Raw genomic sequence first — 141,840 nt, 5'->3', positions numbered from 1 at the left:
CTAATTTGTAACATTTTGAAAAAGTACAGAGAAGGAAAAGTTCACCAATATTTTGTCAAATAATGAGTAATCATACAAAGTCAATGTTTAGGCAAATCTCAATATTATAGAAATAAACTGGTTACTACAGTTATCACAGATATAAAATCTGAACAATATATAAGCCCTTATTAAATATTTCACTTTTTTTTTAATGCTTCACAATAACAGAGAGGAATTTCACCTCCAGATAAGAGAAAGAGGCTGAAGTTCAGCTGCCTAAACTATGTCTCCTTTCATTCTTACCAGATAGGACTCTTACAAAGTAGGCATTCAACTTCATTTCATAGATAAGATTGAAGCCAAGAGAGTGATTTTTGTCAAAGGTCTCACAGTAGTACCAGAGCTATGATTTAAGCCAGACTATCTAACCCCCCACGTCCCAAGCTCTTTCCTGGACATCGAGTGTTTCCTGGGACTTTGGCCAGAGTCTAGTTGAGGGTAGGGAGGGGGTGTGGCAGTAGAGGGTTTGCAAAACTGGGTGGATCAGTGGATAGAGGAAAAGCCTCTCTACCACAGAGGAGTGAGTACTGACCTATTACGAAACATTGCCCAGATCCAACCCCTCCCTTCCTCTCTCTGCCTCCTTCTTCCCTCTTCCTTTTAGAGCGGGGTTTCTCAATCTTGGCTCTATTGACATTTTAAGACCAGATGATTCTTTGTTGTGGGGCGCTGTCCTGTTCTTTGTGGGGGGTTTAGTAGCATCCCTGGCCTCTTATCTACTAGATGCCAGTAGCAGCTCTTAGTCATGACCATGAAACCTATAGACATGGGAATATCTACTCTACCCAATCCCCCAGTTAAGAACCATTGTTTTATGGTGACCAACCATCCCCTATTGCCCTAGACTGAGAGATTTGTCACAATTTCCGTGCTTCAACCAGGAGAGTTGGGACCAGACAGGGACGCTTGGTGATCCTACAAGTGAGATCTCATCTCCTGCTTAAATAAAGTGTATGGAGGGAGGGGGGCATGGTGTTGACAATGTCCGGGCAGTCTGTGGTTTCGCTAAGCTGGTGCTATCCAAGTACATGTGCCTAAGACTCCTTCTTTCACCAAGTAGACTGTGAGGGGCCTGGGGGAAGTGACCCACTGCAGAGAGGCTGGCTGAGTAGCCGCATGGGTTGTTCTAAGACTAAAGAGGACAAGGGGGAATGTGTGTGTGTGTGTGTGTGTGTGCATGTATGTGCAAGTGGGGAGGCACAGCTGGGCACACAAAGCTCACAGCGCTGCCCAGGTGGGCAGTGTGCATGTGTGTTTATACCAGGAAGGAAAGGATACTGGAAGGGGGAAGGTTTGCAGCTCCGGGTTGACTTGGCCTGGGTCCGTAAGGTTTGGGTGGGTGTTTTAATTTATTTGACAATTAGAAATATTCTCATGAGTTACTCTGATAACTTATCAAGGGCCTTTTCCTGAGAGAAACAAGCAAAAGAAAAATATCAAAAATTGTTTTGTTAACAGGATAATTTTTGTTGTGTCATCAATAATACATTTGCAATAGTAATAAAGATTTTGGTTCTTGGCAAACTTACAAAACACTATGAAATTCGTTTGTCTGTCCAGCTTCTGCTCTTGGGGCCATTCATACGCCCATTTACAGGATGAAACCCACTGCGTCCTGAAAACAACAATGCTGAGGTCAAATGGCCAGGTTTTGGTTCTGGGTCACTGGGCTCCAGGGCTGGGGACCTCTGTATTCGTCCCAGCTGTGTGTGAATGAGGCATCTGTGTAAGGGGTGGGTTGCTGTAAACCTGAATGGCAAAATGACAAGTGGAGAGGGCAAAGGTGTGAATCATTTCTCTTGCTGTGGCTCTGCCCACAGCCCTTCTTCCTTCTCTGCCTTGGGCAGGGGGGCGACGAAGCAGGTTCCCTGAGGGTGGTGCTGAAGACCACACAGGTCATCCCCTGGCTGGTATCTGTCTGGGCCTTTCGTCTGTGTTCTTTGTGACAGATGTTGGGAGTGTGCCTTCCTATGTATGATTGTTTGCATTTTCCTTGATTATGTAAACTGGTGGCTTTTGCCAAGAACTCTCTGTGCCCTGAAGCTCTAGGCTGCTCTCTTTCCATTGGCCGGCCAAGTTTCACTTCATTGGGAAGTGTATTTTTCAAGTTGCTGAGCAGCAATACGTGTTAGTGCCTCTTGGGGAGTGAGACACCTGGATTCAGGGACCTGACCGGCAACAATGACAGCTGACGAATTGGTTTTCTTCGTGAATGGCAAAAAGGTGAGAAAGAGCTGGGCTTTGGTCCGGCTTCTCTGCTCCCCGGGAGAGAGGTGTGTCCTTCTATTCTCTCTCTTTCAGATCCTCTCTCACTCCTTCCCCTCTCCTCTCTCTCTCTCCCTTCAAAGTGTGGGTGCCTTTTGGGTAACACTGAGGAAAGAAAACCTGCTTAGAGCTGGAACACAGTCAAGACGCAAAGGGGGCAGAGGAGCGTGGGGAGGCAGGCTAGCAGAGGGGTTCGAGTCCACACCATCTTCAGCAGCAGAGACACTAGCTCAAAGCTGAGATGGGGCATAGGTCCCTCCGTGAGATCGGAAGTCACCCCCCACACCTCTATTTCTGTGTGTTTAATCCAGGCTTTCATCACCCTCTTTCCTGAGAGAAGGAACAGGAACTTGTTTTCTTAGCAGCAAGAAAATATAAGATGGACATAGCCTTTGATTTTGGTACTTCATGGTAAATGTGACAGCTAACTTGTGTGAGGACATTTACTGGCATGTTGTGGCAAGCCACATTTATTTTTTCCATAAGGGACATGTTCCTCCCCCTCCCTGCACTTGGTACTGCATATAAATATTTCAAGTTTCTTACTGTGATAAAAACTGCCTACTTGGATGAACTTTATCAGTATGAGGGGAAATGGGGGCGGGGTGGTGGGTGGAGCAGAGAGGGACTTCAGACTTGGGTACCAGTCCTGTGGGCACTGCAAGGGTGTGAATCTTTGCAAATTTCACAGCAGGTTCAGGGAGGGAACGTGCAAACACATTGCATCGTCCCCAGCCCCGTCCATACACCGTTGCTGGGGTGCTCCTGCCTGCTCCAGTTCTCCAGTAGGGAATGAGAGGGACAGTAAAAGGATAGCCATAGTTGCACCTTATAAATGGCCATGTGAACAGTGTGAGCGATGAATATGATAAAGGACCCCCAAAGAAGGGTAGTTTTGTTTTGCTCTATTGGCACTTTTGAGTTGAGAAATTGGGCAATGTTTGAGGTAATTTTCAAGGGCTAAAATGTGTTTCATGGGGCATCCAGGGCTTAAATTGTCAGGATGTGTCTGGGTGACTGGCAAAGGGAATTCCATGAGCCATGGCACATCAGTGCTCTGAAGATCATTGGATTCAGTGTGAGTGGTGCCACTGGGAGGCACTGAGGATAAGGTCAGCCATGTTCTTCCAGATTTGGTGTGTTTCTCCATGCCAACGTCTTTTCAGGATTGGCATCTGGTAGCAAACCAAGAGGTAAGGCAAAGTTTCTCTGTTGACTGACGGTCGTGAGACTTTTGCATCCAACTTTGCCAACAACTTTGTTGTGCATCCAGTGATTACATTGGAGGGATTCAAGAAACAGTTGAGTTGACTTTCTAGAAGTGTTACTCATACAAAGCATCTTCTGTGGAATTTTTTTAAGCAATTTTTACATTGAGTGAGAAGCTGGATGCAATGACTTCGAAGGCCACATTTTACTCTAAGATTCTATTATTTATCATGCCATCAATTCGTGTGTGACAGGACAAAGTTCTGCTCTTCTTAGGGATGGCATGCTGTGATGCACTGGACCTGAATGGGAATGTTTCAAGGTAAATCTGGCTTGGCAAAGCTGTTTCTCCCTGAATTTTAGTTCCACTTTAGGGAAAGCAATTTAAAATTTTTAGATGGTATCGTCATATCAGACCCTACTATCTCTGGAAACTTTTACTATTGTCAATTTCTGTGATGCATACTCATGTTTGTAATTTATAAACCTGTGGCCTCTTGAGAAACTACTAGAAAGGTGGAGAGGCAGTCAAGGAGTGATAAAGTAAAAGCTGTGCTTTGCAAACAAGACCAAGCAGGAATTCCCAGATCAAGGCAGCTGTGAGTAAGTTTGTTTCCATTTCTATTTCTAATATCTTACTAGATGTAGATCTTTTGTTACTGGATATTGTGTGGATAAGTTACCAAAGAAGCTGTTGGAGTGGGTGACTCATTCTGCAATGTAAGCCTATTATTCTTCCAATTTCAGGCACTCTAGGACTCTGTCTCCACCAACTGGGGTCCTGGAGAGGGTATAAGATGCCACCGATCAAATACCTCAGGCGCCTTCTGTGGTGGTGATGGGCCTTGATGATCATCGTTTCCATGTTTTCTGTTTTAGAGTCAAAGTTGGAGGGAAAGAAAGAGCTGCCCAGGATTTTGGTATTATTGTAGTGACAGTCATTTGGGTGGGCAGCAGTCTAGAGTTTCTCAGCAGTCGCTTTCTGTTTAGTGGAGATCGCAGCACCTGGAAGAGTCTGGCAGACTTGGTGTGCAGGGTGCAGCTAAAGGCGTCCAGGGGTGATCCTCACAGAAGCAGGTGGCAGCTACAGAGAGCCTCACAGTGGCTTGGGCTCACTCACCTATATGAGCTCCTCCCAGGCCTGTGCCTGTGGGGTCGTATGCATTGGATGAATATGATCTCTAAAGAAGAGGCCAGGCATCTGCCATTCGAGACCTTATGGACCAGTTAAAGAGATAGATTATAATTAGGCAAAGTAATAAATTGCAAAATGTATTTCACAGAAAACGAATCTCATGAAATGCTCTTTTCAGATACTCCCCTCTCTCTCTCTTTCTAAAGAAGATTTATTTATTTTAGAGAGAGGGAGAGGAGGGAGAAAATGTGCACACTTGCAAGTGGGGGGAGGGGTAGAGGAGAGAATCTCCAGCAGACTTCCTGTGGAGCATGAAACGTGACACGGGGCTCCATCCCATGACCCATGAGATCATGACCTGAACTGAAATCATGAGTCTTAACCAACTGAGCCACCCAGGCACCTCCTCTTTTCAGATATTCTTAAACTACTTAGCACAATGTAGGCACATAGCAGGTGCCCAATTTAATGAGGACAGAATGAAGGCACGAGTATTAAAAGCCCTTAGAAATCCTCTACTGAAGAAATTTATTTTTTAAACGTTTTTGCATTTTGAAATTATTTTAAATGTACAAAAAAGTTGCAAGAAGAATACAAAAAAATACTCACAAGACTACTCACATTCACCAGCTGTTGCCATTTTGCCACATTTGCTTTATCATTATCTCTCATTTTCTCTCCCTGTACACACACACACACACACACACACACACACACACACACACAGGTGTTTATGTGATACACGCATGTATTTGATATATATGGATATGTTTACAGATATATATATGTAGATACACAGATGTATATAAGTACCTAAATAATTTTTTATATTTATTTATGTATATAGTTAATAGAAATGGATACATAAAATATAAAATTTTCTTTCCCAACCATTTGAGGGTAAATTTCCAATGTCATGCTCTCTTACCCCTTAAATGAAGAGTGAGAGTATTCTTATAGAACCAGTCCCTATAAAAGTCAGGAAATCCAGTGTTGATATAATACTATTATCTAATCTATAGCCCTTCTGCAACATATTCCAATTTCCCCAATAATATCATTTATAACTTTTCCCCTAAGCCAGTCCACAGGACCCAGGGTCATACAGTCAATTGCCATATTTCTTAAATTTCCTGAAAGCTGGAACGGCTCTTTAACTTTCCTTGTCTTTTGTGCCATTGATGTTTATGAGGAGAATGGGCCATTATTTCTTAGAATATCTCTGATTTTGAGTTTGTGTCATGCTTTCTTATAATTGGATTCAGAGTCTGCATTTGGGGCAAGAATGCCAGAGAAGTGATAAATGTTCCTCCGTGCATTATATTGGGAGACACAAGATGTCAGTTTCCCCATTATTTAGAGGGGAAATTATTTTCCCCATTATTCACATTATTTCCCCAATGTGAACTTGGATCACTTGGTTAAAGTGGTATCCATCAGTTTTCTCCACTGTAAGATTACTTTTTTAACTTTTATAGTTAATAAATAATCTGTGAGAAGATACTTTGAGTCTATGTATCTTGATCATTAAGCTTTCACCTGTTAGTTTTAGCACCCATTGATGATTCTTGACTGGATCAATTATTATACTGATTGCAAGATGGTTAACTGTATTCATTAGTTGTCATTCCTAGAAGAACTTTCCTTTCTTTCCAATTTGTTTATTTATTAGTTATCACTTTGGACTCATAAGTCTTAATCTTATTTAGTGGGTTAAAATCTATTAGAGCTAGTATTTATTTTGATCTTTAAGTTTTATCAGAACAATCTGCTGAACCCAGTATTTCCTCAGCTCATATACCCACAAAGCATCTGTCCTTTGGAATATCCATTGTGGCGTCCTGTTCAGAGAGGGTACCATGGAGTTGCCCGGGGCAACCCTGCAGCTGCACTGTGAGAGTGGCACAGCCATTCTCTCTACGAATGCAAGGAAGGTTAGACCACTCCTGGCTGGGGTGACATAAAAAACCTTTGCCAGAAAAAAAAAAAAAAAAACAACCTTTGCCAGGGAAGCGTTTGGGGTCTTCTAAGTCAAGATGCAGGTGGAAGAGGAACAGAATGGCCAAAGGCACAGAGTTAGAGGCACATGTTGTATTTTCTCTGGAGTGTGAAGACCAGGTTCGCAGAGATCTAGGAGAAAAGGCTGAAAATGAAGACAGCCTAAGGAACTTGGATGCTACCTGGAATATGTGGGAAGTCACCGAAGGCACAGAGCAAGGGACTGATGTGATGAAAGCTGAGCTGGAAGAAAGAAGAAGCAATAGCTTAGGGGGAAGGTAGTAAGTTAAGAGCCTCTTCCTGTCATTTGCAAGCAAAGTGATAGGGATCTTTATTTGTGCAATTTATGACTTCTCCAAGAGAAAAGAAGTAACTTCCTGTGTGAGCTTTGTAACCGGGACTTGGAACAAACTGGACTTGTGGAGTGTAATCATGAAAGGAAACTCCATTTGATTTTCTACTTTCCTGTAAACTTTCTTCAAAGGGCAAATTCTGGTGGTTTCATGACTTTCTAGATTGCTTTTAATGAACAAAAAATCCTGTGGTCACATCTAAGTTTTCATACACAGTCTCAATTCAGGATACAGAGGTGGAGTTAGCAAGAAAGTCCTCATTTAATCAGTGCCGGTGTAAGATGGCTTCCCACCACTGGGAACATTCAATTGCAAGTCTCATGACAGGGGGAATGCTTTTCTCTAGCAGACTGCTCTTCCTCACCCTCTAGTGTTGGGAAGTCCACTCCACACAGACCCTGTTGGAGGTCCCAAACTTTCCATAGTCCGTGTCTGGGGGAGATCTAAACACCTCCATGCCAGTTTGCTCTCTCACATTGCCTACACCAGGTCTAGAGCCAACACTTCATAGTGTGGACTTCGGGAGTACACACCAATCCCAACAGTACCATTTCTTCTTCAGCTTCTCTGGTAAGCCTTTCTTTAGCCAGACCACCATATCTCCTGTCCTACAGAGGATGTATGTTAGCTTCACCTATAGGGCTATGGAAGCCCCCTCACCAAGTTTGAGGTGTGAGGCACATACCTCTCCTCAACCGTAGGAAGACGTAATACTCATAGTGCTGTTTGCTCCTAAGAAACTCTTGTAATATATTCTCTCTCCTTAACCATTCCAGTCACCCTAACCCTATTACCCTTGATAATGTATGATGAGTCTGAGTAGCGAAAGAGTTTTTCGTGGATTTCCTTTGACTATTTGCATCGGAAACTGGCACCTCACTTTGTAAACAACCTTTCCATCTTCTTGAATATACCATTTGTGGGTTGAGATTTCTCCTCTATGCCTGACATAGAGGAGGCATGTGTTATGTTGTTGGCTCTGATAGCCCAACACATATAATCCTCTGCTGTAAGCCCAGGCTAACAGACTGGCCCTCTAATCACTGAGAATGTACATGCAGGAGGCACAGCCAGAGATCTGCCTACTGCCATGTTTAGCTATCTGTGGTGTGATCCAGCACCTGGAAGTGAGCTGACATGTTTGATTTGAAGGGCGCTCAACCTGGGTCAGCCAACACGCCAGGTGCAACACCAGAGCCCTCTGAGATGGATCCAGAGCTAAGCATTCATGTAGAATTTTAGGATTGGGAAATACCAGCGTGCTCACAGTTTGGCTTGTAGTTATGATGTTCGTTCGTATGGAATCATCAAGAATAACATTTTCATTTTCATGATCTATTGAGCACATCCCTATTAACTTCACAGATTTTGGGATGAGACAATGGCTAAGCATACTTATGATATATTTTTCTTTTGTTTTTGTTCTTATAGGTGGTGGAGAAAAATGCAGATCCAGAAACAACCCTTTTGGCCTACCTGAGAAGAAAATGTATCCTGACTTTAGATGAGGGTTTGGAAAGGGTCAGGGGGGATTCATTCTCCAGACCCTTTGTCGTTGGCTAGTGACTGGTTGGATGCTGTGAAGTGTGGAGGACAGAGCCTTGCAGTAGGGCTCTGGACACCTGTGTTGTAGTTGTAGCTCTGGCACTCAGCAGCTGTGTGACCCTGGGAAGCCATTTGAGCTCTCCAGGTATAAAATTATCAACCATCGAATGAGATGATTATTTTTGATGTTTCTTAAGATCTCTTCCGGGTAGGACTCTAGTAACGCCAAGGTTTAATCCTGGACCTGTAAAATGAGTGGCTGTGAAAGGCCTTCATCAGCCCTGCTAAACTCTGTGGCTGTTCCCCTCAGGAGGAGTGGGCCTTCCTCAGCAGATCTATGATGATCCACAGTGGGCTTCCTGGGGAATCTTTCCAGTTCTGTGAAGATGGAAGGAATGTTAGAGGAAGGAGCGCTGTTGGGGAAAGGATGCCTGAGCTGGGGGAACTGTGCAGAGGTATCATCCGTTGTGGAGATGGCAGGCACTGGGAGACAAGGGACTGGGGACGCCTGAGCATTTACTATGTGTAGGTGGAGTTCAAGGTGATTTTCATGGGTAATCTTATTGACCCCCACAGCAATTCCTTTGACAGAGGAGGAAGTGAAGCTGACACATGAGGAGGGACCTGCTTCTTGCTCATGTATTCCCGGCAAATGCTGGCAAAGCCCAGACTAAAGCCTAGAGCCATGCTCTTAACCTTCCACACACACTGGAAACTCTTCAGGGTCGGTTGTTGGGATGATGCTCATCCTGACCTCTGTCAACAAACTCCTCTCACTCCCAGAGACAGGGATATCCAGTGGCTCATTCAAGTGACATATTTTAGGACAGCAGACGATTGTATCAGTACCCATAGAAACAAGCCTGAAATCCACAGCCTTACCTTTGGTTCACTCACCTCTTATCAGATGGTATCTGGCTCTGGTGTATTTTGTCTTGGGTTTTCTATCTAGAGAGGGCAGGTCTGGAGTTTCATGACACACGAACCTGGTGGCTCTGTTGCAGAAGTGGAATCACTCAGTAGGATCAGGAGAATACACAGGACTCCACTTCCAGCCCCTCTACCTGAGGGGTCTGAGAAAAGAGGCACATTCTCAGAGATTGTTGGCACCAACATTCGTTTTCTAATGAAGTTTTGAAGGCCTGAGAGCCTCACATGTTTGTGATTGTAGCAATTGCTAGTTTAAAGGTCAAGTTTCAAATGAAATCTGAAACTGAAAGTTTTCATGTAAATGAAGATTAAGTGGCTTTTTGTTGTTTGTGCCAAGAGTTCATTTCTGAGAGTTGTGGGAAAGCAAAACAAAGCCCCAGTCTTGACTTCTACACTGGCTTCCAAAAAGATCCTCAGGCTAGAAGCTTTTGCTAGACTTTGGGCTACTTTCCTTTGTCTCCATGTGCCTCCAGGTTGTCTGAACTGCTGCTAACTGCAGATATTTGGATGAGCGAGAAGAATAACTTAGGATATGGAAAGCTCTTCCCAGATGTATTTTAAAAGATACAACCACATGGTGAAGAGGAGCCCCCACATCTGGAGTCAGATGACTGTGCTTGGGCCCTAACACAAGGTGACCTGAGTGACTGTTGCCTTGCAAGGCTCATGTTAACCCCTGGGCCTCAGTTTGCTTTGTTTTGTTTTAATCTGTAGGGGAAATAGGAGCTCCTGCCACACCTGCTCATGAAATTATTGTGAAGATCAAATGGGCACATGGATATAAGTATTTTTCAAGTATAAGATGCTATGTCATTGTTTAAAGAGGCTAATTCCAGCATATTAAAGGTAAAACATAAATATTTCTCAAATGACTGAATAATCAAACCATTAATGGCTACCTAGAATTTGTGATGAATTTTAATTTCATTTTTCAGATGAGGGAAGTGACCAGCGATAATGACCTCCAACTTTGGTAGATAGCTAGATGGCTCAGAGGCCTGCAGCCTGTGGGAAAGGCAGCAAGGGAGACCATGTATCTCATGGAAAGGGACCACCGTCAGTGCTGTTCTCTAGAATAAGCCTATTACTGATAGGCACATTCACAGACTTAAAGTTATCAGACTGTTTCTGCAAGTATATGTAAGCGATGGCTCCAATACTTGTCCCCGACCTTCAAGATTATCTTCATTTTAATTTTTGTTCACATATCCTATGGGTGGATGTTCAGAAGCTCATGGTCCAATGCTGATTTTGGTTCCTGGCATCATCAATCCAAAAGGTCCAAGGTGACAAATCAGGACTCAGTAGTCCCAGAACGGATCAATGTCTCTGTCTGGCCTAAGTGGCTTCATTGCACACCCAGCCGGGTTGAGGTGAGGGCTGCCCCACATGCTCAGCCTTTGAGATGCCTGATTCACCTGCCCAGTGTGACCACAGGGTGGGGAGCCTATAAGACCCTGCCAAGAAGACCTTAATGCTAAGAAAAATCTCCAGAATTGGAGAGCAATAGGGATCCAGTCCTGGGGAATACTTGGGTGCTGTCTGATGGGACCCTGATGCCTTTCCGCAACTGTGCAGGGGAGATGGTTCCATTCTTTGCCTTCAGGGGTACAGTGCAGACTTTCTGGATGAGGGGGCCATGTGGGTCTGCTGCCTCCCCAGGTTGAGGGGCTTGAGCCTGTGACTGGCCATAGATGGCTCTATAGGGATGCCTGGGTGGCTCAGTGGTTGAGCGTCTGCTTTCAGCTCAGGGCATGGTCCTGGGGTCCTGGGATCGAGTCCCACATCAGGCTCCCCACAGGGAGTCTGCTTCTCCCTCTGCCTATGTCTCTTGTGAATAAATAAAATCTTTTAAAAAAATAGATGTCTCTATACTTAGAGCTCTGCTCACATACTTCCCAGCAGCCCAGCAAAGACTCTTCTGTGAGTTCATATTCCTTAACTCTCGACCATCCAGTGCGGCTGAGTGGGACCAAGCTGGGCTGTGGAGAAGGGGGCTGTGGGGCTTGTACCGTGATGCTTTCCAAGTACGATCGTTTCCAGAACAAGATCGTGTATCCTTTGCCTACTGGCTGATTGTCCATGCAAGGACTGTGATGCAGGGGTCAGGTTGTGATGCAGGGGTCAGGTTGTGAGTGTGTGTGTGTGTGTGTACATGCACCTGTGAACTTTCTAAGATCTAGACTCATTTCCAATCTCATGAAATCCTTCAATCAATCTCCACTGCCTGTGGAGTCCGATCTCTGTGCTTAGTGCTTGGGGCCCTTCACGGTATGGCTCATCTTTCCTTCCCAGTTGTCTCTCTCCATGGGCTCAGCACTCCATCCTTGCGGGAACAATTATGAACTACTGACACTCTCTGCTTACTCATTTCCTGGTCTCGTATAAGCTGTTGCCCAAGTCTTGAATGTCCTTTCTTCTAGGACTTCTCTACCTGGCTGACTTGTGATAGCCTTTTAGGACTGCACAAAATATCACCTCCTCCGGGAAGCCTTCCTTGACCTCTCAAGAATGGGTGAGGTACTCCTCATCTGTGCTGGTCCCATAGTACCAGTCCTCAGCCCTCCTGAAACACCATAAGCGGTTTAAATCGCATTTTCGCCCTTGCTTCACACATTTTCCTGGGTTGATCATGGGCTATTGAAGAACATCTTACCTTTATTTCCTCAGCCCTTAGCAGAGTGCCTGGCATATGATTGGCCCTCAGGAACTGATGTTGCTTGTATAAATGGATGAATGACGAATGGACAAATGGACATCAGGAAGCTCTTTTTAAGGGGGCTGGTGTCTCATATTCCCTCCTCTTTCCCCCACAGAGGATGGAAGGCAAGGAGGTGAGAGCAGGGAAACAAAAGTGACTGGAGGTTCTGAAACTGAAGAGGCTAAGGAAGGGCCCTGCAGAGAGATGAGCAAGAACTGGGCCTGGAACCTGCCAGAAATTTCCTCTTGACTCAGCCTCCAGGATTGGGCTGAGTATGAGGTGGCTGGTGGTGACCTTGGCCCTCGTGTTCCAGCTCAGAGACTCTGTAGGGGCTTGTGCCTCAGTGGGGTGGAGGTGGGGGAGTTTCCTTTGTGACTAGCCCAGAGTCCTGGGTAGAGAGGGGAGGACACCCATGGAAGAGACCAGAATGTAACATGGAGGGGGTAATGACACAAAGCATCTCAAAGTCTCCGAGGGCCTGAGTGGACAATGGAATGACCTTAATCCAGGGCCCCAGCCACGTTTCTGCCAATGCCTGCCTGGCCCCCATCTGCTCTTTGCATCATGTTGCTGTGACTACCGTGGAAGGAATAGGAAGCACCAAATCCAGGCTGCATCCTGTGCAGGTAGGTAATTGGAGGCAAGGGAGGCTCATGCCAGGGCGGCAGATTTACTTTTTTGGGCTGTGAGAGTGAGTGTACTGTCTGGGCAGGACGCAGTGTGGCCCAGCCATGTCCCTCACCTCCTCCTCCTCTCCTCTGGGGACTGTGGGGCAGAAAGACGAGGCCCCAAGCCTGAAGCTCCCTCCTGCGGCCGGGGTGGGTGAGACAAGGGACGATCCTGCGGGGAGCCAGGAGGCCTCCAGCTCTGGTGGCCAGGGCAGTCCGGCTCTGCTGGACCTGGAAGGAGGGGGGGCCAGGGGCCGCCTCACCCAGCACCCCCACCCCACACACCCCGTGTGTGCCTTGGAAACCTCCGCGGTGGCAGATTCAAGATTCCAAATCCTCTGTGCTCTGGATTAAAAAGCCCACCTACTCCCTGCTCCCTCCAATGGTAATTTCATTGCTCTTCTCTGGCGCCACCTGCAGGTGAGACAGGTGAGGGCAGCTAGGTCTCTAACCTCATTAACCCCGAGGGCTTAACGAGAGAATAGAGAGGGGTGGGAGGGTCTGACCAAAGCTTTTCTTCTGACGGTATAGGAACGGAGTTTACAGTAGTCTGGGAGGTTTTGTGGAGAGGATCAGGATGCTCAGGATGCTTAGGAGCGTGGCAGCAAACAGGATCAGAGTACTGTGGGAAGGAAGGGCCATGGTTTCCAATGCTCTTCGTATGGGGAAATTGAGGCAGGACGCCTTCTTCAGGACGTTACAGTCACAGAAGGTGCCAGAGGCCGGCCCGTTGGCCACACGAGGAGACCTGCTGCTCAGATCATGCCTTCCTGGGGCACCTTATGTGGATGCCGGCGACGCCTTGGGCTGAGCAAGCTGGTTGTACTCCTGGGGGTGGAGGGGCGGCTTCAGCGAGCCTCATGACGTCAGAGCGCTTGATGCTTCACCCCTAGGGCTTCTTTTAGGCAGCAAAAGGGGAAATTGCTAAACTTGCCCAACCTGCCGGGGATGTGAGAGGGTTAATTCGGGCTTGTAATTTTCTTTGAAACAAGCAGATGAAAGAACAGTTTAAGCACAGGGATCATATGTGAATAATTCACTAAAACTCTCCCTTTCCAATGGTACAGATTCTCATTTCCCATGCACTTATTTCGGCTCCAGGTGAGTTGTGGAACCAGATTCCACTTCTCCTTGTGCATTGTTGTTGTTGTTGTTTTCTTGTGGTTCCTATGACACTAGGCTTTGCTCATGTTCCTCCCACCTCCAAGCTGGTGCCGGCTGCTGGCTTTAGGCTTGCCTAATTGCTGCAGTGCCCTGCGGGCTGGGGCCTGGCTCCTTCCCCGCTCCATCTGCACCCTCTACCCAGGCAAGTTCAGTACCATCTAGGGCCAACGGCACTCCTCTTTGTATCCTCAGCTTTGACCTCTCCTTAGAGGTTATATTCCTATTTCCAATTGCCTACTTGACATCCCCGTATAGATTATAATCTCAAACTTCACAGACCCTATTTTTACCCTTTCTTCCCCAGTCTTCTTCCATCTGAGTCAATGGTAAAAGCATCCACCCAATTGCTCAAGATAAAAACCCAGGAGTCACCTTTGATTCTTGATGGATCCTGCCCTACACCCAATCCATCCAGAAGTGGCATCCACTTTACTTCCAAACCCTATAAAGTTTTCATTCTCCTTCCTCTGTTACTGTTTGGTCTGAGCCACCATGCTGTCTGGCCAGGACCACTGTGTCCTGGTCCCTGTTTCTACTCTTGTCCCCTGTAACCTATTCATTCCCTACCCACAGCTAGAGTAATTGTTTTCTTTTCTTTTTTAGAGAGACAGAGAAAGAACAGGACAGAGGCAGAGAGAGAGGGAGAGAGAAAATCAGGGACAAAGAGAGAGAGAGAGCAGGACAGGAGCAGAGGGAGATGGAGAGAGAGAGAGAGAGAGAGAGAGAGAGAGAGAGAGAGAGAGAATCTTAGGCAGGCTCAATGCCCAGCACAGAGCCCAGTGCAGGGCTCAATCCCATGACCCTGAGATCATGACCTGAGTAGAAATCAAGAATCAGATGCTTCACCCACAGAGCCACCCAGGTGCCCCCAGAGTGATTCTTAACAAATGTAAGGAGGTCATATACACTCTTCCCTGATTTAAGTCATGTTATTAAATTCAACCTAAAAGTCACTTCCTCAGAGTCGCTGTTTCTGAGCACTGCAAGTAGCCACTGGTCACTCAGCCACTGCCAGCCTGTATTAAATCTCTACATAGCATTGATCTTTACCTGTTTCTTTTGTCAGTATTTTCCCTACAACTTCACAAGACTGGGGGCCTCATCTCTCTTCTTCATCGCTCTATCTACAGTGCCCTTACTATGCTTGGCACATAACAAGTTCTCAGTAAATATATATAAATGGATGAATGTATATGCTAGGCACTGGAAATACAGTACTTTAGCAATTTTACTTACGTACCAGGAGAAACTCCCAAGAGACATAATAATAATAATATGGACATGAAGAATCTCCTTACACTAAAAATCTTGCAGAGTTCGAGTGAAAATTCTGTGACATTCAATGCATATAGAAAATTCTATATGGCACATTTCCAAACTCTTATGGACTCCATGCTTTTCCTTCCCTTAAGTATGTAGCAATGTTCTAGTTTGGAAAAAAATGCATTCATTTGGTTCTTAGTAAATGCTAGTTGAGCTGGATTACAGGCTAGTGTATTAAAAGAACATGACACGGCTCTTGCATTCACCATGTGTGTTCTTGGCTAAATCTCTCAAATCTCTGGGCCTACTTCCTCCTGTTTTCAGTGCAGAGAATGGAGAGTGAGAAGCCCTTCTGGTTCTAATGGTCACTAATCTTTGAAGAGACTATCCTATGAATAACTAACATTGGTTGATCATCTACTATGTGCTGGGTGTAATAATGTTAAGAATTTTATGTAAATTATCTTATTAAATCCTCACCACAGCTCCAGAGATAAGTGCTAGTTAGGGTGGTCATCATCACACAGGTGAGGAACCTCTGGCTCTGGAGAAGCTTGGTGACCTGACCAAGGCCACAGCTGGGACTAGGACTGATTTTGTGCACTGACTGCTCCCCCATATGGTCTGTTGACATGGACCGGCTTCTGCTGGGTCATCTAGGGAGCCTGAGAGAGGCTCTGCTAACATGTACCTCTGTGTTGTCTGTCCCTTTTAGGAGAGAATTGCCAAAAGCCATGGCTCCCAGTGTGGGTTCTGCACCCCTGGCATCGTCATGAGCATGTACACGCTGCTCCGGAACCAGCCTGAGCCCACCATTGAGGAGATCGAGAACGCCTTCCAAGGTAGGGGCCTTAGGCCACAGCCTAGGATGGGGAATAGCAAATGGGCTTTGTGGAGGTTAGGGGAGGGCCAGAGTGGAAGCCAAGGATGGGTTAGGAGGTTGAGGAATTGCCCTTTGGAGGAAAGGCTCAAGCCCCAACATGCTGGCTCAGGTCTGCTGGAGTTGAGCACTCTCTGGGTCTGAAGAACATTTGCATGGTTTGGAGACCTTCTGGGGTCTCCTGCAGTAGTGTTTTTATTCCTGAGGGTGTCCTCCTGTGTTGGGATGGGGTGGCACTGGGTGGCTGGTACAGGAGGAGATCATTTGGGAAATCCACAGAGGGTAGTCTTTTGGCTCCCTTTCTTCTCAGCTTGTACTAGAGCAGGATTCTGCAAAGGCCACATCATGATTCTGAACCTTGGGCAGGAACTGGCTTCCCACTTTGCCTTCTGTGAGTGGGCCTGGGAGCCTGGACAAGGTGTCCGTTCCTCTGAATTGAACAGAGAAGACTCCCCATCCATTCACCATTTCAATTCATCATTTATTCAATCAGTGTATCGAGTCCTATCATGTGAAGTGCTATACAAGGTACAGGGGACACAGAGATGCCCCAGGGGATGAAAGACAGTCTCTACCCCCAAGGAGTTTGCACTCTGGGAAGAGAGTTGATAATGTAGTTTGATAAGGTTACTGATAAAGCAATGACTAGGCCATGTGGGTGCTCAGAAAAGGCACTTGGTTCAGTCTGGGCCGTCTAGGAAGGCTTTCTGGGAGAAGTGATTGATGGTTTGAGGTCAGGAATACAAGAAAGAGGACAGGGTGTTCCAGGCAGAGGAAACAGATTAAGTAAACTGAGCATCTCACTGAGCCGGGAGCTAAGTCACAACCTCCCCCCTACCCCCCCACCCCCCCCCCCCCCCCCCCCCCCCCCGCCCTGGGGCCTGCACTCACAATGCAGCTTTCCCCCCCTTGGCCCACAGGAAACCTGTGCCGCTGCACGGGCTACAGACCCATCCTCCAGGGCTTCCGGACCTTCGCCAAGGTAAGAGGGGGCCCGGGGACAACAGCGGACTTGCTCCTAAAGCAGCAACACTCAGGAATCACAGTTGGGAGGGATGCCAAGGGCTTCTGGAAGAGAGAGGAAAAAGACAGGGTGGCCAGCTGGCAGCTCGTCCTGCTGTGGATACCTGGCACGGGCATTCTGCCATTCTCATTCAGAAGGCTCTCGTCAATAGCCCCAGGACTCTCCTTCCAGAAGGCTGGCTCCAGGAGGAAGCATGCTGTCCAACAGCTCACTTCCTCCAGGGCATTCGGGTCTGACAGCGCTCCTCGGGCCCAGGTGCTGAGCCTGGTGTTAAAGAACAACCTAGCCCCCCAGCACCTGAGCCTCTCCTCCTGTCCTCTCCCAGCTGCTGTCTGCAGTTGGCGCTCCGTGGGCCTCATGAAACTGCTAATTAGATGTCCAGACAGTTTGTGCATCCCGGCAGTGTTTGTATACCTCTGAGGGAGAAGCCACAGTCGGGCTGTGCGGGCACCGATTCCAGAACCCCAGACACACACCTGCCAACTGGTAGGGAGGACAGAGTGCTGGCCTCTCCCTTCTTGGCTTATCTCCTCAGATTTTACCTGATTTCCCCAGCTGGGTCAAGCTGCTCCTGACTCCAGTCAAACCGTCTCTTTGCAGTTTGATGCTGGGTTGAGTGGGGGAGTCACAGGCCCTGTGCCTTTCACTGACCTTTAGGGTCGCTATATTATGAAAAGGGGTATTGTATCCCAATGAGCACAGAGGGTGAAGAAGGGGGTGGGGTCTCCAGGGAGGGAAAGCAGCACACTCTGCTGAATGTGGTTTGATGACAAAGGATGAGGAATGAAGTGTGGATTTCAGTGAAAATGACTGAAAGCACCGACTTGGAGTCTGCAGACCTGGGTTCAAATCCCATCTTTTCACTTAGCTGATGCATGACCTTGGGCAGATTTCCTTGTTTCTAAAATGGGGATTATTAGAATACCTACAATATTATAATGTTATAATAGTACATATATAATTATAAGAAAACAGGTTATTATAATAATATCATAAAATTATAATAATACCTATAATAATTCTTACAGCATTTGTGGAAAGTACTTCTTGTAAAAGCCCTTAGAACAATGTCTGGCATGTCTCAAGTACTAAATACATGGCAACTATAAATTATGATGCTGGTATGTTTTTTCCATTACTCACTATTTGATCTTCATAAATTGCTCAGGCTTCCCCAAGAACCAAGGATTAATCTTGTCCATGTATTTATTTCTGAAGAGGCTTCTCAAAGAGATACAATTTTACCGGCCTTCCTTTTTTCTGGAAAGAGAAGGGCTTTCAAGTGTAGTCCATGGTGTGTTCCTTCCCAGGGTTGAAGTTTTATCATCATTGAAATGGTCCTGATTCCCTTGATCCAGCTGCCAGGCAGTGTGAGCAGAGCAGAGCTTCCAAAATGACTGGCACACAGAGTGTGCTTAGAAGCTCATGCACATCACTCACTGGAGACCCCTCCCCACCAAGTCCTTTTTTAGAGCCTCTGAACTCTGACTTTGCACACAATTCTAACGAACCTGCTTAGTTCATTCGCATGCCCAGAACACACATTAGGAAAGTGAGGACGGTTTGCTAGAAGGAGGCACACTGTTCACAGCAAGAAATGATGATGTCCATCTAGCAGCAAAAAAGACATGGAGGTACTGTAAAAATTAGCACAAGCCGGTTCACCTGGGTGGCTCAGTCAGTTTAGCATCTGCCTTCTGCTCAGGTCATGATCTCAGGGTCCTGGGATCGAGCCTCGCGTTGGTCTCCATGGGGAGGCTCCGTGGGGAGCCTGCCTCTCCCTCCCTCCCTCTCTCTCTCTCTCTCTCTCTCTCTCTCTCCTGCTTCTCCTGCTTGTGTGCACGCTCTTTTTGTCAAATTAAAAAATAAAATATTTTAAAAAAATTATCACAAGCCTATAGTCCAGCCCGCTGAGGAAAGGAGAAATCTGTCCTTGGAAAACACCAGCCTTATTCAACCTCACTAGACACTGAGGGCAGTACCACATTATTGTACATCACAGTAATTTATGTCATGGCCATGCCAATGAATTCTCAAGAAAAAAGAGCTAAGGAAGACTGTGCTGACACTTTATCTGGAAAATGTACATCTGTGAAATATGTCCCTCCCCACAAGGACTGGGTGAGTGAGGCTGATGGCTTGCTGTACACAGGTTCCCTCATTTCAGGTGGGGTCTGGTGATTCCTCCCGCATTGCATCACCCATCTCCAGGAAGAAAGATAAGAGACACTAGAAGAACTTTATTTCTTTCTCCCTTTTTGTCTAAACACAGAGGAGAAGTGGTGGGAAGGTCCAAAAGGGAGAGCTCTGAGAGCCAGTGGCAAGACTGTGAGCGCGGGAGGGCCTGGGGTCTGCACACAGGACAGCGCGTGCAGGGGGCTGAGGCGGGGAGGCTTCTCTCCTGGTGACACGGCTGACGGTGCTTTCAGGTTCTCAAAGGCCGCACATTCAGCCTCCAGGCCCTTCGAAGGCTTTCCTAGGCACCCTAGTCGAGGTGTGACTCATCCTTTGGGAAATGTGACTCCTGTGATTCATGTGCGGAGGGGCTGCCCCAGACCTGCTTTTGTAGGAACAGGCTGCTTGGACTTGTGCTTGGAGCCGTGCCTGGGAGTTCCTCCCACCTTTGACTCTCAGCATCACTCCACGATTCTGGAATGTCTTGCAGCTGCTAAGCTGGGACTCCTGCCTTCTTTGGACAGATCACTTAGGTGAACACATCCCATTCCCACCTTCAATGCCTCGGTTCTGGGAGGCGGCGATCTGAACTCTACTCCATACTGTGCCCCCGGGCACCCTGAGGGGTCCTGAGCAAGTTCATTCCCCAGGGGTGATGGGTCATTGGACCTGTACCTTTAGCACAGACAGGGTCACAGTGAGGAGGGAGGAGCTTTTAGCTTTTTGGCAAGAAGGGCCTAATGCCTAATGGTGAGGTTATCTGGCACGCTGCCTGGACACATCTCTGAGGCTAGCACTGGTTTGGACCTGCTTGGAAGGAGCCGCACACAGACCAGAGCCTCAAAGGCGCCCAGCCAGGCCGCACAGAACTTGATGATGCAGGAGCAGAGGGCCAAAAAGCACCAATGGGGATTTCTCTCACAGAAGTTTCCTAAGGAGGGAGCCTTAAAGGGGGAAAATGGGCATAAAGATATGTTTTGATAAAATAGGACTTAGCTTTATAGAGAGATTTTCTTTTTTTTTAGAGAGAGAGAGAGAGAGTGAGCCAGGATGAATGGGGTTGGGAGGGGTAGAGAGAGAGAGAATCCTAATCAGGCTCCACATCCAGTGCACACAGTCCAGAACCTTAGATCCTGACCTGAGCTGAAACCAAGAGTCCATGGCTTAACCAACTAAGTCACCTAGATGCCCCTAGAGAGAAATTTTGTCAAATTAAATTTTCCTGCTACTTCCAGGAGAGATCCTATCTGTTTATTCATGAGTTGCTTAGTTTCCATGAACCAAGAAAGGGAAAGTGGTTAAAGCAGAGGGAGGACTTCCGTCCCCGCAGAGGTGGGTGGGATGGGGAGCAGCCATCTGCTGTTCCTTTTGATGCCGAGATAGTAGCAGAGCCAGATGCCATTGGACATTAGTGATCCAGGTTCTTTTTAGCTTCTGTGAAAACTCTTTTCAAGTATTTTTTGTGTGAATATTTGTCATCTCTCTAGGATGGTGGGTGCTGTGGAGGGAGCAGGGACAACCCCAACTGCTGCCTGAACCAGAAGAAAGACTGCTCAGTAAGTGGGTCCTCCTCTCCCTGGAAGCCTGGGGGCTGGTCTCAGATCAAAGGAGGCGATGGATTCTCTTCAAACTCTGAACAGCGTGGCTGGAAGAGGGAATAGTTATGCCCGGAATTGGGGGAGGGGGGGCGGTGAATATGCACATTAGCCCTGGGTCTTCTGGCAAGAACTCTCTGTTCCTGCCTTTCCAGGAACTTCTGGGCCCTCCACCAAGTGGCTGAGGGCTGCAAACAAGCTTGCTTGGACAAGGGGCTGGGTAGGTCCCACAGGACATTTTAAAGGAGGAGATAGGATATCACCCTCATGTTCCCTTTTCCAGCGTGTCATTCTCTCGCCATCTTTGTTCAACCCAGAAGAGTTCATGCCACTGGACCCCACCCAGGAGCCCATCTTCCCTCCAGAGCTGCTGGTAGGTGGTGCCCAGAGAGAGGCCCAACAAAGTCTCTGTGCCATGAGCCTCTGGAGACCCACTTTATTTCATACCAACGGGGACCTTTGTGTCCTGGTCTGTTCTTCCTTCCTTCCTCTGACACCCAGAGGAAAGGTCCTTCTGTCACACACTCCCAAAGAGACTCACAGTTCTCCCACACATGGTGCCCTGAGCACAGAGAGCGTCCGGCACATCTCGTAGAGTAACAGGTGCTCCAGAAACATCTGCCGACCTCTTGGCTAAATTGAATGCATAAACCCCCAAGCAACCCATTCTCTTCTCTGCAAGCAGAGAAACGAAGAAACAACAAACGAAGAAAGCTGTACTCAAAGGGTTCAATCCATGGCTTGCAGCTCTGTTTTAGGAACACTCTCACACTCACCCTCTCACTGTGGCGATTCTGCTTCTTTGCTCCAACATTTGTGGCAGGGAAAGAATTGAGCCCCTCTGCGGGTTCTCAAGGGCAGATGCCAGGGGGTGTTGCGCACAGGAAGACACCTAGTGAGTCCAATGGGCCGGAAAGAAGGGCTTTGCAGCTGGCCACCGGCATATCTTTCTCTGGATTGTGCATCTTGCAAAAACTATCAGTTTGATCTGTTTTTTTTTTCTCCCAGCCCCACAGCACCCCTCACACACTAGAACCGGCCCTCTGTTGTATACCCTGATACCCCTTTGTCACACCTCTGCCTCCTCCCACACCCCGTCCACTACACCTCCGGGAGACAGTGAGGGACACTGCACAGAACCCGGGCTTTTGGTCAGGACGGTTCTGTTGTGGCAGGTGAAGCTCCCATAATCTCCTGGTCCCCTAAAAACAAAGTGAGATAACCTATGTAAGAGCTGCAACACACTCCCTGCCTCAATACAGGACATTCCCCTTCCTTCTCCCTGGACCTATATCATCATTCTTAATTCAGCATCAAACAAATCGGTAGAAGAGTTGATCCCACTGCAGACTTAAATATATCAGGGAATGGCAGTGGGAAGGGGACAGTGCGGTAAGAAACTATATTTTCCAGAGGCTGAAAGATGTTCCTCAGAAGCAGCTGTGTTTTAAAGGCGAGCGAGTGACCTGGATCCAGGCCTCCACCCTGAAGGAGCTGCTGGACCTCAAAGCCCAGCACCCCGAGGCCAAGCTGGTGGTGGGGAACACGGAGATTGGTAAGAGCCAGGGTAGCCGTGCCGCCTGCCTGGGGCCAGTCTACCTGGAGCAACCCCTCCCTGGCCCCATGTCCTCAAAACACTTGCTTCTCCTTCCCTGCCCTCCTTTCCCATTTCCTATATGGAGGTGATAATACCTCCTTAAGGGGTTGTTCTCAGGACTGGATGACGTCCTTGCTGACTGCTCTGCATAAACACGTAGAGGGCCAGCGATGTGCCAGGGACTTTGGGATCAATTGTCACTCTTCCTTCCCCTGAGCATCTCCCAGTCTGAGTGAAGATGGAGTAATGTGGGTCACATGTTAGGCTGATGCCTGACAGATGTTAGGGGTTCCACAAATATCATTCTCTTGCCCTTCCCTTTTTCTGGGGGTGATGTGGTAAAGGCCAAGGAGAGGTGTCCAAATGTGATTGTGTCTGCATTGCCCATAACTGTGGCCACCTCCCTGTTGGTGCCACCTCCTGGGACATGAGGCTCACAATATGCAAATAGGTCAGGGTGACTCATGTTGTGTAGCTCTCCGCCCCACTCCTCAGAGGGACAGAAGCAGAGGTGCTTGAGTCCCTGCTAATCTCCATCCACTTCTGGAGCTGGCCTGTCCCATTTCCACTTTGCTGGGTCCTAAGCCCAGGGAGGCTCCGAAGAAAGAATCATGGCATAGCCAAGGTCTACCTTAGAAGACCTGTGGTTTGGGGGTGTGGGGGCTGGACATGCTTTTAAGCAGCCACAAGCAGTCCTGTGGGAGTCTCCTGGCTCTGGTTCTGGAAGGAACCCTCTGGGCCCTGAATTCTTATTGGATCTGTAGACACAGAGGAGAGGCCCTGCCTTGGCTTCAAGCTGGCAGAAGTACAGAGTAGGCCCTGCCCTTGTGAACACAGGTGCAGGACAGAGACCCCAATAGTAGTAATGTGACACAGAGGGGCTGGCAGGGTGGCCTATGAGATGTGCCTCAAGTGATGTGACCCTGACGGCCTGTGTCGTTATGGCCCTAGGGTCCAGGGAAGCATGAGTTAAAGCAGACAATGACTGCTGGAAGAATTTTCGAGCTTCTTTGACCTAAGACATGTTCCTTGCCATGGGGTCGCCTAACATCCTGGACCCAATCAGATTCTAATAGAAGGGAATCCACAACAAATGTATAAGCTTCAAGTTAGAAATAATTCCTTGAGACCACTGCATCTGCCTCACCCCTTCTTCCTTATACAAGTACACCCAACAGGATAACCACTGACAGCCGGCGCAGGGGCTTGGGGGAAGCTAGACGTAGAGAGACTTGTCAAGATGGGCCCCATATGCCTTCTACCTGCATTCTTTGTCCTGGGAGCCAATATTCAAACAGGCCAGACTCCTCAAAACCTGGACCACCCATCAGAGACTCTAGTCAGCACACAAGAGGGTGGAGAGGAGGCACAGACTTTTCTTTTTGAACCTTCCCATCTGGAGCTCTGTGGGAAGGGTTCAGAGGGTGCAGAGCTAACCGGGTCTGAGGAACAGAGGTGAGTCTGTTCGCAGAGCTTTCTAACTTGACTGGCTCAGAATAGAAATCAGGTACAGATGTGTGGTCCCGCAAGCCACGCTCTTGAAGGCCTCAGGCAGATGTTGGGGACCGAGGAGGCAGGTTTGATGCTTTCTTCCTTAGACAATTTCCCTTTTTGTCTGAGTGTTGGACTTTCCTGTTTTATTACTATTATACTCCGACTCTAAGAATTGCTCATGAACTGAAACATGCCTATTCTTAACTGTGTAATTTGGGCAAGAGCCTAATCTTCCTAAGCCTTAGCTTCTTCATCTATCAATGGAAAGTCACAGTATCTCACAAGGCTATTGTAAGGCTAGAATAAGTTAAAATATGTAAAGCATTTAGATGGGTTCCTGACATATTTTAGTATGCTGTGTCTTCATATGTGATCCCCTCCACGCCTGCCCCCTCCCCACACACATGTTAATTCAGGTTCATCTCATTTGAAACGAAAAAAACACATTAGTGGAGCCTAATGTGATTCCACGTGCACTGAGTGTGTTTTTGACACAATCAAGTGTGCTTTGCTTATTGAAGCACAGAAATCGTAGTAAAGGTGTCAGAGCACAAACACAGAGTTAGGAAGCTAGATGAAGAAAATGAAGCTTTTGTGAGCAAAAAAAAAAAAAAAAAAAGTTTATCTCATTTGAATTCCCATAGGGTTTTTTCTCAGGAGGGAGAGGAAGACACAGTTTTCAGGCCAATAGTGTGCAAACCGTACTGAACCCCCGAATCCTGTCTCCTGCACCTGCCAATGCCAAGACCCTCGCAGAGCATGATGCCATTGCGAATATGTCCTACATCCTGTGTGAGTGGTGGGAAGAGTGCTGAGGCCTGTTCTGGTAGGAGCCTCTGACTTCAGGTTTCTCGTTTCTCTCGAGGCATTGAGATGAAGTTCAAGAACAGGCTGTTTCCTATGATTGTCTGCCCAGCCTGGATCCCTGAGCTGAATGCAGTGGAGCACGGACTGGAGGGTAAGGAGACATTTGCCCTGAGCCCAGGGAGGGAGGGGCTGGGATGCCAGGAATGTGTCACAGGGGGCATAGGAGATGCCAGGAAAGCCACTCCTTTGACTCTCACTGCTCCCTGCTTCTTCTGGAGTCACCCTGTATGGAGTGAAGGGCACCCTTCATTGCCTTCCTCCCCTGAGCATCCATGGTAGGGTGCCAGTGGGTAAGGGGGGCTGTGAGATTTTCAGTAATCATTCTCAGTCCTGGCTACACATTAGAATCACTCATGGGGCAGGGGTCAGTGCTCAGAGATCTTGGGTGCTTCTTAAAAAAAGCCAGGACTTCACCCTCAGATATCTGATTTTATTGAGTTGAGAACCACTGGTTTAGAGAGAAATGCATTCTGGTTGTAGCATCAAGAGACCTGTGGTTGAGTCTTGGCTCTTATAATTAGCCTTGTGGCATTTGGCAAGTCATTTAACGTCTCTGGGCCTTCATTTCCTCATCCATGTAAAGACGTGAAATCTGGTTCAGCCTCACGCAGAGACCAGTAGAGTGTCCTAGGAGCTGTGTATGAAGGTGTCTTCTGAGCTGGGAAGGGATCCACTGTTATTCTGAGCTTGTGTTTCCAGGTATCTCCTTTGGAGCTGCTTGCCCCTTGAGCATTGTGGAAAAGACACTGCACGATGCTGTTAACAAACTTCCTGCCTACAAAACAGAGGTGTTCAAAGGTGTCCTGGAGCAGTTGCGCTGGTTTGCTGGGAAGCAGGTCAAGTCTGTGGCGGTGAGTCCCTGTTCAGGGGTCCCCAAAGCTCAAGATATGAGGCCTTTGTCACAAGGTGGGGGTGGGGTGGGGGCTGGTCTGGTCTCTGACGAAGACCCAGCGGGCCTTGAACTTTGGTGCTTAGAACTGCCTGGGGTGCTTGTGAAAATGCTGATTCTTGGGCCCCACTCTCAGAGATTCTGACTCAGTAGGGCTGGGCTGGAGCTCCGAAGGTGCTTCTGATGAAGGTGGCCTGTGGGTCACTCTGGCTGGCTATCAGCAAGTGGATGAGATTTTAGTTAGGGAGAAGCCAAATCGGGAGGGGGGACTGCCTTTCAGGGTTGAGAAGAGAACCAGAGGGAGACTGCCCCTGTCCGAGAGGAAAGAGGGGTCCAGCCATTGACTGTTCACAACCAAACTTCAGACTAGTTCCCAGGCTCCCTGTTTGCTAACGATGTTCTCACACCGGGGGCCATTGGAGGCTCAAGGCAGCTGATGGCGTTGAGTGGAAAGCCACCCCTTCTCTTCTATTTTGTTGTTGTTTTCCATAAGAACAAAACCCAAAGCTAAAAGCCCAATCCCATTCCTTCACCCTAGCCTAAGCCCCTGTCACCTCTTATTGTGGACGAGAAGGCAGAAGCTCAGAAAGCTCCACTGAGTTCCCCAGCTCGGCTGGAATCTACTTTGAGGAAACACTTGCATGCATCACGGAAAAAAACACCTCAACTCTTTCAGAAAAAGTTGGGGTGAAATTGAACAAATTAAAGGAGCTGACCCAGGTCATCAACTGGTACATTTCAGACCTGAAATCCAATCCTAAGTGTTTGGGTCTCAAATATTGTCGTGGATGCCCAAGTGGTGCTAGTCTTGTGCCTTCAGCAGATGTCACCCACATGCCCATGGTCAGGAGCCAGCTGTGAGAGCAAGGTTTTCCTGGGTGGGCTGGGCTCTCACACACTTTCTGTTTGTTCTAGTCCATTGGAGGGAACATCATCAATGCCAGCCCCATCTCTGACCTCAATCCTGTGTTCATGGCCAGTGAGGCCAAGCTGACCATCGTGTCCAGAGGTGAGAGCTACATCATGCAGAAGTCGAGAAGGAGGACTGTGTGGGGAAGTATCATAAGATAGGTCACTTTCTGGAGAGACAGAGCCCAAAGTTCAAAAACCTGGCTGTCCTAAGGTTTGGATCCCTGGAAACTGCAAGGGAGATATACCCAGGTTGGAGGCCAGGAGAGTTGGACCATGTCTTTATTAAGAATTCACAACAGGGGATGCCTAGGTGGCTTAGCAGTTAAGCTCCTGCCTTCGGCCCAGGGTGTGATCCTGGGTCCCAGGATTGAGTCCCACATCAGGCTCCCTGCCTGGAGCCTGCTTCTCCCTCTGCCTGTGTCTCTGCCTCTCTCTCTGTGTCTCTCATGAATAAACAAAAAAAAAAACAAACAAACAAAAAAGAATTCACAACAGCCTCTGTTGTGCAGATGCCTTACCCACTGGTGTGCTAGAGCTGGAATGCACAGGCTTGCCACAGCCTGGATTTTTAGGGAGTCTGAGTGTTTGTTAAACATGGCCATAATTAACAATTGAATTATATAAAATTACAGTAGAATAAATGACATTAAAAAGAAAGGTAGTAAATAGTAAAAATTCATCACTTTGTCTATTATTTTAGTCTATTTTACTATTGCCCATGCTCTTAAGGTTATTCCCATCCATTATAACTGTAGACTGGAAATGCTATATCACAGTATGCTGCTGTGCATCTTCCTTGTCTGAGGGTCCCCGAGACCACTCCCAGGTTTGATGACTCATGGGAGGTCAGGGAGGACTCAGAGGACTCAACATATCATTGTACTCATGGCTATGACTTATAAGTGGGAGGATACAAAGCAAAATCAGCCAAGTGAAGAGGGATATAGGGCATATGCTGGAGGAAGCCAGGCATAAGCTTCCAGAGCCTTTTTCCGATGGAGTCACACAGGACACCCTTAATTCCTTCAACAACAAGATACATCATAATCAGGCATGTGAAGTACAGTCTTCCAGGGAAACTCTTTAGAGACTGAGCACTTAGGGCTTTTATTGGGGGTGGTCACATAGCTCTGCCTGGCACAAGCCAAAAGCCCAGACATTCAAAAGGAAGGCAAGTGTTCAGCATAAACCCGGCTGTTTATATGAACAGTTTAGACACAGTGAGTCATTCCTACTGGAGAATGGTGGGGACTCTGCTGAAATCCACATTCTCGGAGGACAGCCCACAGCCAACTGATAAGCAGGCTTTTCAGGAGATGGTAGGCCTGCTGTGTCAACTCCTTGCTACCTTCTTTCCAACTTCATGTTCACTGATGTCACCTGGTAGCTTGAAATCGTCTATAGCAAGAGTGTTGATACTGTAGAAGCTAGCAAATACCACAACTCAGGGCTTCCCCCTGCCCACACATAATCAGTTGTTAAACATGTACCAGCACACCACTGAGTAAGGATTTTAGATAGAAGACCCTGGCCCCAATGTACCAGCAACTCCCTCTGTTTGTGGGCACCAGAGACCAGGGTGGGGAATTCACTGGTAGATTGTTCTCTGCTTTCTCACACTGGCCTCTCTGCATCTGGCTTTGTAAGGCATCAAGAGAACAGTTCGGATGGACCACACCTTCTTCCCTGGCTACAGGAAGACCCTACTAGCTCCGGAGGAGATCCTGCTTTCCATCGAGATCCCCTACAGCAGGGAGGTGAGATGTTCAGTTGTATCCCGAATCACTCTTACCGGGGCTAGGCGCCAGACGAAGAGACCAGAGTCTGCCCTGGGGACCAACCTTTAAAACATCTCTCAACTTTAACATTGTCTCTGAACATTGCCTTTAACCAACCATATTTCTCTTTGGACAGTGAGGAGTTTCAGGGTAGGGGGCATAGGGCATGGCTCGGACTGTGAAACCGACAGCTAGACATGTGATCTTGGGCATGTCAGTTCCACTTTCTGAACCTCAATTTCCTTTTCTGTAAAATGGGCACGATGTGACCCACTGTGGAGGTTATTGTGAAGATTGAAATCGAGAATTCATCAGATTCCCAGGAGATGTCTAGGAGTCAGTGGGGCGCTCCGGCGGGCAGCTAGAACACGATTTCAGAAGCACGTCCAGCTGTGGAGCATTCCTGCCCCAGGTCAGAGGAGAGGGGTTTGACTGCTGAGTGAAGAAGCTGATTCAGGCCCTCACATGCTGATGAGGTGTTTATTTACTGACCTTGCTCTGGGTTGGCTTAGTTGAATTTCTGCTTCATGGGCAGTTTTTCTGCCCTGTTGAGGCAGGTCTGGGCACTTCTGGCTGCCTTGCTGTTGTTCCTTGGGGACTGTGGTGTCTTCATCTGTGTGATTCTCTCCTCCCTTGGCAGCCACACATTCTGTAATGGACCTCATAGAAAAGTGATCTGTGCAAGGCCGTGAAACCAGCCTGAATAGAGAGTATTATGGGTCTCACCCCAGCTAGTGCTCGAGTGAGTGTTACAAGGCATGTTTGCCCTTGCTAATTTTGGCCTCCTTAATGAGAATGCTAATGAAAGTAAGGCCATTATGTCCCCAAGGTGGTTTCTTCATGACTTCCTAGCTTGTCCTTATAGACCATTTTGAGCAGTGATTCCCAGAGTTTTTGTATTTCACGGATCAGTATCTTTTTCTTTTATTTAATTATGAGTTGGGGAAGGATGAGAAAACAGATAGCACCGTCCAGTTTTTATTTTGCCAGATAGAGACATTCACAAAAACATTTCATAAAAGAAAGGAGATTTTTATACCCAGAATTAGGAAGGATTTCTTGAAAAAGAACAGCTGCCAATCTGACACTGACATTTCACGGTACCCCAGCAGAAATGTCACCGTGGACTGGCACGGTCCTGGAAGTGAGCAGCTGGAACCTCTGTTCCAGAACCAAGTTCAAACTCTGGGCTCACTGTCCCAGGACCGTGTTTGACATCAGGGATCTAGACTAGCTTTATGGTTGAGAGAAGTCTCTGTGGCTTCTTGGAACAGAAGCCTGTGGCCATGCTGGACTTCCACAATGGGCCTCATTGTGCTTTCTCCAGTAAATTTTCCCTTAAACTTCTGCCTTTGATGTTAATTAGAATTTGTGGTGAGTTCAGACCTCGAGCAGAACTTGGCACAGAATGGGCTTGCTATCAGATGGTTCTCACCTGGAAAGCAACTCATGCTCCCCTCCTATTGAGAGGCCCTGGCTTAAACCCAGGGGGAATGGATGTGCAAAGCACCAACATAGCTATTGTTTCTTAGGGTGACTCATTCTTTCAGGAAGCAAGGTTTCTAACTGTAGCCAATAGGCCAGTGGGAGGGACAAGTTAGAGAGGGCATGTGCACAGGTGGCCAGCTGAAGGTGTGCTTCAGACACCCTCTGGCATCTTGTTGTATCTGTGTGAGAGGCAGTCAGGCCGCTTTGGGGCTGTGCCAAAAGCGGAGGTTTTGGCACAGCCCCACAGAGGCTGGGTGGCTCAGGTGCTGTGTGGTTCAGAGGCTGGGCATTGGGATGGGAAGATGGGGAGGCTGGGGGTCTCTGAGGAGCCTTTGAAAAGACGTCTTTCCTCTTCCTACCTGTTGGTTGAGAGCACCCCGTTCTCCTTTGTCCCAGACTTTCAATTTTCCTGACTACCAGGGAGAAATCCCAACCCTTCCCAGCTTCTGGGAATGTTATGTGGAACTCCTCCTGAGAATGTCTTGGTTCTGCTTGGATCTTTGATTCCTCCCTCCGGCCCCTTCCGGGTTTGCGATGGCCTTGTCCCTTTATCCCTCCTTGTGTCCCCATGCTGCAGCGTTGCCATCTGCAGTCCTTGCCAAACAAGATGGGAAACAAGAACCCCTTGATTATTTTTTAGGGTGAGTTTTTCTCAGCATTCAAGCAGGCCTCTCGGAGGGAAGATGACATAGCCAAGGTGACCAGTGGCATGAGAGTCCTGTTCCATCCAGGAACCGCACAGGTAAAGGAGCTGGCCCTTTGCTATGGCGGAATGGATGACAGAACCATCTCAGCTCTCAAGACCACACGGAAGCAGGTGGAAAAGTAAGAGCCACCAGCAAGATAAAACCGCCACAGCTGCTATGACTCCTAGTTGTCCTACTGTTGCTGCTACTACTGCGATGCCTATTGCTGTGACCACTGTTACCACCCCTGCTCCATTTACTACTGCTCCTAGTAGCATGGTTACTGCTAATAGCATCGCTGTTGCTGCACTGGCGTCACCATTGCTACTACTGTTGCTACTATCACTACTGCTGTTACCGCTACCACAACAGCCATAACTACGGTTACTATTCCTATTAGTGCTGCTGCTTCCACTACAATTAGTACAGCTAGCGCTAGTCCTATTGTTACTGCCAGTACTCTTACTACCATTCCTGATGCCATCACTCCTGCTTTTCCTACTACCATCACTACTCTAATGTTACCACTGTGGCTAACCCTACTATCACTATTGGTACTATTACTGCAGTCTCTTGTACTACTAATACTATTATTACTGCTACTACTTTTACTGCTGCTACTCCTAATATTACTACTAATAGCATTACTGTTGCTGCTACTGTTAATGCTATTACTATTGCTATTACTACGGTTGCCACCATTACTGTTACTATTGCTAAACTAATAGTATCACTGCTGCTGCCACTACTTCTACCACGAAACACAATATTACTGGTGCTGTTGCTACTACTACTGCTACTTCTCCTTGTTCTACTACTTCTCTTATTTCTGCATTTGCTACTACTATTACAGTTGCTTCTACTACTACCACTACTACTGTTCCTGCCGCTGCTAGTATTACCTCTACGACTATTGCTGTTGCTACTCCTGCCACTACTACTGCTACGTGGCTACTATGGCTACTATGGCTACTATTACTACTGTTAGGATAGGGCAGCAGTTTTACCACGCCCTTCACTGGCACTATCCTCTGTAATCCTTACGATGACCATATGGATAAATAAAGCTTACCTTTGGAGTTTGGTTCCTTGGTTCCAATTCCTGGCTCCAACACTTACCTGCTGGGTTATATGAGTCAAGTTACTTAACCTTCTCATGCCTCAGTTTTCTCATTGGTAAAATGTGTCTAAAAATTTTCCCTGGTACACTTTTAAATTGAAATGAAAAGTAATGTTTCATATAAAGCACTTAGGATTTTGCCTAGTATATATGATAAGGACTCAATAGATTTTACTATTATTTTGGTGGTATTTAAAAAAAATTATTGTATCTCTTTTTAAAAATGAGGATGCTTGAGGCTCAGGCAAGTAACTGGCCCAAAATTACAAATCTCTAAGTATCTGAACCAAATCTGGAACCAAGGTTCAGACAACTGTCACCTTGTACATAGCAGCCCACGCAAATGATTCTGAGGTCCAGATAGGGACACTCTCTCACTTGTTCTCTGGCAGTTTATGGAATGAGGATCTGCTGCAGAACGTGTGTGCAGGCCTGGCAGAGGAGCTGAAGCTGTCCCCCGATGCCCCTGGCGGCATGGTGGACTTTCGGCGGACCCTCACCCTCAGCTTCTTCTTCAAATTCTACCTGACAGTGCTTCAGAAATTAGAGAGAGGGAACTTAGAAAATGTGAGTATGGGGGTGGGGATGGTGGCAAGATACAGACTCTGTGCAGGACTCTTGTTTGGGGATTTAAGGAACCAGTCTGAGTGAGGAGGACTCACCTGTGGACCAGGTGATCAATTTGCTCCTCCCTTCCGACGTCTGAGGGTAGAGAAGAGAGGACCAAGGACTCATGGCCCAGGTTGCCAAATGGAAATGGGAGCCAACAGGGTGGCTACGAGGCAGAGCACTGGGCTGGGCATCAGTGACATAGATTCTGGTCCTTGCAGTCATCATTTCACCTAAGAACTCGAAAAGGTCACAACTCTTGAACTCTTGGCTGGAAAAATCTGCACAAGGGCATGGGTAGACCAGATGACCCTTCCAGAGGCTGGCTGAGGCAACTGTGGTTTTGTAGTTAGAATGGGAGTGAGAAGGGAAGGTAGAATGTGAAACGACATTGGGAGGTGGGGCTGCTATAGCCGGGGGCCCAGTGGTCACTGTGAGGGTGCACATTCTGGAGGAGGTATGGCTGAGCGGGAATCCATCTCCCCACATTGGTTCGCCAAGTGTTTATTTTGTACCTTTTATACATAACACTGCGCCAGGCACTAAGGGGAAGCCTTGTGTGGCAGGGAACCTGGTCAATAAAGGTCAGGCTAGAGTGACAACTGAGAAGATGATATGGGTAGTGCAAAGTAGGGAAGGCTCCTCCCCACAGATGTGGGGACAGCTGACTGAAATCCCTCTTTGAAAAACATTCATAATACTTATTTTCTTCTGGTTACAAAAGCAATAAACTTACTGTGGAAAACTTAAAAAACCCCGGAAATGTGATAAAAATTAAAATTGAAAATAAAAAAATGAAACATTTTTGAATGGAGAAATTAAAAACTTTTCAAATTAACTTTTTTGAAATTAAATTTACTCTTCTCTCAGATCCCCCAGAAAACTACTGCTACTATTTTTGCTTATTTCTCTGACCTTTTCCCTACATTTATCTGTCCATCTGTCTGTCATTCTGTTTTCTCTCTCTCTGTCTGTCCTTCCATCCACCTATTTACAGACCTGTCATCCTCCTAGCTTTTGATCTGGAACATATCACATTCTAAACAGGTTCGAGGTCATGCTGTGTTTATGCTGTGTTTTATGTCCCCCTTCATTCTGTTGAGATTATATTGTGCATGTTTCCCATACCATATTTCCCACAGAAATGAGGAGGAAGAAGAATTTTCCAGCAAGGCTGGGGGAGAAAGAGCAGTGTGCATAAATGCAGGAGGGAGGGAAACCATTTGGTGTGTTGGAGGAAGTACAAACCATTCACCATGCAGGCTGCAGGGTTGGGGGAGTTGCTGAGGCTGTTATTAACTACTGAGCTCCCAAGCCTGCATGCTGATGTTAAGATAGAGCCAGCCAGAACTCAAAGGAATGTAAAATGAGGAGATGAGGGGAATAGTTGTAACTTCTACCCCTTGGGGACAATCAAGGGTGGGATCAGTGGTAGAAATAGTCACGATCACCACGGTTCTCTTGCCTCCACAGAAGTGTGGGAAGCTGGACCCCACCTATGCCAGTGCCACCTTACTCTTTCAGAAAGACCCTCCAGCCAACGTCCAGCTCTTCCAAGTGAGTATACAGAATGTATGGCTAATATCACTGGCCTCTGTAGGTCATATCAGATGATGCTGACCTTTTGGTGAGTGACCAACTTGAGTTCTGTATAGGTGCTCAAAGCTCCTTAGTGCTCTGCATAAATATCCAGTGAAGAAAATGGGAATCCTATTAATGTCAATGAAGCTATTTTCTCTCTTCCTTACTCAAATTTCTCTCTTGGGATTACTCTCATCTTCATCTGCTCCTTAAAGAAAAAGAAAAAAAAAATTTTTTTTTCCATTTTGTCTTTTCTGGTGCCTCTGTGGGGCTGATGTGAAAAGCCAGGAGTTCTCTTGACCATGTAAACAAAACAAAACAAAAACAAAACAACAACTTTCTATCAATGGCAACTTTTTGGGAAGCACTAGGTCAAGGCTCAGCTTCTCCCATAAACATTTTGGGTTTTGTAGGCCATACAGTCTCTGTTGCAACTCCTCAACTATGTCATGGTAGCATGAAAACAGCTAGAGGCAATACATAAATGAATGTGTGTACCAATAAAACTTTATTTATAAAAGCAGCCAGTGGGCCACGTTTGACCCACAGGCCACGATCTGTGGCCCCTGGCTAGAGTATGGTGGTCCCAAGTATGAACTCTGGGGTCTGACCGCCAGGCTTGGAATCCAAGCTCTGCTGTGTCATAACTATAGCTAGATAGCTAGATAGCTCCTGGCATATATTAAACATTCAATACAATATTGGCCATTATTATTATTACTTGGAACAACTCTTAAACAGAATTTTATTATAAATACTTTTTAGAACATTTGGAAAGTACAGAAAGACATCAAGAAGAAAACAAAAAGATCCCACCTCCAAGAGAAAAATCATTATATTCTTCTTTATGTCTTTCCGGTTTTTCCTATGCATATATGGAAATGTATATACTACGTTTATAAAATGTATGTTTTCCCTACAGAATTCAAATGCTCATAGACACACACAATGTTTTATGTCCTGTTTCTATATTTAACACTGAGTATTCTTTCCTTCTCATTAAAATTCTTTTAAAGGATGTCTTAACAGTTGTGTGCTATTGCATCGTATGCATAGAGCATATGTTTTTACTCAACCCCCAGTGAATGGACATAGAGGTTCCTCTTTAGTAATTTATTTTTTGTTCCTCTGTATAATGATACTATGGCACCCTTCTCAATGACTTCTTATCTGCCTTTCTGTAACTTTGCCCTATGCCCCTCCTGCCTCCCCACCCTCCCCAATCCTTCCTCAGGTTTGCTTCGGCCTGAAGCTCTTGCACTTTCCTTGGGCCTGTAGGGAAACAGTGTCCTCTGCAGCTCAGCTTGACTGGTGACCACATTGTTTCAGGAGGTGCCTGAGGGTCAGTCTGAAGAGGACATGGTGGGCCGGCCCCTGCCCCACCTGGCTGCGGCCATGCAGGCCTCCGGGGAGGCTGTGTACTGTGACGACATCCCTCGCTACGAGAATGAGCTGTCCCTCCGACTGGTCACCAGCACCCGGGCCCATGCCAAGATCAAGTGAGTGTCGTAAATATACTCAGGAAGAAGGGCTCTGGGAGGCTTCTCTGGGGCCTTCTGGTCTAGAGAGGAACACAAGGACTTGTCTTAAAATCACATAGGAGAGGACCCCGGGATGTTAGGGGCTCAGTGATTCCTGGGAAGGTGAGGGGGTGACGTTGGAGGTATAGATAGGGGCCAGATAAGGAAAGCCTTGGAGTGCTGAACCAGGAGATTATGCTTGGTCTGAAAAGCAGGGAGGAGCTTTTAACAGGAGTGGGTTAGATCTGCACTTTGATAATTGGGCTAAACTTCGGTGCAAAATTTCAGTAGAACTTGAGTCAGTACTAAGGGGAGGAGAGTCTGATGGACCTGGGATTGTGTCCCTGCCTCTGTGCTTTGCAACAGGGACCTTGGCCTGCATATGTAAGCTCTCAGTTTCCTTGTTCATAATAGGATGTTTGCATAAGGATCAGTGATAGAGTCCACAAAGGACCTAGGAGAGAAGAGTGGCTCATACTTGTTTGTTGAACTTGGAGAAACCAAATGACAAGAATTGCCACCTCAATAATAATAATAATAGACACTCATATGGCACTTAATATTTGCAGCAGCCTGGTTTAAAGCATTTTACATATATTGGCACATTTACTCCTCTCAGCAACCCTATAGGCGGGTCCTATTATCTCCATGTTCCAGATGAGGAAATAGGCAGAAGTATGGTCAGTTACTTGCCCCAGGTCACAGAGTTGACAATGCCAGAGTTTGCAGCAAAGCCGGGGTTTGAAGCCAGGCAGCATTAGCACTGGGCTGTACTGCCTCTGGATGTTCAGGCCAGAGGCTGAATGTGATTTGCTGGTGACGTTAGACACATGGCCTGCTGAGCAGAGAAACTCTCCCTTGGGCTGCATGCATTAGGGAATCCAGTCTCTTCTTCATTGGTGTTTCCTTTGCTGCTCTTAGCCACCTGGATACAGGCTCTGGGAATGGTAACATGGACACAGACAAAACCTAACAGATAAGTAAACTCTTCCAGTTCTGTGGGGGAAAAAAGTTTAAGAGAATACAGTTGCCAGCTATAGGGTAAATGCATTTGTCTTTGTCCTTGTCTTGAGCCCATACTGAGCACGCTGACCATGATACCCATTGTCTACATTCAGAAAACTTTGCTCCATCTGAGGGATGTATGAATGGATGTAGGAGGATGGGGATGGGGCTTTGTAGTAAATGCAATGATCCGGGCTTTTCTGGCTGCATGCACTTAGAAGGGAATGAGATACAGCAGAAGTGCACCTGGCTTGGGCTTTTGCTAACCTCACTTCGGGCCTAACCCCAGCTATGCTGCTCTCTGGCTAGGTGACTTTGGAAAAGCCACTCAATTTTCTCTAGCTGAGTTTCCCGAATGTAAACTGAGAACAATGACAATGACTCTCTGGAGCTCTGATGCGGATTGCCTGTTTGGAAGTTGATTGGTGTGCAGAGTAGTTTCTATACTATTCTCTGAGGTGCCTCTGTGCTAATTTCCCCATGGGGGCCTGGGCCAGTTAGAAGTACAGTGACACAGGCTCCAGGTGTTCTTCCTCTCAGGCCTGCTGATGGCCGGGGTGCCCTGCTGCCCTGGGATAGCTCCACGAAGGTGGGGAGAAGAATTTGGCTGTGTGACGATGTTCAGGGTCATTTGATCAGTGGTGAGCAGAAGCTTTCAAGAGTAAATGCTACTCACTGTGATTTGGTTCCCTAGTAGAGGCTCCATGGGATGGGGGAGGGGGGGGCTGTCCTGTTCATCTTCCATCCTCCCTGCAGCACTCAGCATGGTGACCTTCACAGGGTAAGCATTTAACTAGCGTTTGCAGAACAGGGTAGAATAGGATAGAATATAGGATAGGGATAGGATAGAATAGAATAGAATAGAAGGTGGAGAAGGGAGGAATTCAATTGAGGACAGGTATCCAGTGGGGTGATGGGTCTTCTGCTTTGGTTTCCTGCCTGGACCCCTCACTGTGCTCATTCTTGCAGGTCCATAGATACTTCAGAAGCTGAGAAGGTGCCAGGGTTCGTTTGCTTTCTCTCTTTTAATGATGTTCCTGGGAGTAATAAAACTGGAATTTTTAACGATGAAACAATCTTTGCAGAGGATGAGGTACGTCTTGGCTTTTTTAAGATATGAAGTTAGTGTAATGAGCAGTCAAGTTTTAATTTGTGCTCATGCGTCTAAATCCTAATCTTGAAAGGATTCCATATTTGCACATACTGTGGCCATCATCTGATTGGCCAGGGTGAAGGATAATCTGTAAAGGGACAAAGTCTGTCTGGTGGCACTTTAAACTTTCACTTAGTGTTTACTTGTCTATTTATTTATTTATTTATTTATTTAATCTTTAAAAAAAATTTTTTTTATTTATTTATGATAGTCACAGAGAGAGAAAGAGAGAGAGGCAGAGACACAGGCAGAGGGAGAAGCAGGCTCCATGCACCAGAAGCCCGACGTGGGACTCGATCCCAGGTCTCCAGGATCGCGCCCTGGGCCAAAGGCAGGCACCAAACCGCTGCGCCACCCAGGGATCCCCTACTTGTCTATTTAACTGACGGTTGCTAATTGCACATAGTAGGATGATGCCTGGCCAGAGTGGCATTAAAACAAGACAGGTGATTGTTTTTGAACTACCAATTAGGTTCTGAAGGGTATAATATCAAGATCCTTTTTAAAGAAAATAAAAATATGGCAAACAAACTAACTAGAATAGAAATCACAATATCATCACTATGTGTATTGATAATTCACTTATACAAAAGTTCATCTATCGATTTCAACCATATATGGAAGTCTCCTGCATACACACACACAAAACTTTCCAAACACTCAAGATGGTGGCTACAAAAATCCATACACTTATAGGATAGTCCTCAGGCAGTCATTTTACAATTCCAATACAAATCAAATGCAAATTGGAGAAGACTAGGGTTGCTGAAGGGCAGATTCACTTTATTATTAATGTACAAGTGAAGGAGAGAATCCAAAGCTATAACCATGGAGATACAAGAACTCCATTTGACAGAAGAACAAATTGCTTTTAAAAACTACAAGAGCCTCTAAGACTGCTGCTAGCAGGTGTAATCACCATAGCACTACTCAATTAAGTCAACAACTTGACAGCATCCTCAAGAGATAACCATCAGAGACTGTGTGGAGTTTTCTTTTCAGAAACCTTGTATTCCTTTTTTAAAATTATTTTTTAAAGATTTTATTTATTTATTCATGAGAGACACACACAGAGAGAGAGAGAGAGAGAGAGAGAGAGAGGAACAGACACAGGCAGAGGGAGAAACAGGCTTCCATGCAGGGAGCCCGATGTGAGACTCGATCCTGGGTCTCTAGGATCACGCCCTGGGCTGAAGGTGGCGCTAAACTGCTGAGCCACCTGGGCTGCCTGAAACCTTGTATTCCAATGTGATGAATTGGACAATATTTTTTGTTTATGTTTTGGGGGATGTTGGAAGAAAATGACCTGTGAAGGACCTGAATCATTAAGTAATGAGATAATAACAATCTCTATTCTATAAATCTAACAAAAAACTGGTGTATGGGTCATCAAGACTAAGAACCAGGCTTTGAGAACTACTGCTCCTGGGCATCTAGATGGAGTATAAGACATGATTGCTGCCTTCGAGAAGCTTTTGGTGTAAATCTGGAGACAGAAGACAAAAGGGAATGGTAGAAGGAAATGAAACTGGAAATGGGGGCTAAGATTTAGTTGTGATCTAGCAATACACCAAGGCAAGATTGTGATCTTACCTTCTGGGTCTACATCTCTTCACCTGAAGAACAAGGGTGTTGGAGTTGATCTGAATCAATAGATAGACTTCATGCTGCCACGCCTCTCATTCTGTTGCTCACGGCAGTCATGACTAACATGTCAATCACCACATTCCACCCTGGGCGGCTTCTCCACAATCTGCCAGTAGTGAATCAGCAGAATTGGTCTCTGAGATGAAGTGAGTTTGCCATTCTGATACTAGTAATCTCCAAGTCCTATTCCAGTTCCACTGATTCTAAACACGTGAAGAAGCACATAATCCCAAATAGTAGGACAAAGACAAGAAAAGACCCCAAGGCATTCCTGAAATGTACCTTAAGAAAACTATGGTGGCCTGGACTTCCTTTGCCTTTTGAACAATCCAAAATAATTTGTTTTGTGAGGAGAATGTTATGTTCATTAACTGTCTGGGTCTGTTCCCAGGTGACTTGTATTGGGCACATCATTGGTGCTGTGGTCACCGACACTCCAGAACATGCACAGAGAGCTGCTCAGGGGGTGAAAATCACCTATGAAGAACTTCCAGCCATTATTACAATTGAGGTAACTGAGAAAGAGCTGCATGAAGAGGGGTGAGCCACCCATCCCTGGAGGCACCTTTACTGGGATCCTTTAGGGAGGATTCCAGCAATAGATGAAATTTTACATCTCTTCCAGCCCCAGGTTTGGGTAGTCTTCTGAAACCGTATGTCCCCATCATGATATCAGAGTCTGTTCATTAGTGGCCAAACTAGGTTCCTCCTTCCCAGTGCCAGCTCCCATTGTTCCTTGAGGGACTCTACTTTTCCTCAAGATCCAAGGCTGTCCACCTATCTCTGAGGAAGTGGAGGAATGCAATGCCTGGGGTCACACACAAGCTTACTTTAAGTCTGTAAGGCATTAGTAGATATCTGCGTGAGAAGAGAGAGGGAGTTCCAGCAGTTTCTCTTTCAGGTTTGGAAACAACCTTCCTTCTCCTCTGAAAGTCCAGTCACTGAAGCTTCTTTCTGATCCTCAGGATGCTATAAAAAACAATTCCTTTTATGGGTCTGAGCTGAAGATCGAGAAGGGAGAACTCACGAAGGGGTTTTCAGAAGCAGACAACGTTGTTTCAGGTATAGCCAGCACCGTGCAGTCCCAGATATGGACTGGCCCTGGGTACAAATTAAATTCAAGGGCTGGACCTTGGGTCCTGGAGCAGGGGAGTGAATATTTACTGGAAGAGTCCTTCTGATGTTTGTAACAAAACAGTAGATGGCAGGGAAAGACCATCTGCCATTTTCATCTCTGCCCTCCTGCCTCTAGGCTAGATAGACCTAAGTGATTCTCAGGAGCTGGTAGTATGTAGAATTTCGAAGACTATCAGAGAAGGTAGTGGCCACAGATCCTGGCCGCCCCCTGTAGGCCTGTAGGCTGTCCTCACCCATCTGCAGCCAGGACTCTCCCCCACCACTCTTCCTCCCCCCACCTCCACACCGTGGAGTTAGGCCCGCAGCTCCCATGTGGTGCAGGGCTGCCAACTAGACCCCTTTTGGAATTATTTCCTACAATGGTCCCTGGTACACGGTGGGTGTGCTCTCCTTAAGCAAACTTGTGATCAATGTGGGCGTCTTATTGCCTCCCCAGGCGAAGTGTACATAGGTGGGCAAGAGCACTTCTACCTGGAGACTCACTGCACCATCGCCGTCCCGAAAGGTGAGGAAGGGGAGTTGGAGCTCTTTGCGTCTACACAGAACACCATGAAGACCCAGGTAGGTGTCCCGTGGGTCAGCTCCAGGGCCGGGGGAGGGCACTTGGGGAGTGTCTGGCAGAGCACGTGTGGCAGTGTGGGGTATGGGAAGAGGGTGATCTGGACTGGGGAGGAGGGGATTTGAGGGTCGTGGACCTGGAACCAGACCCTGTCAACCAACAAGCTGGTGTCACTGAGTTATTACCTTGCCTTCCTTGGTTTTCCTCATCTGCAAGATGGACCTGGTAGGGTGTACTGATTAGGTGTTACTACTTGCATTGGGTCTGGTAAGTGTTGGCTTTTATCATTCCAGTGATATATGGCCTTGGTCAAGTCATTGAATCTCTGGCTCCTCCTCTGTAAAACAAGGGTATGGGCTTAAGTGGTAGCCACAGAGACCACTACATTATTTGTGGCAGCTCAAATATTTCCTGTTTCTGTACTTCTGGTAATGCGACAGTGGTGGGCAGCGTTTTGGGTGACTGATCCTCCCCTCACAACTCAACAGTTCCTGGCTAGATGGAATGAACTTTGGCTCTGAGAGTATGCTGTGGCCAGCCACTCCCCCCACTGGTTAAAGACAAGTGAATTCAGTCTGCGGTGACTAATAAGTGCTGGCTCCCAGGACCCTCAGCTCAAGGGCTGCCTGGGGAGGTGGTGGGGACACTTCTGAAATCAAGGACAATCTCAATATTCACAGCAGTAATTAGGTTCATAGATATCCGGCGGGACAGCTCAGGCCTGAAGTAAGTCCCAGTGATGCATTCAGGGCAAGTAATTTTTCTTTTGTCCACAGGCCTTCGTGGCAAACATGTTGGGGGTTCCAATAAACCGGATTTTGGTCCGAGTGAAGAGAATGGGAGGAGGCTTTGGAGGGAAAGAGACCCGGAGCACCCTGGTGTCCACGGTAGTAGCCCTGGCTGCATACAAGTGAGTCTTCCCTGCCAGCTCCGGGGAAGGAGAATAAGGCTGCTGCTACTAGGAAGGCTTTCCAGATTTCCCCCCTTTAGAAGTAGATTCCCCCTGCTTTGCATTTTCACAGCCTTCTGTTTTTAGAACTCTTGGCCATTGGGTTGAGGGTAACACCACCTGTTTCTTTGTGTTCCATGCATGGATCCATGTCTTGTCTCCCTTATCTGGCTGTGAGGGCCCCGAGGGCAAGGACGCATCTCATAGCCTTATAGTCCCTGGCTTGTCCAGCACGGTTCCTAGACAGCTAGAGGTGGAGCAGACCCGCACCAGTGCCAGGTGGAAAGAGAAGTCTCCAGTGCTGTTTTCATCCCTGAGATTGACAGGACTGGGCTGTTGCAGAGGCTCCCAGTGTTCTAACCCTCTGATGCCTCCCTCAGGACTGGCCGCCCTGTGCGCTGCATGCTGGATCGTGATGAGGACATGCTGATAACTGGTGGCAGACATCCCTTCTTAGCCAAATACAAGGTTCTAGATGTTGGGAACTATGTTGGGGATGGGAGGGACAGTGCCATCTCATCAAGAAAGCTGGGGATGAAGATCTAAGGATCCTGGGATGTACTCTCAACATTTTTCGTGACTACCCGTAGAAGTTCAAAGAAGAAATAGTAACGAGAAAAATTCAAATCAGCCAACAGCAACATAGAGGAATGATGCTGGCCGGCCACCTCCCAAGGGATGTCCCAGTGTGGCATTTATGCCTTTTGAGAATTTGCTCTGGTCCATCCTTGGTCTTTATCCAACTGTGAGAGATGTGTGACTTTTCAGCAGCCCTGGGTAAATCCCTACAGAATGGCCTAATGTGAATGTATTCACTGCCTGATGTAAAAATCAGAATGACCACTTAGTGCTTAGTGATTTTCAATGAGAAATAAAGCTGCCCAGGGCCTGTAGTGTGGGTACCTGCTCCGCCAGACCACAGATGGCTGGTCACTGCCAGTTCCTCCGTGGGATGGTCCCTTTTTGGGTCCCTGTCCCTCTAAACACAGTATAACCTGCTAGATCCCAGTCTGGGAGCCCATCTCTCCATGGGCTGGCCTTTAACATCTCCCCTTTGACCTTGTCTGATTTTGTTTCATGATTGAACTCTCCCAAAGGGATCATATTTTCCTTATTCTGAAATTCTTGAGTGCTCACAGAAAGTAACTAGGTCTTCTGAGTCCCAGTTCCTCACTTATGGGATGGCCTGGCCTTTAAAGGTTTGTTCTGATGGCTGCATAGGGTCAGGGATGTGAAAAATATGAAAGCACATTCATGCTTGTGTGGGGTGTAACTTGTCTGCTGGCCTAAAGCTGTGAGGTTCCCCAGTATCTTTCTCAGTTTCTCTGCCTGCCCTCCCCTCTCTGCTTCCTCACTCCCTCTCACAGAACCAGAAACCAGGAGTAGGTAGAGGGAAGGAGGAGTGTGGGGAGAAGGTGTGTCCAGGATTGAGGAGCCATGGAACATCACTGGAGAGATGTTAGCTCCTCTCTGCTTCACCTGTTAAGCCCCAATGACCTTGTTTTCATGGTGTGATGTCTGGTTCTTTCTGCTTCCTCCAAGTAGCACAAGTGGGCAGGGATGACTAAGGGTTACCAGAGGAAGGGCACTGTTGAGAAACCCCTCCCCTTCTCATCAGGTTGGCTTCATGAAGACTGGGAAGGTGGTGGCTCTGGAGGTGGAGCACTACAGCAATGCTGGGAATACCCTGGATCTCTCCCAGAGTGTAAGTAGGATGTGTCTCTGCCTCCCAGGGGCGGGTGGAGTAACTGGGAGGCCAGCCTGGTGCAGGCCACCCTCTGTTCCTGCCTGTTACCATTGTGGTAGCCTCCCTATTGATCCTCACTTTTAGGTTCTCCACTCTTGGCTTACTTCTAAAGCACAAAGATAATCAAATTACTTTCTTGATTGGAAACTCTTCCTGCTTTTTCAAGATACTTTGTCAGGCAAGCAAATTAGTTATAAAACTTTATGCATAGTATGATGACAGTGCGTGTATGTGTATGTAAAATTAACATATACCTCTGTAATATATACATATGTATATATGTGTGTGTATATACATATATATACATGAAATATATATATATATATATATAAAAATTCCAAAAGAACATACACCAAACAGTGATTGGGTAGGACAAAGGGGCACACTCACTGTCATTTCCTATATAACACATTTTTGTGATGTTTGAATCCTAAGTAAGGAATTGAATTTCTTCTTTTTTTAGTTAACAGTTTCATTGAAGTATAGTTTACACACCATGAAATTCACCCATTTGAAGTATATAATTTAATCATTTTTAGTAAATTTAGAGTCCTGCAATTATTATCATGATCTATTTTTCAAACATTTCCATCGTCCTAAAGAGATCTCTTATAGCAACTCCTGTTCTTACGTACCCTCTCCAGGCCCAGACACCCACCAGTCTATTTTCTGTGTTTATAGACCTTCTCTTGTAGTTGATTCATATAAATAGACTCATATACTATGTAATCTTTTGTGTCTGGCATTTCCATTCACCACTTGATGGAAATCTAATGGAAATCTGAGTTGTTTTCAGTGTTTAGCTTTTATGGATAATGTTACTGTGAACATTCTCCTATGAGTCTTATGTAGACATGAATTTTTGTTAATTTTAAGAATTAACAGTTACCTTTGTGGTACTGCTTTCTATAATTTTTTAAAATCTAAATTCTATAACCATACTAGTTACGCACACATAGATTCTTCCTGTAAAAATAAGTCAAACATTTCAGGAAAACAGAAGTTCCTATGAATCTTATCCTCACCTCCTCCCCTCTCCCCCACCAAGCCAGCCACTTCTCTTTGCTAAGGGTTAACTGGCTCAATTAGAAAACTTCACACTTCAAATTCAATTAGTCAACTTATAGTATTTAAATAAAAAAGAAAGAAAACTTCACACTTTAGATCTCTCAAAAACAGAAACACATTTAGCATTCTCAGCATTTGCAACACATGCCTCTTGGTGTTGTAGGAAAAATCAGGTTGAAAAAGACACGGTGCTTGTCCCCAAAGATCTTAGAAGCTTTTAAATTCAATCCAGCAACCATTTATTGAGTGCCTTGGATGGCAACATAAAGAATATATGGCATTGTTTCTGCCCTCAGGAAGTTCATGGTGTGGTGGGGGGAGACAGATAATAAAAGACAAAATGAAATAGAAGTACAAGTTGATAGAGTGCTAAGGGAAAGCGAAAATGGAATTAATTGAGACATACTAAAGCATCTAGGCTAAGACTGAAATAATCAAAGACAAAAAGCAACCTGTGGGAGAGAGAGACTACACAGTGAAGTAAACCAAACCCAAAAGCAAACAAACAAATAAAAGCTGCCACTGATCTCATCAGAGAGATGAGTTATTATACCTTCAAGAAGGAAGAGGATGCCATAAAAATGGAACAGTAGGAGAATAACAATGAACTCTGGTGAATTAAAACTCTGAAAGCAGGAAAGTTGGAAGAAACTTGAGCAAATCTCCCCAAGTAAAGAAAAAATATAGAAAAATAGTAGAGAAAATACAACAAAATTCAAGGACTTGTCCAGGAGATCCAAATACTCAAGGTTTCAGAGAGAAAGAATGGAAACAAGAGAGAGGAGGAAACTATCAAGAAATGACTCAGGAAACCCCCCTAAACAGATGGGCATACATTTTGAGATTAAAAGAGCCCATCCAATAACCAGCACAACAAAGAAAATAGATCTATGCTAAGTTACATCGCCACAAACTTGAGAAATGTGGGGATAAAGAAGATTTTACAATATTCGGGAAGGAGAAAAACAGAACTATTTCCAAGAACTGGAGAGACATTGATTAGATTTGTCAATACTGGAGAGCTAGGATGTGCCAGTAAAATGCCTTCAGGGATTTTGCTGAGGGAAACTGGAAAACCCATTTCCAACCTAGAATCCTATATACAGCTGAATTATTAATCAAGGATGAGAGTTCAAGAAAGACTTTTCAGGCATGCAAGTCTCAAAAATATTCTTTCTATATACTCTTTTCTTTTTTGTTGAGAAGATATTCGAGGATGTACTCCAATAAAGTGAGAGTAGGAAATGGGAAGACATGGGTTTCAGGAAGGGGAGATTCAATGTAGAGAGGCAAAGAGAATCTGGGGTGAATGTGAGGGGAAGATCCCCAGGTGACAGGTGAACTGCCAGTTGAAATTGGAGTAGTCCAGAAGGCTGTAGAAACAATTTCTTCAAAAGATGAGGCTGCTAGAAAGTCTAAAGTGTTCAAACATACTGAGAACAGATTTCTAGCACTAGGGAAAACTTAAGTTGACTTAGTAATAATTGCATAGAAAACTAAGAAAATGAAAAAGTAAAGATAATTATTAGCTCTAGTGTGGTGGGTGGCGGGGGGATATTATCAAGAAAGAGAGAAGTTGGGGTGCCTGGGTGGCTCAGTCAGTTACACATCTGTCTTCAGCTCAAGTCATGATCCCAGGGTCCTGGGATCAACCCCCACATTGGGCTCCCTGCTCAGAGAAGAGTCTGCTTCTCCCTCTCCCTCTACCTCTCCCCCCTGCTCATGCTCTCAAATAAATAAATAAATAAATAAATAAATAAATAAATAAATAAAATCTTAAAAAAAAGAGAAGCAATCAAGTATAACTATGTGGTTTAGCTGTCAGTATGTTTACAGGATGATATCAAACTGACTGCTGATCAGATTAAAATATAATTATACAGGGAGGATGGGGGACAGGAAGTTGATGTGTTTTGGGGGAAAGGGGGTTAGGTGGGAATGAAATCGCCTTTTTTGTAACAAGAAAACAATATAAGAGTCTATAACTAAAAACATCGAGAAGTTTCAGTGTAAGACGTTATTTAGAGATATGAAAGTTAAGTGTAAAGCGCTGATAGAGAATGAGCTATGGGAACTCTAAGTGGAGTAGAAGGAAGGAAAGTGGGAGCTGCTATTGTGCATAACACAACCTTGCAGCAGTATTTGACTCTTGAAACTGTTTACTATAAAACTCTAATGAGAATACAAAGTACTTTAAAATTAATCCACAAAATCACCTATTATTATTATTTTTTTAAGAGGCAAGGGTTTCCCCAGGGAGGAGCTGAATAAGAATGGTAGTTAGTAGGTGGGTAAGCTGAGGAAGGGCACATCAGGTAAGAGGAACATATAGTCAAAAAAGAGGATAAAGAAACATACGGGGGGAAGGTCGTAAGGAGTCTTGAATTCCATGCTGAAAGATATATGGACTTTACTCCAAAGAGAGTTGAGTGCCGTTTTTAAGCAAGTGGTTGGCCTGAAATGACCTTATATTTTTGTTTGAGGCATAGGTTGGAGGGTGGAGAGACACAGAGGCGGGGAGCCCAGTAAGGAGTCCTGTGCTGCAGCACCTGGGAAGAAGTAACGTGGGCCCGAGGAGCCAACAGGGCTGGGAAAGACACAGAGGGTACAGCCCTTGAAATCCCTTTGTCGCCAATGAAATGTGCCCACTGTTGTCTCCCACTTTGATTCCTTCTGCTCCAGATAATGGAACGAGCCCTATTCCACATGGACAACTGCTATAAAATACCCAATATCCGGGGCACTGGGCGGCTCTGCAAGACCAACCTGCCCTCCAACACGGCCTTCCGGGGCTTTGGGGGACCCCAGGGCATGCTCATTGCTGAGTATTGGATGAGTGAAGTCGCGATGACCTGTGGGCTGCCTGCAGAGGAAGTAAGCTGGGAGTCTGGTGGCGCGGGTCAGAGTGGGTTAACCTACCCTGAGGGGATCGTGGCTTTGTGTCTTGGACATCTCCCATGGGGGCAGAGGAGAGGCAGGTGCTGTTGAGGGGAAGCTAAACTTGGGGTTATGCCCCCTTGTCCTTGTCACCAGCAAGTCTTCAGTGTTTCTCTCCTTGCAAAGGTGCGGAGGAAAAACATGTATAAGGAAGGGGACCTGACACACTTCAACCAGAAGCTTGAGGGGTTCACCTTGTCCAGGTGCTGGGAGGAATGCCTAGCAAGCTCTCAGTATCACGCCCGGAAGAGTGAGGTTGACAAGTTCAATGAGTAAGCACCGGGAGGGGAGGAGTACGATGTCCTGGTGCTCTCTCGGGTCTCCTAATCTATAGCCTCTTTGCTGAACTCAGAATACCAGGCTAATAATTTAACGGGTACCTCATGAAGATGCTGAGTTTCTTCCCCCTTTCGTAAGCATCTCTTTAAGATACTGAAATGGTGTTGAGCCTGGGGGGCAGATGGGCTTACAGCCTGCCCTCAGCATCACAGCTCATCAGTATGGTTTGTGTTTACACATCCATCCACCATAGGGGCACATGGGTCCAGGACTCAGAACCCCACAGGTATACACCTGCCTCTAACATGAGTCTCTAAATGTGATCTTGCCATCACTCCATCAACTTGGGCCTCAGTTTCAAAGTGAGGATAGTTACACTCGCTCTGTTTCCTCACTGAGTTACCCAGGAAACCAAATAGAAAGTGCAGAGAAGGTGTTACCATGATCATCACTGAGCCACAGTTTGTCCCTGGGACAGTTAGAGTCCAAGATCACCAGGGAACCCTGACCCCATCTAAACTCCACACTGGGGGAAGTGATGATACTTTCAAGTCCAGGAGTGGGCCCTGCTTCAACTGTGCAGAAGGACTCAGAACCCAAATCCCACCTTTCTCATTTGGCTTACCCAACTTGAGGTATGATAAGTACTGTGTGGGCAGCTCCAAGGATGCCTTGTTCCAATTTTGCAAAGATGTTGTCTGAAACTATGTGTGGGCTGACACAAACGTGATGGAGAAGGTTCTATGAGAATATTCCTTTTTTCTCCAGGGAGAATTATTGGAAGAAGAGAGGATTGTGTATAATTCCTACCAAGTTTGGAATAAGCTTCACTCTTTCTTTTCTGAATCAGGTAAATGCCTTGTGTAATTTCGCCCTCTCCACTGGGCTGGGGCCGCATTTCCCCTCTGTGTGCAGCATTGCAAGGGAAGGGCCACTGTCACTGGTAGCAGAGCTGCGTGGAGGGGCTCTCTGCTGTTTAAATGAAGTTGAACTTGCATATCCCTGTTTGTCCAGAATGGCACAGGTCGGTAAGGGCAGCATGGGATTCAGAGGTTTCGGATCAACTTCTACTTCTTACCCTTATGGGTTATAGGGCTACAGATGCTACTCTGCCTTTCTGATCCTATTGCTTCATCCGTAGAGTGGACACAAAGACATTTGACCTCCTTCCCTCTGAGGATGGGAGGCACACCAAGAGAAATAGGAAAAACTTCTCCAGCTGTTGAGGGGCTACATCATTACATCACGAGATTTACACTGCTCTAGTTGTAGTTTAAGATTTCTATCCAGAACACTGCTGCTGGTTCTCTTTCTCCTGGGCTCTGGCACTGTTGGTCCCAAGCTTCAAGATGAGTTAGGATTTACTGAATTTTGTGTATCCTTCTCTTCCCTTAGGCAGGAGCCCTGATTCATGTGTACACAGATGGCTCTGTGCTGCTGACCCATGGGGGCACTGAGATGGGCCAAGGCCTACACACCAAGATGGTCCAGGTGAGCAACCTGGAGGCTGGGAGCCCTCTCTGGGACCGAGACCTCTGGGTCAGGGATGATGTGAGAAACCGAGCAGGAGCACAGAGAAGAAGCAAAAGCAGAAGCTGGCCTCAGCTCTGGTCCTGGCTCTGCTGCCCATTTACATGTGGCCTTTGGCAAGTCTTCTTTCCTCTTGGTCTCTATTTCCTAATCTGTGCAAAGGCGTTGGCTGGGTGGCCACTGGGGTCACTTCCGTTACCAACATTCTAGGGCTCTGTGATTGTGTTGGTTTGCAAGCTCCTGGGAAGCTTCCCAGGTATGATCTGAAACTGGCCTCTGTACTCAGAGGGCAGTAGGGAGACAAAAAAAAAAGAAGCCTGGGTTGGTGGGCCACATTTTTTTTTAAAAAGATTTTATTTATTTACTCACGAGGGACAGAGAGGCAGAGACACAGGCAGAGGGAGCCTAATGCAGGATTTGATCCCAGAACCCCAGGATCATGACCTGAGCCAAAGACAGATATTCAACTGCTGAGCCACCCAGGTGTCCCGTAAGGTCACAGTTTTAATAAGCAAATGGAACTTACATAAGAGGCTTGCCTTGAGTGCTGACAAGATGGATGGATCCCTGCCCTTGCCCACTGAGTCTTAAAAGCATACATAGAGAGAGGCCTTAATTGGGTTTAGTCAAGGTACTGTGCAGGTGTTCTCAACCCTACATCATCATCCTCGGAGGCCGTGTCCTTGGAGCAGCCTTTGGGAGCAGGAAAAGCAAGCAGAACCCACATTTCAAGGACAGGGAAGTGGTGAGCCTCTGATCCCCAAGTCCAGCTCACGGGTCAGCTGGTGGTCACATCTTTCGATGACCTTCCCCAACAGTGTATAAGTGTGTATGTTGTGTCTGTAAAGGTAGTCAGCTTTCCCCACTCAGTGGAGCTAAGGTACTGCAACTGGATTAGAGTCCCTGCTTGGCTCACGGACTGGCCAAAAAGCCAAGGTTACCTTTAAAAAGTACTGTTAGTCACCATTAGGTTTATGAATTTTTGTTTTATCTGACAAAATCACTCCATGAAGTTCTGCTTCAGACTGAGACAGGTATGAGAACATCTCAGTCTCAAAAGGATTATAGTTCATAAAATTATTTTGTTGCCTTTAAAAGTAGCCCTGAATCTGTCCTGGAGGTAGAAGGCAGCCAAGTCCCATGCTAACCCCTCCCTGAGAGGGTGATGTTGTCTCTTTTCCCAGGTGGCCAGCAGAGCTCTGAAAATCCCTACCTCTAAGATTTACATCAGTGAGACAAGCACGAACACTGTGCCCAACACCTCTCCCACGGCCGCCTCCGTCAGCGCTGACATCAATGGACAGGCTGTCTATGTAAGGAGACTGGGCAGCCAGCAGAGCTGACGGCCAGCCCTGGGCTTTGGGCCCAGATGGCCTTCTGGGACAGGAGCTGGAAGGGTCCTTGTAGGCTCTTTGACTGTGACCATGCCTTTGGCTCTCTTACTCAGGAGAATGCTGTTCCTCCTGACACCAAGCTGAAAGAGAGGCCTAAGAGCCATAATGGCTTCCATCGAAGCCAAGAAGGATGAGTGTAGGAGGGGGAGGAAATTTGGAGGGTTACAAGAGGCATTCTGGAAAGACATCCTCCTCAGTGTTAGAACTGGTCACAAGACTATGGACTGAGGTTGGAATTCGACTTGGGAGGTGGCCAGGTCAGACCTGCTTGTTTCTCTTTCGAAGTGGGGGGATGTAATTAACAAAGGAGTTTGCTGGGAAAAGTCACCTCCTTTGGGATCACTCAAATATTTCAGAGAATTGGGTGCTCTCCCAGCAAGGGCCAGTGCTGGTTCCTTTGGCAGGGTCCTGTGGCTTCCACCCTGGCTCTCCATCATTCCAAAGAGGGTGGCAAGCCTATATGAGTGGCACCTTGGGCATAGCATTACTTGGAGGTAGCCTTGCCAAGGCCCTTGGGATTTCACCTGGGCCAAGAAATGCAGAAGACTAATATGTCCACTATGTGGTGGATGTGTTTTTAGGAAGCTTGTAAGACCATCCTGAAAAGACTGGAGCCCTTCAAGAAAAAGAATCCTAGTGGCTCCTGGGAAGATTGGGTAAGTCTGAGGTGATCCAAGTTGCTTTCGGAAATGAGAGACCTTGAAGGCTGTCCCTACTGCAGCAGGAATAGGGTCATGATCTAGTCACATAGGCAGAGAAGCTGTGGGGGGTCTGTATGGTTTCACAGGCCAAGGAAATTCTCTACCTTGCTGGGCTCCCTTCTCTGTGGTTTTCATAGTTGAGGGAAGGCCCTTGAGGGAAAATTTTGATACAGGATCTTAACAGCCTTGTGGGAACTGGAGAATTGGCTGTCCTGAGCTTCAAAAGGTGGGCTGCCTCTGGCCTGGTTCCTCACTCCACTTGTCCTCAATCTTGATGAGCCTGGTTTTCTTCAAACCTCCTGCTGTCAGAAGGCTGCCCCTAACAGCACTTCCCCTTCTAGCTCTGGAGTCTGGGTCCATTGAGGCTCCATCTGTGAAGAAGTGGAGAGAAAGACATTACCCAGAGTTTGTATCATTCCTGTGGTTTTAGAAGTGACAGGCAAGCACTCGTAACAAGAATGATTCCAGTTCTCTGGTTTCTGGTTTGGAGGCAAACCAAACACACCGGTTTGACACACCTGGTGTCAGGAACCCTTGGAGGGAAGCCACAAGGTTGTCTCTCTCTGGTGGGAGGCTGCATCTCTTTGAACAAGCATATATCTCTGTGGCAGCCTAGTTTTACCATCTCCCAGAGTTAGGGTAGGAAATGTGGGCACAGTGGTAACATACAGAGTGAGCCCACACGTGACCCAGTTGGAGAGTACAAGTTTCCCTCAATAGACTTAAAGAAAATAAGCCAGTTCTCTCAGACCTCCTCACTTACTGTGCCTCATGTGACTGACCTTTCCTTCCCACGCTCGCAGTTACTGCACATGTAAATACCACACAAATCTAGGTTGATTTTGGTAGTTTATATTTCAGCATGGGGACACAGAGAGGCAAGCTTGAGCTGATCGTTGAGGGTAGAAAAGGATTTGGGTAGATACAGTGGAGGAACTGCATGAATGACAGCGTAGAGGTGTGGGGACATGGAAGGGCTGGGACAGAGTTGACAGCTGAGTTTGGCTGGCATGGCCATGATTGTGTGCAGCATGAAGCTGGAGAGAACACTGGGATCCTGAATGTCAGGCATGTGCTCTGGAGACAATGGGGAGTCATCAAAAGCTCTAGAGTAGGGGAGTGATGTGGGCAGTATGGCACGTTAGGACGCTCTTTGTGGTGGGCTGGGCTCCCCGGTGGGGTGGGGAGGCTAATAGAAGGGTGAAGACCAGTTAAGAGGCTGCCCTAGGGCCCAGGTTTCCAGTGTGGGGACCTAGCCCAGGTGAGAGTACAGTGCGGTCATCTCATGCAATGATCGTGTGAGGCAAGCTGTGGAAGTGGGAGCCGAGCCACTGGTACGCAGTCAGCTTCCGGATGAGGAAGGTGAATTCATGAAATCTCAGTGCTGCATCAGGGATTCTGGAAACCATGCTAAGCCCTTCCTGTTGTCTGTCTCCTCTCTTCAGGTCATAGACGCCTACGAGAACACAGTGAGCTTGTCTGCGACTGGGTTTTATAGGTAAGTACAGTGCTGGTCTCACCACCTCACCATGTGTTGTCATCCTAACCTCTGAAGTCCCCTCAGCACCGAATGCTCTCAGCCTTTGGTCAGGAGAGAGAAGTTCCATCAAAACTCTTATCTCTTCAATGGACTTCGGCTAATTTCACTTTAAAGATGCCCTAAAATACCCAGCATCGCCGTCTGTGTGCCAAGGAAGCAAAAACACCATATCAGAAGACCTGTGTTCTAGTTCTGGCCTTGAAGTGTACTATTCTACTTGGGAGAAATCAGGGATTCTCTCTGGGCCTATTTCCTCATTAATAACATAGTGGAACCATCACCAGCCACCCCTCCCTTGGGGTTCTCCTAGAACCAGGGGTGTCTGGTGTGCAGAGTTACCATGTGTGTTACTCTGTACTATGCACTGGATTTCTTCATGGAGGCTTTCCCTTGAAAGGAGGACAGGAGGATTTAGAGCACATGGTCTTGTTACAAAATGCAGAATTCAGGGGAGCTTAAAGTGAGATTTGGAAAAGAGCATGTCCCTTCTGCTGCTTAGAAATTCAGTAGCAGCGCGAAGAGCTAGGGACCGTGCCCATGTGATTCAGAGGCTGTAAAAAGAATGTGATTATATTTACGATCACCCATAATGTTCTAGCTTTCTCTGGGAAGTTCAACTAGGATCTTTTTTTTCACAGATCAATGGGTTTGGAGAAATAGTTCAATATGTATTTTAGGCCAAATAATGTTTTGCCAATGCTTCCCGGATTATGTGATACTCAACCTGCACCAACACACATGAGTACAGATTTTCTCAGATGTTCTTGTTTCACTTTCAGAGTTGATAAAACTGGGTAATATAAAAGAACACCCAAGCGAAGATGGTAAAATCAGAGATCCAAGAAGGTGGTGGGTTCTCCTGGGAGGAGACTTTTCCCTCAGCTCTGTGCTGGTTTTGTGTTCATGCAGATTCTGATCCCATCAGCTCACATTATTTCTGTGTCATGCATAGAAAAACATAGGTGTGGAGGACTACAAGTTCCAGGTGCTAGAATATGCACACGCACACACATGTATGACTCATGTGAAGTTGGAACTGTAGAAGAAACTCCGGATTGAAGAAGAACAAAGTATAAGAGAGCAGTTATCGATAACACTTTTGTCAGATCATTTCTTGAGACTGGGAAGGGGCCACTAGCCAAGGAGTAATGTAGGCCAGTGGTTAGAGATGCACCCAGGCTGGCATGGGATGCTGACCTCAGCTCTCACCTGGAGAAAGGTGAGCAGCCCAGGAGGCAACATGGGCAGGATCTCTGGTTCTGAGACCCTGAATTCTAGTTCCGCAGATCCTTTGGAATGTGTCCTTCGTGTCCTTTGTGGGCTTGGGCAAACATGTCCCCTGTTTTTACCATGTCAAGGCCAGCACACTGATACTATATGCCGCTCGCTGCATAGAATGACGCACATAAGGTCCATGGGCAAAATTGAGCAGACATGAAGCAGAATGCTCTAGAACACCTGGATTTCATTAACAGGTTCAAAATATTAAAAACACCTGGACTTTATAAAGAACAGCTGAAAGAAAAAATAAACCCCTTGGAGTCTTAGGATTTTGTGGGTCAAGCTGCATGTGCACACGTGAGAGAGACAGAGAGAGAGAGAGAGGGAGAGAGAGAGGGAAAGAGAGGGAAAGATTGGGAGTGGGGAGGGTGCTCATCTTAATACATCCGCTGTGTTTTCTTTTCTCTCCCCCAGGACACCCAACCTTGGCTACAGCTTTGAGACTAACTCGGGGAATCCCTTCCACTACTTCTCCTATGGGGTGGCTTGCTCTGAAGTGGAGATCGATTGCTTAACCGGGGATCACAAAGTAAGAAGTTTGCGAAGCCTTCGTACCAAGTTAGGGGAAAGAGAGGAGAAACAAGTGAATTGCAAATGCCAAGAACCGATAGAGACACTTTCTGGCTGGGAAAATAATGTCTGACATCATAGCTGGAAAACTTCCTATAAAGGACCAGGAAGCAAATATTTGAGGCTTTCAGGGCCCCAAAGACTCTGTCTCAACTACTCTGCCCCTATCACTGTAGCAGGAAAACAGCCACAGACGTATGCAAATAAATGGGCACGGCTGTGTTTCCCTACGATGTGGTTTGTGCACACTGACTGTAAATTGCATCTAATTTCCATGTGTCACACCACATTCCTTTTATTTTTGTCAGTCATTTCAAAATGCAAACACATTATTAGCACATAGGTCCTACAAAAACAGGGCTCAGGCTGGAATAAGCCCTTGGAACATAGCTTGTTACCTCCTTTCTTACACAATCTACCCAGACACAGGCTCAGAGTCCAGGGACCTGGGAACCAGCCTTCCCAATCATCCGTGGATGTGTGCGCAGTTACCTCTGCTACTCAGGAAGGCCTAGCCTCTGCCATCCCCTGCCTAGCTGCCCCAACCTCACGCCTCAGCCTTGACGATGCCAGTGCCAGCTGGCAGTGCTTTCAACACCCTGCTGGAGCATGCCTGGGGCACTCTGCTTCTGAAAGTGCTATTTGTGTTGACACAATAATATAAGGGTCACCGACACCCATCTATCATCCCACACATTCCTTTCTTCTCACACTGCTTTTTATTTTCCCCACCTACTGTAGAACCTCCGTACCGACATTGTCATGGATGTTGGTTCCAGTCTGAACCCTGCCATTGATATTGGACAGGTAAGGCTCGTGGGTGACTAGGGTAGTGATGGACTTGGCCACAAGTATGTCACTTTCTTTCCCAGGGTCACCAGCCAATGCATTTTGTCCAATGTCATCTTAAAGCAGGTCTGAACAACATGGTACCATGTGAGTCTCCCTCAGCAGGAGTTAGATAGAGGGGAGCATCCCCAACTCTCAAGGCAGAAGACACATTAACGTAGATTCTGGAAAGGACACTCATGACCTCAGAGAACAAGATGATGAATGGTGAAGACACTGGGTGTACACACACTCCTACACACCCAAAAGCACATACAGATTGGAAGGGGCACCCTGTGGAATGGAGATTGAGTTTGGGATGGTGTGCAGGCAGTGGCATCTGAGGACTTTCTCCTTCCTCCTTCTTCTTCCACCAGGACGCATTTTGTCCTCTAGGAAGTAAGCGTTGTCAAGCATGGAATGCTGGGGGTCACTAGGGCAAAAGACATGGGTTCAAGCAAGAGGAATACAGGGGTGGCTTGAAGAAAATCACTTTTGGAAAATATGGGAGTGTTGGGTAGGATTGGTGGAACAGGTGACAGAGGTGGGCACCAAGAACTGAAGTACTGAGCTCTGGTAGAAAACAGCAGGTGTATTTCTCAAAAATGGACAATTAGTGAGTATGCAGAAACGTAGTCCTTAGTCACTGTGTGCATTATCAATTCACTGAACAACCACTGGAGGAGCGCCGCCTAGAGACAAGCACTGCGCCCGGCGCCTCAGACAGAGGTGATGGCACCTGGTCCTGAGAACACACTTGTTGGGCAGTGGGGCACCCGGGGTCCATGGTGAGCAGGGAGGCTGGGGAAATGGCAGTGGAGCGTGGGCCGGTGGAGCGTGGCAGGTGCCCTGTGTGGGGGGCGCTCCTACTCCCAGGGGCAGGCAGGGCTGGGAGTTCTAAAAACCTGAATCTGCTCTCCAAGAAATCCCTCCTGTCTCATGCGGCTGCCTGCGAGTGCGTGGTCCCACTTAGCACACAGGAGGTGCGTGGGCCCCCGAGGGACACTCAGCCACCGTTAGCCTGGGAGCCTGCTTCTCAGCTTGGAGCTGCCGTTTCCCTAGTGGCAACATGTGAGCGAACATCTCCACCTGCTGCAGCTGCTTTTTTTTTTTTTTAGATTTTATTTATTTATTCATGAGAGAGAGAGAGAGAGAGAGAGAGAGAGAGGCAGAAACACAGGCAGAGGGAGAAGCAGGCTCCATGCAGGGATCCCGATGTGGGACTCGACCCTGGGTCTCCAGGATCACACCCTGGGCCAAAGACAGCACTAAACCTCTGAGCCACCCGGGCTGCCCTGCAGCAGCTTTTAATGAAAAATTATGCCTACCATGGTGTGACCCTTCTGGAATTGCTGACGAGTTCTAAATCTAACCTTCAGTGTTAATGCCTTTGCTCTGCCTATACCAACACCTGGTGAAGGCCCAGATAGATGATCCCAGGCTGGGCAGGAGCCAGGTAGGCTGGGGAGGGCTATTTTCAGCTTCTTTCCAGGTCCACACCAGGTGAGGCCTGGTGCCCGATGTGGGAAGCAGTGTCTGTCCTTGGGGAGGGGGAAAGCAGAATGACCACGGTCTCTGCCTACCCCACAGGTGGAAGGAGCATTTGTGCAGGGCCTTGGCCTCTTCACCCTGGAGGAGCTGCACTACTCCCCAGAGGGGAGCCTGCAGACCCGTGGCCCCAGCACCTATAAGATCCCTGCGTTTGGCAACATCCCCACTGAGTTCAGAGTGTCCCTGCTCCGCGACTGCCCCAACAAGAAGGCCATCTATGCGTCCAAGGTACAGCTGCCCTGGTCTGTGCTGCCGCCTGGTCTGCACTGTGGGAGGCTCCAGGTGCTAAGGAGTGGCTCCAGCCACCCGCCGTGGGTCTGCAGGGGGTTCGTCTGGAAGGACAAGAGGGCTTGCTTGACACTGGTTTTGGTGAGGATGGTGGAGGGGTAGGCAGTCCCCGCCTGAGAACAAGAAAACTGGGATGACACCACCTGCGTGTGGTCAAAGCTATCCCCTTGGGGACACTCAGAGGAATTCCTTAATCCAATCCTGACCTACATCGGGGTCTCAGGTGGGCATCTTGATGCTTGATCCTAAAGATGATCCCGTGGATACACCCTCCTCCCTGAGTTCCCACGAGAATAGCCCCCATTCATGGCAGATGAGACAACATCTCGGGGTAAACCCTTTGCCTCCTTCAGGGGCTGATACCTGACCTTAAACTTGATCTGTATGCCTGAAGCATTATAGCCATCCTCTATTTCCCCCCTGTCCCCAACAAGGATGAAAAAATGGTGAATATCAAGTAAGCTGACTGATATAGTCCTAGATCTAAGAAGGAAGACAGGCGACCACTTGTGACCAGTGAAACATACCCATTTACTCACCTCATGGTTTACTTTACTGTGGTTGGGTCTAGACACTCTGTGATCCCTGCCATCAACTCTCACGCTTTAGCGTGCCTCGGGATCACCGCGGACTCATGATAAAAATGCAGTTCTGGGGGGCCCATCCCTAGAAATTTGGATCCAGTAAGTCTGGAATAAAATACACATTTTTTTTTTAAACAAGTGTCCCTAGTGATTTTGATACAGGCAGTTTCTGATCTGTGCTTTGGGGGACAAAACCACCTCTGCTAGAAAATGTTTAATTCCTGCTTGTCTTGATGCCTATATTCTAGACGATGCTATAAGTGCAATTATGGTGCCTGTAAATATTATTATGGTACCCGTAAATGTTGTTGTCAGAGTGGCAGCAAGATGACTCCTCTAGCCTCGTAACTGTGAGGAAAGGGTCAAAATTCATGTCAGACATTTTTGTCCATTAAATATAATTATTTAATACAACTGGTAATGGTGCATTTTATTTGCATGGTGTCATCACAGAAAATCACGGAGTGAGAGTTAAAAAGAAATATGCCAATGAGGTTCAACCATTTAGTAGGTTGATGTTCTCAGTCCCTGAAGAACTTTGAGCACCCTCCCAGCCTTACTGGGTACAGCCCACTGGTGGCGGCTGGGGTTCCCAGCAGCACCAGCCCTGCAGGTGTGGGGGCTGGGGTCCCTTTGCCTGATTCCCTGTCCTGTGCTCTGTCCACCCAGGCCGTCGGGGAGCCGCCCCTCTTCCTGGCAGCCTCTGTCTTCTTTGCCATCAAGGACGCCGTCCGTGCAGCTCGTGCTAGGAACTCAGATTGTAAAACGAAGCTTTTCCGGCTAGACAGCCCTGCAACCCCAGAAAAGATCCGCAATGCCTGCGTGGACGAGTTCACCACACTGGTATGAGGCCCCTCGAGCACCCTCTCCGTCTGGGGGAGGCCGGGGCAGAGGTCTGAGCATGGCAGAGAGGGCAGGGAAATACCAGGCTCTCTCCACTGCGCAGCCTTGGGTCCATGCTGCCTTCCGCCTGCCATTGAGGCACCCCCTCCAACTTGCTAGAAAACAGCAAGAAATCCCCTTCAAGCTGTAGCTTATAGCTGGGTCTTCTTAGAGGGAAGCTGGCTCTTTGGTGCATAGCTATTATCCCAGATTTCATTGTTTTCCATGAAGATGAGGATGATGGATGGAAGCCCCCAAGAATTTTATCTTTAGTGTCCATCACTGGCAGGTTTGAGACCCGTCTTTGTGAAAGTCACAGTGTGTGTACTATGGAGACAGAAACCAAAAGAGAGTTAATTAATCAATTAGATGAACCACATTTGTTCTCTGATTGGTGTGTGCCATGCTGATACTGGCACACGTGGGTCCCATGAAGACTTGGAAGTCTTTCAGGAAACCAGATGATCGTATTATAGGATAACTGGTTACTACCTCAGTGTACGTAGCAGAATGTAGCAGGGATTCCGTGGTCCTTGGTATCATTGTGGGAAGTCCCTATAAGATGCTTGTAGTGGACAATGCCTGGCAAAAGAAGACCATGGAAGGACAGTTTCCTCCACTGTTGCCTCTGAGTTGAGCTGAACTGGACACTGCGCACATAGACTCTCCTGCTGTCTTTGCAATAGCAGCAGCCTCTGTTGAGTTAGAAGAACTGGGTTCTTCCTGATAACCCAAGTTGGATCTCCTCTTAGGTATTTGATAGGAGATTTGATAGGCCTTTGGGGGTTTGGGTTTAGAGGTGAAATGGGTACTCATGGACCCATGTACGGGGAGGGTACAGGAGAGCCTCTAGAGCAGGCATATCTGCCATCCCAGGCCTCAGCACTGAGGTTGAGGGAGGCCGATGGGTCCCTAAGTTGGCCACCCTCATCTGCCAATAGCTTTAGCTATGGGGTAAGAACTGCCAGACTATGCGTGGAGCTTCCAGGCAGTGAGGATGCTCGAGATCTGCAGCAGCTTTCCCACAGCCCAGAACCTTCCAACATGGCCACAATGCTGACAGTTCCCCAAACTCCATTCCCTGGGAGGTGAGGTGCTACATGGCTCCCCATAAACTTACACAGGTTGCAAATTAGCTCCTTGCAAATGGTCCAATGCAGAACTCATTGATTTAAAGAGACCTTCTTGGTCTCCAGACCTAAAGCACAGATTCTCATCCAAGCCCTTTTGCTCTGTTACAACACACCAGTGATTTAAAATCCCTGCAGTTGGTTTGCATAAGTAGCTGATTCTATGAACCAATCATGCCTTTAAGGACTGAGTACCATCCCTGCATCTTCAGAGCCCACTAGAGTGTCTACCACATGGAAAGTGCTGATCAAAAATAAATGAATGACTATGAAATTAAAGGGTCCTGCCCTGGGGGGAGCTCCCAACAGCCGAGACTACAGAGGAGCGTTTGATCTTGGAATGGTGGTTGGCAGTTGGTGGGAGGTGGCATGTGCATCAGAGGGGGCAACATGTCCTGTGCTGCGGGAAGACCCTGGCATTGAGTTTTTGCTGTTCCTTCCTAGTGTGTCACTGGCATACCAGAAAACTGTAAGCCCTGGTCGGTGAGGGTCTGAAGAGAAAGCCCCCAGCAGAGTCTTCTTATGCTACATCAGAGCTTCCATGGAGCATGGAACCCACCCTGCAAAGCATGAGTCTATACAAGTTGTGGGATGATGATGCTTGATTCATCAGATTGGTGTTTGGAAGAACACTGAATGCGTTGGAAGATTTTGATCACAAATATGATTTGCAAACTTAACGATAAGGAAATTCAGAACTGTCAGGCCCATGTGGCTAATAGGCAATTAGAATCTTTTTATGTCTGTTTTAATCATGTTTTTGAAATAGGTTTAAGAAGTTCTTGTGCTATGTCCCAACTCACAGGACAGGCTGTAGAACCTCAGGTTCAAAGAGGATGCCCACAAACCTCTAGAAGCTTAAATTCTAAATCCGTGTGCCTTTTTCAGAAAGCCTTTCCTTCAAACCAATGAATGTCATAATATAACCTCAAATCCATACTCAAATTTGCAGCGGGACAGTGGGGTGAGATTCAGACCTCTACCCACCACTGGGTCATTGAGGAAAATAAACAATTAAACAAATTCAAGGTTAATTGAATCTGATCATGTTAAGTGGCAGAAAGTAAATTATTCCACATCATCAAAAGCCAACCAACCCAATTATTGAGCACCTACAATGTGCTCGGTTTCTTTCTCTTCCCTTTTGTACATTAAAAAAAAAATCAGGTTGAAAAATCTTCATTTGAAGCCACAATAATTTCCATTTAGAAATCATGCTACAAAAATCAAGATGAGCCAGAGGAATCATAGTCAAGGAGCCTGGGTTCTCATCTCAGCTGTGTCTCTATCTGCGTGACCTTGGTCTGTCACTTCTCTTTTCTGTGCTTTATTTTACTGCAGGATGAAAGGATTGGACTGGAATAATCTCTAAGGCCTTCTCCAGCTCTAAAAGTCTATAAATATATGACCTGAAAACTCCAGTTATATAAGGGATCTGCAGCTATCAGAGACTTGGCTCCCTTACTGTGATGTGATATCTGGGCTTAGTGAATCCTGCTTAGATTCTCCCAAGTTCCTGAGTTTGGTAAAGAGAACAGGAGAGGAGCAAACATCCCTCTAGCTGCTCCAACCGGTGACTTCATCGCTGTGTGGTATGGGGTGGGTGATGTGTCAGTCATGTGCCTTCACTGCTTCAAACACCCAGCTTTTTGCCAGATGGGGCCATGGTTCTGACCGTGGAAGGAGAATGATGGAAGCTATGCACTTGAGCCTGGTGCTTGATGCCACTAATAAAGTAAATGGTCAGCTTGTTGGCCTATGAGAAATGCTTATTAATCATCATAATCTCCCCAAATGCTAATATCTGCCATGTCTTAGCCAGCCTTCATTTCTAGAGAACACATACACCAAACACACACACACACACACACACACACACACACACACACACACACGCACTCTTTTGGTGGAAGAGGGACAGAGGGAGAGGGAGAAAGATGGTAAGCAGGCTCCACACCCAGCACAGAGCCCTAAATGGGGCTTGATCGCACAACCCTGAGATCATGACCTGAGCCCAAATCAAGAGTTGATGCTTAACCAACTGAGCCACCAGGGGCCCCCCCACACTTTCTTACAAAATTCCCTTCCTTACAGTATTCTAGATACGCCAGCTGTTTTACAGCACATTAAGAGTAAAGGACATTAGAAATTGAACTGATATTTATATGGATATCCTTGCACGTCCATTTCACTGACTTTCTGGAATGTTCTAGGACATTAGGACAATAGCCTAAGACTGAGATCTGTCCACTGTCATCCGCAAGCCTGCAAGGGCTAAATGACCGTGAATTCTCTTCTGAGCTTAGGAACAGAGAAAATGCAGAATGGTTATGAAAATCCAACAAGCAAGTGCTTTGAGAGCCATAAACCACTGTGTGGTGCTGAGGTCTCCTTCTCTCAGTCACCTGGCCTTGCCCTGCCCTGTTAATCGGTAAACTGGAGTGTCTGATGGGAGGGTGCTTGGTCTTCCGAGCCCTGCAGACCGATGCGGCCAACCCTGCCTGCAGTATCCCACTGCAACCTGCAGAGGGCGGTGGAAGACTGGACATGAGACCAAACCCAGCCCGCCCAGAGCATCCATCCGGGGTTAGTTACCAGGGAGCTGACTGAGGATCTCAGTGTAGACAGAGTATTTTCACAAGCTGGACTTAAAGCTGACTTAGGGTTTCAGAATGACAAAATCTAGAAAGAACCCTCAGATGATGTGGGTGTGGATCAGCCATGGCAGCCTGAGCTCTTGATGAATGGCCAGTGAGGGGAAGAGGGAAGGCAAGTCTTCTTTTCTGAGTGTCTGTAACTTGCCAGGTGCCACACGGAGTGCTTTACCTACAGGGTCTCATTTAATCCTCCCAGTGGCCCTATGAGGTATAGATTTAATCTCTGCAGCTCCTTGAAGGAGAAGCCCTACCTGTAGCTCACAGAGGACTTTGTCAGCTGGGGGGTGTTTACTCCCCGAGAACCACCCAGGCCTTACAGCCAGGAAGCCTGGTGTAGACCAGGAGCTGATCAACCTGACAAAGTGGGCTCAGGCTAAGCAGGCTTCCAGAGGTTGTGGGAGGCACCCTGGATGCTTAGCTATTCACTTGTAGGCGGTGTTGGGTTCTAGTGTTGGCGTGGCCAAGCTGCTCAAATGTTGTCTGAAGGCAGCTGAGGAACATCACCCTACTCCAGAGCTGAGGTGACTGCAAGGCCAGGATGGGGAGGGCAGGATGGATGGAGGGCGTAGGAGAAACCCAAGGCAAAGAATGAGGACAGAAATAGTCCTTGCTTATTGATTTATGACTGGGAACATCCCTGAGCCCATGGTATTTTTATCTTTAGTTGAGGGAGAGCTTGGAAGCCATTTGCTGCCTATTTTAGATCCTGGGATAAGGCTATTTGGAACCTGTAGCTTTCTTGGCTGAGGCTTGACATCACCCTGGGGCCCCCTAGGCCCAGGGGCCTGCCCTTTTGTTTCATCTTTATCCTGCACGGCAGGAGTTCATGTCCCTAAGGCAGGAGACAAATCTTGTGACAATCTTGTCACCCGAACAAAGCAGCCCACGGATGGGAGTGGAAATGTCTGGCTTTGCCCTTGCACTGGCCCAGCCCTGGCCTTGCACATTCCCCCAGACCAACTCAGCATTCTAGAGCATGGGGACCATCGAGCTCAAGCTCTTTGAGAGCTGAGAAACCTAAGCCCAGAGAGGGTCACTGACTTGTTCAGGGTCCCATAGCCCTTCAGTGAGATGGACAGGCTTAAGACAAGGGTGCCCAACTCCTGGTGCAGACTCTAAATCAGACCTCTGCTGGCCACATGGGCCTGCTCTTATGCAATTGAGTCAGGTTGCTGGGGGCTCTGATAGACATTTAGTTATACTGGTTGAGAAGGAGATATGGAGGTCTCCGGGCCCAAGGCAAACACTGTGGCAAGGGGGGCATATGACTCAGCTTCTGGAGCAGGATCATAAAATGGGATTCTTTCTTAAGCCCCACCAATTGGAACAAAACAGTAAGTGGAAAACATCCCCTCATTCCAGAGTGAGATGCTAAGTCATCTATGCGAGATTTGTAGAGGGTGTGGCTGGAAACTGCCACCTTTAGCTCATCATCTACCTCAAGAAAATAAAGGGTTGAAATGGAGTTTCAGAAATTGGAGAGAGAGGACTTCTTTGAATATAGCAAGCTGTATATCCTCCCTGCCAAAGAGAAAGAGCAAGGGAGAGAGAAAGAAAGGGAGACAGATTGTATTATGGGGGTGGGGGCGGGAGTGGGGTGGGAGTGGGGTGGGAGTTCTCCCCAGTCAGGCCATTGGAGGGGGGGCTTTCAAGAAGACCACTCAAAGACCCAAACCGTAACAGTTGCTTGGTTGATCTTAACTGTACCTCGAGTCTCAATCATTATCCAGGGCCACTTGCCCCATTATCATAAAAATGTCCTCTGGTCAAAGCATCATCAATTTCCTCTACTGTTCCATTGAATCCTCCTCTTTTCCCAAGATAGCAAACGAGTCCCACACAAAAGTGACTGTGTGTGGGAGGCTGTGTGCCTTGCCATTGTTGATTCCTTATATGTTAACATTTACCTGGGCTCTGAGGAAGTGGCATGCATTGCTCTGATGGTATACCTAAAGCAAAAACATCTGAGAGCCAGAAGGGACAATTCCAAAGGACCTAGCTCAGTGGTCCTCACGTGGGAGTGGTTTGTCCCTCAAGGGGACATTTGGCAATGTCTGGGGACCTCTTTGGTTGTCACAGCTAGGGAAGGGGTGGTGACTCCTGGCACCTGGTGGGTAGAGTCCAAGGATGCTACTAACATCCTGCAAGGTACAGGGCAGCCCCCTGAAGCAAAGAATTATTTAGCCCCATAAGTCAACATTGCTAGAGATGAGAAACCCTGGTCTATCCAACCATCTGTATATCGGAGAGGTGACTGAGGACTCTGGATGTGGCAGTGGCAAAATTAAAGCCCAACTTGTTCTTTCTACTGACCTTGCTGACTCTCTACATTATAGCTTCAGTTCTGTGTAGCAAGTGTGTGAAATGGAATGAATGGAATGGAAGCACGGTGAATGGAAACCTCCTAGTGCAAGAACATACCAAGAAATTCTTATTTCTAAATGGATACTCCAGAGGTATCCATTCTGTGAGGGATTGCCCACCCTGCAAAATATAGATATCTGTATCATATCTATCATATCTATCATATCTATCATATCTATCATATCTATATCTATATCTATATCTATATCTATATCTATCTATATCATATAACTTATACATATATATCCAGAAAGGCAATGTCTGATCTATTAGTTGAGTTTCAAGTGTTGTATTTTATAACCAGATACACTGTGAATTTGTTTCCTTTCCTATGGTCTATTTTTAAGGCATTTCTTTCTTAAATAAAAAAATTAATTATAGTGCATATCAAACATAAGTAATACAGAGAAAAATCAAAGACAAATATATACGTCCCACCCAATTCTAAAAATGTTTGCTTGCCCACATTTGTTTCCCATGTTTAAATATTAATGTTATAAGTAGAGTTGAAACCCTCCAGTGTATGTCCCACCCTCAGGCTTTCCTCTCTGCCTTGAGTAATCTGTGTCCTAAGGTTTGTGTCTCTTCTCCCCATTCATGTTTTTATATTTTTACTGTATATATATATATATATACACACATATATCCACGAGCAATGTATGTACTCGTGCACGAGTGCGTTTTAAAATTCATACCCATAAGCCACCAGAATAGCTCACATTTAAAAGAGTAAAAACTCAAGTATAAATAAGATGCAGAGTAACTGGAACTCTCATATAATGTTAGGGAAGTAAATTGGTAAAACCACTTTGGAGAACTATTTGGGAGTCTGCTAAAGCGGAAGGCATGCATATACTCTCTGGCCCAGCGATTGCTGAGCACATACCCAAGAGAAGTGTGTGTGCATATGCACCCAAAGAAAAGTCCAAGATTCATCACAGCAGCACTGCTTGTTAAGACCCAAACTGAAAAACCCCAGAGGTAGATCACTAAGAGGGATGTAAATTAATTGTGGCATATTCATGCAATGGAACCTGGGCACAGGCCAGAGTGAGTAAGCTGTAGCTCCATGCTTCAGTAACCATGCAGCTCACACACACAACACGGAATGAAAGAGGCCAGGCACAAAGTGAGTACACACTTTTTATGTGTAGGATCCCATGTATGTAAGTTCAAAACTAGGCAAAACTAACCTATGGGGTTTGGGGTTGCAGTAGTAGTTATCTCTGGAGAGGCATAGTACCTGGAGGAGAGTGAGGAGGTCTTTCTGGGCTGCCTGGTAACGTGCTAGTTCTTAATCTGGGTGCTGATTACAAGGACCTGCCACTTTTTGAGAACTCATTGAACTGTTCATTATGATTTGTACACTTTTATATATGTATATTTTTCTTCAATAAAAAGTTTTCTTTGAAAAAAACTATGTCCGTGGTATCATATGGGGATAACCTTTCCCAGCTCGAGTTTCTTTTTTTTTTTTTTCAAATATTTTATTTATTTATTCATGAGACACACAGAGAGAGGCAGAGACACAGACAGAGGGAGAAGCAGACTCCTCACGGGGAGCCCGATGTAGGACTCGATCCCTGAACTGGGATCACGCCCTGAACCAAAGGCAGATGCTCAACCGCTGAGCCACCCAGGAGTCCCTCAGCTCGAGTTTCTGTTCAACATTACATTACCTTCCCCCACTTTTTCCAGAGAGAGAGTGCGTGTGTGCATGCACATGTGGGTGGGAGGAGGGGCAGAGCAAGACACAGGGAGAGAGAGAGTCCCAAGCAGACTCCGCACCCACTGCAGAACCCCACACGGGGCTCGATCTCAGGACCCTGAGATTATGGCCTGAGCTGAAATCGAGAGTTGGCTGGCTTAGCTCACTGGGCCACCCAGGTGCCCCTCAACATTACCCTTTGGATATGTAACCATCTTGGCCCATTTGATCTGGTTCAGTCATTTATGGGTTACATTATGTTTTCTTAAATGTACTTGTCAAAATGTATTTTTTCATCGCTCTGCTGAGGGATGTTCATGCTATTTCCAAGTTTTCATGATTACAAACAACACCATTTGGTGTTTCTCTCCTGACCATGTTCTTTTTTTCTCACTGTCTTCCATTGGCTTCAAGCATTTTCTTCCCTTCCTTCCCTGTTCCCTCTGCTAGTTTGGCAGTTCTGCATTTTATTTCTACTCTTTTAAAGGTAATTGGTACATTTTTCACCTGCCCACTGTATTTAGCAAAGCCTGCATTTATTTAATATTTACGTGTTGTCACCACAGTGGAAGAACCTTGGAATGCATTCATTCCGATCTTTCTCTTCCACCATGCTTCTATCACTGAGCACCAACATTTGACCTGGTTTTAACACTCGTGTGAGTCATTAGCAGTGTGATTCTTGTGCAGTTGAGCATTTAGTAATGCTCATATGTTTACCTTTGTTTTTCTCTTCCCTGCCTTTATAACCCACTTCTTCCTTCTGGGTTCAATGTCCTTCTTTCAGAAACACACCTGTTAGCAGTATTCCACTCAGAGTTTGTGAATGGTCAACTTAGTCTTTTTTCAAAACATCTTTATTTTACCTTCTTCCTCCAGTGATGGCTCCTCTGGGTATTGAAGTGTAAGTGGCGGCTGTTTCTCCCAGTCCTAGGACCATCACTTTCTGGTGACAGCCCAACAGCCATTCCCTTGCAGGTAGAGTCTTCTGTCTCCCTGGCTCCCTTTCTGCTGCTAAGATATTTTATTTCAAGGTATTCCATTGCGTAGGTATGGAGAAACTTTTAATACATGATGTTGGAGATTCACTCACTTTTTCATTCCTATGCTGGCATCAAAGGATGTTGGTGGGGGTCTACTCTACTCAGTCACTCAGAGACCAAGGGTAACAGAGGCTCCCTCACCGGTAGTAGTTGCATCAGTGGGGATGGGAGCTTTTCTGGGAGCTCTTGTTCTTGACATCCTGACTTTGAGTGCCCTCTTCTTTTCTGGAAAGTGGGGGTTTCCCTTTCTTTCCTTTGAGCTCAGCTGGGTGTTACATTATTTTACTTTTTTTTTTTTTTAACAACATTTGTATCCATTTGAAGCAGAAGAAGAACATTCATTTAATTAAATCTTCATGTTGCCAGAAGTCGAATGTTTTAAGAGGTTATATACTGAAACATTTTTGATCCTAACTTTCAATCCTGTTTATTTTGTGTACAGATTTGCGTCTTAGAGCCAACTGCTAGAGCGCTCAGATTCCAAGCATCCAAAAATTAGCATAGCCTACTTCTGCACATTCTGGTTTTTCTTAATGCTGTCACTTGCCATCATCAATCAGCTACTCCTTTGTATATTTGCAAATATTTCTAGGGCCCATTGCCACAGCAACTCATTTTACTAAACAATAACCACCCATATAGGTCATGAGACATCCTTCCGGCAAAAACTTAACACTGACTACATATGAGGAATGTGCTCTGCCCTGGAAGGAAAATAAAGGTGAGGAGGCCTCAGATACTGCCCTGCATAGCACACAGTCGGGCAGGAGAAAAATACCCCTGATACAGGTGGACCATAGTCAAGGCTGAAGAAACTTAGGAGCAGAATGCTTGGATGGAGAAATCAGAGAAGGTGGCATTTGTACTGGTGCTGAAGGATGGTGTGTTAGCTTTCCAATGTGGCCCTACCAAATTACCACAAGTTTCATACATTAAAATGACACCTTGCAAGGTACAGCATGGGACTAGAGTCAGTAATACCTGCATCGCCTATTTGAGAGTTAGTGTCCCACAGTTCTGTAGGCCTGGGGTGTGAGTACAGCGTGGCTCTATTAGATCCTTTGCTTGGTTTCACAAGGTCAAAATCAGGGTGTTGGCAGGGCTGCATTTCTTTCTAGAAGCTCTGGAGATGAATCTGCCTCCAAGCTTGTTCGAATTGTTTCGATCCTTGTGGTGACAGGACCGAGGTCCCTTTTCCCTGCTGGCCATCAGAAGGGGGCCTGCCTTTCCTCCTAGAGGCCACCACACTCCCCTAAATGCTTTATGTGTGGCCTCATCCAGCAGTGGGAGGTGAGTCCCTCTGATGCTTTGGATTTTTCTGACTTCCTTTGCCACATCTCTTCTGACCCCGGCTGGAGCAAGTTCTCTGCTTTTAAGGGCACCTGTGATTATACTGGGTCCACCTGGAGCATCCAGTCTAGTCTCTCGATTTCCAGGTCTGTAACCTGCACTGCATCTGCAGACTCCCTTTTGCCAAGAGAGGTCATGTACTTACAGGGTCCAGGGGTTAGGGGGTGGATATCTGGGGAGAGCCGTTACCCACCTAGCACCGATGGGTAGAGTTTACCTACGTTGGGGGCATGCCAGAGGGCTCCTCAGGCCCAGGGAATGGCAAGGACAAACTGTGGAGGCAGGAGCTCACGTGCAAGGAGCAGTGAGAACAGCTGGCTTTCCTTGGGCGTAAACGGGCCAGTTTCTTCCAAATGATGAGATACGTGTGTGCAAGAGTAAGATCTTCTGAATGGGAGCCCAGCAGCCACAGGCTCCTGCCCCAAGGGCATGGGGAGTGCAGGGCCATCCCCTCAGCCCTGTGGCTGAAATTGCTGTCTAGGCATTTCTAGGCTTCCTGCATATGCTTTGGTCCTCGCGATTTAACAGCATAAAAGCCAGGCACCTTCAGTAAGTAACTTTTATGTATTATTACCTATCCATTGCACAAAGTGCGGGCAAATCAGAAGAGAATGTGATAAGCACCAGTCACCAGAGCACTCAAACAGAACTGTTAATGTTATGTCGTTTTGTGAGATGCCTTTAAAAGTTAGCAATATATGCACCCAGCTTTCCAGGTCTGTTCATAGTCTTCCTCGATGTCATCTTGAATGGCTAGGTGGTTTTCTATTGTATGGGTGGCACCGTGGTTTATTTAACGAGTCCCCGATGTTGACATTTGGCTGGGTCCCAAGTTGTTCTATTAACATAAACAACTCTGAGATGAACACAAGGCTTGTTTGTATAGACATGCTGAACAGGATGTCATCAGACCCTCAGCAGGAATGCAGAGGGGGGCCTGGGTGCAGTCCCAGCTGTTAGGGTGCATGGGCAGTTTCTTCATCCCTGCCTCTCGCCTGTCCCCAGGAGTGCTGTTTGTTGTTAACTTGCTCCAGCTACACCGGAGAGGGCTCTGCTGGGGACCCTGGAACTGTGGCATGAGGAGGGGGCCTCAGGGCAGCAGCTGAGGGCTAGGGAGGACCATGGAAGAGCCCCAAGGGTGTGGCTGGCCCTGAGCCCTGGTGAGCAGAAGACCAAGGGAGACGTGCCTGAGCTTCCCAGGATGTCTCTTGGCTGTTGTTTCCTTTGGAAGGAAAGGAAAGTACACAGCAAAAGTATGTTGTTTCACTAGGCTGAAGGTGGATGGACATACCATTGCTGCGGGCTGTAGCTAGGACGGTGACAATATTTGTGCTTCCCTGGCTTTGTCCAGCTCCTGCTACTCTGTTTTCCCTTGCTTCCAGCTGCCTGAACAAAATGGAAGATCTGAAAACTAAATGAGTTCCTCTGGGTGGGGGAGTAGGGATTGACTGGGAGAGAGCACAGGGATCCTTCTGGGGTGAGGAGACATTCTGTATGTTAAATGGGGTATGCGTTATGCATCTATCAAAACTCAGGGAGTGTTGCAAATCAGCTATGCATTCACTGTATATAAATGAGCCTCAGTATTTAACAAAAAATTTAAATGTTTGACATTTGCAAACCAGCAGGATCTTGCTATTTTTGTGCAGGTTAACATAAATGAGATAAGGTAGAGTAGAAACAGGAAGGAAGGCATGGGGCGGGGGGGAGGGGGGAGCGCTGTCAGGGGCTGATCTCCTCAGGATCTGAGCCAGGGGATCTCGGGTGAGAAGCTCAGTTTAGTGGGCTCTGACCCTCAGCCCTCATCTGCATGAAGGAGACATAGCCCTGCCTTGCAGGCTGCTGCTGTGGTAAGGATTTCAGAACCTGTATATAACAGCCCAGCGTGGTGTCTGACAAAGGACAGAGGGTCAACATGTGGGAGTCATTCTTGAAACTTTTCCAGGGATATCAGGCTGCTGTTGTGCTCTGTAATTCCTCTGCAGGGTGTGGAAGAAGTCAAGCCCCCCCCCCCCCCCCCATGAAGAGGGGAAAGAAGATAGGGCCTGGGGATGCTTCTAACTGCTATTTCTGAGAGCCAGAGAAACTCCCACCTAGGATTGCCACGCTGTACTTTTCTGGGGGTGGGTACTGGGGAAAGTGGACTGTAGGGGGGTGAGGTAGAGGCCCAGGGACCTCGCGGTTCTGACAAGAGGAGGTGGCCTGGGGTGCAAAGCAGATAAAAAGGAGCCATGTAGCTGTGTGCAGCAGAGTGCTGGTCATGTGACTCTGCCTGCAGCCAGCCAGCCCTACCCTTTATACTGCTGCGTGCAAAATGAACCTGGTTACAACAATAAAATATTAATCTAAAGTAAATTTTGGAGAGATTATATAAATACACAACTGCTTTAGCTTTAAGATTACTTATGTTTGAACAGCAGGTTGCATGTCTTAAAGTCTAGCTCCTGAGAATGTATGTGTAGGCCACGCTTGCGTTGATATCAATCTGCACCCCTACAAACTAGAGGGCTCCCCATGCAACCCACAATAAGTTAATCAACAAAGAGGAGCTAACCGTAAGTTATCATCAAAGACCAAGAAGAGCAGTAATTTAAAATCATGACCAGCTCAAGATAGTCCTATAGTTGCAGCAAGTCATTCTAGACTCACTGGGGACTTGTGGTGACTTTTTTGGGCCTGTGCCTCACGCAGTCCACAGGAAGACCTCATACTGCATGGCTGCCTTCTTCCTTGGGAGAACAGTGAGTTGGGGTCCACTGTAAACCTTAGTAAATTTTAACATGAGTTAACAAGTCCCAAATACTAGTAATTCAGTAATAACTTTACCAGGTAGGTATTTGCTAAGTAATCTTCTGATGTAAAATGAAATTTTATACAGATTAAAGGGAGGACCTTTGAGTGATGTAGAAGAACCCTCCCAGCACTTCAGGGGACTAAATATTCTACACTGTCAAGCCTTGGCCTTGAGCAATAGAGTTGCCTGAGATAGTTAATGAAAATGCAGCTTCCAGGGCCCCCCTTGCAGAGATCAGATGAGTCAGGATTGGGACCTACGAATCTTCATTTTAAACAAACACTTGTTTAATTCGTTTAAAATTAAGAAGGGATGCTGATGTAGGTGGTCCAAAAATAGGAATTTATTGCAAATGCCCCAGAAAAGATTGTGGTATCACTGTGGGCCAGGTGCTGTATGCACCTGATATTCTGAGAGCGTCTCCAGGATGGGTGGGTGCTTTTAAGAATTCTGGGTGGTTCATATAGCCAAAGGTGGGGAAGGCAGTGAGGACGGACCCAAACAAAGTAGGCTCCCTCTGTGGGAGGAATGTTGTGATCAATGAGTGGTGGCAGCTTGGAGAGAATTAAAGGCCTCCTGGTAAGGGTGGGGCTGAGGGACAAGAGACTTAGAAGTCAAGGCCAGAGAGGCAGTGAGAGGGGGAGAGGACCATGGAAAAGGCTGGAAAGACATAGAGGAAGTAGTAGAGGAAAAGAAATACATGGCATCAGTTACCTACCTCATTCACTGCTCACTACTGTGCTGTGAGCTGGGCACTAGCATACCCTTTTACCAGTGGGGAGATGGTGCTTGGAAAGGTTAACCAATTGGCCAAAATACGTATGGAGTCAGGATTTCATCCCAGGTTCATATAGTTCCTGACGTTTTGCTCCTTACCTAGTGCTTTGTCAGGCAATTCAATGATAGGCAACCACTCTATCCAGCATTTATTCAGTATTTCATTCATTCACCCAGCATGAATGAGCTTCTACTAAGTGTGAAGAGCTGAGATAAGGGTAGGGGACTGACTGATAAACAAAAAGGACATTTTCTGAGACTTTTTTAAAAAAAGATTTTGTTTATTTATTCATGAGAGAGAGAGAGAGAGAGAGAGAGAGAGAGGGAGGCAGAGACACAGGCAGAGGGAGAAGCAGGCTCCTCACAGGGAGCTTGATGTGGGACTTGATCCCTGGACCCAGAATCATGCCCTGAGCCGAAGGCAGACACTCAGCCGCTGAGCCACCCCGGTGTCCTTTTCTGAGACTTTGATAGAAAATACACACAATAGGCAACCATGTGCATAATTGCGACTTTGTATTCTTTTTCGTTGTAAGAATAAGAAAGGAAAATTGCAAGCTTTATAAGAAAGACAGCAGGAGTTCTTCATTTAGACTGAAGGACTAGAAAAGGCCTCTGTGAGAATGTGATATTTGAGCTGAGACTTGAAAGATGGATAGGAATTAGTCTAGCTGGAGTGTGGGGAAGAATGTTCCAGAACTGCACTATCCAAAGGAATTTTCTATGAGCATGGAAATATTTCATATTTGTGCAATCCAACATGTAGCCTCAAGCCACCTGTGACTATGGAGCACTTGAAAAGTGTCTAGTGTGACCAAGGAACTGAATTTCTAATTTTATTTAATTTTTATTAACTTAAATATAGATAAGCAGAGAGCCACGTGTATCCAGTGGCCATTGTATTGAACAGCACAGCTCTATAACCAAGGGAAAGTTTATGCAAAGCACCTGAGCTCAATAAGGGTTTGGCAGCTTCCAGGAACCTAAAGTGTTAGGTACAATGAAGAGCCAGGTGAGGCCAGAAGGGAGTGGCATTCAGAGTACGAGCACCTGCAGGCCTCAGGTGGATTTTCAGGTTTACTGCAATAGGGATGTTGAGGTTTTTGAGAAGAGGAATACCTTGGCCAATTTTATGTCTTTTTTTAAAAAAATTTTTTTTTTTTTAAAGATTTTATTTATTTATTCATGATAGTCACACAGAGAGAGAGAGAGGCAGAGACACAACAGGCAGAGGGAGAAGCAGGCTCCATGCACCGGGAGCCCGACGTGGGATTCGATCCCGGGTCTCCAGGATCGCGCCCTGGGCCAAAGGCAGGCGCCAAACCGCTGCGCCACCCAGGGATCCCTTAAAAAAATATTTTATTTACCTATTCTTTATGTCTTAAGAAGTTTGCTCTGGGCTGGGGCAAAAGTATTATAGGCGGTGAAAGTGGGAGAAGAGAAACCAAGGAGAAAGCAATGTTAGTGGTTCGGCTTAAGGTAGAAAATGGAAATGAGAGAACTGAGTGGATTTGTGGTATAATTTTCAGACAGAATTTGACCCAACCCATGGTTTTAAAGATAGAATCTGGCTTCCTAGATCTGTGTTTTCTAATATGGTAGCTTAGAAAGCTATGTGGCTGCTTACATTTAAATTAATTAAAATAATTATAACAATAATAATTTTAATAGTTTTTAATAATAAAGTTTAATTCATTAAAATAAATGAAATAATGTGGCTTGCCTGCCCTAGGCACATTTCACATGCCCAGTGGCCACGTGGGGCCACTGGCTGCCACTATCAGACAGCAAAGCTTTAGTGAGCTTTCCCACCATTGCAGAAACTTCTATTGGATAGTGCTGAGGTACTTGGAAAAGTATTTAAAATAGGATCTAGAAAAGATCAAAGAGTTCATCAAGTAAAACACCCTCATATTAGAGGTGACAAGCCTGAGGACGCTCAGCTGACATTGCTAGAGCAGTACCTACCCCAGGCTCTCAGCCAGAAGCCGCCTCCACTCACCTGCTTTGTAAGCATCATTGACAGAAACACCAGCTTTCCAAAGGGCTTTGCTTCCTAAGCAAAAGGGCTTGCTTCAAGAACAAGGGCAGAGCAGCTCTCGCTTCTCCTTAATGTTTGTTGATGAGAAGAGGTACAGGGGCAGGGCAGAAGGTTGTATGAATGACCTGATGACCCTGCTGGACAAAAGGTGAAGTAAGTTGCTGCGGGCAGGGGCTGAGTAAGCAAAGCTTCCTGGAAGGCTCAGGCCTAATTCTGACTCAGACCATTTAATAGTTCCATGGCAGCCTGGAGAAGGAAGAGTGACATATAAACAATAAAACACAATCATTATTTCCAGCTAGCACTGCCCAGCTCTGGAGACCCAGGGAATAGGGTTCTAGTCCCCTCAGCGGAAAAGAATGCATGACCCTCTGAAACCACACACCGCACAGCGGGACTCATTTTGTCATTCAGCCCCATGTGCTCACTTGGTATCTCCAAAGACATCCCAAAGAAGTGGGTTCCAAAGAACTACCACTGGCTCACACTTTATGTATGAGTCTAGACCCCAAGTGGGTCTTGTCTCCAGAGAAGCAAAGAGAAAAACAACAAGAAAAAACCTGAGCTAGCAAAGCTTCCTGGTGACTTGGTAATTCTGGGAACAATGAAGTGAGTACACAGGAAGTAGGTTAAAAGACAAAAAAAAAAAAAAAAAAAAAAGCCCTGTTTTTGTCACCTCTGAGCCTCTAGTGATGGGCAGGGCTTAGCTTCAGATGGGTCAAGTGGAGGAAGGGGATGGGGAGGCTGCCTGGGTGCAGGCTTGGGAAGCCAAGGAAGACACAGTGGAGGTCAGCAGGTGTCTAAGACTCTGTGATCCACCCGGGGCCCTGACTTGCTGAACCTGAGACTGCTTCCCTGTGGACAGTGACATGGGTTTGTCTCCACCTTCCTTCCAAGCTTAGGCTGCTCTGGCTTACAGCACTCAGGGCCACCATATTTACCCTTGATGGAGGCAGTGGCATTCTGATGGCCTGTCAGTGTTTCCTGTTGCCCTGCATCTTTTTGGACTATGGACAGATGACCTATGACTACGACACATGAATGTCATCTCCTTCCATCAGTGCTTGGACTCACGTCTTTCATGTTAGCATTACCGTCAGTACTTGAACAGGACAGCCATGTGTTGAGTGCGGCCTACGTGCTGGGCACTGTGCGAAAGCTTCTCGTGCATTAGTTCACGTAAACCTTGTAATACCCTGTAGGACTACGTTCTCTCCACTTTACCAATGAAGAAAATGAGGCTCAGAGAAGTGAGAGTAACCATATGATCCAGCAATGGTGCTCTTCAATATTTACTCAAACGAGCTGAAAACTTCTGTCCACACAAAAACTTGCACATGGATGTTTATAGCAGCTTTATTCATAATTGCCAAAACTTGGAAGCAACCAAGATGTCCTTCAGTAGGTGGAAGGATAAATAAACTATGGTATATCTAAACAGTGGAATATTATTCAGTGCTAACAAGAAATGAGTTATCAAGTCATGAAAAGACATGGTGAAACCTTAAATACACATTACTAAGTGAAAAAAGCCAATCTGGTAAGGCTGCATATCATATGATTCCAACTATATAATATTGTAGAAAAGGCAAAACAATGGAGAAAATAAAAGTTCAATGGTTGCTAGGGCTTCAGGGGAGGGTTGGATGAATTGGAGCACAGAGAATTTTTAGGGCAGTGATTCATTTATTAAGACCCATAGAATGTACAACACCAAGAGTGAACTCAGATGTAAACTATGGGCTCTGGGTGATGATGTGTCCGTGTAGGTTCATTGATTATAACAAATGTGCTGTTCTGATGGGGGAGGCTGTTCAGGGGCAGGAGGGTTATGGTAAATGGAATGCTGCAATTTCCACTCGACTTTGCTGTGAACCTAAGACCGCTCTAAGAAATAGAGTCCATATTAAAAAAATATATATATATGTGTGTGTCCCTACCTGTCCAAGGTCCCAATGCTAGTGAACAATGGACCCAGGACCCAAATGCAGGGCTAAGTCAAAATATCCTGTTCTTCACTTTCCTGCTATCCTGCCCCACTGTAGTCTTTCATACCTTAATTGACATTGATTCCATGATGTGCCCATTCATTCTATTTTCCAGATAAGGAAGTAGGCTCAGAGAGATTAGCTAACTCACTTGAGTCACCAACTGGGTGGGCGAGGAGCTGAGTAGGAACTTGAATCTAGGTTAGCTGGTTCAAAGCTCTGTGTTCTTATCAGGTAACACATTGACTCTGACCTGGAAACTCATTTGGCCTCGAAACACACAGAGACTGGGGTCTTGGCTGATTGCCTCCACCTAGCAGGTACTACAAGACTTTTGCTCCCTGTTGAGTTCTTCCACCAGCTGCTCAGACTGGATGGAGCCCCGTGAACCCCAGGATTTGGGTCGTGTCTCCCCCAAGGCAAAATGCACAAAAAAGAGCTTTGTCATTGGTCCACGCCTTGAACAAAGGGATGTGATAAATGGAGAGCAGGGGCAAGGGAGGTAACTGGGCTTCCCTCATTTTTTCACCAGAGAAGGCTCAACTCTTCTTCCCTTGAGGGTATGGGATTCTGGGCTGGCCAGACCTCCTGGTTTTGGGGGAAAGCTTGCAACGGGGATGGAGAGGTTCTTTAGAAACCCTGGGAACATTCAAGACTCCCTTCTCGCGGGGCACCTGGGTGGCTCAGTTGTTTAAGCATCTGCCTTTGGCTCAGGTCATGATCCCGGAGTTTGGGGATCAAGCCCCACGTGGGACTCCCTGCTCAGTGGGGAGTCTGCTTCTCCCTCTCCCTCTGCCCCTCCCCCCCGGCTTGTGTGCATGCTTCCTCTCTCACTCACTTGCTCACTCACTCTCAAATAAATAAAATCTTAAAAAAAATTAAAAGACTCCTCTCTATGTCCCCTCTTTAGAGGGGAGTTTGACAATGCCCTCTCTTCCTCTGTGGGTTGAGGATGTACCTGATTTAAATCCTGACTACATTGGTCTTCCTCTCCTTCTAGTCTTTCTTCCTTTTGCTTCTAGGCCACACCCCTTCCTTGTTCTCTCAGGAAAGGTGGAGGGCACTGGCCATGTCTGTCTGGCTGGCAGGCTGGCACCTTTCTTTCCAGGCCAAAATCTACCTTCTAGCCCACTGATTTCACTGCTCTGTGTGGGGGGACAACCTGGAAAACAACCAAATGTTCAATGTCCTGCTGTAGAAAAGGAGCTTAAAACTTAAGCTGATAACAATCAAGGCTGCCCATGTGGAGTTGGGCAGGTTGTATACTGTCCATGGGTGTTTGGTAGAGGGGTGAGTGGTGAATGGGGTCTGAGATAGAGACTTTGCTATCCTGATCAAGCTGTGCCCCTTTAGCCCAGAGGGGCATCTCTATGGAGCACAGAAGTGCCAGGTGGCCTGAGATATTTTCGAGAGCAATGGTGATCACTGTTCATAATCTGCATTACTCTTGTTTTTATTCCTAAATACTAGTTGACATGGCATGGAAAGGGGCTGAACTTGGGAGTCATGACCCCAAGTTCAATCCAACCTGACTTCTCCACTTTTAAGAGATAAGAACTTTGTAAGTCTCTTGGCCTCAATGTACCCACCTCAAAATGCTCCCAAATACATGTTTTCCTTGGCCCTCACACACACACAAAAGGAAAAATCTCTGTAAGGAGAACAAAGCCATGGGTCACCATTCCTGTTTAACAGAGGAAAAGTTAAGTGGTCTGCCCAAGGACGATGAGTGGTAAGTGGTAGGGAAAGGATAGAAGCTGGTCTTCTCTTGTGGCTCCAGCACAGCCCGCCCCACACAGGGTGCCTCAGGCCTGCAGTCAACAGCTCAATGTTCTCAGCACTCATATGTTCCTTTATTATCTTCTGTGAGTCTCAAGGTGAACCAGAGGGGGCGGACGGTGGGTGCATTTAAGGTGGCCAAAGAGATGTCCATTGTTTTTTGTGTGTGGGGGGGAATGGTATTGCATTTAAATATTTTATTTATTTATTTTGAGAGAGAGAGAGAGTGTGTGTGTGAGAGAGCCAGTGTGTGTGCAAGGAGGGGGAGGGCCAGAGGGAGAGGGAGAGTCTCAAGCGGACTTCCTGCTGAGAATGGAGTGTGAGGCGGGGCTCAACCTCAGGATCCTGAGATCATGACCTGAGCTGAAATCGAGAGTCAGATGCTAATTGACTGAGACACCCAGGTGCCCCCAGATGTCCATTTTATCCAACACAGGGATGTGAGCGTCCAGCAGGAGTACCGTTAGGGAGCACAGTGCATCAGCCTTTTGCTGAATGACATTCTCGCAGTTTTGCATAGCCCCTTGCAGTTTCAAATGCACTTCTAAATATAATATTGAAGAGCTCACTTGATCTCCACAGCTCAGGGAGGAGGCGGTGGTTCCCAGAGCAGCTGTTTTATAGACACGGCCGAGTTGGGGGTGTGCGGAGGAGTGGGCTGACTGGCTCAAGCTTGCCGCCCAGAAGGGCTGGGGGTGCACCTCTAATGGGGCGTTCCAGTGCTGTGCCAGCACCCTCCCCAGGTCACCCTACTGTTGAGTCCATGGCTGCCTTCCTGGCGTCTATGGAGCCCCCACGCCCCCTCTATTGTCACATTCATATTCTCTCTCTCCCTGTCTCCCCCTTCATACACACACACACACACACACTCTTTCTCATACATTCTTTTTTTTTTTTTTTAAGATTTAATTATTCATTCATTCATTCAGAGAGAGCAAAGAAAGAGGCAGAGACACAGGCGGAGGGAGAAGCAGGCTCCATGCAGGAAGCCTGATGTGAGACTCAATCCTGGGTCCCCAGGATCACACCCCAGGCTGCAGGCGGCACTAAACCGCTGCGCCACCAGGCTGCCCTTTCTCATACATTCTTATGCATTCACACACATCAGCAGTGGAGTGTAGACTTGGACCCCCTCCCCCAGATACATACCCTAGTGGTGGGGTGTAGATTTTGACCCCCCCATATACACACACATTCCAGCTGTGAGGTGTGGACTTGGACCACAGCCTGCTCCCCAGGGGAGAAACTTTCCTTCACCCCAGCCTCTCCAGAGCCAGCTCTACCCCTACCCCCATTCCCCCCAGGCCCCCTGCACCCCCAACACAGACCCAAGCCTGTCCTCACACTGAAAAGACAAGGAAGGTCCTGGCAATTAGAGCTGTGCAGGAGGCATGGGGGAAGAAAATGCACCAACTTCCCCACTTGGTGCTAACACAGGCTTTTCTGTTTTTTCTTTTCTTGAACTTTTCAGCTACGAGGGAAATACACAGACCTTAGTTGGGTTTCTTTTTAAGTAGGAATCAACAGACCTCTTATATCATTTCTTCTAGGGCCTTCCAGACCTCAGGGACGGTTCTGTATGTGGCTCTCCTCCCCAAAGCCCCTCAGAGCAGAGGTCCCAGCTGGAGATGGCCAGCAGGGACCTCACTTCCTCTCCTTGGGACGGCTCAGCCTTTGGGCCCTCCCCACCCCACCTCCCACCATGTGCCAGGCTCTGCTGAGGAAGGTGCCCCTTTAAGGGCTCTGGGTATTTTCAATCATCTTGTGTTTCTGTGACCTGGAGTGGGGCAGGGCTCAGTGGGGGCTCTCTGGGTATTTTTCTTATTTTTGGACAATCAGCAGAGCAGAAATTCCAGGCTGTGTGTATTTAGAGAAGGCCCCAGGGATCCTCAGAGAGGAAAGTGACATGCTGACCTCCATTCAGATGAGCCCCTGGCAGCCTGGAGGCTTCTCCTTTCCACTCCTGGTGCTCTAAACCCAGGACACACTGTCCAGGGGCTCCCCCAGCTGCTGCAAGAAAGGGGGAGAAGCTGGCTGCAGAGTCTGTCATGGGCTGGCTTTGGAGTTGAGCCGTCACCCACCTCTTCCCCTGCCCTGTCTGCCAGGCATTTCCATAACACCTCTTGGTGGCAGGCTGTGCTTTCCTCTGCCTGGGGAAACAGCTCAACTCTGGGCCACTTAAGGAGCAACCTAAAAGACGGAGATGCCAGCATGGCCTCTGGTGCATGGGAGCACCCAACAGATCCTCAGGAAGTGGGCAATTATTCCTGGCTGCTCCCAATAGTCTATTGCTGACTCTGTATGTGAGCTTCTTTCATCCCCGCCCCAGCTACAGCTCCCCCAGGCCATGTGGCAGGTCCCCCAGGACATGCCAGCCAGTTGCTGTTGGTCGCAGACGCTGGCCCAGCACAAACTGACCACCGCCTCCCTCCCCACCGGCCTCAGGCCTTTGGATATTTTTGTAGGGCGCTTACCAGTCTGGGCCCTGCCAAGATCTTCCTTGTACCCAGTAAGCCAGCTGTTGGCAGACAGGTGTGAAAAGAACAGAAAGCAGACATCGTGGTCTGCTGATTTAATTACTGTTCTCCAGAGCAGCCGAGGTTTGGTCTGGAAAGCTCCTAATGGCAGGTCTGTCTGTGCAACAAGAGCAGACATTGTGAGCTTTAAATAAGCGGTTGACAGGCCACTGCTGACAGTAATGTGAGACCAGCCAGTCCGGGCCGACTCCTTGGGCTTCCGCTCTCTTTCTTTCTTGCTGCAGGCAGCAGGCACGGTGCTTAGAGGAGCTCCAGCACCTGCCAGGAGGAGCCGGCAGCCAGAATGGGTGGGTGCAGTGAGCCAGCCCCCCAGGGGACACTGAGCCAGCATTGTGATGTCCAACGTGTGCGTGCCCTTTTCATTTACCCACTCAACAAATATTTATCATGCACCTATTATTTGCCAAACGCTGTCCTTTCCCAGGGACCCAAGAGTGAACGGTGCCTCTCAGTGGTGAAGGGTCAGACACCCTGTCTCTGTGAGACTTTTTATTCTCCAGTGCATTTCAGCAGCTGCTTGCACCTGGCTGGGATGATGGTGCAAAAGAAGGCTCTCCAGCCGCAGTCTCCTGGACCATCATATGGAATTCAGCCCCAGCTCTGAGGAAGCTCCAGTGTTGGCTCTGGAAAACCCCAGTGAAGGAGGATGGTCCTGTTTGCAGCCTCTCAGGCAAATTATGGCCATCCCAGACGGCCATGGGGGCCAGTCACACCCCATGTGTGTGCATGTGCATGTGTGCGGTTGGATAATTTCATCTGCGTTCAAGCTAGAGGGCAGGACCTTATTTATTCCACCTGTGTTTTTTTTCCCTAAACTGAGATTATTTTCTTTTTCTTGATTAAGTCCAAGGCCTTGCTTTCTTTCTTTTTATGATGCTAGTTTAACTTTATTTTTTTGAAGATCTTATTTATTTATTTTAAAGAGAAACAGAGAGAGGTTCTGGGGAAGGGGAGACGCAGAGGGAGAGAGAGAATCTCAAGCAGACTCTGCACCGACCTCGGAGCCTGACATGGGGCTCCATATCATGACCTTGAGATCATGACCTGAGCCAAAACCAAGAGTTGGCTGCTTAATTGACTGAGTCACTCAGGCACCCCTAGTGTAACTTTATTTTTAAATATTTTAATTGAGATATAGTTGACCTAGAACATTATGTTAGTTTCAGGCGCACAACGTGATGATTCTCTCTAAATATAGACACACATACATATACAGAGAGAGAGAAATGATCACCACAATATGTCTATTTAACATCTGCCACCACACATAGTTATAATTTTTTTCTTCTTGGCCCAGATGGCCAAACACACATACGTGTATTGTGGGGGAAGGGAAACGCTTATCTGTAAGGATTGGCTATTACTTCAGATATTCTCAGGGATATATGGGACGAAAATCATGGGCAACTAAAGTATTTTGCAGGACGTTTGTGTAGAATGAACTATAGAAGTCATGATCCATCCATTTGCATCTGAGTTCAGAGACTAGGGGATCACACAAGAGGCCTTGTCATGGCTCTGGGGCTGTCAGACTCCAGCCTGAGCCACCCCTCCACCCCATCTTCCCTCCAAGTCAGCGAGATGCAGCCATATCATCTCCCCCGTACCATCCTGGACACGTTTGCCTTCCTTCAGCTGTAAGGGTATTGCTCTTGCCCCTCAAATCGTCAGTCTGCTATGATCGAGCAGTAAAGAACTGCACAATGGGGTGATTTTAGCATCGAGAGGATAAAGACTGGACACCTGAACACAATTGGACAACCGATTCCCTTCCTCTCTGGTTTTCTCAATGTGCTCTCCCATTTCCTTCTCTCACATGCTTTTATTTTTTTCAGTTTATTATTTATTTATTATTTTTTAAAAAGATTTTATTTATTTATTCATGAGAGACACACAAAGGGGGGGTAGAGACACAGGCAGAGGGAGAAGCAGGCTCCATGCAGGGAGCCCGACATGGGACTCGATCCCAGGTCTCCAGGATCATCCCCTGAGCCGAAGGCGGTGCTAAACTGCTGAGCCACCTGGGCTGTCCTTAAAAGATTTTATTTATTTATTCATGAGAGACACAGAGAGGGAGACAGAGACGTAGGCAGTGGGAGAAGCAGGCTCCCCATGGGAGATAGCAGATGCTCAACTGCTGAGCCACCCAGGTGTCCCTCACATACTTTTATTTGAAGCTAATATCGAGGGCCTGCTTCATGTTGGGCACTGTGTTTATATGCATCGTTTCCTGGAAAACAATCTTGTGAAGAAACATCATGAAACCTTAGTTTCTGGAAGAGAGAAGTGAAGTTGTGCAAGGAACCTAGTGTGCCCAGTATCCCCCACCTACTTACAGGATTTGATCCCTATGGTCTGACCTCAGATCTCCTGCCCCATTCACTGTACTATGCAGACCCTCCCGGACAGGTGATGCCTGTGTCATGTGTGTCTCATTCATTGTTAAGGTGAAGGTTTGTCCCTGAACCTGTCATTCAATTAATTCAAGAAAGTGGCTGATATTGTCTCATTTCTTGCTTACAAGACTTGAGGCTCTACATCTCTATGCCCTTAGGTGAAACCTGCCCAGGTCTATAGCCCACAGGTCCCATGAGAGTCACTTGTCTTTTCTAGGTCCACCGTTGTAGATGGCCCTAGAGGGGACCACCCACAGAAGGGGGATGATGCCAAAGCTACACATGAAGTCCTGCTCCAATGCCCATTCTCTGTATGATCTTTAGGTAAGTTCTTAAAGCCTCAGTTTCCTCATCTGTGAAATGGAAGTAAAACAAGAACCTGCCTTACAGCACTATTGCTGGATTATATGAGGTACCTTGCAGTAGGCAGTTAGCGGAGCTGACATAGTATAAGCACTCAGTAATTACTATCTATAACAGGTCCATGGTCTGTTATCTGATTCTGAAGTCAGAAAAGCTCTGAAAATTGTATATGTGGTGTCAAAACTCATTTGGAAGCGAAGCCTCTCCTGAAGTGATGCATAGCTATATTTAGAAACGCTAATGAGGTATTGCTGTGGAGCCGCTGGGGCTGTTACATGATGCATTGTACACGCGTCACATTGCCCATCTAAAGTCTGAAACACTCTGAATCCTGAAACACACCTGGTTCCCAGGGTTTAGGATAAGGGATTGTGAACCTGGATTACTTATAAGTGCAGAGTCAGTATGTCCTCTGACTTTCAATAGCAATGACTGTCAGCTCTGGAACTCAGAGCCAAAATCCTGGAAGGAATGGAAATAACTCTTTTCTCCTAGAAGGAATTAGAGATTGTATTTAAGAACAGAAAGCATGAGAAGTCATGAAGTCAGATGAAATTCAATATATTTCTTGCTTCTTTGCTCTTGTGATCATTAGAGAGCTTCTATAGGGAGATGGTCCTAGATGAGGAATTATCTTTTAAGACCATTTCAGTTCCCAGATCCCAGGGTGTCATGATTGCTTCTTGCTTGTTCAGCATCCTGCTAGGGAGGCCTGGGGAAAGGAGAGCAGACCAGTTGTGTCCTCTCAAGGAATCTATGCTTTCACTGAGGTTAAAAAATACGTGCTCTTGAAACAGGGAGTAGTACGTTAGAAGGTTAAAGTAGATCAGAATATATTAAAAGATGAAGAGATCAATGCTTAAGTGAATAACAGAGATAGTATGTACTGTAGGACTTCAGGAAAAGGACCTCCAAGGTGTGGGAGCTAATTAAGGGTAAGTTAATTCTTAGAGAGAAAAGCTCGAGGAAGGGGTAGGAAAGGAGAGGAGTGGAAGGGAAAGCAGGGGCTTTGGAACTCAAGTCGACACTCCACAGGTAGCCACTATGTGGCTTCAGCAATTTGGCTAAACTTTCTCAGTCTTTGTTTCCTCCCCTCTAATGTGGAGTGGGTTCTATCTCTCTCCAGCTACAAATACTATAAATATTAGATAAAATACTGTATGTAAAGTGTTACCAGAACACCCCTTCTTCTTTTGGTGGCTCTTCCCTGCAGTTTGGCTCTCAGAATCTTAGCTCTCATTTGCTCCATGATTGCCTATGTTTGATAAAGGCATATAAACCAGGAGTACCCAAGCAACCAACCAGCCATTCAGTCAAGGCCTCAAACAAATGTCCCCCTACCCCCACTGCAGCATTTGACAACTCTCTCCTGTGCAGCCCCTCCAATCACTGTAGTCACACCACATCCTCTGTCCAGCAGTGGCCTTTGAAAGCCAGCTGGTCCATGGAACTTTGCCCTGAAGTCAGAGATGTTTGTTCTCAGGAGATCTCATTTTATCTTCTTAGGACCTCTTGACTTGTTAACGCACAGCACCACCCCATGAGAAAGTTCCCAATAGGTGGCGATTGCCCTGATATTTTGACTCCAGTGTCATTGTCCAGTTTCAGTAAGTCATAAAAATACCCAAACCATATAAATCGTACCTATCAACTAGGGGAGAGGTCAAAGGAAATGTAAAAACAAAGGAGAGTAGAGGTTCATGGTCAAAATGCAGGGGGAGAGAAGGCTGCATCAGATCTAATGCAGAAGGAAAGGGGAAGAAATAGTTGCCAGAGCAGAGTTGACACCAGAGCCCACCACACAGAAGCAGGGGGCTCAGGAAGACTGTCTCAGTTCTGAGGGGCTGTGTCTGCACCCCAATATCAACATCAGGTAGAGCTAGTACAAAGAAGGCTATGGTTGAATGAAACTCTTAGTGGTACGGCAGCAGTGGTTTGGTAGTACTGCCCTCATTCCACCTGTATGGAGGATGAAAGGTCCATGAGGATCCTTTCTCCTGTGGGGGCTGGTCTGGAAGAGCCCAAGGGCCTCAGGGACCAGTGACAGCAGGGAGAGCAGCCTGCCTAAAGTAGACGGGATGCTTGGCAGTTTAGATGCAGAGACTGGAGGATTTTGAACACCAGACTGAGCCTTCATCTGCAGCTACTGGGTGCCTGGGCAGTGTTGAGAGAACCAACATGGTGATTAAAAATGGGGTAAAGGGTACCCTGTGATGACAGGTGAGTGTGAATGTTTCAACAAGGAAGGGAAAGAAGACATGGAGACGAACAGGAATAAAAAGGAAGGGATGGGTCCTGCTGATATTTTTGTAATTTTGTTCAAATGAGTTTTATTATTATTTTATCAACTTAAGTTTTTATGGGATTTATTGTGGTAAAGTTCACATAAGATCGACCATCTTGAAGTGAACAATTCAGTGGCTCTTAGAATATTCATAATGTTATGGAATCACTACCTTTATCAAGTTCCAAACTTTCTCATTGCTCCCAAATAAGACCCTGTACCCACTAAGCAATTTCTCCCCATTTCCTCCTCCCTCCCGTACCTGGTAACCAGCTGTCATCCATCTTTATGGAGTTCCCTTTCTCTGAAATATTGTAGGTAAGTGGAATAATATGTGACCTTTGATATTTGGCATCTTTCACTCAGCATGGCTTTGAGTTTCATCCACATTGTCGCATGCATCAGTATTTCTTTCCTTTTATGTGTGGATGGACCACATTTGTTTACTCATCCATCTGTTAATGGACATTTGGGCCGTTCCACAATTTGACCATTGTGAATAGTCAGTAGAAACCTAGGTGTACCATCCTGGTCACATTCTGAAGATGACTCTGCTGCTGTGTCTTTAAGCAAACTTTGCTTGGAGGCTGTGACAAGTCAGACTTTGGGAAATGTATTTCAGAGGTCAGGTACCAGTTTCAATCACTGGTGAACCAGGACACAGGCACCACTAGGCAGAAGAAGCTAAATGTTAGATAGCTCCATCCTAGGGAAACAGCTCCAATTCAGCTCAAGAGGCCTTGGAGAGACAGTGTGGTCTGGTGGAGAGCACCCTAGGGTGGAGTCAGAAGGCAGGGCGGTGTTTTAGGATGGCTCTGTCATTCCCAGGTTGGGTAGTAGCTGAGTAGGTCTCTGAAGCTCAACCTCCTCCTTTCTCAAATGTGCTGTCACCCCTGCTGGCCTTATCACAATGCTGTTAAAAGGCTGCAGGGCCTGTCTCCTGCGGGAGCTACTCAAGCAGTCAAGGGTCACACATTTGTGCAGTGACTGTTGTTTCCCTGTTAGAAGACAAGCAAGCCGACTCTTGAGTCACTCTTAGTATGCTCTTGTGTGAGTCACAGGATGTTATCTGCAAGTATTAGAAAATGAAAATCTTCAGAAGGCTACTGGGTAGCCCACAGAATTAGAGAAATCAATAATCAGCCTCCAAAGTCAGGGACCACATAAGGGCTGGGGTGCCAGGGAAGGAGATGGACTGCTGGGACAAAGAAGCAATGGTCATTTTTCTGCCTTGGGTGGCTCCAGTCAAGGTTCCTGATCCTAGGAGAAGGTCTGGATGATGGGTCACCAGACTAGGGGAGGACAAGACTCCCTGACTGGCAGCTCCATCAGGCCAGCACACTGGTGTGGGAGGTGGAGGTGGCTCACCAAATGCAAACAAGGGAGCAGTTAACAGAAGGAAGAGGAAGTGGGCTCTGGGAGGCCCTAGAACCACAAACGTCCACCAGAGACAAACTCTTTGCACTGTTTGTGCAGAAGCAAGCATAGCTGGGGCCCTGGCACCAAAGGCTCTGGGGTTACCCTCAAAGCAGAGTTCAAGTTGGGGTGACCAGGGATTTGGGGTGAAGGTTGTGGCCTGGCACCTGCATACCCCCTGGGAGGTGCTGCCCTTCTGTGCCACATTCCATGTATGAGGTCCAACAGCTCTGCCTGAGAGGCCTGGACCAAATGACATCTGGTAACTAAAAATATCCTGGCTCCAGGGAATCAGCAGAAGGAGGCCTTCCAAAGCCAGCCAAGGTCCTCAATATATGTAGGAAACGATTAATCACACCCTGTGATTCTGCTTGGTATGAGTTGTCTTTACACTTTAAAAATAAATAAATGTGAACTGAGGTCCACCCGGCCCCTCCTTTCTTTAATCATCCATGTCGGAAGTGGTTGGTAACCCCTACTGCCCATGTTCCCCAGGATAGGGTGCCCTGCTTCCTGGGAAAACAGGAATTTCTCATCAGATCAACAGGAAATTCTATTTTTATTGATGTTAGAATTAAAAATACCACAGGGAGAGAGGGACACTCTCATATTCAAGCAGGGCACTAAATTTATCCTCCCACTGAGGTGCTCCCCTCCAAAATTGTTGTTCCCAGCGCTCATTCCTGGGTTTGCTCCCTCTGAGACTAGCCCCGACAGTGTAATGAGACAAGGAGCTGTGACATTCTGACTTGGTTTGCTCTCTGATCCCAGGCAGCAATGTTGCCATGAGGGTCACCAGGACTGGAGGAAGGCTGTGCTCCATTCAGGTCATGATCCAGCTGGGGGACCTATTCCAGAGACACTCGCAAACATGATGAGATAGCTCCAGCATTCCAGAGCCACCTGAGCAGTCCTGGCCAAGAGTGGCCCTGCAGTCCGTGTACCCATTCCCCCCAGTTTGGAGAATGGCATTGATTTGCTGTGAGAAGCCAGCCCCCAGAAAATCAGGGAAGGAAAGCCAAATTTTATGGAGGCCTGATTGTATGCCAAGGACGTACTAGTGGGTACCGGCGGGGCCGGGCCATCCGATGTGTCCAGCAGGCATCAAGGGAAGGTAGCAGCATCGGCGCCTTTCCTGTTTTACAGAAGAAAGAGCAGACACTCAGAGAGGTTCTCGGGGATTGGAACCTGGCTCAGCTTGATTCCAGAATCTATAGTCTTTTCTCTTGACCCTCTATACTGCGTTCAACATCTTGCTGCAGGTCGGAAGCAAAGCCCGTGGACCTAGTGGCCACTAGTGTGAGCACTGCCAGCTGGATGAATGGCAGCGCTTGCAGGCCTTATTTCTCCTGGAAGGAGCATCGGTCTGTTTTGCAGCGTGGCTGCCTTTGTTTGGCCTTTGCTGGAGCACAAATAACTACCTCATGCAGAGGGCGGTGAGGAATTCCCTCAGCATGCAGCTTGCTTGAACTTGAAAGTCACGTGGCTCCTTCTTGTAACCCTGCTAATGTACCCTTAGCCTTTTGTCTGGGATTTGTATAAACCAACATCTTATTTACTTGCTGAGTAGCGTTTTTGGTTTGTTCTGGTTTGGTTTATTTTTTAGTGGTACAAACTCAAAGAATGTTACGTAGCACCTAGGCTTTAACTCTGCCTCTGAAGCTGGGATCTGGATGGAATTCACTTCTCATCTTGGGGCCTAAGTCTCCTCATCTGTAGTAATGAGGGGCTTGACTAGGACCTGTGTTCTCAGTCCAGAGGCTACTAATCACAAGGTAGCACCCCAAATGTGACTCTTCTAAACTGCGATGTGCTGCAAATCTAAAATACACACTGGATTTTGAAGATCGCCCCTAGAAAGAATGTAAACTATTTCATTAATAATAATTATATTGATTACCTGTTGAGATGACAGTAGTTTGGGTGTAATGAATTTCACCTGCCTGCTTCTTTTTGCTAAGGTGGCTATTAGAACATTGACATGTATATGTGATCGGGACCATGTTTCTCACGGACAGGTTGAACTAGACCTTCTGGGGTCCTTTCCATTTGTGATGTGGTCAGGTTACTTGTACAGGGTTAGGTGACGGGGCGGGGCGGGGCTCAACAGAGGCTGTGGAGGCTGCAGGGACCTCTTCCTCTGGCTGCTCCTCTGCCGTCGCTCTCATGTCCTCCACAGAGCTGGCCCACAGTGGAAAGGGCAAGCCCACAGCTACCGGTGCCCTTGCAAACTGGTGTCTGTGGCAAAATGTTTGCCCTGACAGACACTGCACCAGGTCATGGCCTGTCCTCTCTGCCCCAATAAGAAGAGGTCACCCATACCCTGAGATCCTTCCTCCTCGAGGGTTGAGCACCCCTTAAGGAGTGCCAGGCATGTGGCTAATGGCTGAGGGGTAGCCTCAACTTCTGCCACTGTGTCCAAGAGTAAGAGCGAGTCTGCCACATTTTAGAACCTTGATAAGTGTCTTAACTTCTAAAGAATTGGTTCCTGAGATGCTTGGCTCAGTCGGTTAAGTATCTGCCTTCAGCTTTGGTCATAATCCTGGGGTCCTGGGATTGAGACCCACATTGGGTGCCTGATTATCTGGGTGTCTACTTCTCCCTCTCCCCCTGCCACCACCACCCCCTTCCCTGCCATGCTTGCTCACTCTCTGTCTCTCAAATAAATGAATACAGTCTTAAAAAAATAAAAATCTAATTAGTTTCATGCAGAGGCAGCCTAGAGAAAGAACAAAATACAAAAGAAAGGAATTAAGTGCTAGTCCTAGACAGAAACTCAATGACCAGGTGAAAAAAGGCTAAAAGCTCTTAGAATAGTCAAGAATTGGGGTGTGATCAGAAAAAAACAAAAGAAGCACACCCAGGACAAAGCAAGGCCACGCCTCTCATTGTAGGACACCTATTGCCAAGAGCCCAATACTTCTGTGGCATCAGTTAAAGTCTTGTGAGTGTTAGTTCAATGAAGGGGCAGGTAAAGGCAGGGTCTGGTAGAGGAGACTCAAGCATAAACTCCTACCTGTGGGCAACTGTATGAGGACCTAGGAGATGGGAAGGGAGATTCGAGAATGGGTCACCACATTTGCCTGGCCTTTGCCCCACCTGAAGAAAGCAGTGTTGGTCATTCCTATGGGAAAGCTAGGATACACCTGACGCCACCATGGATCATCAGCACATCCTAAGTGCCTCCTCTGTGGGGGTCACCATAATGAACCCTGTGGGGAAGGTCAGGCACACAGAGCAACATAGAGCAAGAAAGCCTCAGAGGGATTTTTGCTGTATATTGTCATTCTAGAAGAGGAGAAACTGAGGCCTGTGGGCAGGAGGGATTTACCTAGGATCACTCAGGACTTGGAATGCCAGGAGGAGGGGTGTGTGCCTTATTTGCTAGGCCCTGGAGGTTCTGAGCAGGTCTGTGAACTTATGAAGCAGTGTTGGGATGACACTAGCAGCCCCAGGCAGGGCAGGGGGTGGATACCAGGTAGGAGGCCACTGCTATCCTTGGGGCTGGAGGTGATAAGGGGGTGACAGTGGATGGTGTAGAGGGAGGAATAAAGATAAGTGGGAGGTTTTGAGTCATACAAATGGAAGAAAGGTGGCATCTGCAGAAAGGAGGAAGTCAGGATGGGGAGCACGTCTAGAGTGAGGGAGGTGGGGAGCTGTGCTCAGTTTTAGAGATAAACCATGGGATCTCTGTTCTCTTCTCCCGAGAAGGCAGAAGGCAAGGGAACACATGGAGAGAGAGCCCTAGATGGTTGTCTAGTGTGCTAGTGGGCTGGAGCCCTCCTCCTGGGTTGAAATTTCAAGCCAGTATCCCCAGAACCCCCAGAGAGGATCCTCTAGCCATCCAGCCTGTGGTGGATGTGCAGATGGCCCAAAGGGTACCCAGGGCTTTCCTGAGAGGGAACAGGAGTAACCCCAAGGGCTTATGGGGGCTCCCTCTTGAACTCTAAAGTAAGAATCAGGCAGACAGGGAGGATACTCCTGCCTGGTCTAGAGTCATGGTCAAAGGCATGAGCGAAATTCAGAGCCAAACAAAGGGGAAGCCCAGGTATCAGATGTCCTGTCTCATTCCTGACTCATCATTTTGTGCATTTTGTCCAGATCTCAACTTGCTGCTTCTCAAGCAATCATCCTCAGCTAATCTAGAAAAGATGTTGACACACCCTCCCAACCCCTGCTGCTCATGATCATCCGAGACTCTATGATTATTTAAAGTAATAATGAAAAGCAAAACAGGAAATTCTTATCCGTTTTGGCAGGAAATTCTTTAGCTGCGTGGAAGGTGCTGCTCTGGGGGTCTGTGCCCTCCAGGAACTGTTTGGAAATGATTTATGGTTCAAGATGGCGCCAGTCCTTCCTCAACCCACCACTGTAGACAAGGGAGGGATAAGCTGGACCCTGGGAAGCAAGGCCTGCATTATCTCGGAATGTGCATTTCTGTTGATAACATGTTCATTGTCTCCACTAATAAGTTATGGTCCTGTTTTTGTCTTGCCTCTGGAATGGGATGTGTCAAATTCAGGCAAAATAAGGATGTTCCATTTCAAATTTGAAAAGTTTAATTCCTTAGTATGTATTATTTTATGAGTAATCCAAGATAATAAGACTTAGGGGAGACGGCTTACATTTATTGAGAACACATGAGTTCCACATACTGCGACAGACCCTTTATACATGTCATGTTATCTTCTCTAATTGTTCCCCCACCTCACAGATGTAAAAACTGAGGTTCACCGAGGTTAAGTAGTCTGGTGTAAGTCACATAAGTAGGAAAGCTTGGAATGAGGAGAACAAAGTTTTCAGTAGACTCTGAAATACCTGAAGGCCTGGGCCAGGTCAGCCATGGTGGCCAGGACACCACCGTGTTCACAGCATCTGGCAGAGTGCCTGGAATATAGCAGCTTCAACCCCTAAAAGTAATTTTTTAAAAAGATTTTTATTTATTTATTCATGAGACACAGAGAGAGAGAGAGAGAGAGAGAGAGGAACAGACACAGGCAGAGGGAGAAGCAGGCTCCATGCAGGGAGCCTGATGTGGGATTTGATCCTGGGACACTGAGATCATGCCCTGAGCTGAAGGCAGATGCCCAACTGCTGATCAACCCAGGCGTCCCCAAAAGTAGTTTTTGAATGAAAGGATTAAGGTGTGAGGGACATGAGGATGCTGATTATCTGGGTTTTGCTGTTGCCTATGCTGAGGCAACCTTGTTCTGTTCCCATAAGGTCTTTTGATTATTTTTAGTATACATAGCACCAAAGAGAACACATCTCATTAAAATTTTGAAGGATCATTGGTTTTTACTGAGGGCTGGGGTTATAGGCAGAACTGGGTCCCTTCCAAAATTCACATATTGAAGTGTAACCCCCAGTACCTCAGAATAGGACTGTATTTGGAGAAATGGTTTTGAGGAGGCAATTAAGGATAAATGAGATCATTAGTCCTAATTCAATGTGACTGTTGTTTTGATAAAAAGAAGCAATCGGGGGCAGCCCCGGTGGCGCAGCGGTTTAGCGCCGCCTGCAGCCCAGGGCATGATCCTGGAAACCCTGGATCGAGTCCCACATCAGGCTCTCTGTATGATGCCTGCTTCTCCCTCTGCCTGTGTCTCTGCCTCTCTCTCTCTCTCTGACTCTATGAATAAATAAATAAAATCTTAAAAAAAAAAAAAGAAGCAATCAGGATGGAGAGACATACAAAGACCCCATGGAGATACATGGAGAAGGTAAGCCAAGGAGAAAGGTCTTAGAATAAACAATTCTCCCTGGATCTTGGACTTGTAGCTCTAGGACTCTTAGGATAGAATTTCTGTTGTTTTGGTCACCCAGTTACCCCCAGCAAACTCATCCAGTTGGTCTCTCTCTGTGTCTCATTACCTACTGGGCCTTATGTCCATCCACCTGCCTTCTTCATAGACCCTCCACACACACACACCCCTCCCATCGTCTGGACAATTTGTTGCTTATGGTCAGAAGATCTACATCCCAGTAGTAGGGCTGTTATAAACCGGCAGGCTCTACTCCTCAGTCGATTTCTTCATCCATAATTGTTTGGCTGGCAAAGGTTTTGTTTTTAACTGACTTTTAAATGTCTCCCTTTTAAAGGGCATACATTTTCCAGGTCACATTATTAGGCAGTGTGCCTATTGTCTTATAACTGTCTGCTTTACTCGCCTACATTCGCGTCTGAACCGCTTCTGGCTCCAACAGCCTAGTTATGGGATTCTAGGATGGTTTAGCAGGCAGCTTTCCCTGTGCTTGGCCTCCTATCCAGGAGGTTTCTCACAGCCAGTGCAGGGCCTGCCACTGTGAGGCCTCCTCCGTGGCCAGTGCTTCGTACCTGGTGTCCTGCCACCTTGTCTGTTTTCACATCTCTGATGTACTTGAAATTTCCACCTTTATGAACTTGGGACTACTCACCCTTGTTTTTATACCTTGGCCAGCATTGACTGGTTTGTAGGTTTTCCACAGGTCTGACTGACCTTAGCTATTCCATATTGATCCAATCATTTATTCATCCATTCAACAAATATTTATTGCTGGCTTTCCAGTATGCCTTTCTCACTATTACCTTCTGTGCTGCTAGCGTATTTATGGCATGTCTAAGAATATACAATTCTTTTTTCTTTAAGATTTTGTTTATTTATTCATGAGAGACAGAGAGGCAGAGACATAGGCAGAGGGAAAAGCAGACTCCCCATAGGGAGCTCGATGTGGGACTTGATCCCAGGACCCCGGGATCAGGTCTTGAATCAAAGGCAGGTGCTCAACCACTGAGCCACTCAGGCATCCCAGAATTTATAATTCTTTATAACGTGTCTAAGATTTTTATTTATCCCTTTAATTCACTGAGGCAGACCCTGGGAGGGCATTATATACCCATTTTACAGATGTGGGAATGGAGGCTTACAGACCTTGAATTACTTGCCCAGTCACGTGACTAATAGCAGCAGAGCCACAGCTATTCCCCGATCTTCTGGCTCCATCTTTTCAAGACACCTGTTTGCTTCTAACTCCTGCCAGATGGAAGGGGGAGAGCTTTGTTGGCTTTGGAGTTCCTAAACTCTAAGAGAAGACACACTAAAGAAGAATTGTGGGCCTAAGCTCGTGAAGCTACTATTGAAACAAGTGGGCCTAGGATGGGGGAGGCTGGGTATGATGCAGTGTCAAAGGGGTAATCTGTGGATGTGGGTTCCATAGAGATGTGGCCAAGTGGGAGGGGAAGAAACCTGGGGAATATTCGAGCAAGCCGGAGCACATGCTGCAGGCCTGAGTGCTTCCCACCCACGCAGCATTTAGGAGAGGCTTGGCCTGGGGCCTTGGCTCTTAGGAGCTATATTTGTCAGGAGCTGAGGATTTTTTTTTTATTTTATTTTTTTTAGGAGCTGAGGATTTAACAGTGAAATCTTGACTCTGAGTTGGAGAGCAGAGAGCTGGAAGGTCAAGTGACCAGAAGGCTCTAGATAGTGGTGGAAACTAAGCAAGAGCATGAAATGAGGACTAGCATGGAGACTGAGATGTTAGGCCTGCACTAAATTCACTGAACAGCTGAGAATGTGTTTCCATAATTCTTAAATCCAGGTGTTCTTTGTGCATCAAGATACTTCTCGGTGGCCTAAAAATTGGTCTACAGAGTGAATTCATTCTCCTTTTCAAGTCAGCCTTTCTACCTCTTCCAGGATTCTGATCAATTTGTTCAGCTTTACCTGGGACCTTCCTTGTTTTAGCACTGAAAGCGCCACATCCTAGTTAACTCCTCAGTTCTGGGCAAACCGAGATGGTAGGTCACCCTAAAGATCTTTCCCTCTACTCACTCCTTCCTGACCTGTGAATAGGCCCATGACTCCTCTTCATTAAACAATTCCACTTACCTTTGAGCTCCTATTCCATTCTCTTTCATCTATGGATCACTAGACTTCATCCACATGGAGTTCATCTCACAATGTCCCCTCACCTTCCAGACAACTCCTGGATCTTCCCTATCAAATTTCCCCAGCCCTCATTCTTGATAACCACTGGGTGTTGGGATCCCATTTTCTCCTTCCAGCTTTGAAGCTGCTGCTTCTCTGTCTCAGATCAATCCTTCGGGCAGGCCGAGAGGTTTTCACTTTAGCAGGTTTTCATGAGAGTTGGCCCTGCTTGGCTTGAGCACACAACTTTTGAAGTTCAGCTGCTACATGAAGTAAGGAGGAGGAGGCCTTATCATCCAACCTGGGAATGGAATACTTCTACCCAAAAGCATAGAGAAGGAAATCTGGGTATATCTTTGGCAAGAATTCTGAGAGTGTTTGGAAATATCCTGTCATTGGCTTGGGAGATGAATTCTCCTCCTTACGGTGGCCTAAGAAGGCTCTCTCTTCATCTGCCTTTGTAACCGTCTCCCCATTCTCCCTGGAAGGTAATCAAGTCCCCAGTTGCCAGGCTCTCACAATGTAGTCAGGACCCTGATCGGGACAGGTGAGAACCAGCTAGTCAAATCCTGAGAGCTCTGTTCATGGGGAAAGTGATTCTCCTAGCTGATAAAGGCCTTTTCACTCATCATGGGCTCATTCATTTTTCCATTGGAATTCAGGGGCAGAGCATGGCCCTCTAGTGAGTGACGATGGTCAGAAACTAATGAGTAGATAGATCACAAGAAATTGCAGACATGAACAAGGTCAACAGCTTGACTGGTCAACCTATTTTTAGTACCAGTGTTACAAGTCTAGAAAGGACTTTGAAGAATAATTAGTCTATTCTTCTTGTCTCTAGTGGAGCTGTATGTAAATAATCTCTAATTTTCTATATTCTAAGTCTTCTTATTTCTCTGGAGAGTTTGTGCCCTTTGCTCCTTAAAAATAAAAATGCAACCCTCCACCCCCCAAAAATCTCCTCCTTCAATCGTCTATTAAGCATTTTTTGTGTGTTTTTAAAAACTATATGGCTGGATATAAAAGAGGTAGAAGGGATATTTTTTACCCTTGAAAAGTCTCCCATTACAGATGGGAAGACAAAGTATACATAGGGATAAAAACTCTTGAAAAGACTTCTTGTTGCTTCTCCTAGCCCTGCCACTTAATGGATGTCAACCTTGGCCAAGTAACTCTGATGTCGCATCGGAAACTTACTCTTTAAGTGTCTCACTTGTCATAACAGTGCTCACATTACAGGGTTGTTCTGGGATCCAGATTAAATGCATGTAAGCAGCCTAGCCTGTATACAGTATGTATTAACAAATGTTAGCGATCACTAATAACTTAATTCTTATAAAAGTTCTGGCAATAGAAAGATTATTACCTCTATTTTACAGATGAAGAGCACTGATATTTGTTCAAGGCTAATACTTGGTGGATTTGGGCTTCCAGCTTGGGCTCCTGACTTCCTAGAATCAGCATTTACACATGGCTTGGATGAGTCTACCTCCCTCGTGCAGGGTAATAGTACCCCAACAACACCAAGAGCTTCTAGAAAGTAAAATAGAAGGCTTTAGTGTGCAACTGGTCTGAAAATGAGTGATAGTTATAGAGGTGGAGGTTATGTAGGTCTCTGGGTGTCTGGTGGGCATAGGGGAGTCTCCAGGGGAATGGCTAGCATCAGGCACATGCTTCACCTTCCAAGATTTGTCCTTGTCACCATTTGTCTGCCTCAATTTCAAAGGACAGATGAGGCACAAGCTTTGGGTACGGGACGGCTGGCGATCTCTCCCCTAGTGGCCCAAACCTCAGGCTCCCCACACTGCCGTGTGACTCACACAGCCACACCAGGCTAGATTCTTCTCTGACTGTGGCCCTCCAGGGACTCCATTCACTGGGCTTGTGCCAATTTGTCCAGCACGGAACACCAGCAGATCACCCTGGGTAGTGCAGGCAGTTTGGGAGAAAACCACAGGAATAGGAAACCCAAGCCTATCTTCTGGTACCTTACAGTCTGTTTGGCAGACCAAGCAAAGGCCCTTGAGACCCTTAACAAGCAGCTCAGTCTTTTGTGATGAGATGCTGACTTTATGGGTTCAGGGAAGGGAGAGTCACAGTGGACTTGTCATCAACCGGGGCTGAGAAGAAGGAAAAGTGGAGATAGCCAGAGTGGGCTCATCTGCTGGCCACTTTCTGTGGAAGCATGTTGGCAGGCAGCGTGGGGGAGGACAGGGTCTAGAGCCATGCCTTTGCCCCAGAGACACTTTTGGGGGGCGGGGGAAGGTGATTGCTATTTATCAAGTACTTTCTCTGTGCTGGCTCCATTGCAGACATGGCCCAGTTTTATTCTCATGACAAGCCCTGGGACAGTGGGTTTAATTATCTGTAGTTTACAGATGTGGTTCAAAGGCGGGTTCAATTACCTGCCCAGATGATATGCTGCGGAGGCGCTGCTGATGGGCTTGGTGGCCTTGAGAGGTGACTGTTTAATCACATGTAAACATTGTTCTGAATCTTCAGATTGCTCAGCTGGAGGCACTTTTCAATGTTGTCTTTCCAAGGCTGGAATTGCTTAATAGAAACAGGATAGGAAGGCTCTGATACGGTGTTTTGCAAAGTTGTTCCCGAGAACTCTCCAAAACTATTGCACCACTAGAGAAGCAGGATCAGAACAGTTAACAAAACACACACATACTCACACACACACAGCACACACATGGATGCACATAGACTCTCACACACACAAATACACAATATACAAGGCACACATACGGATGCATACAGGCTCTCTTTCTCTCTCTCACACACACATAAGACACACTCACAGATGCACACAAACTCACACACACACACAAGGCACTCATATAAATGCATAGACTCTCACATATATACATACACATGGCACACAGATGCACACAGACTCTCTCTCTTTCACACACACAAATATACGCACACACAAGGCACACACAGATGCACACAAACTCTCACACACATACAAGACACACATAGAGACGCACACAAACTCACACACACACAAGGGGCTCACATAAATGCATAGACTCTCTCTCTCTCTCTCTCTCTCTCTCTCACACACACACACGCACACACACGGATGCTAAAGCCCTGTAGACACTGCAGTGCTCCCACTACATACTTTGCAAAAAAATGTTGGATTAGGGCCAGAAACTACAATAACTGAAATAACTTTGAAAAGAAACCCTTGGGGGCAGTGGGAAGAGCCAGAGGAAGGGCATGAGAAGGATTATCTTACTCTTCATGCTTGTTTAATGTTCACAGAGAAAGGGAGCAGACTGAAACTGATCAACTCTCCCATCCCAAATCTGCTTTTTATATTTAAAAAAAAGACTGTGGTTTGAGACACATGAATTTGGTTTTCAAAAGAAATTTTATTTTTGCATTAGAAGAAATTTAGAGGGTTTTTTTTTCAAACTTATCTAGAGAGTGCGTTTCCTGAGCTGTAAAGAAAAAAAAATTCTTTCCCTTCTTGAAACTTATCTCCTTTTCTTTCAACAATAAGTCATATATTGGGTTATTTTTTTTTTCCATATCTAGATCAAATGGGACCAACAACAAAGGGAAGTGATGGGACAAGTTGATCTCAAAGGTTAGCCACAGTAGAAAGCAGGTCCTCTAAGAACTGAAGTGGGGTGCCAAGAAAGGGATCTGGGGACAAGGGGAGCCCCATGTGACCCAGATGAGCTGCTCTTATAAAGATGAGGACATTGTACTTAATTAATTACATGAGTATCTATTTAAATCTTCTTTCTTTTCTAGACCCAAATTCCTCCAACTCAAAACTCCATCCCTCACAATACCCACCAATCATGGATTTTGTGTTGCCTAAGTGAGATGGGAAAGAAGAGCCAGGGAACCCAACCGGCTGATGCCGGAGCTCATGCCCACGGTGCTTCCATCATCACTGGGTATAGATGTTGAGCTCCACATGTACAGGGAGGGCTTGATTGCTTTTTCCCTTTTTTTTTTTTAAGTTAATAAACTTTATTTTCAGAAGAGTTTTAGGTTCACAGCAAAACGGAGCAGAAGTGCAGAGTGTTCCTATATACCGCCCATCCCCACAGGGTCATACAGGCTCCCCACTGTCAGCACCCCACACAGCAGGGGTCCATTGTGACTGTGCAGGAGCCCAGCTGATGCATCATTATCATGCAAAGCCCACAGTTTACATTTGGGTTCCCTCTCAGTGTTATATACTCTACGTATGGGTTTTGACTTGTGTGTGTTGACCCTACTTTCTTTTCTTTTCTGATGTGGTTCTATGTGCATGTTTATAAGGCAAAATATTATAATAACTAGATAGTGAGTACGGGAAGATACCAAATCTAGAAGAAATCTGTCTGGACATGTGGGGGGCCAGGGAGATAGAACTCCACTGGTAGGTGCCTGAAGTTGGGTGGACATGAGGGTTTCCCAGGGCCCATTCAGCTCTAAGACCTGCGCTTCTATAAGCTGGCCATCCGTTCTCAGGGACACATCTATGAAGCCATATCCATGGGGGTGCTATGCCCCCATTTTGCCCACTCTGGCCCACAGGGCTTTTATCATAACGATCAGTCGGGATTCATGGTGTCTAGGCTTCTATTTGTTTGATAGTGTCTGTAGAGGATTATTTGTCCCCACACTTTTCAAAGATGATAAAATGAGGACATGGAATAAGATCTGCATCATTTATTATACTTAATTAACTATGCATAACATACAATTATTTATATAACAAACCACATATAATATACAGTATGGCTCTGGTATTAAATATGATTCTTCTTCACTGAGGACCTGGAGGCACTTTAGTCTAGGACGAATGTGCCGCAGGTCCACCGATCTGTGTCAGCGAAGACATTGCTAGTGGTTCTGGAAGCCACACTGGGACTCAGGTCTTCCCACTGGTGTCCCCAGAGCTGCCACCAATCCATGGCCACTGGATGTGGAAAGAAGCTAAAGGTGTTCTGATTCCCATCAGATCTTCTTTTGTTGTACCAGTTCTTTGTGATCCACTGATCTTTACAGCCTACAAATCTGCAGTTAAAAAAAAAAAAAATCCCCAACTCATCACTAGGGCTTTTATACCAAACGAGGTAACATTTGGGTCTCTATGTGCAATTGTATGGCCTGCTGCTTAAGGACAGGTCTTTAACAGTTTCATTCCTCAGAAAGCATCCTTCCCTCTAATGCTTACTTCTTTCTTTTTTTTTTTTATTTTTATTTATTTATGATAGTCACAGAGAGAGAGAGAGAGAGAGAGAGAGGCAGAGACACAGGCAGAGGGAGAAGCAGGCTCCATGCACTGGGAGCCCGACGTGGGATTCGATCCCGGGTCTCCAGGATCGTGCCCTGGGCCAAAGGCGGGCGCTAAACCGCTGCGCCACCCAGGGATCCCTCTTTCTTTTTTTAGAGAGGGAAAGGGGAGAGGCAGAGGGAGAGGAAGAGAGAGAATCCCAATCAGACTCCATGCCCGGCGCAGAGCCCAATGCAGGGCTCGATCTCACGACCCTGAGATCATGACCTGAGCAGAAATCAAGAATTGGACACTTAACCCACTGAGCCACCCAGGCGCCCCTCTAGTGCTTCCTTCTTGAGAAGCCCTGGCTGGAGCTGCAGCCCAGGAAAGAACGCTCTCTCCCTCGACTCTTGATCTCTGTCTCTCTCAGAGCATGTTCCAGAATGCAAGGGATTTTCTTTTGGCAAGAATAGCAGAAATTATAGATTGAGAATGATTTGCAAAATAGTCTCATTCTGCACAGAATGAGGGTCTTGTGGTCCTTCTTATCCTTCACTATTAAACAACCTTCTGGCTGGAGCTGCCTGAGGTGTAATTCTGGGAACATTTTCAGCTTTTCCCATGGTTCCATGACTCCAGCTTCGCCCATTATTCCAAGTGGCCTGCCAAGTAGGGTCTGGTGCCACACGGCACTTTTTCCCTGGCAGAGCCACTGCTGCTCCTTGTATGGTCGACTCCCCAGTGTCCAGGAGGCCGTCCTCTGATCGGGTTTATCATAGAGCCGTCGGCTGTTCGATCATGCCAACCGGTACACATGGAGCCCCTCTTTGCCAGGCCCTCTGCTGGAGGTTGGGTGCCCGGGAGTTTGGCGTGCAGGAGGCGGGCTAGACAGTGTTCTTGGGTTCGATGCTCTGAAGGGGAAGGGAAGGAGGTGGAGTGGGCGGAGGGGGTGGTCGGGCTCCACGTGGTCAGGAGGGCTCAGCTAAGGCCGAGGAGTTCTGAAGCCGGGATGGCCCATCGGAGCTGTCCCAGGTTGGGACAAGGGGACCAGGCCCTCTGTTTCCTCAAGGACCACTGGAGGACGCAGCTGCCTTGGGACGAGGGTGTGGCACTGGCCGAGGCAGATTTCTGCAGCCGAGGGCGATTTCCAGAGTCAGCTTGAGCTTGAGGGCTGGCAGCTGGCTGTACTGCCTGCAGCGAGGCAATAAACACTCAAGGGCGCTTTTGGCGGTGGCGCAGCCAGGCCACGGCTGTGTCCATGAGTGGTGTTAAGCCCGCTCCATGCCCTTAAGGAGCCAATGGTCGGGATGTTGGAATTAAGCTAGAATGCAAAAAACGAAAGCTGTAAGGTGGCAGCAGGCAGATGGAGAACCCCAAGCCCTAGAGATCTGTGGGTGGAGGGTTGATGGTGGAGGTAGAGGTGTCACATTTGCTTGGGGAAGGTATTTGCATTGAGTCTTGGAAAATACTGCCTTGAGAAGGTTTGTCATCAGCCAAGGGAGCCTGGTTGAAATGTGGGGTGCACCTAGTGGGCTGCCTCTTCGCAGACTGCTGGGCCTGAATTGCGCACCGAGATTCGGTCCCTGGGGCTGACGAGTGCCATCTGGTCAAGCGCTGCCGTTCAGAGGCTTGTTTTCTCTTTATCTCGAGAAGTTCCAGGAAGTGTGGCTGGGAGGTTCAGGGCTCCTGTTATCTCTGGCCTCACTTCCTGCGGCCACTGGCCATGCCGGGGTATCGAAAGGACAAGCTACATCTGTTCTAGGGCCTGGACAGTGACTCCGCTCAGGCCAAGGAGCACCCACAAGGACTTTCCTGCAGTGAAGTCTAGCTTTTCATTCCTTGGCATGTTCCTGAGGAGTAGGATTTTCTGGAATGAGGGGAATTACTTTGTCCTGCTGAGAAAGCTGTACAGGAATTTAGGAAGCCGATAAGATCCAGAGGAGAAGGCCACATATGAGCAGGTGCAGGCATGGTGGCCTGTCCCAACAAAACACCTGCCTGACCCTGAACCTCCCACCTTCTTATCTGTCGGGTTGCCAGGACCCTCTCCCACTGGACTTCTGCTTCATTCTTAGCTGTGACGTACCTGTGACCAGAGTCGCAGCAGCAGTATCTGATCCCATGATCGCACAAGCAAACTGTTGGTTCCTCAGATCAGCATAGGGAGACTCCAGCTCCGTGGGATGGGACAGACACGAGTGACAAGAGTGATATGTGTGTGCACATGTGCGTGCACATGCCTGTATGCTTGTGTGCATGCGTGCATCGCTGGCCTATGGGGGACAGAAGGCCTGGTCAGGGGAAAGGAGATCCTCTGACCTCCTGGGATGAGAGTGAGGAGGAAAGCAGGAAGAACAGGGATGAAAGAGGCAGTGGCCTAGGAAAAAGGAGACCCGATTTCACCAGTGTCATTGTGCCAATATGTTTGAGATTCTCTCAAAGGTGAACCAGTCCCAGTCCCACCCCAAGATAGGATTGGGGTGCAGTGAGGGTCTTCTCTCTACACTGAGCTGGCTTTTGCTACTCAAACAGGGAGTGAGAGATGCTATGACAAGACACTGGCTGGGGCCTTCACTTTATACAACAATGTGATTCTGAAACTTTGTGGATGAAGAGAAACATTTGCCATTTGGGTCATGTGTTCAGGATGTCTGAGGATCTGCTATTACCTATGAAAGTCTTGGGTGGTCTGCATTGAAGCCAGGTTGTCTAGTCACCACCCTCCTCCCAAGCCCACCCCCATGGGTGCTTCTTGAGGGTTCAGAGCCCACTGTCAGCATGAGCTCATGGTGGTTGGGAGGCCAGGCAGGGATTCAGGGCTGTGCAGGTGCCCACAGATTGTCTTTGGACCCTGGGCTGGGGTGTCCAAGCACGCTGGTTCTTCCTGGATCCTCCACACTCTCTTTCCTTTGTGCCTTTCCAGGACTTTCCTTCCTGTAGATGGAATTCTCACCTCTTCCCAGAACCGAGCCTCTTCTAGCTACAACAGAACTCACATGTACAGTTTTATGCTCTTGGTGAACTTTCCCCTCTGTTAGCATCCTCACAATATCTCCAAAACATTGAGATGACCCCCACTTAGGAGCAAAGTAAATGGAGGCCCAGAGGCCACATGGTTTGTCCTGAGCCAAAATTCAGGCTGTGTGCATCCCAGGTCAGCTGCTGACTCCTAGCCTCAGGCCATGGTTCCAGCATCAGATTTCAGTGTGGAACTGCCCCTTGTAAAACTCTGAGTCAGGAGATAGAACTGCTGTTCCTTTCTTAAAAGGTTTTATTTATTTATTCATGAGAGATACACAGAGAGAGGCAGAGACATAGGCAGAGGGAGAAGCAGGTTCCCTGCAGGGAGCCTGTTATTGGACTCCATCCCAGGACCCTGGGGTCACGACTTGAGCCAAAGGCAGACACACTCAACCATTGAGCCACCCAGGTGCCCTGATAGAACTGCTGTTTTTAATGTTTCCTTATTCTATAGTCTCATGTGTTCTAAGTGTGCACACTCATAGCCTCTGGATGCTTAGAAAAGGATTATTATTTTGAAAGTTCCCCAGCCATCATTCCCTCTGGAGATCCCTGCCATACCCTCTCTTCCTCACTGATCCAGCAAGACCCATTTCAGAGCATCCTCCCAGCACACACACACACACACACACACACACACATACACATGCCAGGAGTCCTCCCCTGCTGTGGCCTGGGTCTCCTCTGCACATCACAGCAGCACTCAGGCACCGTGGTTAGGTATAAAACACAGGGTGGCACAAGGCCATTGGCCGTGCTGTTTACTGGTGCAGGCCACTGCTTCATCTGACCTCACAAGACTTGTAGCTTCTTGAGCATAGAAAGGAAGCTACGACGCTAGAAAGATGTGGTGTGAGCTGCTGGGTCTGCCTATGGCATGGTTCACTTCAGCAAACTCTCCCCTGAGTATATCTGGTTGGCAGGACCTAAAATCACATCCTGAATCTGGTTGCGAGGGATTCTGGGAATTGCAGTTTTTCTCTGTCCAACCCGTATGCCTTCTGTTTAGCTCTAGGCAGACACCTGCTCAGTCAATCCCCAATATCTATATCATTGCAGAGAAAAGGGAAGTCCCATCAGTGTTTGACTCCATTAGTGACAAGTTTTCCAGCCTCAAAAGTGATGTTGAAGGGCCAACGGTGATGCTCTGAGACGCTGCAGAATGTGGCTCACGCTATGAAGGACTTTGTGCAAATCTCTCATGCCTTCAGCTTCAGGTGACCTTGGTCATTAAGAAGGCAGGAAGTGGGGATCCCTGGGTGGCTCAGAGGTTTAGCACCTGCCTTTGGCCCAGGGCATGATCCTGGAGTCCTGGGATGGAGTCCCGCGTCCCGCTCCCTGCATGGAGCCTGCTTCTCCCTCTGCCTGTGTCTCTGCCTCTCTCTCTCTCTCTCTCTCTCTCTCTCTGTCTTTCATGAATAAATAAATAAAATCTTAAAAAAAAAAAAAGAAGGCAGGAAGTCAGTATCCTGGACTTTTTCTCCTTTACATCCACTCAGTGGACTAGAATCTTAAAAGAACTTACCAGGTATTTTGATCATGATAGTCTAGGTTAGGCTACGGGATAAACAGCCCATGACCACCAGTGGCTTAGCATTAACGTGGCCAGGGCTACCACCTTGTTCATGCCACCTGTCCAGTGTAGACTGGTCAGGGACTTCGGAGTGCCCCAGGGCTTTGGGCTGACCACAGGTCCATCTTCACACTTCCCCTCAAATGCATTCCTGGTGAGGCAGGAAAAGCAGAATATGGCAAACTACACGCTTGTTTCTGTGAGGAATGAACATGTTGACCCTCCGACTTCACTAGCCAAAGCAAGTCACATGGCTCAGCAAACGTCAAGGGGTAGACTGGCAATCTTCCTTGCACTGAAGAACCGAGTATGGTTAATGGGACTGATCAACTCTGGTGGGAGGCAGAGGGGACAGCCATGCCCCCTACACCGTCCTGGTTCCCTGTACTCCAGCTGGGGCCACTTAACATTCCCCCATTACCATTTTCCCGCAGGCACTGAAAAGTTTAGCTTTAAAGATACGGATACAATTTTTACTTGAAAATGGCCTGTGAAAAACCCGGCACAGTCCCCAGAGGCATAATTCTCATCATGCTTTTCCTCAGATACATCTGTGGTTCTCAGTCTGTCATGACTTTGTGGGCTGGGAATGCTGCATGTTTACTTTTGAATAAAAGCCCTGCTTATCTTTCTTGAATTCGGGAGAGAAGGTGATTGGCACAAGAGGTGCAGCCCAGATGGCTCCTCGGGTTCAGCGCAAGTGCTTCACCCGGGCTTTCTCTGACCACCTTCTCCCCAGCTGGAAGCCATCTGCTCTCATGAGTCCCTACTTTGCCTGTGCTCCCCACTCCCTCCCTCACCCCCCATTCCTGGCACGGTCCCTCATTGCATTATCAACGTTTGTATAAATGTTTCACTTCCCCCACTAGCTCTCTGAGAGCCAGAACTTGATTTGATCCATCTAGAACTGTCCCTGCTACACAGATGGCAATTCCTAAGTATTTTTGAATAGGTCAAAAAATGAACCTCTATCTTTACTGTAGGGCCTTTCCTGCTGGAGTATTTCAGTGTCTTCTGAGTAAAAGAAAGAATAGGTGGGTGGATGAATGGCTGGATGGCTGGATGGCTAGATGCACAAATGAAAGAATAAAGGATTGAATATGTATAGAGTCAGTTAACCTCTCCTAGGGAAGCTAAGCAAGCCTATTGTCCCCAGATAGTTCTGCTGATTCTGACCGGCTAACACAGAAATGTGGGCTCTTGGAACAGAGGGGACAGATGGAAGTGGAGTGATGCAGGGCCACTTCTCACCACTCTGCAAACTGAGGCCCAGGCCCTGCTATGGCCAGCTGTGTCCCCTGCACCTGTACACAACCAGACTTTGGTCATGATTGAACTTGAATGCACCAGGGGCAAAATTTGCTGGGACAAGGGTGTAGGGTGTTACTCTCTTCTCTGATGGTTTCTGTGGCCCAAACTGAGCAGGGTGGAGGAAGAAGCCAAGGGACAGTGGAGTCTCTAGCAATTCTTGCCTGTGAAACTGCCCTGCTGGGTCCCTGCTTTCTACATGAAATGTTTTCCAGGCTGAGGCATGATATAGCCCCGGGTCCCTGAAGCCTAGAAGAGGTCAGTGGCCTGAAGCAGCAAGAGCCAGAGGGATAGCCCCAGAGAAAGTGTCCTTCCATTGTTCCCTTGCCCATTGAGAGGAGCCTCAAGTACCACTTCCTCTTTCTTGGGAGATGGGAAACACGCCACCACAAATTCCTGTGCCTCACAGATCTCTGCAGGCTGGAGTCCTGAAAAGGGAGGGCAGAGAGGCAGGGTCATGTGGGGCAGTGTCCTGTGTCCAAGTGGTGGTGGGGTGAAGGGACTAGCAGACACCCCTCTTTCTTCTGCAATAAAAAGACAGAAACGTTACCTCCCCTTCATCTCAAAGAAACGCATAGAGCTGAGAAATGGTCCCTCTGCGGGGCTTAGCACTCAACGTAGGGGACTTGAGACTTCTTTGCCTTGGTCTTCTCTCGCCTTTCATCTCATGAGAAAGAGAAATGTGTGGATGCAGAAGGAAGCCCAGAGATTTGGGGACCATCTCCACCCCAGTGGTAGGGAGTGGTGCTTCCATGGGGTCCGCCTGGATAGTCCCTGGGCCAAGAGGCATCAATAAGGCCAATGGGATGCTGTGTATGGACGCTGACTCTGGGGAACCCGATCCTCTGCCAAAGATGCCACCAAGAGCCCCAAGTGAGAACCCACCTCCCTCCCTTGGCCTCCCTCAGGCTCCTTTGGAATGATGCTCTGTGGCCAAGCAGGTACCAAAGGATAAATGTGCTGTATTAACATGAATACTAATGACAAATGCACTGCAGTAGTAAGCACATCATAGTACATAGAATATTCTCTATATAGTTTGAACATAGATATAAAATAAGTTACACTTGTTTCTATTTTCCATCACAGTAGGAGTATAGCATACAAAGTGATTGGTTCAGTGGCCACAAAGCAAGCCAAGGGAAAGACCACGAAGGAGGGCGTAGGGCACTGAGAATGGCAGGGATGTGTCAAGGATGCTGCAGGGTCGCTGGGGCTCCTGCAGGGAACATGACCTCAGACCCCCCACATTAGCTTTCTGAGGATCAGCACGAGACCCACTTGAGGAGACGAGGTGGCTGCCTCTGAGCTGGGTGATTCCAGGCCCTGGGTGGGTGGTGGAGCATTGACAGGGGCAAACAGCATCCAGCAGGCCGACCCACTCTCCCGCTGGCGCTGTTGGACTTCTGTGACTTTAGGAACATGGGCTGCGTAGCCAGACGGCACGGTTTGCTTCTGTGATGTGACAGATGGCCAGACTGATGGCCCACAAAATGCCGGCTGGCCCTGCTCCCTCACCCGCCTGCTCTGGGAGGTGCCTTGCATGCTTGGCCTGTTCGCCTCGGTTCATCGGCGGCTAGCAGTGCCGGGATCCTGTACACATCGCCGCAGCAGAAGGAAGGGTCTGAGGTCCTGGCTCTGAATCCTCTCTCTAGCACATGTGGCTTCTGCGACTTTGAGAAAGTCACCTAAACTCCTCTGAGTCTCAAGCTCCTCATCTGCCAAGTGGGGGGACTGGTGCTCATCTCCTTGGGGGGCGGCGAGGGCCGAATGGGATAATGTGTGTAAAGTGCCCAGTACAGTTCCTGGCACCCAGGGGCGGCTGGATGAATGGGAGCAGGGTCTGGTCATTCAAACATCAGGGCTGGGTGGAAAAAACACGAACCTCCCCAAATCTGTGGAGTAAAGCCACCCTGACTGGCTCTGAGTTGAGGATTTAGGGCAACTTCTTTGCCTTCTTCCCTGCCAATTTTTCCTCTTTTCTCTCCAGATCTGAGATTCTTTGAAATGAAGCAAGGGCAGGGTTCAAGGACTGGTCAGCCAGGCAGACAGAGGCTGAGCCTGGGGAAGCACAGAGCTCAGGGCCATGTCTCTTCCAGTCCGGGACCCAGCCGAGGATGCTTCCTTCTAGGCTGCCCGCAGCAGCCCCTTCCCTCACATCTCTCAGCCCTGGAGCATTGCTTCCCTCTGGGAAGCCAAATCGGGGAAGACAGCACCGCAAACAGTGCAGCGCCTAATAAGGGAGAAGCCTTTTCCATCTGCTCCGAGCCTGGGATCTGGAGGTGGAGGGGCCACCGTTGGGAGGGGACTGCCTCTGCGGGAGAAGGCAGCTCTCTGGGTGGTGGGAGATGGGAGGGAGAGAGGGATGGAGGCCGTCCTGAGGCCCTGTGAGCGCTCCCGTGTGTCTCCCAATGCTGAGGACTTGGAGATGTGTCCAAAGACCAGCCTGGAAGCCTGGGGATGCCTGCCCCTTCTCATCTACAGTGCAGTTCTCAAGCTCTTCACGCATGTGTACGCGCACGTGTGTGTGTGTGTGTGTGTGTGTGTGTGTGTGTGATCCTCTCTATCTCCTCTGACCCCTGCCGGCTCTGAACCTCCTCCGTCCATCACTCAGCCATTTTTCTCTTGGATGGGGGCAGCAGGTGGGCGGGCAGCTCATTGGGCAGCTCGTGCCCTTCCAGCTTGACCTTGATGAGGTGGTTGGCCAGGGCAAACTCCTCGTCATCCAGCATGCCGTCCTTGTCAATGTCAGCCAGCTTCCAGATCTTGCCCAGCACGCTGTTGGGCAGCTTGGAACGCACCATCTCCTTCTTGGCATTGGCACCTGTGATCTTGCCGTCCACCGGTGACAGGGTGTAGAAGATCTCATCGTACATGGGCTTGTCCCTGGCCACCACCCACTCGGCGTCATCGATGCCCTCCCCGGCCCCCTCCCCGTAGCCGTGCCCGAAGGGACCATGCAGGGTGCCCTCGAACGCTCCACCCTTCACCATCTGGACGGGCCGCTGCGTCTCCTCCTGCCGCACCAGCACCATTAGCTGCGCAATGTCGTGGGCCAGCATGTCATCCACCACCTCCAGCAGCTTGCTTTTCAGTGGCTGGAATTTGCTAAAGTCCTGGGCCTGCAGCTGGTCCTGGGAAGAGGGAGAGAAAAAGAAAAGTGAGGGTAGAAGACCAGGGAGGGAGATCGTTCCCCTTGATGGGGACCCTGTCTTCTGCTAATGCTGGAATGTTCCCAGCCCTGAAGGCTAAGCCAATCACAAAATAATGAAATACTGAAAGATGTGAGAGAGGAGGAGAAAAAAAGGTACAATGGCCCTTGGTGGAAGCCTTCAGGAGAGAATAGTTGCAAGGGTCTGGGGAAGAAAAGGAAATTTAACCAATACTGGTTTGCTCCATTCATCTAGAATCCTTTTAATGCTCTAGAAAACAATTAAATTTCTCTTTCACTAGTTTTGGCTACTGAAGAGTGGTTCCTAAATGCTTTGTCCTCTGAGACGGGGGCATGTGCGTCTCTCTGCTTTAATCTGGGTTCTTTCTGAGCAAAAGGCAGGGGCTTCACTGAGTGATCTCATTCACTCCCCCAGGGCCTTTCTGAGGGAGGAACATCACATTCTATCCCCATTTAGGGAAGGGAAGACTGAGGCAGAGGCAACAAATCACAATAGAAGACAAGGCTCATCCTCACACCAGTGGTTCTTACTCAGGATGCTCATTGGAATTACCTGGACAGAGTTTTCAAATATCGGCTTCTCCCCTGAGGGTCCTGACCCAATAGACATAGGCAGGCAGGCAGATTCTGTAAAAGCTCCCCTCCTTGCCTTCCCATGACACCCACACCGCACAGCAAGAGAAATCTGTTCCACTTCGCACATCTCTGCAATTCTGAGAGGTCCTGGGTCTAGAACACCCAGCTCCTTCTTGGCCTTTTTGGTGACAAGGTGAGAGCTTTCTGCTCCTGCCCTGGCTCTGGCCACAGCAAGCTCAGGACACAGGGCAGAGACCAGTACACAGGGGAAGTCTCAGGGACAAGCACATCAAGTTCACTGTAGAAAAATTCAGAAAACACCCACAGCTACATTTCAAGAGCGAGTGTTAGCTTGTGCATTTCTCACCTCCCTTCCAAGGCAGGGCGGGACCTGGGAGGCCAGTGGGGCCGGGGGTTGGGTGTGCAGGGCAGGAGCAGATGAGCCCTTCCTCCTCCCCTTGGCGCATAACCTCCCAAGGTCCCTGGTGTCTCTTTCAGCCCAAGCACAGCTAGGTGTGTGGTGGGCTCCTAAACAGACATCCTGATGTCTTCTAGGGGCACAGTGGGTACCCCCATCACCCCACACAAATGCCCGCCAGGATGGCCACTCACATGATTGGTTCAACGTCCCTAACAACACATCCTAACGTGGTACTGGCAAACAGATGAGAAGGTGAAATCATTTATGAAGCCAAGGGATTCCTTCACATTAGTAATGGCGTCATATGGTCCCTTTCAAATGTTATCTTACAGATCATGACACTCTCAACAGAAAGAGAGTTTATAAATTGGAAGTATTCTAAGTACAGCTGAGTGACAAACCTGAATTATGTTAAAGTAATTCTAAAGTCAGAAACTGGCTCGTGGATGGCAGTTATGGGAATGAATGGATATATGATCAAACGTGTAGTTTGAAGGTCTACTTTTTTCTCTTTCTTTTAGCACATGGGAAACTAAAAATGCCTATTTGAACCTCTAGTGTTGAGCTGAGAAACAAGTTCCCAAGCCAACCATCAGCAACAGGAGCATAAACAGTATTACTACTATATCTGTTGCTATTCTTAAAAAAATTCTCTACTTCTTAGAAACCTTTTATTTTTAAATAATCATAGAACCACGAGATGTGGTGAAAATTGGGCATATGGATAGGTCCGTTGTGTTCAGCACCCAGATTCCCCCAGCGGTGACATCTTACCTAACTTAACACTGCGTTTTAAGAGTACCATCTGTGCCAGGCTCTGTGCTAAGCACCTTGCAAATACTACCTCCCTGATGCTCCTAACATCTATAAAGGTGGGTGGGTGCTCCTGGAGCCTCAGACGACAGGGGCTACAGGGGCTCAGAGAGGATCCAGTCAGTATGGTGTGGTGGTTTTTCTCTTGGGCTGTGGGGAGAGCTCCTGGCTCTTCTACTAGCAACCTGTGAACACTTCTCTCAGAAAACTACCAGCAATTAATTACAAAGGTTAATTACTTTTGTAAACCTCAGTTTGCTCACCTGCAAAAGGAGGATGAAAATGTCTCCCTCAGAGGACTGCTTTGGGGAATAACATGAGAAACACCGAGATAGGGGCCCATGGTGTACCCCTCGGATGGCAAGCCCCTGTGTAGACTTCTGCCTCCGTGGCTTGTGTCCCAAATTGTTCTCAAGTGGGAGCTCAAGGGTAAATGTGAGCACGTGAAGGTCTAGAGACCCCATGTTAGGTGACATCATTTCACATCACATGATGGGGATTCCAAGCGGTGGTGGCTATGATTGGGGAGGTTCTAAACTGGGGGTATCAGGCCCCAAACATTGCATATACCCCTGCCTCAAAGGGAGCGCTGGGGCTCTGTGTTCTCTCCAGGCCCAGATATGACACCTGCTGGGCCAGTGGCCGTCCAGTGGGGAGCACCAACCTGGGGCCATCTGCTCACCTTATGATTCTGGGTCAGTTTCCATCTGGGGCGTGCAAGGCTGGCCTTCTCCATTGTCAGGCCACTCAGCTGGCTCACATGACATTGTCCCTTGTCCTGGAGCCCCAAACCCTGCTTACCTGCATCCTCTTCAGGTTGGGAAAGTCTCCAGGTGAGATCTGGTGCTCCCGCTCGATGCGGCCATAGATCTCAGCCAGGTTGTTCACCAGCTCCTTCTTCTTATTATCCTTTCCAAACACTGACGGCATCTCCTTCTTCAGGGAGCTGATGATGTAGGCATGAACCTGAGACACAGGGGCAGAGAGAAACCTTCCGATCTATTCCTTCCCTCCGGGGTGGCTCTCACCCATCTCTTCCCATAAATCCCTCCTCCTACTGCTACTTGTGCAATCATTCCCATCTCACCCCCTCACCTCCGCATGGTTTCTAGCACTGAGCTGGTTTCCTAGATCTCAAGGAAGGGTGGGATGATGGGGAGTTACAGTCAGGGCAGTAATAGGGATGGTAATACTGTTGATGATGCTGGTGATGAGGAAGATGATGATGACAGCCAACATTTCCAGAGTGCCCAGCACTGTGATGTGCCCAGCTGCTATATTCCTTTTTTTTTTTTAAAAAAGATTTTATTATTTATTCGAGAGAGAGAGAGAGAGAGAGAGAAGCAGAAACATAGGCAGAAGGAGAAGCAGGCTCCATGCAAGGAGCCCGACATGGGACTCGATCCCAGGGTCTCCAGGATTGGGCCCTGGGCTGAAGGCAGCGCTAAACCACTGAACCACCAAGGCTGCCCCTGCTATATTCCTTATTTCACTTTGTCCTCCCACCCTTTCATTGTATAGCCATGGAGATAGGTACAGAGAGAGTAAGGTCCTCACCAGGGTTAGGATCCCAGTTTGAGAACTAAGGAGGTAGGCTCCCATCTGGCCACCTGATGCCGGGGCCCGTGACCACAACCACCAGGCTGCCTGGGCGATGCTGGGACTCTAGGACGTTGTCACACCCGAAGGTAGTAGCTCAGGGTGGTGGGGGTGGCCCTCAGCTCTTGCAGCCAACTGACCATCCCACCCCCTACCCGTCCCACAGGGGGCCCAGCCTTACTTTGGCCAGCCTGGCTCTCTTGATGAGGTCGTTGAGCTTGCGCAGGGCAGCATTTCGGGGCAGGCTCTGAATATCTCTGAACAGGTCCTGCTCCTCGGCCTCAAAGAGCTTCCGATTGTCAGGGATGAGAAGGGGGTGGGACCAGAAGGAGCCAATGTAGACGCGGATGACCTCCGGGGTGTTCACGATCTTCCCCAGGGACCACATGAGGGCCCCGTACACCCGCATCAGCTGCTGTGTCTCGATCTGGTCCGCCTTGTTCAGCACCACCCGCATCTTGTCCTCGTGGTTCTTGAGGGCCTTGATGACCTCGGAGAACTCATCAGAGATGTCCAGCTTGTGGGCATCAAAGAGCAGGATGATGCGGTCCACGCGCTCTGCGAACCACTCGAGGACGGCCGCAAAGTCATACCCTGTGGCAAAGGGACGGTCAGAGGGAGGGGCCCCGGAGCCCGGGGAGGGGTTCGGGCAGGGGCAGTCAGGCGCCGCACATAGAGCAAGGTCTCGGGAGTCAGATCTGGGTTCCCACCCCCGGAGTCCTCCACGAGTTCACTATTTGGCCCTGAACATGTTACTCAGTGTGTCTGAGTCAGTGCGTCCTCACCTATAAACGGGCATACCTATAGCTCCGAGTTAACAGAATTAAAAGGACCAGATGCGCTCGGAGCACATAGTTGCTATTACCATCATTATTCCCATGTAGTCTTTTTATTCAGAGACGGGCTCTGCCCAGCAGCAAGGTAGGGGCACAGTCAGTGCCCCCGAGAGACTGGGGCACAGTGACTCGGCCAAGACCATCCTGCTTGCAGGACGCAGTCACCGGGGCGTGGTACTCAGGTCCCCAAACCCCAAGTTCAGTGCTTGCTCTGGCTGGCAAGACATTCGTGGCCCAACCTCATTTCACTGCACCCCTGGAGGTGGGCAGGGTGAGGAGCCCCACTCCCACTTTTTGGAGGGGAAAACAGGTTCACAGATGAGGTGATACTCAGAGAGCCACTGAGGGGTGAGGCCAGGACCCTGGGCTCCCCATGTGGGTCAGAGGGCAGCTGTCCTGCTCCTGGCCACCTCCCTGCCTCCCTGCCTTCCTCACCCCTCCCCGCCCCCCTTGCCCACCCAGCAGCTCCACAGAGTCCAGGAGGCCAGTGCCTTCCAGCTTCCAGTGAGCCTGCAGCCTGCTGCCCCTTCTCCTGCTCCCCTCTCCCTCTCCCTCCCTGGGGCTGCTCCCGTCTGTTCCACCCTCCCAGGCCTGGCTATTTTAATCTTCCCTCAGTACAGCTAGGTGGAGGGCTTCTCTCACCTCCCAAAGGCAGTCCCTCAGAGCTGTGGGCAGGAAGGGGGCCAGAGGACTCCGAAAACCAGGACACCCTGACCCCCTTGCCCCAATCCCCACCCTGGAAGGCAGGTCACGGCTTTGCTGCTCTGATGCCCAGAACCAGCAGGCCTGCCGTCCTTGGTAGCTGGGGAGGGCAACAGGGCTCATTCCCAAATCTGGCCTGACAGGACTGTGGCTGCGTGCAGGCCTTTGGTAGGGCGGCCCGGAGAGCGTGCTGCTGCTCCTGTAAGCAAACCACAGAGCAGCCACTCCTAACCAGCTGGGGGGCCAGAGCCTGGCATTTTACTGACCAGGAAGTGGAGGCTCAGAGGGTATGCGGGGCCATGTGGCAGGAGGGGGCAGACCAGGATCAGAGCTCATGTCTCCCCACCCTCTTGCCACCCCTCCCGAGGCTAGGGAAAGCAAAGGGGCCAGAGAAGCTTGGGGAAAGGAGGCTCCTACCCCACCAACTCTATCCAATCCCTACTGGCACCAGCCATGCAAGAGGGGGCTCAAGCTGCAAAGGCTTGAGGGAGAGTAGGGACAAGGCTGACCTGCCCCCAGTTCGGGTGGAACAAGATCAGCACCAGGTCATCGCTGCCAGAAGAGGATGGCCACCTGCTTGCTCCTGTCCCCTTGGCTGGGAGAGGTGCCCCTTGGTGTTCTCAAGGTGGGATGTGCTCTGAAGGGGTCACCTGAGGAGCACTGGCCGGGGAGTCCCTTCTACTTTCTGCTCAGCCATACTTGCTGTGCGTTCGTGGACAAACAGCCTTCCGTCTCTGGTCTCTTTGCCTGTCAAAGCAGGGGGGCTGGACTAGAAGATCTCTGAGGTTCCTTTCTCCCTGCTTCTAAGACTAGAGGTGTGAGGGTGGGGAGCACAAGTGGAAGGATGTTGGTGACACATGAGGCGGGCCTCCAGGACAGGGAGAAAGAAGGCTGGGGGCGTCTTCAACACCTTGGGGTGCTTGGGTGAGGTCTCCTCCTGTCTGAGGACCAGATCAGCTTCTGGGAACCTTTTCTGAGATTTTGTAAGCACTGAGTGCTCCTAGTCATCCCCCTACTTTTGTGAATTCTGTGTGCTATCAAAGCACAAAGTCAGGTACGCCAGCTGCCTTCTCCCTGGATTTGGCCGGGAGGAACATGAGGATCGAGCAGTGGGGGCCGGGCTTCCTCTGAAGCTCAGCTTCTTGCACCCAGCTATTTAGAACCTAGCAGCCTTGGGATGGGTCATTGTCTCCGGACTAGGCTTATGCACACTCAGGAATGGGAGCATCTGAAAGGCATGGACTGGAATTTATTTTCTGTGTGGCCTTAGCAAATCCAAGCCTCAGTTTCTCAGCTGAAAAGTGGGGATAAGAACACTTGACGGATGAGGGGTCAGTGGTAGAGCCACGGCAACAGGATCTAACAGTGGCAAGAGGGTCACTCTGGAGGCTCTGCCCTAACTTCTGGGGTGACTGATCCTCTTTCCCTGGTTGGTCTTGGGAATGGCTCTGAGACCCCTCCACAGGAGCTCCTGAGTACCTGCAGCAGCCCAAGGGCTCATGAGATATGAACTAGTAGGCGGAGGGAGAGTCAAGCCCCGAGAGAGTGTATGAGTGCAAAGACGGCCTTCCTGGAATCCCTGGGATCATGTGTAGCCGGGCTGCTAGCTCCAAGAGATCTGATCTGCGGGCATCAGGCCGAGGGCCTGGGCAGCCTGCAGAGATCCGGGGCTCTCCCACCAACCCCCAGGCTCCAGAGAACTGGAAAGGAAGCATTTCTAAGTAATGCCAAGCAGGAGGAAATCAATGAGACGAACACAATGAGTAAGGCAACTCCTCAATCACCCACTGGCTTCCTGCAGTCTGAAGTGTAATACAAGAGAGCTGACCACACATTTCTCTGTATTTTCAGCCACATCATCCACTTGATCCTCACAAGCATCCGCATGCCAGGAGGTACACAAGGCACACATATCTTATGGGGAAGAGAGGGGACAGAGAGGTTAGGAGCTGGCCAAGCTCACATGGGCAGGTTGTGGCTAATGCGGGACTGGACCCCAGACCCCTGACTCCTCTCCACACCCCCTTCTTATGCATAGTCATCTATGGCTGGGGATCAGAGGACTAAGTGCATAAAAGGTCTCATCTTGCCTCCAAAGATTTAATGACATCTTAGCAGAAAAGAAATAAAAGTGCCCCAATTTTCAAAATGCGTGAAGAGCTCAGATGACAAGAGGGAACCAATCACATTGTATGCCTCCTACATGTAACCTTGAAAGGGGCCCAAAAGACATACCACAGGCCTCTGATGACCGCAAGGCTGTCGGCGAGTCCTTGTGACAGGTGTCAGGACTCTGCTGGTCTACTCCGCTCATGATACCCACACGGGCACATGTGTACAGCATAGAGTCTGAGGCCCAGAGGTCCCTACGTGCAGGCCCCCCTCCAGGGAGAGTCCAGGGATGGGCCAGGGACATGAGGCTGCAAGGACTAGCCTAGATCCTCCATGGTCTTCCCCCACCCCCAACCAGGGGAACTGTAGATGAGAGTCCACCCCCATTCCACTCCCTGCCCTCCCCCTGGGCAGGAGATGACAATGTGCTCCAAAGCCACTAGACTGGGTATCAGAAGACCAGAGTTCCCATTCCAGCTTTATGGCCAGGGCATAGTTTTACCTCCTGTGGCCCTGCTGAGCTCACCTGTGCAGGAAGGCGTCTCCTTGGAGGGAATGTGAGCACCATGCCCAAGGGGTTGCTTTTCTAGGGTGGGGCCTGTGGGGATTTCCAGCTGAGAAGGAACAGGAAATGTGGTTCCCAAGTGTAAGGACACTCAGGCTTCCGGAGCTGTCCCACTCCTGCTGCATCCTTGCTTCTTCCCAGTAATGAACCCAGGGCTGGGCACATCCTGTCACTTCCAGGAACTGCCTCCCTGCCCCTCTGCTGCCATCCCAGTGCATCTTCATCCAGAGACAAGTGCTGGCCTGGGATCTCCTGGACTCAGGTTTCCGGATGTTCTCTGCTTCCTCTCTTCCCCTAAGACACCCTCCCCTAGGCCTGAGCAGAGGGGCCACACCCTGAGCAAGGACTGCACTTTTTCCAGCTCCTGCCCAAGACTTGAGAGCTCCTTCCCATGAGGCTTGAGGCCTGGGAGCTCTCGGGAGCAGTTCCCTTTCCAGCATGTGCCACACTGGAGCCACCAGGCCAGAGGCAGCTCTGCGCAGATTTGGCATTGCTGCCCCTTTTTGCTACTCTCCTGAGCACTGTCCCCAGCATGAAGCTCAGTGGATGAAGCGTGGGCTGGATTTCAAGCCCCACGTGCCTCTCCGCCTGGGGAGCTTGTGCAGCGCACAGTCTGCCTGGACAACACAGGGGGCCCTGTCCTGTCCTGAGCTGGCTAGATGAAGGGAAGAAGCACCCAATCTGTGGTGCAGCCAGACCCCGAGTTCTGAGTGCCCTAGGAAGGAAGCCATACAAGGAGTGTTTGGTTCTGTGCACACGCCTCTGGGTGTGTGTGTATGTGTGTGTAGATGTGAAGGTGTATGTGTGTGTAGGTATAGACCACAACTACCAGGTTTTGAGGCTGATTGTGAGCAAGGATGGCAGAGGCTCTGCATACTGGAAACTTTCCTGATATCTGAGGGTGTCTGAGGCCCTCCCATTCTAGTGTCCCTCTCATGCTGAGGGCAGTGCAGCCCCAAGCTGGTGGTACAGTGCTAGTACCCACCTCCCAGCTCTGGTTTTTATCACAGGCCGCTTCTGCCAGCAGTTGCATTTATAGTGTGAACTCGGGAAGGCAGAGAGAACGAACTGGCTGGTATAGCCATTCATGGGGCCATCACTTCTAGAGGTCGGGGTGGGGCGGGAAGGGGTATGGAGGGCAGGCAAGAAAACCAGCACCCAATTTGCCAAGGGCAGCTCCTGAGGTCCAAAGATGAAAGCCGGAGAGAAGATGCAAGAATAGGAAAACAATGCAACGGGACAGGAGCTGAGAAAGGCAGGAGTCCCTGGAAGCAGGCCTGCCACATAGAGCTGCACAGGCGGTGCACGCACACCCGCAAGGGAGAGCATTCACATAGATTACCCTGGATTGTATAATGGGCAGCCCTGGCTGGCAGATAAAGGGGAAAGAAGGGAGCACCCGGTGATCTAGGCCCAGAGCTGATGTCTGTGTTTCCATTACCATCGGTAGACCCCCAAGGTCATGGGATGGCCATCATTACCCCTTGTTACACAGGACACACAGGCTCAGAGAGAAAATGCAACCTGTTGAGACCCATACTAGTCCTAAAACCCAGGGCTCCGAACTCCCAATCCAGTGCCCTCGGAGATCCTAGAGGCCCGAGTCCTCTCTAGACTCACCTGTCAGGCACATGTGCCACCGTTCCCTCCCAACCCCCAGGTGCTGGAGATTGAGACATTGTGGCTCTCCTGAGCCTTCCTCGAGGAGACCTCGAGGATTGAGACATTGTGGCTCTCCTGAGCCTTCCTCGAGGAGGTCAGGGTGAAACAGAAAAGCTCCTTTAGGCCTAAACTCAGGGGGAGCCCAGATGAAACTGGGGAGGTGCAGGGGGTGGGGGAGGTGTGCTGGTAAGGACGGGGAGTGTGTTTAGGGAAACAAATAAAAGTGAAACAAAGATGTCTGAGCCTCCCCTCCACAGGGCTTGGGACTGAGTACCTCAGGACTCACAAAGGCTCAGGGGAGAGGGCAGGTGAGCCTTTCTTCCCAGGGCTGTGGGTGGGTTTATGTCTCCAGACCAGCTCCTCCTCAGCTCCTGCACCACCATACGGCCCAGAAGTAGGGAGCCTGAGCCCCGGGATCCCATGGCTAACCTGCTGATCACATGGTGTGTTAGCATAGGCCCCTCCTGGTCTGCTCCCAGGTGTCATCTCCTCAGTGAAATGGGAGGGAGGGAGAGGCAGGGCTTTCCTGCTGGGGCCTCTGCCCACCCCTCTGCCCACGTGCTCCCGAATGGGGTCCTGAGGAGCAGGCTCCGACTTTCCTGCAAGACGGACCAGGGTCCTGAGGCCCTGGAGCGGGCTGCTGACCTGAAGGCCTCTCCCACTGCCTTCCCTGTCTACCCACTGCCAGGGCTGGTTGTACCCACTCATACAGCCATGGCGGAGCTGATCTGGGTCCTGCCATGCCAGAGAGCTGCTCTCCTCAGAGAGGAAGCTGGGGCAGCTGGCAGGAGTGCTCACGGTGGCCCAGTTCTGACACGCCGGGCCTGTACCCAGCCTAGCCCCGATGGCACTTGGGCCTCCCCTGGTACAGCCTTGGGGACGCTGACCTGTTGCCCATGAGGCAGGGGCTCTCCTCCCAGGGACCCAGGAGCCTGGGGTTAAACAGATGCCAGCCCATGTGGGCCATGCCCTTGGAGGAGGGGGTTTCTGGGCCCCAGCACAGTGACACAGACACGCTGCAGGACAGATTGTGTCTGGCTGCAGAGCGCAGGAGCCAATGCACATGCAGGAGGGAAGCAGTCAGTCACCTACGGCTACTGCCCAGAACCCCTGCTGGTCCCAAGGCTTCCCTTCCCGGAGGCTGACTTCTGAGTGCAGACTTGGCTCCAGCCCCGCTCCTAGCTCCAGTACTGGGGTGGGAGCAGCTTCATCTGCTTTGCTTGCTGGACACCCAGAAAGGGCAGGGAGCTACCTGTGGCACCTGGCAGGATGTGGCAGGAGAGACTGGGGTGGAAAGCCAGGAGCAGATTTTGCTTTTGTACAGCATCATTTAAGCATTTTAGAGCTAGGAAAGCTAATGATGATGATCATATACTCTATACTCATGAGCACTTGCTATGGGCCAGGCAGAGGGCTTTATACCTGTATTATTTCTTTTAATCCTCAAATAATCTGTAAGGTAGATAGAATCATTTCCCCCTATTTTAGCGATGCATAATTGAAGCCAAGAACCCTGCCCAGGCTCACTCAGCTAAGATGCGGTGGAGGGCAGGCTTAGCACGCTGGCAGCCTGGCGCCAGAGTTCCATCTCCTGACTGCCAGGTCCAGGGACCTCCCTGGTGAGAAATCGCCCCGTATCTGTCTGGAGTGGACAGTTTTCAAAGTGCTGTTACATACCCAGCTCCCTACTCTTATGCCCCAGAGCGTGCCCCCATCTTCGCATTACTGGGCTGAAGTTCTCTGCAGGCATCTGCCTTTCCTGCAGGCTGCAGGCTCCCTAGGCCAAGGGACTGTAGGAGCCTCAGAAGCAAACCAGGGTCTGGCCCATGGTACTGCCTCCTGGAGGATGAATAAACCTGATGAGGTGAGTAAGGCGACACTGATGTCTCCTTTTACAGATGAGAAGACTGTGGCCAGCTGTCTCCTGAGCTACAGTGGACCCAAACTGTCCTCCGGCTCCTGCCTAGGATCATCCCACATGGCACATGAGGCAGCGCAAGCTCATCAAGGTACAAGTAGGACCTGGGGTCTAGCTCATAGAATGGAAGCACGAGAACATGCCAGAAAGAACTTAGTGCAGAGCCAGAGCCAATCCTAGCAGGTGCCTCACTTACCTCGGCTGATCCTCTGCTTCTCCCCAGAGAGGATCCCTGGAGTGTCAATGACGCTGATGCTCTCCAGCACGGGGTTGGGCAGCTGGGCACACACGAATCTGCATGGGGCGACAGCAGGCCCGCGCTGGCCTCTCATTGGCTCTCACGTGGCCTCCCACACCCCCGCCCTGAGACGGAGGTTCAGAAGCCTCCAGTACAGACTCCCAGGCTCCAGGCCAGACTCCGCCCTAGAACTAGGCCCAGGACCTGTATTTTGAAGAAGCTCCCTGGGTGATCCTGAGGCAGCCGTGATCCTTCAATTGTGAGCTCCCTGCTGTCAGGGACACTGTCCAAACCTCAATCTCCAAAGACATCCAAACCTTAATCTCTGCCCCCAAGGAACAGTCAGGTGAGGAGAGGAGGTGTGTGCACAGGCAATCACAATATGAGGTGAAATGAGACCATTTCCCCCGCCCTCAGGGAGGTCAGGTGAGGGGCTCAGGAAATCCTAGGTAAAGAGATGGCTTCCAGGGAGGCCTTTCTGGAGGAGGAGGCACCGGAGCTGGCCTTGATGAATGGGTCACGCCACCCAGGAACATTTATTTGGGCTTCCAAATGCACTGCTATTAAGATAGCGGCTAAGCCTTGTTAAAGGAAATATTTCTAGGGTTACATCCTGAAGTCTCAGAATACAAACTGGTAAACCTAACTTAGGTCCTTCTTACTTTGAGCCTTCTCTCTTAGATGCCGTTTTTGGCAGAAGCCTAACAGATGTCTCATTCCCTCAGATACACCGGGGGTGTCATTCCCAGTGGGATGGCAGCAGAGAGGCAGGGTAGGGGAGGAGGCCAGGCACATACAGAAGAGGGCATCAGGGAAGGCTGCACAGAGGAGGCTGGGGTGGCCGGGGGTGCGGCTGGGAGGGAGGCAGGGCTGCTCTAGCCTCCTCGTGAGGGCCTCGAGAGATGTGGATTTTGTACTGAGGGCAACAGAAACCCATTTATGCTGAGGAACATTTTAGGCAGAGAGTGACTCAGTCAGATACAGTAGCTGTCAGTGAGCCCAGTATGGAGTGCTGGCCACGTGCCCGGTGCTGGGCTGGCTAGGTAATGGGGTGGGGAAGTTGGTGACACAGCCCCTGGCCTGTCGAAGCCTGTGCCTTCCTTATTCCTGAGGCCCAGCCTCATTCTGGTCCCTAGGTTCTACAGCACAGTCAAGTATTCTACAAAGATTTCTTCATCTTGCTGAAGCTGGCGTCACCTGGGTTTCCGACACTTGGCGACGAGGTGGTCAGGTGCACTGGGCTGGTGTCTGGGACGGGGGCTGTGGTTGAGGCTTCACCTGCGCTGAGCTCTTGGAAGGGCAGAGGGCTGATGGTGGGGCCCGCTGAGGGTGACACCAGGTTACAGGAGCCAGAGAGAAAGGGACAGAGCAGACTGGACAGGGCCTGGCCAGGCAGGCAGGAGGAGCACTGGGGAGCTGGGAGGGAATAGGCTGAGAGGAAATGACAGCGAGGAGAAGCAGGGGGAGGGAAGGGTGGGAAATACCCTCGGCTCCCGATCACTGAGAGGTCACAGCAACCTTTGCATGGGCAGCTGTGATGGGGACACAGGGCGAAGTGAGCAGGTGATGCCATGAAACTCGGTGGTGAAGGGAAGTGAGAACGAACTGGTAGGGTCTGCTGCACGGAGGTCAGTGGAGCATGGAGGGGAGAGGCGGGGGTGCCTTTGTCAGAAAGAAGGGACCGCTGATGGAGCAGTCCCTGAGTAGCTGGCCCCGAAGCACCCCGAAGTGGGGAAGGGAGGCAGAGAGCTGGAGGGGAAAGAGAACACAGCTTTCTGCAGACTGGTGGGAGTGGGCTTGGATGGATGCAGGCGACCTGGGAGCCTGGACAGATTAAAACCCAGCTCCAGGGACTCCACCCATCCTGGCTTCCATCTTTTCTAGAACAGGAGGCAAGGGCATCCACTGGAGGAAGAGGAGGAGGAGGAGGAGGAGGAGGAGGAGGAGGAGGAGGCGGCGGCTAAGGGGGTTGGAGTGGGCTTGAACAGGACCCCTGGGCAGCGCTGGGACGGGAGCCGATGTCTGGGGGTAGGCTCCTGGAGTGTGGCTGCGGTGGTGCTCGAGGCACCTGCAAGGGGGCTTCCTCCGCCCCCTGTCATCCCAGCAGACACACCTGGCAGGTGCCACACCGACACCAGTCTAAACACCCATCCTCTCAGCTCTTGAGTGCTCCTGGAGAAAAGTGCAAAGCTCACAGCACCGTGTTCTGCTCCCAGGCTCCTGCAGCGAGCCATATTCTTTCATTCCTCTCTGCTCTTTGGGGATTTTCCCCTCAGTTTTCTTTACCTGAAGTGTCCTTTTGTCCCACCTTTTCAGCATCATTTCGCTTATCATTGAACACCCATGGCTAATGCCAACTTTTCCACAGAGGCCTCATCAGCCCTCTTGCCTTGGAGAAGGATATTACTCTTACCCTATTTCACAGATGGGCAAAGTGAGGCACAGAGAAATTAAGTAATTTGTCTAAGATCCATGGTGCCCTTTGGTAGGACTTGGACCCAGGAGATCTGATGCCAGAGCCCATCATCTTTGCCTCTATTCTAAATGCCTCCTAGTAGAGAAAGTAGTTAACGTTGTTCAGGTGCAATACATACACGGAGCTGCGGTGTGGATGTGCAGAACAAGTGTGGTCGGGGTCAGCCTGCATTCTGCGTAAGCAGAATAATAATGGGAATAATGGCTCAGCTGGCCACACATTCCCTACCTACAGCTTTCATCACCCAGGATGACCCAATGACCCTGGTGTCGGCAGACTTACACTCGTCCCAGGGGAGGAGAGGTGACCTGTCCAAGGTCACACAGTGAGTTTAGTAGGAGAGGCACTGCTCAAACTCAGGGCTCCCACCCTTAGCACAGGGTTCCTTCCACCCAGGAAAGATAATGCCCAGGAACAGAGGGGAGCCTTCCTCTATCTCCTTCCAGTTGGATGCAAATTCCCTCTGTAGTAGAGTTGACCCTTGAATATTGAGGGGGTTAGAAGTGTCAATCCCCCTTGTCCCACCCCACACAGTGGAAAATTTGCTCATAAATGGACCCATGCAGTTCGAACCTGAGTTGTTCAAGGGTCAGCTGGATAGACAGGAGCTGGGACCGACACAGTACAGCCCTCTGCTTTTATTGGAGGAGGTGCCGATTATGGGGATGTGAGTTAACTGGTGTATCCTTCCCTACTCCACGGTCAGGAGGAATTAGCCTACTTCCTACATCCCTAATCAGTGGTGACTACCTCAGTTACATTCCCAACAAGAACGGGACCACCACGAGACTCTGGGTATGGAGAAGGCACTGAGCCTCCCAAGACCTCATTCCTTCCTTTTCAAACTCCAAGAAGAAGAAAAGAGAACTTAGGACGTGTGTTCTCGGAGCACGCACCTGTTCAAGAAGGCATTGCCGAAGGCGTTGAGCTTCCTGAAAGGCTTCTTAGGATCCACCACCAGGGCGTTCCCAGGGATGATCCCCTCCACCTGTCCATACATCACGGCGATGAAGGAGTCAGTGGTCGGCTCAGGCCCAATCCTCATGCCAGGGAAGTCCTGTTCCAGGAGGTACCTGGTGGAAGGGAGCACAGTCATCACGCAGGGTTCTGTTCTCAGGGCACAGGTGTGCACGTCTGCCACTGGTGGGTGGTGATACGTGTCACGGCAGAGGGGCAGGTGAACAGCAATGATGTTCTGTGGCAGGGACAGATATCCCTGGATGGGAAATGCAAAAGCCTCTGGGGAGGAAGCAGGATGTAAGCTGAACTTAAAATATCTAATCTGTGCTTTTTGGTCTTTATCTTTTTCCCTCCCCGAATCAGGAGTTGGGGGTGAGGGGAAAGCAAGTTTGGGCTCAGCAATAAAGCACAAGTTGAGGGCAGCCCAGGTGGCTCAGTGGTTTAGTGCTGCCTTCAGCTCAGGGCGTGATCCTGGAGACTGAGGATCGAGTCCCACGTCGGGCTCCCTGCATGGAGCCTGCTTCTCCCTCTGCCTGTGTCTCTGCCTCTCTCTCTTTCTCTCTGAATAAATAAATAAATAAAATAAAATCTTAAAAAAAAAAAAAGCACAGGTTGAGACTGAATCCTGCACAGAGTCCAGCAGACTTCACCACTGAAGGTCGCCTGCTCAAGTGCCCGCACAAAAACAGCTTAGAATGAGGCCATCCATAGACTTGGCTGACTCTCCTTAGGTCTGTACTCATTTACATGGTCACTCAGTCATTTAATATAAAATATAAAAACAGTTCATCATCATACGGTGTGAAGGGCACACTGTGAAGAGTCGGTCTCCATCCCATCTAAGACTGTTGGTCCTACCCTCTGGCCTCGGTACTAGGCTGCAGCCTGAGGTGGCAGGTGCCTCCCTCTGCTCTTCCCCAGGTCCGGGGAAGGGTGAGCCCCAGGCCACTGCTTGTCTCCATAGCTCCTTTTAGAGGTCAAGGGCAAAGGCAGTGAGCCAGAGAATGAAGAAAAGGAATGCAAAAGCCTCCTCCTGGACCAGCGGTCTGAGGACCGCATTTGAGCTACCTGCAGCTCTAGCTAATGGTGCCCAGACCCCACCCCGAGGCCCTGCTCCACTGGCTGAGGGTGGTAGGGTGGGGTGGGAGGGCACAGGCCACCTGTCCTTTCTAGGAACTCCCTCCTTGATTCTAACATGCAGCCTGGGTTGAGAACGTGCTCTAGACCAGCCTTCCCAATTTCACTGATAAAACCACTGATGCTCAGTAGCATTTCCACCTGCCAGACATTACCCTAATCACTAGAACTTCTCAGGGCTCTACAGCAGCCCTACAGGCAGGTGCTGACGGACCTCAAGCTTAGTGGGGTTATGTGGCTTTCTCCAAGTTAAACAGCTGGTAGTGCAGCAGGAACCCAAATCCCTAGCTGAAGGGCTGTCTTGCCCTAACAGTGGGCTGATCAAGGCCCCACAGGTCAGGGCAGAGCTGGGATTGGCAGACATGACTCCACCATAAGCCTCCCCAACATTGACCTGGAGCACCGGTCAGGCTCTGCTCAACAGGCTGGTAGCTGGGGAGACCTGCTGGGGTCTCTTCTGGCTCCTCCACATCCTGCGTGTGCTTCCAGGAAGTGTTCTGAGCCACTCATTTACTCTGAGGCACAGGGCAGTTGACGTGGGGTTGCTATGGGCTCCCTCCCCAAGGAGCCAGCAGAGAAGCTGCTGCCCAGGAGGTCACCCCTGTCACACTAGAGGGTTCTTGGTTGCCTTGGGAAGCCCCTCATCTTCTCCAGGTCAGCCCTATAATCCAGGTGTGGAGGCTGGATTTTCTCCCATCAGAGGACCACACTGAAAGCTGGCACTTGACTTGTGATAAGAAGAAATGACAACAGCTGCACACCTGGACAGCATGCCTGGCTTCCTCAAGCACACCTTCTCTAGGGCCTCAGTGGAGAGGCAGGGCATCTCAGCTACCTGGGGCCAGCGACCTGCTTCTCTAACCATGAGGGATATGCCCTGCAGTAGGTACATATGCTGTGCGGACTTCACCACCTCCACGACATGGGAGATTATAGTTCTGATATATTAAGCACTTGCCATGTGCCAGGCACTGTTCTAGACTTTTCCATGGATTATTTCATTTCATCTTCATCTCTCGGATGTGAGCACTATGATCCTTCTCATCAAGTGGGCCTAATGAGAAAACCCATGTCATGGGGTGTTCCAAGGGTCCTGTGAGTTGCAGGCCTTAAGCACTTAAACCAGTACCAGCACCAAGATTACCAGTCATTGTAAAAAAGAGGAGACAGAGGTCAAACAGTGTGTCCCAGGATATGCAGTCAGTGAATAGCAGAGCGAAGATTTGAACAGTGGCACTCGGCCTTGAGAATTCATGTCCCTGACCACTACATTCAATGTCTCCTTTCCTGCCTTAGGTTCCTTGACCAGGAAATGGGAAAAGGCTGAGCCCCACAGGGGTCTGGCAGGAGCCTGGACAGGATCCAGGCCTTGCAGGGAGAGTTAGGCTCTGGTGCCCACAAACCGAGGAATGTCCTCATCTCCACAAACACCCACCACTGAGGTTCACAGCTCAGTCCTCCATGAGTGGGATGTGGCCCATAGAAGTGGTTGCTGGGGTGACCAGAGCAGGTCCAAGCCCACTGGCTCTCCAAGACCATTCTGGAAACCTGAAGCTGCCTCCTGAGAGTTCTGGCTGTGCCCAGGGAAAGCCCCATCCACTCTTACCTGTGGTGGAAATGGAGCACCTATACTGTGTGTGCTTGGGTGAGAAGCCTTAGCAGGGCCCTCCCGGCAGAGAGTGTGGCAAGTGGGAATTCTGAGCCTGGAGCAGGGTGCTGGATGCCATCAGAGGCGTCAGGCACAGCTGACATACAGATGGGTGGAAAGAAACAGGCCCGAGGCGGCCTCAAGAATGCCTAGCCTGCAGAGGGCCAAATCCAGTGACGAAGTATCTTCCTGACACAGGCGCCTCACATTCCAGCCCTGGGAGAGACACGGTGTACCAGCAGATGAACAAAGGGTGACACTTCCCAGCATAACAGGGGCCACTTTCCAGGCAATTCTGGAGCTGCGGCCTCAGGCAGCCAAGGCCTGGCGGCTGGGCCTGCTGTCCTGCCCCTCTTGGCTAGACCCGCGTGACCCCAATCGGCTGACCACACATGGGTCTGGAGAAACACAGAATCCAACAGAGCCACCAGCAAGTCCAGAGACACAGGCAGGCCAGAGAACCCAGCGCTTGGTAAATTCTCAGGGACATTTGGGTATGGCTTGCAGCACCGAGTGCCCCCTTCACAAAGCCACCACTGTGTCCAGAAAGGAAAAGCTATTGAGGGATCTCATGGCTGCTTCTCTATGGGGAGTGATACAGATCGCCTCTGTTGCCAGGCAAAAACATTCCCACAGCAGAGTAAAAAAAGAAAAGTTAATTCAAGCCTGGGTGGGAATGGCTGAGATGGGGACACATAAGAATAAAGAGGGACAGGCAGGCTGGGCACCCACAGTGTGGCAGGTGTTGTTCCAGGACCTCTCCCCCATATTACTCCACTTAATCAGTCCCAGAAGCACCGTGCGATGGCAGCATTACTTTACGTCTGCAGCTGAGCAAATTGAGATGGAAGTTGCCCCACTCTGAGGCCAAAGAACAATATTTAGAGGCCCTAAGAGTGGAAAAGATTTTGGTGAACACTTTTGCCCCCTGGCCATCCACTGCAAAATTGAACAAATACTAAACCATCACAGAGGTGTAAGGAAGTCCTACGCAATTCTGATTTTCCCTCATGAGGAGAATTTTATTTCACGTTTTTTAAAGCAAATTATTTTTTAACATTTTCCTCATTTTTCTGTGTCCTGCCTGGCTGGCAATCTAAGCATGTGGCCTGCTTTACTAGTGACCAAAGCACCCAGGGTAAAGGCGGGGAGCCAAGAATCTTAACCAGGTCTGCCTCCAAAGTATCCGTGCCCTCGACAGCGGGGCCAGACCACAGGCCACAGCTCTTTGCATATCCTCAGACTCTACAGCACAGGTTGCTTTCCCCTCTATGTTACAGATATTTGTGTTGTACACCTGTGTCTTTGCTCTCTCTAAGCATCAGGCCCTTAGCTTTGAAACAGGGTCAAAACAATAATACTGGGGCATCTGGGTGGCTGAGTTGGTGGAGCATCTGACTCTTAATTTCGGCACAGGTCATGATCTCAGGGTCTTGAAGTCGAGCCCCACGTTGGGCTCCACGCTCAGTGGTGAGTCTGCTTGAGATTCCCTCTCCCTCTCCCTCTGCCCCTTCCCCTGCTCATACGCGCAAGCGCTCTCTCTCAAATAAATAAAATCTTAAAAAAACAAAAGCAATAATACTCGCCCTGTTGGGTAATACTTGTCTCAGGAGGTTTTAGGGACACCAGAAAGTACCCTATAATCACAAAGTGAGGTAGTAGATGGGCCATCTGAGGGCTGAGTCAGCTCTTCTTCCCGGAGCAGCTACCACTGTCCCTGGCACAGAGCAGCCTCTGCCATGGGACAGAGTGACCCCAGCACAGAGGAGACCTGTGGCCAGGCTGTCAAGCCTTCCACTAGCCTCCTTCTCCCGCACCCACACTGCAACAGGCCGGCCCACCCAGTCCACGACTGACCCAGCACTGCCCGCCGCCCCCTTCCGATTTCTCTTCAAGTCTTTGGAGGTAGAGGCAAGATGCTCGCCTCCCTCACATCCCTCCCCTTTCCCTCATCCCAGCTGTGGGTGGAGCTGGACAAGGCTTCCCCCACCTCCTGAAGGCCAGCCTCTAAGCCTCTGCTTAAAGAATCAGCTAGAAAGAGGAGGGTAAATAGTAAAGGCCCAAGCGCAGTGCCTGGAACATAACTGGTGCTACACTGGTTCTTTCCCTTCTTAATCCAGAGAGAAACCCTACAGAGTTGGTTGTTGCTAGTCACATGTCAGAGATGAGGAGACTGGGGTTGGGACAGGTTAGGCCTTCCTGATGACAGTCTCTTGGCCAGCACTGGGAGAGCCTGGATTCTGCTAAGCCAGCCTGCGTTCTTTCCATGGCCTCACCGTCAGTGGGAATGGGTTGGAGGCCTTTCTCCAGAGGTCCCCTCCTGCCAATAAATGCTTCTCCTGATGCCCTCCAGACACCAGACCTGAGGCAGGTGGACTCATTCCTCTGGCCTGAGGCAGTCTTCTCCTTGGAGTAACACTCTAGCCTTGCAAGAGATGGCCAGACTTCCACCCACTCCCACTTAGGGACCAGCAAACGGGAGCCCTCACAGGAGAAGGGTGTCCTCTACCCTCAGCGGGAGGATATGACTGGGGTGTTACAGGGACCATGGTCAGCAGAACAGACCCTGCAGAGGTCAGTGGGTCCACCTGGAATGGTGGCCCCTTTCCCTAGTCCTCTGGCTTTCCGGAGGATCATCTTTTGCGTGGTGGAGATGCCGTAAACCCAGGGATGAGGCCTGGGCTGTGGGGACTCCAGGGTCGTAATGAGAGATAGCACACACCAGCCAAATGCTGAGTCACCTTTGTGGGAGGATGCAAAGAGCCCCCTGAAGAAGTGAGGGAGGTCCACAGGGCCCCCTGAGGAGCCCCCACCTCAGCCCTGCAGCCCCACCACACTGCTCAGACTTCGCAGCCCGAGTCCCATTGTAGACAGGCGTCAGGTCTTCAGGACCAGCCCAGACCTCCCTGTGGAGACCCAGGCAGCTTCGCTCAGGCCGCCTCAGGCCCCCCACTCCATCCCCTGGTCCCCCACTTCCATTCTGCCTTCTGCTGTGCCCCAGCCAGGCCCCCTCCCAGCCCGCCGGAGCACTCGGGCCTTGCTCAGCCCCTGGGGCAGCCGCGATGCACCTCGGAGACCAGGGGGCCAAGCGTGCGAGGGAGCAGGGGCTGAAGGCTGCGTGCCAGGGAGAGGAAGGGTGAAGGGAGGCAAACAGCAGAGGCTGGAGGAAGGCTGCCAGGGCCAGAGGGACACAGCGCTACTGTATCCGAAGAGGCAGCCTGTGAGGAGGGAGCAGCCACTGGGCCAATTTATTGTTTATTTTATTACTGTGGGTTGTAGGCCAGGGAAGCTATTTCAAGCAGAGATCATAGCACATTAATTAGTTATCAGAAGAATTAGTTATCAGGAGAATGTCCTTTTCTGCACGTTCTTCCTGAGATGAGAAATAGACCCCATGGCAAGTACATAAACTGAAAGTGGAGGGACACTCAGGAGGTGGAGGGCCAAGGGCCAGGAAATGAAGAGGCAAGTCTTTGTTTCCGTCCCTCACAGGTTCAGGCCAGGATGGAGTTGTGTGAATCAGGGCACTCAGGCAAGCAGCAGGGGTGGGAGAGGGAGCGAGACACTGGTGGCTCCTCCAACTGGGGCCTTCGTCATCGCTCTGGGGAAGGGGTGTTGTATCAACCTACCCTCTTGGAAAGCAACTCAGAAATACGGTTCTTAGCACCAAAATCAAAAAACCAGAAAAACTTAAAGGCATGATGAAACTGTACAACCTTTGGCCTAGTGATTTCACTTCTGGGAATCTCTGAGAAAGCAGTCCAATATGTAGAAAAATATTACGCATAGAGGTAGTGAGGGTGGTTCCACAACTGAAAAATTAGAGACAACCTCAAACATTCAAAAGAAGCAGACTGGTTAATGAATAATTGCAATTACACACAGCAAAATATCATGCGGCTCTTCAAAATAATGCTTACAAAGATTTTTGAAGTGACATTTAAAAATGCTCCTTCTCTAAGGGAAATACATTAGCATGCAGGATTACATTATGGCAATTGTGTTACAAAATAGCTAAATATACCGGCAAGATAAGTATATATGTATTTATATTTAAAAATGTTTTCCCCTAAGTCGTGGGCTTGTGAGTGATTTTTTTTTCTTCCTCTTCTAAGGTATTCTGGTCTACATTTTCTGATGGAAAAAAAATAGCTGCTTAGTGGGTTTAATGAAAAGGAGGAAAATATGTAATTTGGTTTTGGAGGGCTTGCCTGTGCTACAACCCCTCCCACCCTCGGGGTGGACTCTCCCTCGAGGGGGATGGCTTTTGATGCACTGAGCTAAATTCAGTTACTACATGACTGGGGAGGGAGAAGTCTTGTACTTGGAGGTTAAGAAAGCGAGGGATCTGCCTCTCCCGGCCTTCCTGTCTCCCTCAGATAAGGAATAATCTATGGCGACTTGACTCTGCCACTCTCTTAGGACCCAGTTAACAGCCAGCATGACTCAGGCAAAGCAAGGAGAGTGTCTCAGTCAAGAAGCACTTAAACCTGTCTGCCGCTCCAGGATCCTGTCCCTGGAGACACTCGCCTTTCCCCATCTTCCCTCCCATTCTGTAAACATCTATTGGGAGCCTCCCGGAGCTGAGACCCCAGGTGAGGGCCCCAGGGAGCTAAGGCACAGTTATAAGTTCTGGTGCTACTGGAAGGAGAAGCTCCACATTATGTACCAGGGGTTATAACCAAGGTGTGTCCAGAGGGCCAAGGAGGGCCCGTACCTTCCCGTGGGGCACAAACCAGGCCAGACGGAGGAGGACACGGATGACAAAGGAAATCTTGTGCAGAGCCTAAGGAGCTCTGAAGTGCCTTGGGCAGCAATAGGTGCTTACTGAACTAAGGGAAGTGGGTTCCATCAGAGGTTCTCCCCGTGAGATTATATGTAAATTTGTACATTTCTGTGTATGTATCTGTGCATTTTTTCTAAAGATAGGGCCACAGCTTTTGTTAGATTTTCAAAGGATATACTGACCTTTTAAAAAGCTAAGAAAGCAATGGATTAGATTCACTGCTAAGAGTCCTTGCAGTTCTGACAACAGAAGGTATCCAAAAGCCAACAGCTCCCCACCCCCCACCCCGGGTACCTAACTTCTTTAGAAATCACTCAGCCTTCAAAGCTGCTGAGCCCAAGGCTGTCCACCCCGCAAAGGGAAACCCGATCTGGTGTTCTGTTCAGACATGACACGTTAGCATGGCGCAAGCCCTGCTCCCAGAAGGCTTGTGTATAAGCTTAGCACTAGAGAAAATTAGTATCTAGAAAATTAGTAACCAGACTGTTAACTTTTCTGCTCTTGCCAAACAAAGCACAGTGCTTTGCATGGTGCAGGTGCTCGGCTGGTCAATATTTGCCTGGGATGGAAACAAGATTTGATTTGAATGGGAACCCTGCTTTGAAACCTTCTGCAGGAGCTGAGCATCACTGATTTTGGCCACCACACCCTTTGCCACACAACAGGAGTCTGACTCGACAGAGGGCCACAAAGCACCTGCAGCAGCTTGGCAATGGCTGTAAATGAGGCCAGAGGAAACTGCCTGGCCTTGCAGGTTGTATGGACTGAGGTCTGGAGAGAAGCCTGTCCTGCAAAGATAGGAAAGATGGTCATCACTCTGGTGGATAAGGTACGGACCTTCTCCGAGTGCCGGGTGGACAGGCTGCCTTCTTGAGGACCCCTCAGGCCTAGGATTCTGGAATTGAAGGGAATAGATGACTCACCCTCAGAGTCACGGGCATTTAGCCAAGCATCTCCGCCCATGCATCTAAGACCAGCAGCCCAGGTGGGCCTCCTACTCAGTTACGGGGCTTTGGACAGTCACTTAACCCCTCTAAGCCTGGGTCATCTCACCTGCCAAGTCAAGGGACTGGATGAGACAATCTGCCCACATCTCTTCCACCTCTAAAAGACGTTAATGTTATTACTGAGCCATTAAGATCAAACAGGGGAAGAGAAAAAAGCATTCTGCGTCTGATACGTTCCTGTCCAGTCTCCAAGAGATCTACACAAGGAGCTCTGCTCAGAGAGGGAAGCTGATAAAAAAGGACAAGTGGCACTGCCCCAGCAGGAGCTAAGTCCCCAGTCCACCTCCTCAGCTGCAGCTGCAGAGCCCCCCACGTGAGTGGCTGAGCCCTTTAAAAGGCAGGGGAGGTGGTCCAGGCCATGAAGGGCATGCCCCTAATAAGTGAGGGTGTGAGGCACCCCCAGCCAGCAATAAGGTGCTCTTGTGACCAGTTTTCTCACTGTGCCGTCCAGGCCTCAGTTTCATCATCCATAAAATGAGGGGGAATGCAGAGGGCTCTGAACTTGAACACTTCAAACTGACCTCGGGAGCAGAGAGGCAGTAGGTAGGGCGGGGTGGGGGACCAGCAGTGAAACGGTGGGGTCAGCTCTGCGCACACAAACACCAGACTTTCTTCAGCGCCCTCCAGGGAAGGAAGGCTTCCCGTTCGTCCCGGGCAGGGGGCCGCCAGGAGCGCCGGAGGACCCAGGCGCCGGGCGGGGAGGCGGGCAGGCGGCCAGGGCCGGGGCGGCTCACCTGATGAAGGTGGTCTTCCCCGTGGAGTACTGGCCCACCAGCAGGACCATGGGCTTGTTGTCGAAGTCCGCATCCTCCAGGGCGGGCGAGTGAAACTCATGGAAGCGGTAATGCTCTTCCAGGGGCAGCAGCTTGGTCTTGTAGAGCTTCTTGAGCCCCTCGCTCACCGTCTGGAAGACCTCGGGGTCTTTCCGCCGGCGGTCGTCGGAACCCAGCCAGCTGAACATCGCGGCCCCCGCAGCCCCCCGGGCGTGCAGCCCCGCGTCCGCGCCCTCGGCTCCCGGGGGCAGGGGCCCCGCAGCGCCCGCCCGCCGCTCCGAGCCGCGCGGCCGCCTCACCCCAGCGCCGGGCTCGGCCGCACCATGGCCCGGGCGCGGGCGGGGGGTCCCTGCTGAGCGCCTTCCCGCGGCCCGGCCCGCCTCCCGCCGCCAGCGGCGACCCGGGCGGGGCCCGGAGGAGAAATAATCTGCGCCGGGCAGAAGGGCTGCGATCCGGGAAATTAAAGTCAAACCTGCAATTAAACTGCCAGGTGCCGGGGTGCGATGTCGGGTCCCCGATCTGCGCCGCCGCACCCCCGCCGACCTGTCCCGCCCTGGCCCCGGCGCCGCGAGGGGATGCTCGGCGGCCGGCGCGGGGGGATGCTCGGCGGCCGGCGCGGGGGGATGCTCGGCGGCTCGGCGCGGGGGGATGCTCGGCGGCTCGGCGCGGGGGGATGCTCGGCGGCTCGGCGCGGGGGGATGCTCGGCGGCTCGGCGCGGGGGGATGCTCGGCGGCTCGGCGGCGCTGCGCAGCCCGGGCACAGCTCCGCAGCAGCAGCAGCCCGCAGCCCCAGGCGCCGGTTTAAATGCCAGCCGTGCAGGAAGCGGGCTCGCGGAGGAAGTCCCCGAGTACTGGCAAGGCCAGCCCGGCCTGTCGGTGCCGGCGCCGAGAAGCTGAGCAGGGCGCCGCCATGTGTGTGGGCAGGCGCTCCGCTGGGGACCCGGCGACCGCAGCCGGGAAGGGAGGGATGCTGAGCCCCGGGGGAACGCTCCGGTATTTCAGCTCCGGCCTCTGGAGGGTTGACTTGGGAACAGCGCCCTCTCAGGGACGGCTGTGAAGACGGAGCTGACCCCCTCCGCCCTCTCCCTGCTATTAAGACAGCCTTTCCTTTAGTGCCTGAGGCCAATTCCTCAGGAGGACAGGTACCTGGTATTGGGGAGACTTTTTCTTGGGGCACAGAAGAGTCCAATATCAGGTTACAAAAAATGACCAGAAAGGCCACTGCCCAAACTTTTTGTTAGATCTAGGGTGAAGTCAAAAGAATGAATTCCCATTCATTCATTCATTCATCTGTTTATCTCTTCCAGTAAAACAAAACTAAACAAGCAAAACTCCCATAAGTGGTGAGCCTGTATTACAGGGCAGACGCAATTATGGTGACTGTGGATACAAAGTTAATCACAAAGATGAGCACACATAGGCTCTCCCTTCCGGAAGCCCCATTCTCCGGGAGCTGTAAGGAGGAGACAGGAGCAGAGGGCCATGGGTGCACAGAGGAGGAGGCATTCATTTGGTCTGTATAACATTTTTTTAAATGTATATTTTATTTATTTATTCATGAGAGACACATACACAGAGAGAGAGAGAGAGAGAGAGAGAGAGAAGCAGAGACACAGGCAGAGGGAGAAGCAGGCTCCATGCAGGGAGCCTGATGTGGAACTCGATCCCAGGTCTCCAGGATCACGCCCTGGGCTGAAGGCGGCGCTTAAACCACTGAGCCACCCAGGCTGCCCTGGTCTGTATAATCTGAGCAAGGCTTCCCAGAAAGCAGGACTACATGCTAGATCTTAAATGATGAATCTCCAGAAAAGCAGGAAAGTCATCCCAGGCTGTCCACAGGGCATTTGCACAGGTTGAGAAAAATGGAAGAAGTCAGAGTAAACAGTTTCTATAGCTAGAGTGTAGGGTTCAGGAGGGTGGAAGGGAGTGAGTGAGGCCAGTCCAAAAGGCTTTGCTTGCCAGAGCAAACATCACATGGGGGATAAGGAGCCAATAATACTGATATTACTAATAATTGTCAACAGTAACTAAGCGCTCAGCATGTGCAGGGGCCTGGGCTAAGCTCTCAGCAGGCATGTGCCATTCACCCCTCATAGCAGCTCTGAGGCGGAACATATTATTTCTAGCGTTGTGCCAAGAGAATGGGGTGGGGACAGTTGGCCATGTGTAGGCAAAAGGGGTGGCATCATCTGTAGGGAATTTAAACACAATAATAAAACCAACTCAGGATGCCTAGGTGGCTCAGCGGTTGAGCGTCTGCCTTTGGCTCAGGGTGTGATCCTGGGGTTCTGGGATCGAGTCCCGCATCAGGCAAGGAGCCTGCGTCTCCTCCCTCTGCCTGTATCTCTGCCTCTCTCTGTGTCTCTTATGAATAAATAAATAAAATTAAAAAAAAAAAAACTCAAAGTCAATCTACTTTATATTAGCATCATTCTCAACAGTGCTAGTGAGAAACCCCTCCTCTCCACCAAGGTGGATGGCTCCCCTACACTGCCTTCCACAGATGAGGACATCCTAGGCTAATGGTCCAGGCTGGACCATTGATGCTGGTAGCAGTCGGGGAGAGGCTGGAGAGGCAAAAGAGGCTGGAGCCCAAGGGACTGGTTAGGAAACTGTCTGTAAAAATTTACAAGACAGTGCAAATAGGATGGGGAAAAGGTTGTAATCAAGAAACTTTTTATAGCATAGAACTGACAGATCTTGGTAAGCAATAAGAAAGAGGAAATGAAAGTAAACCAGAGTCTGGGATGATTCAGAATTTTCTACTGCAGGAGACAAGATGGTTGGAAACAGTGGTCCACCAGTCAGGGATGTCAGGAAGAGGGCAGATTTAGCCTTTAAAGATGATGGGTTGGGGTGACTGGGTGACGGGCACTGAAGGGGGCACTTGACAGGATGAGCACTGGGCATTGATGCTATATGTTGGCAAATTGAACTCCAATGAAAAATATATACAAAAGATAAAGATGATGTTTCAATTACTGGAACATATGGTATTTCTATTTTTAATTTTTCGAGGAACACCTACTGTTTTCCATAGTGGCTGCACCAATTTACATTCTCACCAACAGCGCACAAGAGTTCCCCTTCCTCCACATCCTCCCCAACACTTGTAATATCTTGTCTTTTTTATTCTAGCCATTCTGACAAGTATAAGGTGGTATATCTCATTGTGATTTTGATTTGCATTTCTCTGTGATTAGGAATGTTGAGCATCTTCGGACTATACTTATCATGGTGAGTACTGAGTAATATACAGATTTGTTGAATCATTGTATTATACACCTGAAACTACCATAACTCTGTTTGCTAATTATACTTAAACAACAACAAATTAAAATTAAAATACATAAAGATGATGTGCTCAGTCTGAAACATTGTGGTGGAGACAGCTGTGGGAGCTCCACACAGAACAGTATGGTGAGGCTGCAGGGATGTGGTGAGGATTATCAGAGGTGGGCATTGCTAGAATCTCTTCACTTATATCTCGAATCTCCTGACTCCCTCCTTGAACACCAGAGGTGATTGCTGTTACTCCTGTTGGAGTAATCACTCAGATTAATATTTCACCCTTGGTGTTGGGGCGCCTGGGTGGCTCAGTCAATTAAGCATCTAATTCTTGGTTTTAGCTCAGGTCATGATCTCAAGATCGAAAGATTGAGCCCAGCATGTGGCTCTGCACTGGGCATGGAGCCTGCTTATGATTCTCTTTCCCTCTCCTTCTGCCCCTGATCTACTGCTCTCTCTCTCTCTCTCTCTCTCTCTCTCCCCCTCATTTCCTCTCTCCTTCTCTCTCTCTTAAAAAAAAAATATATATATATATTTCACCCTTGGTGTTTATGTTAGCATCGACATCTGAGTACAAGAAGTAACATTGGGGGACATCTGGATGGCTCAGCGGTTGAATGTCTGCCTTTGGCTCAGGGCATGGTCCCAGGGTCTGGGATTGACTCCCACATCAGGCTCCCCATGGGGAGCCTGCTTCTCCCTCTGCCTATGTCTCTGCCTCTCTCTGTGTGTCTCTCATGAATAAATAAATAAAATCTTAAAAAAAGAAAAACAAGAGGTAACGTTTGAAATAACAACTCACATGGTGTGGGAACAGAGCAATCAGAACAGACACCTGCCCACCCAGGGGAGAAGGCCTAAGGTCCCATGCTATGCTGGGTGTTTTTTTTCCACACACAAAAAAGAATGAAAAGATATTATGGTACATAAAACCAACAAAACAGCATCCAATGTACATAATTATGCCTGTATATCTATAAGGAAGAGGAAAACATTCCAATAGAAAAACCAATAGAACAAAATGCCAGAAAAAAAAAAAGAACAAAATGCCAGAAGACACAAAAATTCCTTTTATAGAAGTGTTTACATGAATGTCCTATGGACATCAAAAAAGACATTAAACCTCAATGGTAGTATCTGGAACTTGGGGAGGTCTGGGTCTGTCCAGCAAGGAGAGGCCAGGAGGCCCAGAGTGTCAAGGAAGAAATCAGAGGATTCCATTGTGGAAATATTTCAGTATTTTAGTAACTAGTACAGCCATGGTGTTGTGTACCACTGAATGTCAGTCCTGAGTGTCTAATTTAGGGAGCACCTGTTGACACATCTAACTCTAGCTTTCAGTCCTGAAGAGTTCTCTGGGAAGAAACCAAGTAATAGTTTAGCATTCCTTCATAGTAGCAATGGTTATAAAAAAAGAATTTTTTTAAAGATGTGGTTTATGAAAAACAAAAAACCTAGGGATAAATCTAACAAAAGATGTGCAAGAAAATAATAAAACTCAACAGAAAGATGTGGTAAGAAATGAGAGAGTCCTTGCATGTCTAATTATGGAAAGATTCCATGTCTCAAAGAGGAGAATTTTTTTTTACAACATAATTGCTAGATTCAATAATTGATAGGATTTAAATTAAAATCTGAATAGGGTTTTTCCTTGGAAGTTAACAAGGTGATTCTAACAATACTCCAAGAATAGCTAAGACATTGAAAGAGAAAGAAGAGGAGGAGGTACCGGAGGAAGAGGAGGAGGAGGGCGAAGGAGAAGACAGTAACTCCAACAGAAACAATGAGGTGAAGGGAACTTGCCCTAGCGGACATCACTATCAAGTTGCAATAGTTAAGATGATGTGGTTTTGGTTCAGAGAGACCAATGGAACGATGACATGGTAGAAGAGCCAGCAAATGTGGGAACCTGATTCACAGAAAAATTGCAACAGCTATCACATATATATTACTACAAGGTCAGAAAGAATGTTTTCAACAATTCAACAGAATGTTTTACACCAAAAGTATAAACTGAAATGGAAAAGATTAATGAACTTGGCCTTGGTGAATGTAAGCATTAGTGCTCAATGGAATAGACAAAGAGAGTGAAAAGAATTACGTTACAATACATAAAACCTCATTAGTAGTTAGAGAAGCACCAAGCCACCATTAGATAACACTTCACATCCACCAAAGTGACCAAAAAAAAAAAAAAAAAAAAAAAATTTGGATGACACCAAGTGCTAGCAAGGATGCGGCACAATGGATACTTTGCCACGCTGTGCGATTTGTAGATTGCACAAATTCTTTGGGAGACCATTTGGGATTGTCTGGAGAAGCTGAAATCCTCCCCTCTGCAACTCTGCTCCTAGGTGTGATCTAGAGAAACTGTGCATGTGCCCAGAGAGATCAGGATAAGAATGTTGATGGCAGCTCTGTGTGCGGCAGCCAAATATTACCAAGAACTGAATTTCCCTGACTAGAAAGGTGGATAAATAAATTTTGCCATGTTCATACCATAAAGCAAATCTCTTACAAAATACACTTCATATAATAAAATAAATACAGTACAAAAGAGAAAATAAAGGAACTAGAACAACCAATGATAAAACAGCGCTGAATAAATCAAGCCAGAGGGGAGCTGTTATATGTAACCTAACGCCATGTCTCTCAAGTCTGGGATCTTGCAAAAGCAACACCAGTGCATTGTTTGGGGATGCGTGGAGGTTTTTGAAAAGAGAAGCGAGGGAATATAAAACAATCAGGAAAGTGGTGTCCTCTGGGGACTACGAAGGGAAATGGAATTGGTGATAATTTACATGGGGGGCTCCAACTATATTTGCAATGTTTAATTTATTAAGTTTAGAAATGGATACTTGGCTGTTCATTTATAATTCTCCCTACCCTTTGAAAAAAAATCTGGTCCTTGGATGCACATAATTAGATTTTTTTTCATAATCTGTGTGTGGTTCAAAATGAGCTCTTTGTATTTGGCATTTTTTTTTTTTTTAAGTAAGTTCTGCTCGTGGCATGGAGCCCAATGCAGGACTTAACACATTTTAAAATAATGTAATGGAGCACCTGGTGAACCCATCAGCCAATCCAAGGACTAGAAAAATAAGCAATAATTTACATCTACCTACGTGTTCCTCCCCTACCCTGCTCCCACCCCACCCGGAGTTTAGTGTGCTCTATTTCCTTGCTTTTTAAATTAATGTCAGCACATATACATGTAAGCCTGAACAACACATTGTTGAGGTCTACGGCTTCGGAACTTGATAAACAGCATACTGGGTGGCACGCAGTTGCTTGAAACTCCATTTTTTCTTACTGGACATTCTGTCCGCAGCATTGCTTTTCAGCCCTCTCTGGCTCCTGGGCGCCTCTCCTGCCAGATGCCTCCCCAACACCCAGCACCTGGCTCCTCTATTCTATCACCCCGACAGCTCGCAGGGGGTCCCAGTCAGATCCCCTGCAACATCCTCGCTGTGTGATCTTGGGAAAGGGACTTCACCCTCCAAGCCTCCACTCCCTGGTCTCTGGACTGGAGAGAGTAATAGGATTTGGGGGGATTAAAGGGGACAATGGGTGCGCAGGGCTTGGTCAGTGCCTGGTCCACTGACAGTGCTGGATGTACACTGTCAGGCCTGCATCTAACAACCACCCTGACTCTCAGACACTGCGCACACGCTGCCCTGTGCTCTGGACCCGTTTCATAAGCTGGCGCATAAGTGAGTATCTCTTTTGGTTCTTTTGTATCTTAACTAAAGATGGCTCACTAGCTCAAAAGAATATAATTGCTAATAGAATTTGTGGCATTTGCTATAGGCTCTTGGGAGTGACACTATGAAATAGGAGACTTTCCCTTCTTTTCCCCTTTCTGTGTCCTTTCTCACCAAGATCACCAAGGTCTGGTCAGAAGTGGAGGAAAAGAGGTGGACACTGCAGAGGTGACTTGGAATAAGCTTGATTCCTGGTTCAGGGAGGCTGGCGGAGTGAGGAAGAATTCAAAGGGGGGCCCAGTATCCACAACCCCAGAACCCAGGCCCCTCTCAGCCTGGCCCCTGCCTGGGGAAACTATAGTTTACTCATTTTGTTGGCCTCCGTTAGAGGGGAAAGTGCGTCAAGTCAGCCAATTCTTATCATTGAGAATTAGGCTAAGCTTTTTAACCTCTTTATAAAACATCCTCATCTGTGACACCAGACCTAAGAATGATACTTATACTATTGTGGGAATAGAATGAAACAGTGTGGGCTGGGGATCTAATACAGTTTTATGCATTTAGATCTATCTATTTAGCTATCTGTCGATATAATTATAGACTAGATATATAGCGCTCAGTAAATAGCAGTTCACTTCCCCTTGAATGAATGAC

At 48.4% G+C, this 141,840-nt stretch overlaps 2 protein-coding genes and 3 long non-coding RNA genes across 10 annotated transcripts; 3 read left to right on the top strand and 2 right to left on the bottom strand.

Annotated features, from left to right (window-relative positions):
• The first annotated feature begins 2,092 nt into the window (after positions 1-2,092).
• Positions 2,093-61,997, top strand: XDH (xanthine dehydrogenase). 4 transcript variants are annotated; one of them, XM_049095338.1, is made up of 36 exons: positions 2,093-2,265; positions 8,434-8,491; positions 11,435-11,531; positions 12,696-12,804; positions 15,989-16,115; positions 17,074-17,135; positions 20,840-20,908; positions 21,231-21,320; positions 22,361-22,502; positions 24,904-24,996; positions 25,605-25,756; positions 26,710-26,803; positions 28,354-28,463; positions 30,613-30,797; positions 32,171-32,345; positions 33,864-33,944; positions 35,298-35,467; positions 37,463-37,586; positions 39,685-39,804; positions 40,259-40,355; positions 40,867-40,991; positions 41,766-41,899; positions 42,319-42,406; positions 43,557-43,643; positions 47,436-47,627; positions 47,817-47,962; positions 48,738-48,819; positions 49,365-49,460; positions 50,684-50,812; positions 51,475-51,549; positions 53,040-53,092; positions 54,830-54,944; positions 55,727-55,792; positions 57,404-57,592; positions 58,906-59,079; positions 60,693-61,997. In XM_049095338.1, the coding sequence occupies exons 1-36, from the start codon at positions 2,224-2,226 to the stop codon at positions 60,741-60,743; spliced, it is 3,999 nt and encodes a 1,332-aa protein (XP_048951295.1). In that variant the 5' UTR covers positions 2,093-2,223; the 3' UTR covers positions 60,744-61,997. The 4 variants fall into 4 exon arrangements, with proteins under 4 accessions (XP_048951295.1, XP_025310035.1, XP_048951294.1 ...); XM_025454250.3 differs by having other exon boundaries at positions 2,094-2,265; positions 33,861-33,944; XM_049095337.1 differs by lacking the exon at positions 2,093-2,265 and adding an exon at positions 3,383-3,500.
• On the top strand, positions 8,498-11,409 carry LOC125752720 (uncharacterized). 3 transcript variants are annotated; one of them, XR_007402869.1, is made up of 3 exons: positions 8,498-8,692; positions 9,951-10,323; positions 10,413-11,409. It is a non-coding gene; the product is annotated as an uncharacterized LOC125752720 (long non-coding RNA). The 3 variants fall into 3 exon arrangements; XR_007402868.1 differs by having other exon boundaries at positions 8,498-10,111; positions 10,192-10,323; positions 10,413-11,408; XR_007402867.1 differs by having other exon boundaries at positions 8,498-10,111; positions 10,165-10,323; positions 10,413-11,408.
• Positions 61,998-83,897: 21,900 nt separating the features above from the next.
• On the top strand, positions 83,898-124,792 carry LOC118351154 (uncharacterized). The gene is made up of 4 exons (XR_004806043.2): positions 83,898-84,006; positions 121,150-121,260; positions 122,544-122,638; positions 124,590-124,792. It is a non-coding gene; the product is annotated as an uncharacterized LOC118351154 (long non-coding RNA).
• Positions 92,386-97,651, bottom strand: LOC112665088 (uncharacterized). Its single transcript, XR_003140207.3, has 4 exons — positions 97,332-97,651; positions 97,019-97,185; positions 94,657-94,758; positions 92,386-92,655 (listed from the first exon to the last, which is right to left on the bottom strand). It is a non-coding gene; the product is annotated as an uncharacterized LOC112665088 (long non-coding RNA).
• Positions 107,736-134,462, bottom strand: EHD3 (EH domain containing 3). The gene is made up of 6 exons (XM_025454252.3): positions 134,156-134,462; positions 124,780-124,956; positions 121,366-121,463; positions 113,556-113,968; positions 112,577-112,741; positions 107,736-109,927 (listed from the first exon to the last, which is right to left on the bottom strand). The coding sequence occupies exons 1-6, from the start codon at positions 134,380-134,382 to the stop codon at positions 109,400-109,402; spliced, it is 1,608 nt and encodes a 535-aa protein (XP_025310037.2). The 5' UTR covers positions 134,383-134,462; the 3' UTR covers positions 107,736-109,399.
• Positions 134,463-141,840: the final 7,378 nt, after the last annotated feature.

This window comes from Canis lupus, chromosome 17 (genome assembly GCF_003254725.2).
Source record: "Canis lupus dingo isolate Sandy chromosome 17, ASM325472v2, whole genome shotgun sequence".
Classification (NCBI taxonomy): Eukaryota; Metazoa; Chordata; class Mammalia; order Carnivora; family Canidae; genus Canis; species Canis lupus.
The sequence above is the reverse complement of the archived record's forward strand: the minus strand, read 5'-3'. Positions and strand labels throughout refer to the sequence as shown.

Bases quoted from the DNA above. Each gene is read 5' to 3' on its own strand.
- XDH (XM_049095336.1), top strand. From the start codon at position 3,456: ATGCCAACGTCTTTTCAGGATTGGCATCTGGTAGCAAACCAAGAG. The intron at 42,407-43,556 runs GTTCTAGATGTT...CCTTCTCATCAG, and splicing joins CCTTCTTAGCCAAATACAAG to GTTGGCTTCATGAAGACTGG. The intron at 48,820-49,364 runs GTAAATGCCTTG...CTCTTCCCTTAG, and splicing joins CTCTTTCTTTTCTGAATCAG to GCAGGAGCCCTGATTCATGT.
- EHD3 (XM_025454252.3), bottom strand. From the start codon at position 134,382: ATGTTCAGCTGGCTGGGTTCCGACGACCGCCGGCGGAAAGACCCCGAG. The intron at 112,742-113,555 runs GTAAGGCTGGGC...CCTGTGTCTCAG, and splicing joins AGAGAGCCAGGCTGGCCAAA to GTTCATGCCTACATCATCAG. The intron at 109,928-112,576 runs GTAAGCAGGGTT...CCCTCTTCCCAG, and splicing joins CCAACCTGAAGAGGATGCAG to GACCAGCTGCAGGCCCAGGA.